This window comes from Oryctolagus cuniculus, chromosome 15, assembly GCF_964237555.1.
Source record: "Oryctolagus cuniculus chromosome 15, mOryCun1.1, whole genome shotgun sequence".
Lineage (NCBI taxonomy): Eukaryota > Metazoa > Chordata > Mammalia > Lagomorpha > Leporidae > Oryctolagus > Oryctolagus cuniculus.
Genome location: NC_091446.1, coordinates 89,143,007 through 89,274,286, shown reverse-complemented (window position 1 = coordinate 89,274,286; position 131,280 = coordinate 89,143,007). Strand labels below are relative to the sequence as shown.

The following is a 131,280-nucleotide window of genomic DNA, read 5'->3' as shown; positions in this document are numbered from 1 at the left end:
GCCCAAGTGCTTGGACCTCTGCACCCACATGGGAGACCCAGAAGAAGCTCTTGGCTTCTGGTTTGGATTGTTGCAGCTCTGGCTATTGTGGCCAATTGAGGAGTTAACCAGCAGATGGAAGACCTGTCTCTCTCTCTCTCTGCCTCTCTTTCTCTGTTCGTGTAACTATGACTTTCAAATAAATACATAAAGCCTTTTAAAAGATATAGATGTAGACTTAGATATAGATCACTTATTGTCATTCTCATTCAAAATAGGTAAATAAATCCTTAAAAGGTTGTATTGAACCAATCTGGCAGAAATTCACTAAGTTCCAAGTTAATAGCATCCATCATAGTGCAGATGGGAGACTGAGCAGAGCCCAGCATTGGACCAGGGTGTTTCTGATGAGAATACAGGGCCCACATTTTTTTCAGAAAGGAACACTGGAGGGACCCAGCTTGAGTCATCTCTGCTCTTGATATCTATTAAGTGTTTTCATTTTAGAATTTCATATTAGAATTCCAGAAAAATAACATTGAATCACAGTGGGAGAAACGATATTTTAACACGGTTGGGAAAAGATGTGATAGTTCTGTGGATTGGGTTGTGGTGTTGGATTAATGTTGGTTTCCTAAATTGGGGTTCATCTTCTATTTATCAGGGGACCACCCTATAGTTAGCAGAAACATCTTGGGTCAGGGGCAAAAGTGCTAAAATGATACTAACTGGGCATTCTCAATGAATGGGGCTCACTCATGGTATTTCTGTAAGTTTGAAATAATTTCAAAATTAACTACTCTTAAAATGACCAAATTGTAAGATGACAACATCCACATCATGTTAATAAAACAGGGACAGCATCTTCTTTCTTCTGCTCCCGGTGGTTTACACGCACCAGGCCATGGTCCTTGAAAGGATGGAGAGTGGTGCAAGGGCTCCCCTTTTTATCCCCATTTTCTGGCAGTCCTCCAGCTTGCCATCCTCTGACTTGTTGTCCAATCAATGCTGTTTCCTCCTTGCTTATGTTTGAACAGTTCAGTCTGCATGGGTAGGAGGGTATTGCCTGTTATCTGACTGACCAGAGATGTTTGCTTGGTATGATTAGGAGCATCTCCCTAAGAGCCATTAGGTATTGCATCAGCTCCTGACTTATTATGAATAACTGCACTTTACTTTTATTTTGAGGCTAGTGGTAAATTTTCACTTTTTACTGTGGAGTTTCCACAGTTCACTTCCTTTCCAGGTAAGCGGTGATCTGTGACTTGTTTTGAGACTCCTGTGGGATTCCCCACAGACTTGGACCATCTTCCACTGCTATCTCAGGCCATAGCAGAGAGTTGGATCAGAAGAGGAGCAGCCGGGACTAGAAGCCATGCCCATATGGGATGCCCACACTTCAAGCCAGGGCTGTAACCTGCTGTGCCACAGTGCCGGCCCTGCGTCACACTTATTGATTTGTATATCTTGAAATGTGCTTGTGTTTTATGAATAAAAGTTGTGGTAAATGATCCTTTTATTTTTCATACGTTTACAATCGTATTATTAGCAAGCAGAAGATTAGCCCTTTTATTTGCAAGTTTTACTTTCTTATCCAATTGCTTTGATGTGAATCTAAGTGTTAGATTCAGCAGATGTGAGATTATGTATCTTTATCTTGTTCTTGAACTTTGAGGAATACTTTTCACCAAGTAAAGTGTCATTTCTGGCTTCTAGTATAATAAGGTATATTTTTTCTATTCCTAATTTCTTTCCTTTCTTAATGATTTATTTAATTATTTAAAAGGCAAGGTTGCAGAGAGAAACAGAGAGAAAAAGAAACATTCCATACACTGGTTCATTCCCCAGTGGCCACAATGGTTGGCACTAGGCCAGGCTAAAGGCTGAAGCCAGGAGGTTCTTTGTTGTGTCCCATGAAGGTGGTAGCTGAAGTGTTGCAGTTGGGATGTGAATCAGCACCATGTGGGATTCTGGCATCACAGGCAGCAGTTTTAACTGTTTTCTACAATGCTGACCCCTCTTGCAGTTTTTATAGTCTTTTTTTTTTAAAGTTTATATACTTCATTTATAAAGCAGAATTACAGAGAGAGGGAGAGACAGAGATCTTCCATTCACTAGTTCAACTGCCCAAATGAATGCCCAACTGATGGCAGGACTGGGCCAGGTCAGAGCCAGGAGCCAGGAGCTTCATCCAAGTCTCCAATGTAGGTGCAAGCAGTTGGGCCATCCACTGCTGTTTTCCTTGGCACAGTAGCAGAGACCTGAATCAGAAGTGGAGCAGCTGGGACTTGCATCAGTGACCATGTGGGATGCTGATGCTGTAGACAGTGGCCTAACCATCTGTACTGCAACACTGGCCCTCTCTCTCTCTCTCTCTTTTTTAAAGATTTATTTATTTGATGGAGTTACACAGAGAGAAGAGAGGCAGAGAGAGAGAGAGAGAGAGAAAGAGAGAAAGAGGTCTTCCATCCAATGGTTCACTCCCCAGATGGCCGCAACTGTTGGAGCTTTGATGATCTAAACCCAGGAGATTCTTCGAGGTCCCCACTTGGGTGCAGGGGACCAAGGACTTGGGCCATCTTCTACTGCTTTGCCACCCCATAGCAGAGAGCTGGATGGGAAGTGGAGCAGCTGGGTCTAGAACCAGCACCCATATGGGATGCTGGTGCTTCAGGCCAGGGCGTTAATCTGCTGCACCACAGCATCAGCCCCTGGCCCTCTCTCTTGAATTTATTAAATAATGAATCTGGGTTTGTTTTGCCAGATGCTTTTTTCTTTGCAACTGTTATAGAATACAAAATTAAGAGAATTTATATAACCTAAGAACCAATTGTTTGAAAAACAAATTCTAGCTGAAAAAATAAATATATAGGAGTGAATTTGATCCAGGAAGATAATTACCTGAATGCTGAAAATTTTATAATATTGATAAAAGAAATTGAATACAACAGCAATAATTGAAACATCACTCAAGTTCATAAATTAGAATAGTATTAGGATATTCTTACTATCCAAAGCAATATACAGACTCAATGCAATTGCAAAGTTTCAGTGTTATTCTTTAACAAAACTTTTTTAAAGATTTATTTATTTGAAAGAATTGCAGAGAGACAGAGACAGAGAATGAAGTGTTCCATCCACTGGTTCACTCCACAGATGGCCACAAAGGCTGGGGCAGGGTGCTAATCCAAAGCCAGGAAACAGGATTTCTTCCATGTCTCCAAGGACTTGGGCCATCTTCCACTGCTATCCTAGACCATAGCAGAGAGCTGAATCATAAGTGGAGTAGTCGGTACTTGAACTTGCATGCTTATGGAATGCTGGTACTGCAGGTGGTGGTTTTACCCACTAAACCACAGTGCTAACCAGCCCCTCTTTAACAAAATATTTTAAAGTCCCCAGAATTGTACAGAACTGTGAAGGATAATGAATAGTCAAGTCAATATTGAAGTAAAGGAAGAATGCTGGAATGGTCACACTACTTAATATATTTTACAAAGCTATAGTAATCAAAATAGCATATCACTGACATTAAAGCAGATACATTAACCAATGCGGAAGAATAGAGAAAAAGTCATTAACCTATAGCTAATTGATTTTTAAGGTGTCTAAAACAGATGATGAAAAATGAGTAGTCTCTTCAATACAAGATGCTTGGAAAAGTCAACCTATTCTTTTTGCATTTGAAGAGAAATTATCCAGATAACATTGAGAGCCTAGAGTGCTTCATGAAATTTATGGAGTAATGTGAGGGTATTTTAAGGGTGAAAGGAGAGGAGGTTGTAGGCCTTTCTTTAATTTATTTATTTGCTTAGTTATTAATTAACAGAGAGAGAGAGGGAGAGATCTTCCACCTGCTGTTTCACTTCCCCAGATGGCGGCATCAGCCAGGGCTTGATCATGTCAAATCCAGGAGCCAGGAGCTTCTTCATGGTCTCCTGCCTGGGTGGCTGGGGCACAAGTACTTGGGTCATCTTCCACTGCTTTTGCAAGGCCATTAGCAAAGTGTTGGATTGGAAGTGCAGCAGCCAAGACTAAAACCAGTACTCATATGGGATGCTGGAGTCATAGTTGGCAGTTTTACCTGTTACACCACAACAGCAGCTCCTGTAGGTGTTTCTTTAAGAAACAACTCCCTAGTTCTGGGTTTAGCTGTAGTGATCTTTGGCATAAATAGAAGGTTTACACAGCCAGTTTCTGCATAGCTTTATCTTGCAGGTGCATCACCATTCTACAGCAGTAATAAAAGCAACATGCCAGTATTTCTGTACCTCAAATGAAACCAGAGAAATTAGTGATTTTTCTGCCTGAAAACTTTCAGTTTAAAACCAGGAAGAGTCACTGATTAAGACTTTGTGCGCATGGGGCTTCCACTTTAGTGTAGAGGATAAAGGCACTGATTGCCTTGGCAGCATCATATGGACATGGGTTTGAGTCCCAGATGCTCCACTTCTGATCCACCTTTCTAATAATGCACCTGGGAAATGAGCAGAGGATGGCCCAAGTCCTGGGCTCCTGCAACCACTTGGGAGACCTGGAAGAAGCTCTTGGCTCTTGACTTGGGTGGGCCCATCTCTGGCTGTTGCAGCAATTTGGGGAGTGAACCAGCAGATGGAAGATCTCTCTGTCTCTCCCTCTCTATCTTTGTAAGGCTATCTTTCAAATAAATAAATAAATATTTAGCAAAAATAAACAAGACTTAGAATGAGGCCAGACATTGCATTTTAAGACATGTTGAGTTTGGAAGCAGTCCACACAGCAGACTCGTAGAATGACAATCATTTTAAATAGCATATAGATGTAGCATTAGGTGTGAGAATATTAAGTATCATATCTAGTTCCCATCTCTTTTTCAAATTGGGAGGGCACTCTAGAGATTGTAGTGCTAGCAGAGTCTTTTTGTACCAGTTACTATCCATCATTCATTAAAAATCTTTATTTATAACTTCTTTGCTTTATCTAATTTGCTTTAGAGTTCACACCAGTGACTCACTACATCTTGACTTTTGTTTTTTCCTTGTGATCAAGATCTATTTCTGAAATCACAGCTGATCAATCATGTTCCATCTGTCTCTTGTTGCAAAGTTGTATTTGACCTATTTTTTCATGCAGACCCATGTCAAGATAGAAACATTTGATGAGAAGATGTCAGTGTCAATATGTTTTTAGTCACATTTGATTAACACTGATGATTTAGGAGTGGTCTTCAGGCTAACTTTATCTGTAGTCCATTGCTAAACTTAGATCTATCTGTTCTGTATACAGAAATCATCGCCCCGAAGTACCTAGCCAGGATTATTTTGCTGGGAATTGCACTTCTATAGAAGTATGCGATTCAATAGGCCCAAAGTTCAAAAGAAAAGTGTTTAACAAAACCAACAAGATGATAACAGATTGAGTTACATCTATGCATATAAGCTGTGCAGAAGTTATATGTTAAAACAATGAACAAGGTTACAAGTGAATAGCAGAATACCATAATTAACATCATATAAGTACACAGGAAATGCTTATTAACCTCAGTGAAAGTTTTCAGGCCCATGAACATGGGCTGGTATTGTGGCCCAGTGGTTAAGCTGCCATCTTTGATGCCTACATCCCATATGAGTGCCAATTTGAGTCACTTCTTATTTGACTTCATGCTAATGGACCTGGGAAAGCAGTAGAAGATGACATAAGTGCTTGGATCCCTGTCACCCATGGGGAAGACTCAGATGAAGTTCCTGATTCCTGGCTTCAGCCTTGCCCCATTCCATATATTGCAGCCATTTGTGGAGTATACCATGGATGGAAGACCTCTCTTTCTCTGTCTCTCCCTCTTTGTCCATAATTCTGCCTTTCAAATAAATGAAAAACTAAATCTTTGAAATAAAACAAAAACAATGAACAGAGTTGTGATCTGAAAGAAGGAGTACTACATTGTGCTAACTACTTACATTAAATATGTATAATGTCTGATCCAAAAAGTCTGAAAGTTAAAAATTGAATCCAAGATAGGCTTATATTTTCTTTTTTAACTGCAATATCTGGTATTTTCAAGTTTTGGGGTTCACTAAGAAGTGACAACTCTATTCACTAATTGCAAGGCTAGGAGTTCATGATGCCAGATATTCTCTGCATAATTTTTGTGTCTGCTAATGTTTTCAAAGATATTGTGGTATGATGATAATAGATTCTTCTTTTTTTTTTAATTTATTTATTTTTACTTGAAAGCCAGAATTACAAAGAGACAAAGGTAAGAGGGAGAGAAAGATGTCTTCCATTTGCTTGTTCACTCTTCCAAAAGGCCACAAAGGACAGAGCTGGGCTGATATGAGGCCAGGAGCTTCTTCTGGTTCTCCCACGCTGGTGCAGGGGCCCAAGGGCTTTTGAGCCATCTTCCATTGCTTTCCCAGGCCATAGCAGAGAGCCAGATCAGAAGTGGAGTAGTCGGGACCTGAATCATTGCCCATATGGGATGCCAGCACTGCAGGTAGCGACTTTGCTTGCTATGCCACATTGCTGACCTTGAGAATGGATTCTTACTGAGCTCATACTATAACGTTGCCACAAGAAATCAAAAAAGTTTTGCATTTTAGAGGAATCAAGTAGGTGGAAAGGTAAACATTTCCATCTATTTACAAAACTATACTAAAGTATAGTAACCAATAGAAATTGTAGAAATCTTCCTGAATCTAGATGAAACACTGAAATGCAGAACCAAAAAATTTTAAATAAAAGCATAGAAATCCATAACTATGATTAATTCAATCTCAAGTAACTAATTCTATTTATTTGAAAGACAGTTTCAGAGAGAGAGACAGAGAGAGAGAGCACTTCCACTTGCTGGTTTACTCCCCAAGTGGCTGAAACAGTTGGAGCTGAGCTGATCTGAAGCTAGGATCCAGGAGCTTCTTCTGGGTCTCCCATGTGGATGTAGAGGCCCAGGACCTGAGCCATCCTCTGTTGCTTTCTCAGGAACATGAATGGGGAGCTGGATCAACAGTGGAGCTCCCAGGACTCAAACTGGTGCCCATATGGAATGCTGGAGCATCAAGCCATGGCTTTAACCCACTGTGCCACAGCACTGGCCCCTCTACTAGCAGTTTAATGGGGTTTTTAGTTTTTTTTCTTTCCCTCAGCATTCTGGAAATTAGTGTCTAAAGTAGCCTAAAATCTGTATTTAAGGATATTTTCTGTTAAACTGATTTCAAGTGTTTTTAGAAAATACAAAATTATGGATGGCACAAGTCTTTAAATATACATGGTTAAAATGAAATTGGTTAATTGACATTAGCCATTTACATTCATCCCATACAGCATGTTGCAAAGCAACTAAAGAGGGGCCAGCATTGTGACATAGGATGTTAGGCTGCCACCTATGATGCCAGCATCCTGTATGGGTTATACTGTGAGTCCTGGTTGCTCCACTCTGATCCAGCTCCCTGCAAATGCACCTGGGAAAGCAGCAGAGGATGGCCAAGTGTTTGGGCTCCTGCACCCTCTTGGGACATATGGGTGATCCCATCAGACTGCCTGCCTTGCCCATGCAGGAAGTTGAAAGGGCATGGTGCACCATGCCTCCCAGGAGGGACCACACAGCCTCCCTCCTGGTAGACAATGGGATCCCTGGGTTCATTTACCCCAACCACCACCAATCAGGTAAACTGCTCCTGGGTGTGGCCCAGGCCCACCTGGAAATCTACTCTTCAAGCTGAATGGAGAAACATAGCAGTGCCAATGTCAGCTTCATCCTATAGAATTAGTATTGCCCTGAATTAGTTATGCTCCCGCTGCCTGTCCTTTCAAAAGTATACCTGGTTGTTAATAAAGCAGACATGATCACTGAAGCCTGGCCCATCCTTAGCTATTGTGTCTCTTTGGGGTGTGAACCAACAGAAGATTCTCCCTCTGTCTTTTCTTCTTTGGAATTCTGCCTCTCAAATAAACAAATATATCTTTTTAAAAGGAAAGAAAGAAATGGAATGACTTTGCAAACCTATTGTCTCCCTTAGTCCTCTGGGTCTCCTTTTTATCAAGATAACCATCATGACTGATAACAGCACAACAGAACTCTCAGATTTTAAAACTGATATAACTTTTAGGAAATTTATATATAAATGGTATATCTATATTAGTATAATTAAAAATTGAGCATAATTTCATGACAGTACTTTACATACAATCTAAATTGCATAATCAGGTACTACCTCTACAAGATAGGATATATCCTTTGACACATCAAGCGTTCCTGTTGGAAATCTCAAAGTGAAAAAATTTAGAACCTTGATTCTGAGAAATCTGTTAAGGATGCCAAAGGGGTTTAAAATAATTGATCAAAATAAACTCCCTATTAATTTTGAAATAACATCCATCCACTTGGAGTGATACAACCAGTTATAAACCAGATTTATTCTATCTGATGATTTTATAAATTTGTATAGATTATAAATCTGATGATTTTTATTTTATAAATTTGATACATCTTCATTATGTGATCAGTCAGATATTCTGAAATAAGTATACACACAACTCTTTTTTTTAAGATTTATTTATTTGAGGGCCGGCGCCGCGGCTCACTAGGCTAATCCTCCGCCTTAAAGCACCGGCACACCGGGTTCTAGTCCCGGTCGGGGCGCCGGATTCTGTCCCAGTTGCCCCTCTTCCAGGCCAGCTCTCTGCTGTGGCCAGGGAGTGCAGTGGAGGATGGCCCAGGTGCTTGGGCCCTGCACCCCATGGGAGACCAGGAGAAGCACCTGGCTCCTGGCTCCTGCCATCAGATCAGTGCGGTGTGCTGGCCGCAGCACGCTGGCCACGGCGGCCATTGGAGGGTGAACCAACGGCAAAGGAAGACCTTTCTCTCTGTCTCTCTCTCTCACTGTCCACTCTGCCTGTCAAAAAAAAAAAAAAAGATTTATTTATTTGAAAGAGTTACACAGAAAGAGAAGAAAAGGCAGAGAGAGAGGTCTTCCACCTGCTGGTTCACTCCCCAATTGGCCACAATGACCAGAGCTGTGCTGATCTTAATCCAGGAGCCAAAAGCTTCCTCCCACTGGGGTGCAGAGACCTAAAAACTTGGGCCATCTTCCATTGCTTTCCAAGGCCATTAGCAAGGAGCTGGATCAGAAGTGGAACAGTTTTTACTCAAATCAGCACCATATGGGATGCTGAGTCACAGATGGCAGTTGTACCTTGTACACCACAACACCAGCCCTGTAGGCATTTCTTTAAATAAAGTTCCTAGTTTTGGGTTTAGCTGTAGAGATCCTCTGCATTTTTTTTTCAGCTAGTACTAAGCAATTCAGCTTTTTTAAATTTATATCTTGCATCTTAAAAAGGAAACAAACAAAAAATAGATGAGTTAGCAGAGCCAGGAGAGCTCCCTGCACAAATGCAGAAAGGCAGACAAGATTCAGGAAGCTGGATGAGCACAAGGAGGCAGCACCCTCTGGGAGTGGGCCTGGACCCAGGGGTGCCTCAGAATCTGGGCCAGGGCCAGCCACTCTGATGGCTGGTATCTCAGAAGCCTGGATATCAGGTCTCGGGATCCCAAAGACATTGTTACAGGAAACTTCACATCCACCTTAAGGATGTGTCTGTGTGTCTCTGTGAGAGACACTCTCAAAGGGTGTATTTCTCACCAGCAGCTCATAGCAGATCACCCCAAAGTGTTGCACAGCCAGTTTCTGCACAGATTTTTTTTTAAAGATTTATTTATTTATGTGAAAGGCAGAGTTATAGAGAGGCAGAAGCAGCACGAGTTCTCCCATCACTGGTTCACTCCCCAGATGGCTACAATGGCCAAAGCTGAGCTGATTCAAAGCCAAGAGCTTTGGAGTGTCTTCCAGGTCTCCCATATAGGTACAGAGGCCCTTGTACATGGGCCATCTTCCTCTGCTCTCCCAGGCCATAGCAGAGACCTGGATTGGAAGTGGAGTAGCTGAGACTCAAACCAGTGCCCATATGGGATGCTGGCACTGCAGGTGGCAGCTTTACCCACTATGCCACAGTGCCAGCCCCTCTGCACAGCTTTATCCTGCAGTTGCATCACCATTCTATATCAATGAAACCAAGAACACACTATTTCTATACCTGTAATGAAAGCCAGAGACATTAATAATCTTTCTGCCAGAAAACTTCCAGTCCAAACCAGGAGTAGAGTTATGAATTCAGGCTTCATGTGGATGGGGCTGGCACTATCGTGTGGAGGGTAAAGCCACCACCTGCTTCACCAGCCTGTGTCCTAGATGGGCACAGGTTCAAGTTTAAGCTGCTCCACATCTGATCCATCTCCATGCTGAGATACCTGGGAAACAGCAGAGGTTGGCCTAAGTGCTTGGGCCCCTGCACCCACTTGGGAGACTTGGAAGAAACTCCAGGCTCCTGACTTCAGGTCAGCCCAGCTCTGGCTGTTGCAGTCATGTGGGGAATAAACCAGCAGGTGGAAGATATTTCTGCCTCTCTCTCTCTCTCTCTTTGTAACTCTGTTTTGCATGTAAATGAATAAATCTTTATATTAAAAAAAAAAAAAAACCTTAGAGTTGGTCTAGACATAGCATTTTAAGACATGTTGAAAACACTTTGCCAGTGTTTAATGTGCAAAATCACACTCTCCAGTCTTATCTATAGAACAAAGATGAATAGCTAGTTTTCATATGTATGGAACAGAGATATGGACTAGCTACAAAGAAAGTTTGGGTAACACAGATTTCTGTATACCTTTTCCATCTTTCTTGAACCCAGGGAAGGCCCAAAATATGTCTTTAATCAATATTCAGACCATCAACATCCCTCTTTCCTAACTCAAGTCAGTGTGAATTGTGACTCTTACTTTCTCCTAGACATAGGCATGGGTGAGGGCTTTGAGTTTAGCTTTCTGAGCTAAGATACCTTGTAGCAATGCTGCTCCTTCCAAAGTTTCCTGGGGACTTACGGCTGCATATTCAGCATGTGATTCTTGTCTGTGAAACTGTTTCCACCCATGATTGTTTCTGGTCTGTAGTTTCTAAAGCAAAGGACGTTTCTTCCAAGGGCCATCTGTATATCTATACCATTATTCACAGGCCATACAAATTATCAATGTAAGATTTAACCTGGGGTCCAGCACTGTGATGTAGTGGGTAAAGCTGCTGCCTGAAGTGCTAACATCCCATATGGTCACTGGTTCAAGTCTTGGCTGCTCCATTTCTGACTCAGCTCTCTGCTATGGTCTGGGAAAGCAGTAAAAGATGATCCAAATCCCTGGGCCTCTGCACCTGCTCAGGAGACCCAAAAGAAGCTCCTGGCTTCTGACATTGGATTGGCCCAGCTCCTACCATTGTGGCCATGTGGGGAGTAAAACAGTGGATGGAAGACCTCTCTCTCTCTCTCTCTCTCTCTTGCTCTCTCCCTCCCTCTGCCTTTCAAATAAATAAATAAATCTTGAAAAAAAATTAGCCTGCTATAGTTTATTGAATTTTTTTTTTTACAGGTAGAGTGGACAGTGAGAGAGAGAGAGAGACAGAGAGAAAGGTCTTCCTTTCCCATTGGTTCACCCTCCAATGGCCGCCATGGCCGGCGCACCACGCTGATCTGAAGGCAGGAGCCACGTGCTTTTCCTGGTCTCCCATGAGGTGCAGAACCCAAGCACATGGGCCATCCTCCACTGCACACCCTGGCCATATCAGAGGGCTGGCCTGGAAGAGGGGCAACCGGGACAGAATCCAGCACCCCTACTGGGACTAGAACCTGGTGTGCTGGTGCCGCAAGGCGGAGGATTAGCCTATTGAGCCGCAGCACCGGCCTTATTGAATTTCAAATTCCATTTGCAGTTGCTGTAGCAGGGTCAGACCAAGTGATTTCATGGGCTTTTTATGGCCTACAGAATGGATGTTCCCTACTCCTGCTAAAGGGACATTTGTTAGATCCAGCCTGCTAGTACACACTTGTTGAATGTCATGATTATTCACATACATGTGTTCCAGAGAGGTCTCATGGCAAGATGAGTGGACCATCTTCTGCTTTCCCAGGTAATAGCAGATTGCTGGACCAGAAGTGGAGCAGCTGGGACTCAAACCTGTGCCCATATGGGATGCCGGCACTGCAGGCAGTGGCTTCACCTGCTATAGGACAGTGTCAGCCCCACTTTTATATAATTTCTATGACATTATATCAATAATATCCATGTTAATATAACAACATTTAGCATGATTTTGTATAACAGAACTTTATATAAAATCCAAAGAGACTAAGTAGCTATTACCTCTATAAGATGAGATGCATATCTTTTGACATATCCAAGGGTCCAGCTAGAAATCTCAAGGTCAAAATGCTTAGAACCTTGATCCTGAGAAATCCTATCAAGAATGCAAAAAGGGCTTCACATGTTTGGTCAAAACTTCTCTTGTCATGAGCTGTATGGAATCCTCTCTGGATTTGGGGGACCAAAAATTGGGAATTTATTACACTCAGGGAGCTGAAGCTCATGGCTCTAAGGCAATCACCATGCTGAAAATGACTATATTGACTCCTCAGGCACCCTAGTCTCTACTGTGGACAACATATTGATTGTCAGAGTGCTTTGCTTGCACACTATAGTTTCTCACCTAATTTCACTCAGATATAAAAGCTGTAGGAAATCATGGGAGTAGCCATTAGGAGCTTAGGTCTCCAGACATCACCAGTCACTGGGTTCCACATTCCCCTTCCTTCCCACAACTAAATTCAGCTCAGTCAAAGAAAAAGGGTAGCTCTTTATATTTCCTTTCTGCAAACATCAATCCTAAAACATTTAAGTGAAGTCTTCTTTAGAAATTTCAAGTTGGATGGGCCGGCACCATGGCTCACTTGGTTAATCCTCTGTCTGTGGTGCTGGCATACCCTATGGGCACCAGGTTCTAGTCCCAGCTGCTCCCATTCCAGTCCAGCTCTGCTGTGGCCCAGGAGGGCAGTGGAGGATGGCCCAAGTGCTTGGGCCCCTGAACCTTCATGGGAGATCAGGAAGAAGCACCTGGCTCCTGGCTTCAGATTGGTGCAGCTCTGGCCATTGCGGCCATTTGGGGAGTGAACCAACAGAAGGAAGACCTTTCTCTCTGTCTCTCTCTTTCTCACTGTCTATAACTCTACCTGTCAAATAAAAAAGAAAAGACAAGAAATTTCAACTTGGAGAGAGAGCATTTATCCAAGGTCTATGATCTAGATAGCTGATTATTTTTAGCATTTTTGAGCAAGAATTGTTAATGAGCTTTTCATCTTAAATCACCAAAGTGTTCAAGTTTCAGTGAAGCACCACAGAATTCAAAGGAAATCTCATTAATCTCTTCCTATCAGTTTATTTCCTGACAGTCACCTCCCAATAAAAGCAGCCAAAAGAATTTCTAAGATCACAGACATGCATTAATGGAGCCACATTCCAAGTCCATGTTTATAAGTTAGCTTTTAAATGGTTGGAGATTGGGGTAGTAATCTTAAATCTCCATGCACAAGTCCACAAAACAAGACAAGCTGTGTGCCAAGAAAGAGGAAACAGAGCATGGAGCCACAGGCAGACCAGGTTTATTCAGAAGGTTGATTCACTCCAAGGTGAAAGCATGGCAGAGAGTTCCCAGCAAACAGCAAAGAGAGAACCCCCTGTCTTACAGACTGGTGCTTTATATAGCACAAAGTGGTGGGAAGGAGCTTGGAGGTCTGAGCTAAAGCAGGGCTGCTGAGATACAGAAGAGCTTGGGCTAGATTTCAAGGTCCTTTGAGGTCACAGTGTGAGCTGGGAGGGGTTTGGGCTGAGGCTGGACTCTGAGGCTGAGTGCTGAGAGAGAAGAGACAGCTTGGGAGGAGTTGGGGAATGGAAGTTGAGCAGATGGAACCCACACTGGTAACCATAGGAGAGGCTGTTATTACAGGAGGCCACTTAACCTCCTCTGCCACAGTGCTGGTCCCTATTTGTCTTAAAAGCAGGAGACTCTGAGATAGGCAGAGACAGATGGGGAGTGAGAGTAAGAATGACAGTTTATTTCTTGAATGGCTACAACAGCCAGATCTTTGGCAGGCTTACGCCAGCAGCCATGATTATCTCTTACATTGGGTAACAGGCACATAAGGCTTGGACCATCCTCTGCTGCTTTCCCAGGCATATTAGCAAGAAACGGGATCAGAAGCAAAGTAGCTGGGATTAGAGCTGGTGCTCTGATAGGGAATGCTGGCAACACAAACAATGGCTTGACATGCTGCACAATTCAGGACAATGAATAGCCTCTCATGGAATCATTAGGGTTTTCTAAATAGCTAAGTTCCAGTTTTATTTCTTTTTGTCACTAATTGCTCCCACTAGATGTTTCAGTCCTATACACAATTGAGGTGATGAGAGTAGACATCCTTGTATTTTTTTGTTGTTATAGGAAATGTTTTTCTTTTCTTTTTTTTTAAGATTTATTTATTTCAAAGTTAGAGTTACACAGAAAGAGGAGAGGCAGAGAGAGATAGAGGGGTCTTCCATCTGCAAGTTCACTCCCAAGATGGCTGCAACAGTTTGGAGCTGTGCCATCAGAGGCCAGGAGCCAGGAGCTTCCTCTGGGTCTCCCACATGGGTGCAGGGGCCCAAGGACTTGGGACATCTTCTACTGCTTTCCCAGGCCACAGCAGAGAGCTGGATCACAAGAGAAGCAGCTGGACTGGAACCAGCACCAATATGGGATGCCGACACTTCAGGCCAAGGCTTTAATCCACTGCACCACAGCCCTGGCCCTGGAAATGTTTATATTTTCAAGGAGTCAGGAGAGAAAGAGAGAAATCTTCCATGCTCTGGTTCATTCCTGATGGCTGCAATGGCCAGCCTTGGGCCAGCCCAAAGACAGGGGCTTCTTTTGGGGCTCACAGGGGTTACAGAGGCCCAAGCATTTGGAGAATCTTCTGCTGACTTTTCCTGGTCATTAAAAGGGAGCTTCATCAGAAGTGGAGCATCTGGGACACAAACCAATGCCATATGAGAGGGTGGCATTAGATGGTGACTTTACCCAGTATTCCACGATGTCTGCCTAAGAGGAAAAGGTTACAAATTTTCACTATTGACTGTGGTGTTAGCTGTGAGCTTGTCATTTATGGCCTTTATTTTGTTGAGATACATTTCTTTTAAAGATTTATTTAGTATTTGAAAGTCAGAGTTACAAAGAGAGAGGAGAGGCAGAGATCTTCCATTCACTAGTTCAACTCCCCAAATGAATGCCCAACTGATGGCAGGACTGGGCCAGGTCAAAGCCAGGAGCCAGGAGCTTCATCCAAGTCTCCAATGTAGGTGCAAGCAGTTGGGCCATCCACTGCTGTTTTCCTTGGCACAGTAGCAGAGACCTGAATCAGAAGTGGAGCAGCTGGGACTTGCATCAGTGACCATGTGGGATGCTGATGCTGTAGACAGTGGCCTAACCATCTGTACTGCAACACTGGCCCTCTCTCTCTCTCTCTCTTTTTTAAAGATTTATTTATTTGATGGAGTTACACAGAGAGAAGAGAGGCAGAGAGAGAGAGAGAGAGAAAGAGAGAAAGAGGTCTTCCATCCAATGGTTCACTCCCCAGATGGTGAGAGAGAGAGAGACAGAGAGAGAGATAGAGAGGGAGAGAGACAGAGAGAGAGAAAGAGAGAAAGAGGTCTTCCATCCAATGGTTCACTCCCCAGATGGCTGCAACAGTTGGAGCTTCACTGATCCAAAGCCAGGAGACAGGATCTTCTTCCAGGTCCCCACTTGGGTGCAAGGGCCCAAGGACTTGGTCCATCTTCTACTGCTCTCCCAGGCCATCAACAGAGAGCTGGATTGGAAGAGGAGCAGCTGGTTTAGAACCAGCACCCATATGGGATGCTGGTGCTTCAGGCCAGGGCATTAATCTCCTGCACCACAGCATCAGCCCCTGGCCCTCTCTCTTGAAATTTTTAAATAATGAATCTGGGTTTGTTTTGCCAGATGCTTTTTTCTTTGCAACTGTTATAGAATACAAAATTAAGAGAATTTATATAACCTAAGAACCAATTGTTTGAAAAACAAATTCTAGCAGAAAAATAAATATATAGGAGTGAATTTAATCCAGGAAGATAATTACCTGAATGCTGAATATTTTATAATATTGATAAAAGAAATTGAATACAACAGCAATAATTGAAACATTACTCAAGTTCATAAATTAGAATAGTATTAGGATATTCTTACTATCCAAAGCAATATACAGACTCAGTGCAATTGCAAAGTTTCAGTGTTATTCTTTAACAAAACTTTTTTAAAGATTTATTTATTTGAAAGAATTGCAGAGAGACAGAGACAGAGAATGAAGTGTTCCATCCACTGGTTCACTCCACAGATGGCCACAAAGGCTGGGGCAGGGTGCTGATCCAAAGCCAGGAAACAGGATTTCTTCCATGTCTCCAAGGACTTGGGCCATCTTCCACTGCTATCCTAGACCATAGCAGAGAACTGAATCATAGGTGGAGTGGTTGGTACTTGAACTGGCATGCTTATGGGATGCTGGTACTGCAGGTGGTGGTTTTACCCACTAAACCACAGTGCTAACAAGCCCCTCTTTAACAAAATATTTTAAAGTCCCCAGAATTGTACAGAACTGTGAAGGATAATGAATAGTCAAGTCAATATTGAAGTAAAAGAAGAATGCTGGAATGGTCACACTAGTTAATATATTTTACAAAACTATAGTAATCAAAATAGCATATCACTGGCATTAAAGCACACACATTAAGCAATGGGGCAGAATAGAGAACAAGTCATTAACCTGTAGTCAATTGATTTTTAAGGTGTCTAGAACAGATGATGAAAAATGAGTAGTCTCTTCAATACAAGGTGTTTGGAAAAGTCAACCTATTCTTTTTGCATTTGAAGAGAAATTATCCAGATAACATTGAGAGCCTAGAGTGCTTCATGAAACTTATGGGGTAATGTGAGGGTATTTTAAGGATGAAAGGAGAGGAGGTTGCAGGCCTTTCTTTAATTTATTTATTTGCTTAGTTATTAATTAACAGAGAGAGAGAGAGAGAGGGAGAGATCTTCCACCTGCTGTTTCACTTCCCCAGATGGCGGCATCAGCCAGGGCTTGATCATGCCAAATCCAGGAGCCAGGAGCTTCTTCATGGTCTCCTGCCTGGGTGGCTGGGGCACAAGTACTTGGGTCATCTTCCACTGCTTTTGCAAGGCCATTAGCAAAGTGTTGGATTGGAAGTGCAGCAGCCAAGACTAAAACCAGTACTCATATGGGATGCTGGAGTCATAGTCGGCAGTTTTACCTGTTACACCACAACAGCAGCTCCTGTAGGTGTTTCTTTAAGAAACAACTCCCTAGTTCTGGGTTTAGCTGTAGTGATCTTTGGCATAAATAGAAGGTTTACACAGCCAGTTTCTGCATAGCTTTATCTTGCAGGTGCATCACCATTCTACAGCAGTAATAAAAGCAACATGCCAGTATTTCTGTACCTCAAATGAAACCAGAGAAATTAGTGATTTTTCCACCTGAAAACTTTCAGTTTAAAACCAGGAAGAGTCACTGATTAAGACTTTGTGCGCATGGGGCTTCCACTTTAGTGTAGAGGATAAAGGCACTGATTGCCTTGGCAGCATCATATGGACATGGGTTTGAGTCCCAGATGCTCCACTTCTGATCCACCTTTCTAATAATGCACCTGGGAAATGAGCAGAGGATGGCCCAAGTCCTGGGCTCCTGCAACCACTTGGGAGACCTGGAAGAAGCTCTTGGCTCTTGACTTGGGTGGGCCCATCTCTGGCTGTTGCAGCAATTTGGGGAGTGAACCAGCAGATGGAAGATCTCTCTGTCTCTCCCTCTCTATCTTTGTAAGGCTATCTTTCAAATAAATAAATAAATATTCAGCAAAAATAAACAAGACTTAGAATGAGGCCAGACGTTGCATTTTAAGACATGTTGAGTTTGGAAGCAGTCCACACAGCAGACTCGTAGAATGACAATCATTTTAAATAGCATATAGATGTAGCATTAGGTGTGAGAATATTAAGTATCATATCTAGTTCCCATCTCTTTTTCAAAATGGGAGGGCACTCTAGAGACTGTAGTTCTAACAGAGTCATTTTGTACCAGTTACTATCCATCATTCACTAAAAATCTTTATTTATAATTTCTTTGCTTTATCTAATTTGCTTTAGAGTTCACACCAGTGACTCACTACATCTTGACTTTTGTTTTTTCCTTGTGATCAAGATCTATTTCTGAAATCACAGCTGATCAATCATATTCTATCTCTTGTTGCAAAGTTGTATTTGACCTATTTTTTCATGCAGACCCATGCCAAGATAGAAACATTTGATGAGAAAATGTCAGTGTCAATATGTTTTTAGTCACATTTGATTAACACTGATGATTTAGGAGTGGTCTTCAGGCTAACTTTATCTGTAGTCCATTGCTAAACTTAGATCTATCTGTTCTGTATACAGAAATCATCTCCCCAAAGTACCTAGCCAGGATTATTTTGCTGGGAATTGTACTTCTGTAGAAGTATGCCATTGAATAGGCTCAAAGTTCAAAAGAAAAGTGTTTAACAAAACCAACAAGATGATAACAAATTGAGTTACATCTATGCATATAAGCTATGCAGAAGTTATATGTTAAAACAATGAACAAGGTTACAAGTGAATAGCAGAATACCATAATTAACATCATATAAGTACACAGGAAATGCTTATTAACCTCAGTGAAAGTTTTCAGGCCCATGAACATGGGCTGGTATTGTGGCCCAGTGGTTAAGCTGCCATCTTTGATGCCTACATCCCATATGAGTGCCAATTTGAGTCACTTCTTATTTGGCTCCATGCTAATGGACCTGGGAAAGCAGTAGAAGATGACATAAGTGCTTGGATCCCTGTCACCCATGGGGAAGACTCAGATGAAGTTCCTGATTCCTGGCTTCAGCCTTGCCCCATTCCATATATTGCAGCCATTTGTGGAGTATACCATGGATGGAAGACCTCTCTTTCTCTGTCTCTCCCTCTTTTTCCATAATTCTGCCTTTCAAATAAATGAAAAACTAAATCTTTGAAATAAAATAAAAACAATGAACAGAGTTGTGATCTGAAAGAAGGAGTACTACAGTGTGCTAACTACTTACATTAAATATGTATAATGTCTGATCCAAAAAGTCTGAAAGTTAAAAATTGAATCCAAGATAGGCTTATATTTTCTTTTTTAACAGTAATATCTGGTATTTTCAAGTTTTGGGGTTCACTAAGAAGTGACAACTCTATTCACTAATTGTAAGGCTAGGAGTTCATGATGCCAGATATTCTCTGCATAATTTTTGTGTCTGCTAATGTTTTCAAGGATATTGTGGTATGATGATAATAGATTCTTCTTTTTTAAATTTATTTATTTTTACTTGAAAGCCAGAATTACAAAGAGGCAGAGGTAAGAGAGAGAGAAAGATATCTTCCATCTGCTTGTTCACTTTTCCAAATGGCCACAAAGGTCATAGCTGGGCTGATCTGAAATCAGGAGCTTCTTCTGGTTCTCCCACGCTGGTGCAGGGACCCAAAGGCTTTTGAGCCATCTTCCATTGCTTTCCCAGGCCATAGCAGAGAGCCAGATCAGAAGTGGAGCAGTCGGGACCTGAATCATTGCCCATATGGGATGCCAGCACTGCAGGTAGCGACTTTGCTTGCTATGCCACAGTGCCGGCCCTGATAATGGATTCTTACTGAGCTCATACAATAACATTGCCACAAGAAATCAAAAAAGTTTTGCATTTTAGAGGAATTAAGTAGGTGGAAAGGTAAACATTTCCATCTATTTACAAAACTATACTAAAGTATAGTAACCAATAGAAATTGTAGAAATCTTCCTGAATCTAGATGAAAAACTGAAATGCAGAACCAAAAAGTTTTAAATAAAAGCATAGAAATCCATAAATATGATTAATTCAATCTGATGCAACTAATTCTATGTATTTGAAAGACAGTTACAGAGAGAGGCAGAGACACACAGAGAGAGAGAGCACTTCCATTTGCTGGTTCATTCCCCGAGTGGCTGAAACAGTTGGAGCTGAGCTGAGCTGATCTGAAGCTAGGATCCAGGAACTTCTTCTGGGTCTCCCATGTGGATGTAGAGGCCCGAGGACCTGAGCCATCCTCTGTTGCTTTCTCAGGAACATTAATGGGGAGCTGGTTCAACAGTGGAGCTCCCAGGACTCAAACTGGTGCCCATATGGAATGCTGGAGCATCAAGCCATGGCTTTAACCCACTGTGCCACAGCATTGGCCCCTCTACTAGCAGTTTAATGGGGTTTTTAGTTTTTTTCTTTCCCTCAGCATTCTGAAAATTGGTGTCTAAAGTAGCCCAAGATCTGTATTTAAGGATATTTTCTGTTAAACTGATTTCAAGTGTTTTTAGAAAATACAAAATTATGGATGGCACAAGTCTTTAAATATACATGGTTAAAATGAAATTGGTTAATTGACATTAGCCATTTACATTCATCCCATACAGCATGTTGCAAAGCAACTAAAGAGGGGCCAGCATTGTGACATAGGATGTTAGGCTGCCACCTATGATGCCAGCATCCTGTATGGGTTATACTGTGAGTCCTGGTTGCTCCACTCTGATCCAGCTCCCTGCAAATGCACCTGGGAAAGCAGCAGAGGATGGCCAAGTGTTTGGGCTCCTGCACCCTCTTGGGACATATGGGTGATCCCATCAGACTGCCTGCCTTGCCCATGCAGGAAGTTGAAAGGGCATGGTGCACCATGCCTCCCAGGAGGGACCACACAGCCTCCCTCCTGGTAGACAATGGGATCCCTGGGTTCATTTACCCCAACCACCACCAATCAGGTAAACTGCTCCTGGGTGTGGCCCAGGCCCACCTGGAAATCTACTCTTCAAGCTGAATGGAGAAGCATAGCAGTGCCAATGTCAGCTTCATCCTATAGAATTAGTATTGCCCTGAATTAGTTATGCTCCCGCTGCCTGCCCTCTCAAAAGTATACCTGGTTGTTAATAAAGTAGACATGATCACTGAAGCCTGGCCCATCCTTGGCTATTGTGTCTCTTTGGGGTGTGAACCAACAGAAGATCTCTCTCCCTCTATCTTTTCTTCTTTGGAATTCTGCCTCTCAAATAAATAGATAAATCTTTTTAAAAGGAAAGAAAGAAACGGAATGATTTTACAAACCTATTGTCTTCCTTAGTCCTCTGGGTCTCCTTTTTATCAAGATAACCATCATGACTGATAACAACACAACAGAATTATCAGATTTTTTTTTTTTTGACAGACAGAGTGGACAGTGAGAGAGAGACAGAGAGAAAGATCTTCCTTTGCCGTTGGTTTACCCTCCAATGACCGCCATGGCTGGTGTGCTGCGGCCGGCGCACCGTGCTGATCCGATGGCAGGAGCCAGGTGCTTCTCCTGGTCTCCCATGGGGTGTAGGGCCCAAGCACTTGGGCCATCCTCCACTGCACTCCCTGGCCACAGCAGAGAGCTGGCCTGGAAGAGGGGCAACCGGGACAGAATCCGGACCCCGACCAGGACTAGAACCCGGTGTGCCAGCGCCGAAAGGTGGAGGATTAGCCTAGTGAGCCGCGGCACTGGCCAGAACTATCAGATTTTTTTTTTTATTTATTTTTTGACAGGCAGAGTGGAGAGTGAGAGAGACAGAGAGAAAGGTCTTCCTTTGCCGTTGGTTCACCCTCCACTGGCCGCCGCGGCCAGCGCGCTGCGGCCGGCGCACCGCGCTGATCCGATGGCAGGAGCCAGGAGCCAGGTGCTTTTCCTGGTCTCCCATGGGGTGCAGGGCCCAAGCACCTGGGCCATCCTCCACTGCACTCCCTGGCCACAGCAGAGGGCTGGCCTGGAAGAGGGGCAACCGGAACAGAATCCGGCGCCCCGACCGGGACTAGAACCCGGTGTGCCGGCACCGCTAGGCGGAGGATTAGCCTAGTGAGCTGCGGCGCCGGCCCAGAACTATCAGATTTTAAAACTGATATAACTTTTAGGAAATTTATACATCAATGGTATATCTATAATAGTATAGATAAAATTGAGCATAATTTCATGACAGTACTTTACATACAATCTAAATTGCATAATCAGGTATTACCTCTACAAGATAGGATATATCCTTTGACACATCAAGCGTTCCTGTTGGAAATCTCAAAGTGAAAAAATTTAGAACCTTGATTCTGAGAAATCTGTTAAGGATGCCAAAGGGGCTTAAAATATTTGGTCAAAATAAACTCCCTATTAATTTTGAAATAACATCCATCCACTTAGATTGATTCAACCAGTTATAAACCAGATTTATTCTATCTGATGATTTTATACATTTGTATAGATTATAAATCTGATGATTTTTATTTTATAAATTTGATAAATCTTCATTAGGTGATCAGATATTCTGAAATAAGTATACACACAACTCTTTTTTTTTTAAGATGTATTTATTTGAAAGAGTTACACAGAAAGAGAATAAAAGGCAGAGAGAGAGGTCTTCCACCTGCTGGTTCACTCCCCAGTTGGCCACAATGACCAGAGCTGTGCTGATCTGAATCCAGGAGCCAAAAACTTCCTCTCACTTGGTTGCAGAGGCCTAAAAACTTGGGCCATCTTCCATTGCTTTCGAAGGCCATTAGCAAGGAGCTGGATCAGAAGTGGAACAGTTTTGACTCAAATCAGCACCATATGGGATGCTGAGTCACAGATGGCAGTTGTACCTTGTACACCACAACACCATCCCTGTAGGCATTTCTTTAAATAAAGTTCCTAGTTTTGGGTTTAGCTGTAGAGATCCTCTGCATTTTTTTTTCAGCTAGTACTAAGCAATTCAGCTTTTTTAAATTTATATCTTGCATCTTAAAAAGGAAACAAACAAAAAATAGATAAGTTAGCAGAGCCAGGAGAGCTCCCTGCACAAATGCAGACAGAGGCAGACAGGATTCAGGAAGCTGGATGAGCACAAGAAGGCAGCACCCTCTGGGAGTGGGCCTGGGCCCAGGGGTGCCTCAGGATCTGGGCCAGGGCCAGCCACTCTGATGGCTGGTATCTCAGAAGCCTGGATATCAGGTCTCAGGATCCCAAAGACATTGTTACAGGAAACTTCACATCCACCTTAAGGATGTGTCTGTATGTCTCAGTGTGAGAGATGCTCTTGAAGGGTGGATTTCTCACCAGCAGCTCATAGCAGAGCACCCCAAAGTGTTGCACTGCCAGTTTCTGCACAGATTTTTTTAAAGATTTATTTATTTATGTGAAAGGCAGAGTTATAGAGAGGCAGAAGCAGCAAGAGGTCTTCTATCTGCTGGTTCACTCCCCAGATGGCTACAATGGCCAAAGCTGAGCTGATTCAAAGCCAAGAGCCTTGGAGTGTCTTCCAGGTCTCCCATATAGGTGCAGGGGCCATCTTCCTCTGCTCTCCCAGGCCATAGCAGAAACCTGGATTGGAAGTGGAGCAGCTGAGACTCAAACCAGTGCCCATATGGGATGCTGGCACTGCAGGTGGCAGCTTTACCCACTATGCCACAGTGCCAGCCCCTCTGCACAGCTTTATTCTGCAGTTGCATCACCATTCTATATCAATGAAACCAAGAACACACTACTATTTCTATGCCTATAATGAAAGCCAGAGACATTAATAATCTTTCTGCCAGAAAACTTCCAGTCCAAACCAGGAGTAGAGTTATGAATTCAGGCTTCGTGTGGATGGGGCTGGCACTATCGTGTGGAGGGTAAAGCCACCACCTGCTTCACCAGCCTGTGTCCTAGATGGGCACAGGTTCAAGTTTAAGCTGCTCCACATCTGATCCATCTCCATGCTGAGATACCTGGGAAACAGCAGAGGTTGGCCTAAGTGCTTGGGCCCCTGCACCCACTTGGGTGACTTAGAAGAAACTCCAGGCTCCTGACTTCAGGTCAGCCCAGCTCTGGCTGTTGCAGTCATGTGGGGAATAAACCAGCAGGTGGAAGATATTTCTGCCTCTCTCTCTCTCTCTCTCTCTCTCTCTCTCTCTCTCTCTTTGTAACTCTGTTTTGCATGTAAATGAATAAATCTTTATATTAAAAAAAAAAAAAAACCTTAGAGTTGGTCTAGACATAGCATTTTAAGACATGTTGAAAACACTTTGCCAGTGTTTAATGTGCAAAATCACACTCTCCAGTCTTATCTATAGAACAAAGATGAATAGCTAGTTTTCATATGTATGGAACAGAGATATGGACTAGCTACAAAGAAAGTTTGGGTAACACAGATTTCTGTATACCTTTTCCACCTTTCTTGAACCCAGGGAAGGCCCAAAATATGTCTTTAATCAATATTCAGACCATCAACATCCCTCTTTCCTAACTCAAGTCAGTGTGAATTGTGACTCTTACTTTCTCCTAGACATAGGCATGGGTGAGGGCTTTGAGTTTAGCTTTCTGAGCTAAGATACCTTGTAGCAATGCTGCTCCTTCCAAAGTTTCCTGGGGACTTACGGCTGCATATTCAGCACGTGATTCTTGTCTGTGAAGCTGTTTCCACCCATGATTGTTTCTGGTCTGTAGTTTCTAAAGCAAAGGACATTTCTTCTAAGGACCATCTGTATATCTATACCATTATTCACAGGCCATACAAATTATCAATGTAAGATTTAGCCCGGGGGCCAGCACTGTGGTGTAGTGGGTAAAGCTGCTGCCTGAAGTGCTAACATCCCATATGGTCACTGGTTCAAGTCTTGGCTGCTCCATTTCTGACTCAGCTCTCTGCTATGGTCTGGGAAAGCAGTAAAAGATGATCCAAATCCCTGGGCCTCTGCACCTGCTCAGGAGACCCAAAAGAAGCTCTTGGCTTCTGACATTGGATTGGCCCAGCTCCTACTATTGAGGCCATGTGGGGAGTAAAACAGTGGATGGAAGACCTCTCTCTCTCTCTCTCTCTCTCTTGCTCTCTCCCTCCCTCTGCCTTTCAAATAAATAAATAAATCTTTTTTAAAAAAAGAGATTTAGCCTGCTATAGGTTTATTGAATTTCAAATCCCATTTGTAGTTGCCTTAGCACTGTCAGACCAAGTGATTTCATGGGCTTTTTATCGCCTACTCTATGGATGTTCCCTACTCCTGCTAAAGGGACATTTGTTAGATCCAGCCTGCTAGTACACACTTGTTGAATGTCATGATTATTCCAGCGAGGCCTCATGGCAAGATGCGTGGACCATCTTCTACTGCTTTCCCAGGCAATATCAGAGAGCTGGATCAGAAGTGGAGCAGCTGGGACTCAAACCTGTGCCCATATGGGATGCTGGCACTGCAGGCAGTGGCTTCGCCTACTATGCCACAATGCCAGCCCACTTCTATATAATTTCTATGACATTTATATCAATAACATATACATATTAATATAGCAACATTTAGCATGATTTTGCATAACAGAACTTTATATAAAATCCAAAGAGACTAAGTAGCTATTACCTCTGTAAGATGAAATGCATATCCTTTGACATATCCAAGGGTCCAGCTAGAAATCTCAAGGTCAAAATGCTTAGAACCTTGATCCTGAGAAATCCTATCAAGAATGCAAAAAGGGCTTTCAAATGTTTGGTCAAAACTTCTCTTGTCATGAACTGTATGGAATCCTCTCTGGATTTGGAGGACCAAAATTTGGGAATTTCTTACACCCAGGGGGCTGAAGCTCATGGCTCTAAGGCAATCACCATGCAGAAAAATGACTATATTGACTCCTCAGGCACCCTAGTCTCTACTGTGGATAGCATATTGATTGTCAGAGTGCTTTGCTTGCACACTATAGTTTCTCACCTAATTTCACTCAGATATAAAAGCTGTAGGAAATCATGGGAGTAGCCATTAGGAGCTTAGGTCTCCAGACATCACCAGTCACTGGGTTCCACATTCCCCTTCCTTCCCACAACTAAATTCAGCTCAGTCAAAGAAAAAGGGTAGCTCTTTATATTTCCTTTCTGAAAACATCAATGCTACAAACATTTAAGTGAAGTCTTCTTTAGAAATTTCAAGTTGGATGGGCCGGCACCATGGCTCACTTGGTTAATCCTCTGTCTGCGGTGCTGGCATACCCTATGGGCACCAGGTTCTAGTCCCAGCTGCTCCCATTCCAGTCCAGCTCTGCTGTGGCCCAGGAGGGCAGTGGAGGATGGCCCAAGTGCTTGGGCCCCTGAACCTTCATGGGAGACCAGGAAGAAGCACCTGGCTTCAGATTGGTGCAGCTCTGGCCATTGCAGCCATTTGGGGAGTGAACCAACAGAAGGAAGACCTTTCTCTCTGTCTCTCTCTCTCTCACTATAACTCTACCTGTCAACTAAAAAAGAAAAGAAAAGAAATTTCAAGTTGGAGAGAACATTTATCCAAGGTCTATGATCTAGATAGCTGATTATTTTTAGCATTTTTGAGCAAGAATTGTTAATGAGCTTTTCATCTTAGATCACCAAAGTGTTCCAAGTTTCAGTGAAGCACCACAGAATTCAAAGGAAATCTCATCAATCTCTTCCTATCAGTTTATTTCCTGACAGTCACCTCCCAATAAAAGCAGCCAAAAGAATTTCTAAGGTCACAGACACACATTAATGGAGCCACATTCCAAGTCCATGTTTATGGTCGGGGATTGGGGTAGTAATCTTAAATCTCCATGCACAAGTCCACAAAACAAGACAAGCTGTGTGCCAAGAAAGAGGAAACAGAGCATGGAGCCACAGGCAGACCAGGTTTTTCAGAGGTTGATTCACTCCAAGGTGAAAGCATGGCAGAGAGTTCCCAGCAAACAGCAAAGAGAGAACCCCCTGTCTTACAGACTGGTGCTTTATATAGCACAAAGTGGTGGGTGGGAAGGAGCTTGGAGGTCTGAGCTAAAGCAGGACTGCTGAGATAGAGAAGAGCTTGGGCTAGATTTCAAGGTCCTTTGAGGTCACAGTGTGAGCTGGGAGGGGTTTGGGCTGAGGCTGGACTCTGAGGCTGAGCACTGAGATAGAGGAAGACAGCTTGGGAGGAGTGGGGGAAATCTCAGGCTGATAGCAGAGTTTTCACATAGTGTTGTGCCCAAAAGTTGAGGCAGGGTGAGGCTGGTCAATGCAGGTTGGGGTGGGGGGGAGAGAGGCTGTATTAGCAAGTCAGAGAAACCGGGGACTGCTTGTTGTGTAGGTGAGAGATCAACATGGACATAAGGGTTTTTGTCCTTTCTCCATCACTGTGTATGACAAAGTCAGAATAAAGCAGACTTTGGTGGGAAATTTCTGATATAAATTCTATAATAAAAATTTAGCCAATCACAATCTTTTGCAGTTCGGATAGATTTCTGTGGGTGATCCCATGGGACTGCCTGCCCTGCCCATGTGGGAGGTTGAGAGGGCATGGTGCTCTATACCTCCCAGGAGGGACCCCACAGCCTGGCTGCTGGCAGGTGGCAGGAGCTCCAGACCCATTTCCTCCATCCCCCCTTCCTGTTGGAAGCCTTGTGGCTATGCTTTTGTGGTCATAAACAGAGAGCTGATAAGCAACTCCCAGATGTGGGCTGGTTGCACAAAGGAGCCTAGGGCCTATGTGTCCTACGTGACCTATAAGTCAGTTAGAGGCCTTTTGGCATGTTGCCCCTTCTGCTCTATAGACTTGCTGTTGCTACCCAAGGTTTTTTCTTCCCCTCTTCCCCTCTAAATTCTGAGCCTGATTGCTAATAAACAGACAGGCTCATCAGCTGTCTCCAGTGTTTCTTGTGGAGAGATGCTGTTGCTCTTCCAGCCCGACAGCTGAGGGTCTCACACAAAGAGACCACAGATGTCAGTCTTTCGATAATGGGATTCATGTTTGGCTGCCTTTCAGCTGGGAACCTGAGGAAATGTCTAGCAAGGGTGAATGCCATAGGAGTTGTCAGAGACCTAGTAGAGAAAATGATGTGTACCACCAAAGGCAAAATCCAGCTCTAATGACAGAACTCCCAATCCCCAATGTGGGGCCACACATTTAGCATCTTTCAAGTCAGCAAGGAGTACTTATATTTTGCAAGAATTCTCAGTCAAGTCTCAAGCTATGTGCATGCCTATATTTGTTTTAAGCAAATATCATTTGTTGGGCCATTTGTAGGAAAGACAAGCAGAATATTAGCCACATTAGGCCCTTTATTCACAGTTCCAACATCATTACTACCACCAATTCAGATTTAAGAAGAGGTCAATTGCTAACCTTGGGTGTGCATCTGGGGAAGGGGCAAAGGAGATGCTGTGTTTCCTGTCTCTTTGCTCATTTTCTAATCTGCAAACCTTTCTTCTTCTCTCGTAGCCCCAGGTAAGAAATCAGCCTGCTTCACTTGCTCATAGGTCCTTCTTGAAAATCCCATGGCCCACTCTCCCTCTGTCAGACCCTCATTCATATCAGACATGTGAGTGAACACATGGGACAGCACCCAGCATTGCACATTCAGTTGTCATTATGACCCACAACCTGCATACATTAACCAGAATCTCATCTGGTGGTCTCAGCATCACCCACCCAGGTTGTTGCACTCAACTCAGGCTCATCTAAGTTCAGAGGAGCATAAGGGGAAGGACATGTAGTCAGGAGTCCACCCTGTCTTGCAGGGCTACCCCTGCCACATCACCTTCTGAAAATATTGTTGCTATGGCAACTTTCCAACCTTGAGGCCAGTGCTTCATACTTCCTCTGACTGTAGGTCTACACACATCCCTTGGCCTCATCAGGCACTCCAGGAGCAGACTCGTTCCATGCATACTGCAATGCTGGCCAGACAGAGGCAGGATTAGCTCAAACCACTGCCACCAGTCATCCATGGTGTGTCAACAGCTGCAGCCAGTACCACGAAGCCACAGCTCACAGCACATCTGTGACCATCCTTCTCTGTGGGCAGATGTGTGATGCAGCAAGCCTCTGAGTCTTCTGCTGTATCCTTTGACCAATGGGCTCTAGAGGGGCAGTGCTTTCCCTCCCCAAATGTTTTCTACACTGTCAAGACAGTGCCTGCCCAACTCTGGTCTCAGGGGATTTGTCATTGTTAGGGCATGTACTCAGGAGGTGGGTGGCTGGGCACTTCTGAAGTGTGAACAGCATTTTTTTCTTTCTGCTTTGTAAGGAGGACTCTATGGTTTAGCATGACCAAAGTCCCCTGCCTCAGTTTTCTCACCTTCAAGTACACCCATAAGGTGAGAATAGATTCAAGAGTCTTCCATTTACATGACACCTCAAGATTCTGTTCATTCAGCCATTCACATTCACATGAGCCCTGTGATGTGGGGCTTTGGGAGGTCTGTTGGCTTGAGAGGTTTATGCTAAGAAGACAAGGCCAGAAAAGAGCCTTCCTATGAAAGAGGGAATCTCAGGGTTAAAAAGATTCTGGCTTCAAATGTGGGGAGCTCCCACAGTCCCCTCAGCCAAAGCCAGAGATGATTTTCTCTTTCTTGGTTATGCCTCTCTGCAAAGACATGGGCACTAGGATAGAAGTTGGGAGATCCCAGCCTAGTCCAGGTTAATGATTGGTTTGACAGCCTGCCAGTCAAGATCCATGTGCTGATCCCAGCTTTAGTTACCAAGCTTCTACCTACCATCTGCCTATTTTCATTTCATACAATGGTGTCATTTCTGGGCTCTGCTACCTCTGAGATTTGACTCTTTTTTTAAAAAAAAAGATTATTTATTTGAAAGTCGGAGTTACACAGAGATAGAAGGAGAGGCAGAGAGAGAAGAGGTCTTCCATACACTGGTTCACTTCACAGTTGGTGGCTGCAATAGCTAGAGCTGCACTGCTTAGAACCCAGGAGCCAGGAGATTCCTCCAGGTCTTCCCATGAGGGTGCAGGGGCCCAAGGGCTTGTGCCATCTGCTTTCCCGGTCCACAGCAGAGAGCTGGATCAGAAGTGGAGCAGCTGGGAATTGAGCCAGTGCCCATATGGGATGCTGGCACTGCTGGGGGTGGCTTTACCCTCTACACCACAATGCCAGCCCTGAGATCTGACCTTAACCTGGTGGTTCCTGCCTGATGGGCATGGCATCCACAAATGATGTGGGTGATTGTATTGTGCACCTACAACTTTTGTCACATTGTTTTTAATCATCTATGTCCTTGTCATCCATCCACCAGGACTAAAATTGCCTTTAGGGTAATCATGATATTCACATTATTCATGTTACATCAATTATACCCCAGGAGAGTACCAGGCATAATGCAAACAAGTCACCCATGTCTCCATTCATCCTCAGCTCCTCATTCCCACAGTGCTAGGGGCTCTTGCTCTTCTCCTCCTCCACCGTTCCCTCTGCACAGCTACCACCACCATGAGACCCACACACCATGCTCCTCTACTCCCTCTGACCCCATACACTCTCCAGTTCCAGTGGATCCTAACAGGATGACATATCAAGTGTGGAGGTTTATTTGTACTCATGAAGCGAAGCTACAGAGCTTCACTATCACTAAGTGAATTGTGGATGTTGGATTGTCTGATTCTTGTGCTCAGTTCTATGGTCCTATGACAACTGAGAGCATGCCAGGAATTAAAGAGATGCCTGCCTGCATATTACATTCAATTAGGAGGCACAGAGCTCTGCAGCATTGTTGTTGGAGCCCTTTCCATTTATTCACTGCTCAAACCTATTGCTTTCTTTTCTGCTTTGTGTCCATCCACTCATATCAGAGTAGCCAGGACAGAGTGAGTTTTTATGAGTCAGGATGGTGAGCCAGTGGCTAGACACCTTACTTGCACTTTATAATGTGCATTTTGACTATTCCAGAAAATTGTTTTTTTTAAAGATTTATTTATTTATTTGAAATAGTTTCACAGAGAGAGAAGGAGAGGAAGAAAGAGAGGGAAATGTCCTCCATCTGTTGGTTCATTCCCAATTGGCTGCAATGGCTGGAGCTGTGTCAATCTGAAGCCAGGAGCCAGGAGCCTCTTCCAGGTCTCCCACATGGGTGCAGGGTCCTAAGGCCTTGGGCCATCTTCTACTGCTTTCCCAGGCTATAGCAGAGAGCTGGATCAGAAGTGGAGCAGCCAGGACTTGAACTGATGCCCGTATGGGATGCTGGCACTGCAGGTGGCAGCTTTACCCACTATGCCATAGTGCCGGCCCCTCTCTAGGGAAATATTTTTTTACTTCTTTCCTGCTTAATTGTGCTTTAGTTACCTAAGGTTGGTGACTATATAAATTGTGAATTAGCTAGGTATTCCAAATTTAGCTTTGAATTATATGATTTTGTGGGTTTTTTAACTTAACTTTTTTATAAATATTGACCACTACTACTCTTTTTAAAACATATTTATTTATTTATTTATTTATTTGAAAATCAGAGTTACACAGAGAGAGGGGAGGCAGAGAGAGAGAAAGAGAGCTCTTCTATTTGATGGTTCACTCTCCAATTGGCCACAATGGCCAGAGGTGTGCAGATCAGAAGCCAGCAGCCAGAAGCTTCCTCCAGGTCTCCCATGTGGGTGCAGGGGACCAAGTATCCTCTACTGCTTTCCCAGGCCATAGCAGAGAGCTGGATTGAAAGTGGAGCAGCCGGGTTTCTAACAGGGGCCCATATGGGATGCTGCACTTCAGGCCTGGGTGTTAATTTGCTGCACCACAGCTCCAGCCCCTGAATTTTACTTTTTTATTTAGACCTTTCTTATAGACATGGATTATGTCTTCTAGTTTCTAAGTAACTACATCATAATGAGGACCATTGTAGATTGTAGCAGTTAAAAATATTTGGCTTGATGATCAACATAAGGCTTATAGATAGTAGCTACCCATGAGATTGTGTCTTGGATTTAGAGTAAGTTTATAAGTCAGTTGCAGGTAGCCTTTTGTTACTGATAAACATGAATGTACTGAGAACTCTTTGTCCATTAAATAATAAAATCCAAATGAAGATTTACACATGAGTTCCCTCCTGCCTTCATCTACCACTGAAATCCTGTTGTTTCTGCCTTTTGGATCTCCCTGTAATCTGTTGCCTCTTCTTCATTCCCACTACCACCATACCTTGGTTCAGGTCCTACTAAATTACCTTTGATATACTTTTTAATTGACCTCTCTGCTTTTTGTTTTTCTTACCTTTGTGTCAAAAGCCTCTTAGTTCATCCCAACTTTTTCTGATTGCTCAGGTTCTCTTGCTCCAATATCTAGGAAAATCATGTGGCTGGTAGTTCTTTCAACATACCACACAAAAGAATGCTCAGTAAATGCTTACTAAATAATGAATGGAATGCCTTACAAAGCTAGGGTGAACATTTAACCTGCTTGGCCCTGGATGGCTTCTGTTTATACATTTCAGCCCTGTGTCATTATTCATATGTATCTTTTATTATCAAAGTTGTCTCTGAGCAACAAATTATACATTCATCTAATTGTGTCTGTTATCAAATAGATATCTATTTCATTGTCTCTTCAACTAGGTAGTTACTGGGGATCAAAAATAGTATTTGTTTAATTTTTATAGCCTCATTTATTCATTCAACTAAAAGAATGACTATCAAGATGTTGAGTTTTAATGTCAAAGCAAACATGTTTCTTGCCCTCCTGAATTTTCAATCTGGCAAGAAAAAGCAGTCTACACAAAGAATATTGCCTGATATAATAAGCATTAGTGTGAAATGAATGGATACATTTAAGCATTCCTAATCCAGCAATTCTAATCCCATGAATTATAATTGATAGAAGTAATCACAAACAGAACTCCATGTCATCCTGCTTCCATTTACATTTCTACTTAAAATCTTAAAAATCAAACACCACACATATACCTAAGAATGCATAATATTTATGCTATCTTGATATTAAACTTGAGAAAAATAACCATACAGCAATAGCAACTTTGAATCTCCTTTCTTTTTTAGATAAGTTATAATCCTATGTGTTTCTCTACAGTGAAGATTAGGATTGTAGATACTCTTCCTCTCCCTCACTTTTTATTTTAGAGATGAGAAATCTGGGGTTTTGGAAACTGAGCTCTAAGATAAAAGAAATATTTCTTTTTTTCAAGAAGAGAGGCAGAAGCAGAGAGAGAGAGAAGTCTTCCATCCACTTGTTCACTCCCCAAATGGCTGCAATAGCCATAGTTAAGCTGATCCAAAGCCAGGAGCCAGGAAATTCTGGGTCTCTGATGTGGATGCAGGGTCCCAGGCATTCGGGCCATCTTCTACTGCTTTCCCAGGCTAGAGCAGAAAGCTGGATTGGAAGTGGAGCAGCAGGAACTTGAACCAGCCCCCATATAGAATGTCGGTGCTGAAGGCGGAGGCTTAGCCCACTATGCCACAGTGCTGGTCCCAAAAGATTTCTTAAACCAATATTTCACTTTGGTTGGCCTTTAACCTAGACTTTTTTTTTTTTTTTTACCATACTTAAATGGGCAAATTTAATTCTAATCTCTTTCCACCTCAGCTTTGTCTTTGTAAATTGAAAATACTGTCTCCAGAATTAACCTAAGGTATAATTGATACAAAGTAAGGCATTTACTCTGTTAATCTGGCCCCTAGAAGATACTTGGCAATGTTAGTCCTGTATCCAGTTCTCTTTTTTCTTTTCTTTTTTTTTTTTTTTTTTTGTACTTGGTGAATTAGAGGGTGGTGTAAAATGCTTAAAAAAAAAAAAACCACAAATAAAAGACACAAATAAAAATTGTATTCTCAAATCTAGATGTTAAACTATGCCGTGTACACCTGTGCTAAGAGTTACATTGAAATCCTTGTCATTCATTACTTGAGAGAAGCTGTCCAGGAATAAAGCAGCAGGGGGATTTTTCTGAGAAACAGCGTGTGTGAGGGAACCGGGATTTGGGACTCAGCAGCAGTGGCTGTCACTTCTTAAGATTTTGTTCAAGAAAGGAAGAACAGCAGCTGACCCTTGAGATCTGGGGTGGGAAGGAAGGGGAGGAGGGATGTAAACAAAAGCAAACGCTCTCTGGTTCCCAGCCTGTCTCCGCCCACCCTGCACTGAAGCCCTAGGAGAGGGCCAGTAAGTCCAGCTAGGAATGCCCTGGCCTGGACTCCATTTCCCAGAGTCACCTGGTGCGCCAACGTTTTCCGTGCTCTGAACGCCTGTGCGTGTGCATGTGGGAGAACGTGCGCATGCGCGTGCCTTTCTATGTGGCCCAGGGTTGAGAACAGAGGAAGTTCATTTACTGATCAGAGAGGTCCCCGAGAGGCCGCGCTGCTCCTTCTCTCACGTTCACTGGGGAGTCTTGCTCTGCAAGTGCAATTGCAGGCGGTTCGGGAGCACACGCCCCAGACCTGCCGCCCGCTGCTTCTGTGCCTCTGCATCTGCCACTGTGGGCGCCAAGTTCCGGCGACTTCTCCTGTTCCACACTCTCTGCTTTGCTCCCCGTGTGTCCTGAAGAAAGGGGACGTGCTCCCGAGATTTTCCACGGCAAGTATGGAGAACAGGAGGGGCATCTATGTGTGTGTGGGAGAGGGGTGGGTGTGATGATGGGTGGTGGCTCCCAGACCTCGATCACTTGCTTCTCAGTGATCCTGGGAGCTTTTCCGGCAGAGTCAAGGCTGGGTCCCAGGTGTTGTGTCTCCCACCGCCGCTTCCCAGCCTCCCAGTGCACACGGCCAGTCCCATGGGTTGCCTTGCTCAAATTCTCCTTAAAGTACACTGGACGAGGAGCGGCACAAGCAGGGCAGTTGAGAGCATGGCAAAGGAAGGAGTCCCATTCCCTACATTTAAATAAGCCCAGTTCTCACTTTGGGTGGGTCAGAGGATGCCTTGTGGCTGGGCCTCTGGCTATATCCCCTGGTAGTTCCAGCTGGGCAGGGCTCGGCGGCCCTCAGCCAGAGCCTGAGGCAGTGGAGAGGTGGAGATGGAAGATCAGAGTAGGCTCTGGCTCCTGGACCCTGCAGACACATTTAACAGCTGGGGTGCTATGTGTTTGGCTGACTTTCCCAGCAGCACGTGAAGCTTGTGCAGTAGCTTTGTGGATCGATCGCTCCTCCGTGTTTAATTAACAGACTCTTTTTCAATCTGGCGCTTGAGGCCATGGAAACGTAGCTGATTTATTTTCCTGTGTTTTGATTTCTGTCTTCAACCCTTCTTTCTTCTCATGTTATTAGGGATGTCAACTTTTATTACCTGCTGATAATCCCTTTGCAAAGTGAGAAGTGAACTGAAATTAATTCAAGTCTACCGTGTGAGTTAATAATGAGCTACTTCAATCTGGATTTTCATAGTGGAGAGCTACAAAAACATAAATACAGAAAAGTATCAATTTTTCTTGTCTAGTTCTTTACAGTCACTCAATACTCCACCAAGCTGATTATCTTACAGTCCATATGGTTTTAATTAAGGGGGCCAGTTACTTTTTTTTTTTTAATTTGACAGGCAGAGTTAGAGAGGAAGGTCTTCCTTCCGGTGGTTCACCCCCCAAATGGCCACTATGGCTGGTGCGCTGTGCTGATCCGAAGCCAGGAGCCAGGTGCTTCCTCCTGGTCTCCCACATAGGTGCAGGGTCCCAAGCACTTGGGCCACAGCAGAGAGCTGGACTGGAAGAGGAGCAAATGGGACAGAATCCAGTGTGCATATGGGATGCCAGCGCTGCAGGGAGAAGATTAACCAAGTGAGCCACAGCGCCGGCCGGTTACTTTTTAAAAATTTTTTTATTTATTTGAAAGGCAGAGTTACAGTGAGGCAAAGACACACACACACAGAGAGAGAGAGCTCCCATCTGCTGGTTCACTCCCCAGATGGTCACAATGGTGAGAACTGCATGGATCTGAAGCCAGAAGCCAGGACCTTCTTCCAGGTCTCCCACACAGGTACAGGGGACCAAGAACTTGGGCCATCTTCCACTGCTTTCCCAGGCCATAGCAGAGAGCTGGATCAGAAGTGGAGTAGCCAGGTCTCAAACCAGCACCCATATGGTTTTACCCGCTCAGCCACAACACCAACTTCAAGTTACTTTTCTTATTCTGGGTTCTGTGTTTAACCCCATGACATTTGCAACACGGGAGGATATTAGTGATAGATTTTCAAAATGACCGGTCTGTGGAAGCCTTTGCACAAGGTGTTAATGTGAAGAGGGGTAAGGAAGAAAAGAGAAAATGTGCCCCTCTCCCCGCAACAGAGATGCTCACACAGTACGGTAAAAGATGTGGCTTTGGGCTGGCACTGTGGCTCAGTAGGTTAATCCTCTGCCTGTGGTGCCAGCATCCCATATGGGCACCTGTTTGAGTCCCAGCTGCTCCTCCTCTGATTCAGCTCAATGCTATGGCCTGGGAAGGCAGTAGAAGATGGCCCAAGTGCTTGGGCCTCTGCACCCATGTTGGAGACCCAGAAGAAGCTCCTGCCTCCTGGCTTTAGATCAGTGCAGTTCTTCTGGTCATTTTGACCAACTGGGGAGTGAACCAGCAGAAGGAAGACCTTTCTGTCTGTCTATCCATCTCACTATCTGTAACTCTACCTCTCAAATAAATAAATAAAACATCTTTTAAAAAAAGAGAAATGTGGCCCTGAAAACTATTGCTATAGACTAACTTTCAGTGTAATGAAGTTTTCACTTGATTAACTGAGTGATTCATAGATTCTGTTAGAGTCCTGCTGTCACCAGATTACTAATCTGTGAAAGTCATTTAGCATAGTAAGGTTACCTAGGAAGTAAAAATAGAAAGTGACTCCTGGATAGATGTTGCTAGGGTGACAGCATTCTTCCTCTCAAACCCAGTGTGTTTTTTACCTTTCTCACATGTACTCCCTATCACAGTGCTTGCGAGTGGACAAGCAGTGATGTGTTTCTGCTGAAAAGAGCTGCTTCACACCCAGGAAACAACTGTAAGACACTTTCTCAGCAACTATGTTGTGTGTACATTAATACAAACTTGAAAACAGCCAAGAACAGGATTCCTGGACTACTCAGGCTAACTCACTGTCCTTGGCACATCATTCCCTGCTCTGCAATAAGTTTCTGGCAAGTTCTTCAAAATTTTTAGGAGAGACATATTTCATATGAGAGACATAATCTGGTAATGCAGCAGTGATGTCTTTAAGAAAAGGTGCCATGTGAGGAAGCAGTCTGATGTGTCCATTCATCTTCCCATTAATAACTCTCATTGATGTCTAGCATAGGGTGACAGAAGCAATCCTCCTTCTGAATTGCATCAAGCCAGGAGGATTCCTCTACAGTTTATCTGAGCTTTCCTTGTATGAGGGAATAACCAAAATACTACATTGTATAGGGTTTTTTTTAATTCATTTTATTTACTTGAAAGGCAGATTTACAGAGAGATGGAGACACAGAGAGAGAGGTCTTCCATCCATAGGTTCACTCCTCAAATGGCCACAATGACTTGAGCTGGGCCAGGCTAAAACCAGAAGCTAGGAGCTTCTTCTGGTTCTCACACTTGATTTCAGGGGCCCAAACTCTTGGGCCATCATCCTTTGCTTTCCCAGGTGAATTAGTAGGGAGCTATATTGGAAATGAAGCAGCCAGGTCTTGAACCACTGCCCATGTCAGGTGCTGGCACTGCTCAAGTCTGCTTAAACTACTACACCAGTCCCATGTGCATTTTTCAAAGAGGGGGAGGGGTTAAATTTTTTCTAATATGACTCTCAAAATAAAGATTATAATTTGTAGTAGATGATGATTTTGGTTAGATTTTGAGTTTCATTAAATTTCTATATTTTTTAAGTTAATGAGTACTAGTAGTTATCTTATTTTTTTGAAGATTTATTTATTTTACTTGAAAGTCAGAGTTACAGAGAGGAGAGGCAGAGAGAGATAAGTCTTCATCTGCTGGCTCACTCCCCAATTGGCTACAGTGGTCGGAGCTGTGCCGATCCAAAGCCAGGAGCCAGGAGCTTCTTCTGTGTAGTAGTTATCTTATGTTCTGTTATCCTTGCTTTGGATAAACAAACTCTCTCCCATCCCTCAGTTCAAATGCTTTTAAAAATAGGTTTATTTTGAGGGCTGGCACTGTGGCATGGCAGGTGAGGCTGCCACCTACAGTGCTGTCATCCCGTGTGGGTGCTTGTTTGAGATGCAGCTTCCTGCCGTGGCCTGGGAAAGCAGTGGAAGATGGCCAAAGTTCTTGGGTTCTGCACCACATGGGAGACCTGACAGAAGTTTCTGGCTCCTGGCTTCAGATAGATCCAACTCTGGCCATTGCAGCCATTTGGGGAGTGAATCAGTGCATGAAAGACCTCTCTCTGTGCCTCTGCCTCTCTGTAACTCTGCTTTTAAATAAATAAATAAATTTTTACATGCTGTACCACTGTGCTGGCCCCAAGACCTAACAGGTTTTCTGGGTGCTTATCTTGGGGTTCACTTTGAGCACTAAGCACAGTTATTCTGTGTGACTGCATATTTCATGTTCCTTCTTATGGAAAAGTTTTTCTCATGTTCTGAGTGATTGGCTACATTTGCCCATAGTGGAAACTAAAACTTAATTTGGCATCTAAACACCCAGAGTGCTGAGTCCTGTAATCTTCTGAATTTAATCAGAAAATGTGTTTTAAAACATTTTGGTCTATGGGTAGGCAGGGCAGTTTTCCTGGATCCCTGTGAGAATTGATGAGCTGATGGTGTTTTTCTACCCCACATTATATTCTGAAATTAACTTCCTTTTATTTTCTTAAAATAACTATATTTGAAATTTGCTCCCCCCTTCTGAAATGTTTGTGCTTCTGTCCTCCTTATAACCATGGACATGAGTAGCCCTTTTCCTTCTCTCTTTTTTTTTTCCCCCACAGGCAGAGTGGACAGTGAGAGAGAGACAGAGAGAAAGGTCTTCCTTTGCTGTTGGTTCACCCTCCAATGGCTGCCACGGCTGGCATGCTGTGGCCGGCGCACCGTGCTGATCCAAAGGCAGGAGCCAGGTGCTTCTCCTGGTCTCCCTTGGGGTGCAGGGCCCAAGCACCTGGGCCATCCTCCACTGCACTCCCGGGCCATAGTAGAGGGCTGGCCTGGAAGAGGGGCAACCGGGACAGCATCCAGCACTCCAACCGGGACTAGAACCCGGTGTGCCGGTGCTGCAAGGCGGATGATTAGCCTATTGAGCCACGGCACCATTTCTTTTCCTTCTCTTTATGATGTTACAAGAGCAGTGGGACATTGCAGCTCTCTCCCCTGGCAGCACATCTTCCTCAGTATGTCTCTTTGAATTAGACCCTGGGTTAACTTGGCTGCACAAAATGCATATATCTAAACCCAGTGTACCTAATGAATGAAAGTCATCATAAAATCAATATGCCTTGTAAACCTCTCATCTCTTGTTTTGAAATGTGTTGTGAATGTGTCTTTTATGTCAGTGTTTGTAAGCCAGAGACTTCCCACTTAAGGCAGAAGGCTGCTGAGGGACAGCACAACTGTAGCTTTGCTCTGTTACTTTACTGTGGCTACTCTCTCACACTCTCTCTTTATTTTATTAAGATTTAAAAATTTTATTTTAAAGGCAGAGTTACAGAGAAAGAGGCAGAGACAGAAGGATGGGGATCTTGCATCTGCTGGTTCACTCAAGAGACTGCAATGAATAATGCTGGCCCAGCCTGGAAGTCCAACCCAGTGTCCCATGTTGGTGCAAGGACCCAAGTACTTGTGCCATCTGTTTCTGCTTCTCCAGTTGCATTAGCAGGGAGCTGCATCAGAAGTGGAACAGCTGTGACTCAAACTGGCACTCATGGGGCCGACATTGTGGGGAAAGCCACCATCTGCAATGCCAGCTTCCCAGATGAGTAGCCGTTCATGTCCCAGTTGCTCCACTTCTAACCTAGCTCCCTGCTGCTGGTCTGAGAAAAGCACCAGCGGATGACTCAATTGTTGGGGCCATTGTAACCCATATGGGGGACCCAGATGAAGTGCCTGGCTCCTGGCTTCTGTGTGCTTCAGCCCTGGCCATGGCAGCCATCTCGGAAGATTTCTCTCATTTTTAGCATTTATTTATTTATTTGCAAGGCAGAGATAGAGAAGGGAGACAATGAGAAAGAGATTTTCCATCTGCTGGTCTACTTCCTAGATGGCCCAAGCCAGGCACCAAGAGCTTCATCCAGGTCTCCCACTTGGGTGTCAAGGACCCAGGTATTGGACCATTTTCTACTTTTCTAGGGCCACTAGCAGAGAACTGGATCAGAAGTGGAGCAGCCAGGACATGAAATGGTGCCTATACCAGATGCCAGCACTGCAGGCAGCAGCTTTACCTGCTAATCCACAATGCCATCCCATCTGACTCTCCCTCCTCTCCATAACTCTGACATTTTTTTAAGATTTATTTTATTTATTTGACAGAGTTACTGATAGAGGTAGAGACAGATAGAGGGAGGTCTTCAGTCTGCTGGTTCACTCCCCAAATGGCCACAGTGGCCAGATCTGAGCTGATCTGAAGCCAGGGGCCAGTAGCTTCTTCTGGATCTCCCATGTGGATATAGGGGACCAAGGACTTGGGCCATACTGTGCCACTTTCTCAAGCACATTAGCAGGCAGCTGGATAGGAAGTGGAGCAGCCAAGACCCAAACTGGTGACCATATGGGATGCAGTCCAGTGTCTCAACCAGCTGTGCCACAGCACTGGCCCCCAAAACTCTGACTTTCAAATAAATAAATCTTTTTTAAAGGATGGACACACATATTGGATCCCAGCATTTTATTTAGTGGTTGTTTAATCCACTGTGCCACAAAGCCAGCCCCACCCTTTATCCTGGTGACTTGTGTGTCAAGATCTGGGTAATATCTGCTGAACGACTGTTGGTATTATGTTAGACTCTTCTGTTTTATTTTGGTTCTCGTTTGTTGAGTTTATTTTGGCTGCCACTTCTGGGTAGCAAGCTGTGATGTCATCAGTGGCTAAAGCTGCCATGTGTTAGGCTGGCACTGATTCTACCTTTCCATTTCTTCAAGTAGAAGTGGAAAATGAAATCCTCTCAAAACTAACATGCTACAAGTAACAACTGGAAATCAAGCTTCCTTTCTTCTCACCTAACAGACCCAGCTGGTCTCTGTGTTTCTCATTTTAGCCCAAACCTATATAGATTCCTAGAGCAGAAGGAAGCTTATTTTTCAAGGCAGAATTCATAGATGTGGTTGTCCATTCACCTCTGAGAATTAAAGCCATCACTCTGCTTTTTGACTGGTTTTCAGTCTGTGGTGGTGCCATCTCTCACAGGAAGACAGATTCCTCACAGAAGAATACACCTAGGTGGAGAAAACTTTATGGAGTGGGTTTTCCAAAGTGAAATGGAATTCTGGCCTGGACATCCTTGAGATCGTGGTCAGCAGAGCAGGGAAATTCTTAGCTATGTCCATTCACATACTTTCCTTTTTGTTCAATGTATTCCTCCCTTACATAGTGCTCTGTGCTCTCCTTCTGTTGCACACACACAAGGCGTGTCTGTGATTGAGGCTGTTTGTGTACCACTGCAGTATCTGGAGTTGCCTTTGTCTCCATCTCTAACCAGAAACTCAGATGCAGAGTGAGGAGGGGACTGCCAGCCTGCCACACAGGGTTTGGGTCCCTTGCTCCTTTACTTTTCTTCAGTGCAGGAGCAGCCTTAAAGAGAGCTGTACTGGGTAGTATTATTTCTTTTAGATTTGAGTGCTTGGATAGCAAAAGAAATACATATTTTTTTTCTTATAGAATGGATTGAGGAGGCACTACATAAAGTCAGCAGCAACTTTCTTGGTTCCTGTTACATGTGAAGATGAGTCAGAATATTTAGGGCCATTTGTTAAATTTTTTAAAAAATTAAAAATATTTATTTATTTGAAAGGCAGAGTTACAAAGAGAAAAAGAGAGATGTAAATCATTTATCCACTTTTTCACACCCCTAATGGCCACAGCACCTGGGGTTGAAACTGGATTAAAGTCAGGAGCCAGTATCTTCTTCCACATTTCCCATGTGGGAGTAGGAGCATAGGCACCAAACTTTGTAGCTTTCCTAGGCACATGAAAGAGCTGGATCAGAAGCAGAGCAGCTGGGACATGAACTCGTGCACAATATGGAATACCAGCATCACAGACAATGGCTTTCCCACTATGTTCTACTGTCTGTTTATTATTATTATTATTATTATTGTTTCTATTATTATTATTATTTGAAAGGCAGAGTTAGAGAAACAGAGGCAGAGAGAGAGAGAGGGATAAAGGCCTTCCATTTTCTGGTTTACTCCCAGATGGCTGCAATGGCTGGAGCTACCCTGAACTGAAGCCAAGAGCTGGGAGCCTCTTCCAGTTATCCCACATGGGAGCAGGAGCCCAAGGTCTTGGGTCATCTTCTACTGCTTCCCCAGACCTTAGAAGAGAGCTGGATCAGAAATGGAGCAGCCGAGACTCAAAGCAGCGCCCTCATGGGATGTCAGCAGTGCAGGCAGCAGCTTTCCCTGCTGGGACACAGTGCCAGCCCCTCCATCATCTGTTTTATGGAAATATTTAAGGGACATTAGAAGGCCATTCAGGCCCTTCCTACAATACATTTTGAAATAATGATTGACAGTCCGCAAGACTGCTTCCAAAGGGAGAGAGCTGCAGGGACAGAGAGGCAGTGATGTTGAAAGGGTATGAGGAACAAGGGAAGATGGGAAGGCCAGAAAAAATCTTGAAAAGTATTCCAAAAGATAAAGTAATAGGACATAGGTCATTTGTGCAGATTTCTATTATAGGATTTTCCTTTTTTTTTTTTTTTTAATTAGAGATAATTTCTAACATAATTTGTGACATACTGGAGTCACTTTTCAGTTTTCTTCTTACAGATAAGATGTGCTTATAAGATGTAGAGGGGCTGGTACTGTGGCTTTGTAGTTTAATCCTCTGCCCATGGCACTGGCATCCTATATGGGCACCATTCTAGTCCCAGATTCTCCTCTTCTGATCCAGCTCTCTGCTATGACATAGGAAAGTAGTAGAAGATGGCTCAAGTGCTTAGGCCCCTGTACCCAAGGGGGAACAGAGAAGAAACTCCTGGCTCCTGGCTTCAGATCAGTGCAGCTCCATCTGTTATATGGGGAGTGAACCAGCAGATGGAAGACCTTTATCTCTGTCTCTTTCTCTCACTGTCTATAATTCGACCTCTCAAATAAATAAAATCTTAAAAAATAATATGTAGAGAAGTACTGGAATTAAATGCAATAGTACACTCCTAAATATGCAGTTAGCATTAAATTTTTGTTGAGAAAGGGATGAGCTTGGCTTTATGTGTGTCTTGCTTAGAGCAGAATTTTTGTGACTGAATTTGAGATAATTAAAAATCAGTTTCATAATTAAAACATTGGCCATTTTTACTGCTGCAGCCTCCCCCTCACTCTGTGTCCCTACGCAGATAGTCCACATGAGAGTACAACAGAAAGAGAGGCCTGCATATCTGGAGTAATGCACATATGCCCTTTGCTTAAACCAGGGGATTGATCGACTGGAGTTCTTTGTGATTCAGTTTGCATTGTTCTGTAGAGTGAAATATAGTGATTTGGGTAAAGTATCTTGTCTTCTAGTAGGTGATTCCAATTGGCTTTCTTATCCATCTACCTGGCATCACAGGTGATTCCCAAGACAGGTGTTGGGCTCTATCTTAAAAAAAAAAAAAAAAAAAAAAGTAGCCTCTTCAGAGTTGATGTATTTCTCCTGGAAAATTGGAGAAATATTTTGTAAGAAGCAGTTCATGGAGGATGTGTACTTCCCTAGAAATGAGACAGAAGTGATTCCCTTTCCTTGCCCCTCCTGAGCTAGTTCCTGAGGCTTATTGATCAGGCCAAGAATGCTAATATTTGTAGGCCAATTATGAATGATTCATGTTTGTCTTACACATGAGATGTCTACAGATCTGTTTATCAAGGTCTTTAAGATAAAATAAGATTTTGCAACAAAAGAGAAGGTTGGCATTGCCTGTTGCCTTGGTCTAGGATGTGTGCATTTATTACCCACTTAGTACTCTGACTCCTATTGTGCGTGTCTCCTAATGGCTCTTTTTTGGCCATTCCTGTGTCCAGATTCTTTAATGGGTGACAATCTTTGTCCAGACTGCAAGTCTGATAACTCAGCCCAAATTGGAGTTGACTAGTTTGTGTACCCACTTCAGGATTAAGGTGGTCCAAAACTGCCAGTGCCCAATGACTGGGCTGTCTTTAGACTCACTCAAGAGATAAGACTCTGGGCACAGGTCCCAAGTGGCTTTGCTTGGTCCTCTTCCCTTGATCTCCCTGGTAACCAGGCTGATTCTCAGGTAGGCAGGGAACTTGTTGGCTCACAGAAGTCTCCAGATTTCTGTTTTGCACTCATCTTCAAAATATTTGAAAGTTTTCTCTTGGATCTCAAAAGTCCTGAGTAGGGAGTTTTATTGTGTATTGAGATGTGTCTTTGTAAAGACAGGTGTCACTGAAGGCTGTGTGTCCTCATAATTAACTGAACTCACCCAGGCCTGGATGGAGTTCTGGTATCCTGGCTTCAGGCTGAACATTGCCTGCTGTTGTGTGTATTTGGGGATGTACCAGAAATTTTAAGAAATCTCTCTCCCTCTCCATCTCCCCCTGTCTTTCAAATAAAATGAAAAAGAGATAAAAATTGGAAAAAAATGTGTTTTGCTTTGTGTCCTAAGGAAAAAGTAATTACTGTTGTTATAGGTAGACCTCATTTGTACACTTCACAAATACTCATCAATCTCAGGTTAAAGGCTTGGTGATCACTATTGGTTGGGTTGCCTACTCAGCTCCCATTCTGTAATGTATCCCCTTCCATCATCTGCAGTTCACTTTGGGTGCTCATAAAATACCAAACTGCCTCCTGACTTTGCATCCCTGTGTTCTTTATACATAGCTTGGCCATAATCTCATTTTCTTTAGCAGCATGCTAATTTTTATGAGTATTTCACAGGTAAAGAACAATGGGGTCATTGGTTTTCTCTGAGCTTTTGTCCTAAGTGGTTTATTTTCTGAAATTGATTTTGGGTGATGTGTAGAACTTTGCTGGATTAGAAGTTGTGGTGCAGAAGTTGATATTAGAGAAATAGGGCTGTCACTGCCACTTGCACTGTGCCCCACCCTGCAACCTATGCCTGCCTTTGGATTCTGTTTTTATAGAGTGTTGGAATGAGGTAGTAGTGATTCAAAAAAGAAATAAATTTTCAATTGTTAAACATTTTTATTAATACAAAGAGATCAGATTTCATAAGAATGTAATTCCAGAAGAACATAACCATAGTTTTCTATTTCCTCCTCCTTTCTTCCTTTCTCTTTTTAAGGATTTAATAAGCTGGCTTTTTTCCCTAACCTAGTCTTTACCCTTTCACCTCCAGCCTTCCTGTCCATTTGTTCTCACTTTACAATCTAGTACTTTAAGCTTTTTTCCCCCTTCTTTCATGCATGTTTTTGCCTACTCCTACCACAATTCCAAAGAAGGAAAAATGAATAAAAATCATGAGATATTGATTCAAAGAAAGGAATCCTATCCAGAAATACAGAAAAAAAAGTTACCTCCTTTTTCTTTTTATTAACAATTTGTTGATTCACCTTTCTGGAAGAGGCAGCTGGAATTTCTCTGAGGTCTGTCCTTAGAATGTGAGGAGAGCCAGAGATATTGGATAGACTCTTTACAGTCTGTTTGTTTTACTGTGAGAGATGTTGTCCCACTTGCCTGTGGCAGAAAAAAATGAAATTTCAATGATTTTTTTCCGCATTACTAATTTTTATGATGAGTCTCATCTTTATCAATGGATAGAGACCTGTCAAGTTTACCATGAGCAAAAAATTTCACAGACACAACTGCTTCCAGAGGAGATGCATGCTTCTCCATTCCCACGTGGCCTTTTCTGAGATCTCCAGGTGGCTTCTCTTCATCTCCTGAAAGTGAAGAGAAGATTCCGACCACAGAAAAATTTAGTATATATTAAGTAAAGATTTCATCAGTTTGCACCCACACAAAAACACAAAGTGTAAAATACTGTTTTAGTACTAATTATAGCATTATCTCACATTGGACAACACACTAAGGACACATCCCACATGAGAAGTAAGTACACAGTGACTCCTGTTCTTGACTTAACAATTTGACACTTTGTTTATGGTGTCAATAATCTCCCTAGGTTCTAGTCATGAGTTGCCAAGGCTATGGAAGCCTTTTGAGTTCGCCAACTTCGATCTTATTCTGACAGGGTCATAGTCAAAGTGGAAGTCCTCTCCTCCCTTCAGAGAAAGGTACCTCCTTCTTTGATGGCTCCGTTCTTTCCACTGGGATCTCACTCACAGAGATCTTTCATTTAGGTCTTCTTCCCCCCGCCCAGGGTGTCTTGGCTTTCCATGCCTAAAATACTCTCATGGGCTCTTCAGCCATATCCGAACACCTTAAGGGCTGATTCTGAGGCCAGAGTGCTATTTAGGACATCTGCCATTCTATGAGTCTGCTGTGTATCTCACTTCCCATGATGGATTGTTCTCTCCATTTTTTATTCTATCAGTATTAGCAGACACCAGTCGTGTTTGTGTGATCCCTTTGACTCTTAGACCTATCAGTGTGATCAATTGTGAGCTGAAATTGATCACTTGGACTAGTGAGATGGCATTGGTACATGCCATCTTGATGGGATTGTATTGGGATCCCCTGGCATGATTCTAACTCTACCATTTGGGGAAAGTCCGATTTAGCATGTCCCAAATTGTACATCTCCTACCTCTCTGATTTCCACTCTTATATTTAACAGGGATTACTTTTCAGTTAAAATTTAAACACCTAAGAATAATTGTGTGCTAATTACAGAGTTCAACCAATAGTATTAGAACAAAACAAAGAAAAAATGCTAAAATTGATAAAGTATTACATTGTACATCAACAGTCAGGACAAGAGCTGATCAAGTCACTGTTTCTCATAGTGTCCATTTCACTTCAACAGGTTTCCCTTTTGGTGCTCAGTTAGTTGTTGCCGATCAGGGAGAACATATGATATTTATCCCTTTGGGACTGGCTTAATTCACTCAGCATAATGTTTTCCATATTCCTCCATCTTTTTGCAAATGACTGGGTTTCAATGTTTTTGACTGCTGGGTAGTATCTATAGAACACATGTCCCATAATTTCTTTATCCAGTGTGGGGAGCAACTCGGACTAGACTAAGTTACTGGAATTAAGACTTATTCTATGCATCTGCTCTCCCACAATATGGCGCTGAGAAGGGAGAAACAGCTTCTACACAGCTGCCTCCAGTTTAACCAATAAACTGTAGGACTTACTCCTGATTGGAGGAGAGCAGCATACTCGGCGTGTGGGTAGCAGAGTTGGGATTGGTGGAAGAGGACTATAAAGGAGGAGAGAGACAACATGCACCAGGAACATCTATCTGAAGGAACACCTGTGCAGCCCCCAGGAGAGCTGGCCGGCAGTGTGCCGCTCCCCTGTGGAAGTGGGGAAAGTGGCAGGGGGCCCGCCCCTCCACGGAGGTGGAGGGACGGTAGCCAACCCGGGAAGAACCAGCAGCAAACCTGGGGAGGGCCGAGCAGAGAAAAGAACAGTGCAGGGTCCTGTGTCGTTCCTCCATGAAGATGGGGAGCGACATAATGGTGCCGTGACTCGGATAGGAAACCTAGGCAGGGTTTAGTGTCGTTCCTCCACGAAGAGGGGGAGCGACATCCAGTCCACTGTTGATGGGCGTTTGGGTTGGTTCCAGGTCTTAGCTATTGTAAATTGAGCTGCAATAAACATTAAGGTGCAGACAGCTTCTGTGTTTGCCAATTTAATTTCCTTTGGGTAAATTCCAAGGAATGGGATGGCTGGGTTGTATGGTAGGGTTATATTCAGGTTTCTGAGGAATCTCCAGACTGATTTCCTCTTTTGAAAAATGTCTATTGAGGTCCTTGGCCCATCTCTTAAGTGGGTTGTTGGTTTTGATGTTGTGGAGTTTCTTGATTTCTTTGTAGATTCTGGTGATCAACCCTTTATCAGTTGCATAGTTTGCAAATATTTTTTCCCATTCTGTTGGTTGTCTCTTCACTTTCCTGTTTCTTTTGCTGTACAGAAACTTTTCAATTTAACATCCCAAATGTTAATTTGGGCTTTGACTGTCTGTGCTTCTGGGGTCTTTTCCAAGAAGTCTTTGCCAGTACCTATATCTTGTAGGGTTTTTCCAAAGCTCTCTAATAATTTGAATGTGTCAGGTCGTAGATTTAAGTCTTTAATCCATGTTGAGTGGATTTTTGTGTAAGGTGAAAGGCTTCATGATTCTGCATGTGGAAATCCAATTTTCCCAGCACCATTTATTGAAGAGACTGTCCTTACCCCGGGAATTGGTTTTGGATCCTTGATCAAATATGAGTTGGCTGTAGATGTTTGGGTTGATTTCTGGTGTTTCAATTCTGTTCCATTGGTCTATCCATCTGTTTCTGTACCAGTACCATGCTGTTTTGATTACAACTGCCATGTAGTATGTCCTGACATCTGGTATTGTGATGCCTCCAGCTTTGTTTGTGTTGTACAAGATAGCTTTAGCTATTCGAGGCTTCCTGTGTCTTCATATGAATTTTAGCATCATTTTTTCCAGATCTGAGAAGAATATCTTCTGTATTTTGATTGGTATTGCATTGAATTTGTAAATTGCCTTTGGGAGAATGGACATTTTGATGCTATTGATTCTTCCAATCCATGAGCATGGAAGATTTTTCCATTTTTTGGTATCCTCTTCTATTTCTTTCTTTAAGGTTTTGTAATTTTCATCATAGAGATCTTTAACATCCTTGGTTACATTTATTGCAAGGTATTGGATTGTTTTTGTAGTTATTGTGAATGGGATTGATCTTAGAAGTTCTTCCTCAGCCATGGCATTGCCTGTGCATTGATTTTATACCCTGCTACTTTGCCAAACTCTTCTATGAGTTCCAATGTCTCTTAGTAGAGTTCTTTGGATCCTCTAAGTAAAGAATCATATCATATGCAAAAAGGATACTTTGAGTTCCTCCTTCCCAATTTGTATCCCTTTAATTTCTTTTTCTTGCCTGATGGCTCTGGCTAGAACTTCCAGAACTATATTGAATAGCAGTGGTGAGAGTGGGCATCCCTGTCTGGTACCAGATCTCAGTGGAAATGCTTCCAACTTTTCCCCATTCAAAAGGATGTTGGCTGTGGGTTTTTCATAGATTGCTTTGATTGTATTGAGGAATGTTCCTTCCACACCCAGTTTGCTTAGAGTTTTCATCATGAACGGGTGTTGTATTTTATCAAAATGCTTTCTTGGCGTCTATTGAGATAATCATATGGTTTTTCTTCTGCATTTTGTTAATGTGGTGTATCACGTTGATTGTTTTGCGAACATTGAACCATCCCTGCATGCTAGGGATAAATCCCACTTGGTCTGGGTGGATGATCTTTCTGATGTGTTGTTGCATTCTATTGGCAAGAATTTTATTGAGGATTTTTGCGTCTATGTTCATCAGGGATATTGGTCTGTAATTCTCTTTCAATGCTGCATCTTTTTCTGGCTTAGGAATTAAGGTGATGCTGGCCTCATAGAAAGAATTTGGGAGGATTCCCTCTTTTTCGTTTGTTCTGAATAGTTTGAGAAGAATTGGAGTTAGTTCTTCTTTAAATGTCTGGTAGAATTCAGCAGTGAATCCATCTGGTCCTGGGCTTTTCTTGGTTGGGAGGGCCTTTATTACTATATCAGTTTCTGTCTCAGTTATGGGTCTGTTTAGGTTCTCTATGACTTCTGGGTTCAATTTTGGTAGGTTGCATGTGTCCAGGAATCTATCCTTTTCTGATAGGTTTCCCTGTTTGCTGGCATACAAGTCCTTGTAGTAATTTCTGCTGATTCTTTTTATTTCTGTGGTGTCTGTTGTTACATTTTCTTTTTCATCTTTAATTTTATTGATTTGGATCTTTTCTTTTTTTAGTTAGTTGGGCCAATGGGGTGTCAATTTTGTTTATTTTTTCAAAAAACCAGCTCCTCGTTTGGCTGATTTTTTGTAATTTTTTTTTGGATTCTATCCTGTTGATTTCTTCTCTGATTTTAATTATTTCTCTCCTCCTACTAGATTTGGGTCTGGTTTGCTGTAGATTTTCTAGATCCTTGAGGTGCATTGAAAGCTCATCTGTTTGGTGCCTTTCTAATTTCTTGATGTAGGCACCTATTGATATAAACTTTCCTCTTAACACTGCTTTTGCTGAGTCCCATAAGTTTTGTTGTGCTGTTATCCTCATTTACTTCCAGAAAATTTTTGATTTCTCTTTTAATTTCTTCTATGACCCATTGTTCATTCAGGGCATGTTGTTCAATCTCCATGTGTTTGCATATGATCTAGGGATTCCTGAGTTGCTAATTTCCAACTTCATTCCTTTATGGTCTGAGAAGCTGCATGGTATGATTCTAATTCTTTTGAAGTTACTGAGACTTGCTTTATGGTCTGGTATGTGGCCAATCCTAGAGAAGGTTCCATGTACAGCTGAGAAGAATGTAAAATCTTTAGCTATGGGATTGAAAGTTCTGTATATATCTGTTAGATCCATTTGGGCTATAGTGTCATTTAAATCTACTGTTTCTTTGTTGATCTTCTGTCCCATTGATCTGTCTATTTCTGAGAGTGGAGTATTGAAGTCCCCCAGTACTATTGTATTGGGGTCTAAGTCTCCCTTTAAGTCCCTTAACAAATCTTTTAAATAAACGGTGCCCTGTAGTTAGGTGCATATACATTGATAATTGTTATATCTTCCTGTTGAATTGATCCCTTAATCATTATATAGTGCCCCTCTTTGTCTCTCCTAACAGTTTTTGTGGTAAAGTTTATGTTGTCCAATATTAAGATGGCTACGCCCGCTCTTTTTTCATTTCTGTTGGTATGGTATATCTTTTTCCAGCCTTTCACTTTCAGTCTGTATGCATCTTTGTTGGAAAGATGTGTTTCTTGTAAGCAGCAAACAGATGGATTTTGTTCCTTAACCCAATCAGCCAATCCGTGTCTTTTAACTGGACAGTTCAGGCCATTAATGTTCAATGTGGCTAATGATAAGTGGTAACTTTGCCCTGCCATTTGCCAAAGATATTTTGTAATATATGCTTTGAATTCCCTGTGATCTTTTGCTGTGAGGTTTCCTTCCTTTACCTTCTTTCATATTGATGACCGTGTTTCTGTGTTTCTGTGTGTAACACATCTTTAAGCATCTTTTCCAGGGCTGGACGAGTGGCGACAAATTCTTTCAATTTCTGTTTTCTATGAAAGGTCTTTATTTCACCTTCATTCACAAATGAGAGCTTGGCAGGATATAATATTCTGGGCTGGCAGTTTTTCTCTGTTAGTACGTGGGCTATGTCTCACCATTCCCTTCTAGCTTGTAGGGTTTCTGATGAGAAGTCAGCTGTGAGTCTAATTGGGGATCCTCTGAGAATAATCTGACATTTCTCTCTTGCACATTTTAGGATCTTTTCTTTATGTTTCACTGTGAAGAGTTTAATTACAACGTGTCGTGGTGAGGATCTCTTTTGGTCATGTTTACTAGGGGTCCTATGAGCTTCCTGTACTAGGATGTCCCTATCCTTCACCAAACCTGCGAAATTTTCTGCTAGTATTTCACTATAAATGCCTTCTAATCCTTTCTCCCTCTCCATGCCTTCAGGAACTCCTAGAATTCGAGTGTTGGGTTTTTAATAGTATCCCGTAGATTCCCAACAATATTTTTGAGATTTCTAATTTCCTCTTCTTTTCTTTGGTTTGTGTACTTTCCTTTGCTCTGTCTTCTATGTCCAATATTCGTTCTTCAGCTGCACCCATTCTGTTTTCAAGGCTCTCTAATGTGTTTACCATTTGATCTATTGAATTCTTCATTTCGTTAAGATTTCTCATCACTATCACAGTTTCATGTTCCACTAGTTGTTTCATTTCATTTTGATTCCTCCTTAATATATCATTTTTGTGAGAAAGATTTTCTATGTTGTCCATTAAGGATTTCTGTAGTTCAAGAATTTGTTTTTGAGAACTTCTTAATGTTCTTATCAATTTTTTGAGATCTGCTTCTTGCATGTCTTCTATCTCATCATCTTCATAATCTTGAATTGGGGTGTCTTTTTATTTGGGTTCGTCATAGTGTCTTCCTTGTACTTGTTAACTTGGTTTTTGAGTTTGTTGTTTGGCATATTGGAGATATTCTTTGGTTTCTTCACTGTGCTGTTTTTTCTTGTTATACTATGACTCTAGATTAAGGCGACTGTCTGCTTTTGAGGGAGCCTTAGAGGCTTGAGATGGGTATGGCCTGAGGGCTCTGTTTGGTGTGCCAAAGGTGACACTCCCAGGTTAGGCATGGTAAATCTCTCTCTCTTTCTTTCTTCTTTTTGATACAAAAGGGAAGTAATTCCACACAGCTGAATGGAATTGGAGGTAGTTAGCAGGCGAATGATATACCCACAGGAGCCAGAGATTGGAAGCTCTTTCCCAAGGATCACACAGGGAATCTGTTCTGCCCTGAGTGTGTGCTCAAATTCTCCTGCAGACTCCCACTGGATTGCCAAGGTTACTGAATTGTAGCATCTCTGGAGAGTACTCACGTGAATTCCGTGAGTTCTCTCCGCCACCGTCTTTTTTTTTCACAGTCTCAGCTCAGTAGCACCACCCATTCACTAGGTCCTAATCTGTTATTTCACCCCCCTCCCAGAGTCAGGTTTTTCTGCTAGGCTCAGGGCTGGTGCAGACCTGAGGTCACCCTGCTTATGACGTATGTCCAAGATGGCACCTGCTCTTTGTCTTGCTTGCCTTTGAGAGGTGAGCGGAGACAGAGAAACTCGTCCGTATGGGTCACTTTTTTTTTTTTTCCCACTCTCTTCTAGTCAGCCTGGTGAACTTTTTCCCACAGGGTTTCAGGCCTCATTCCCTCTAGTCTCCTCTTTCCGCTTACCTGCCCGTGTCTCGGGCTATTGAGGTTTGGCTCACCTCGCGTTCCAGCGCTGGTGTGTTGAGTCTGCCACTGGTGTCCCGAACTGTGGGCTCCCACACTTTCCACGCAGGTGCACTGTGAATCACTAGTTCCGGAAGTTTCCTCTGCTGTTTCTTACCCTACTCTTCCTTGAATCTGCAGTATCTCCACTTTTATTAAACTGCCTGTCACCGTACTATCAGTGTGCTCCCTTCCTATTCCGCCATCTTTCTGAGATATTGTGCTTTAATTCTCTTTCTCTATTGTATCATTTTCTGGTTTAGAAAATAAGGTGACACTGGCCAAATAGAAGGAGTTTGGGAATACTCTTCTCTTTCAATAGTTTTGAATAGCTTAAGAAGAATTGGAATTGATTCTGTTTTAAAAGTCTGGTAGAATTTAGCAGTGAAGCTTTCTGGTCTTGAGCTTTTCTTTGGAGGGTTTTGTTCCTAATTCAATCTCTGTCTTGGTTTTTGGTTTGTTTAGGTTTTATATATGTCTTCATGACTCAATTTTATTATCTAGTATGTTTCTTGATTTCTTCTAGGTTTTCTAATTTGTTGATCATTGTATGTGATGCCCACATTCTATATTGCAGTGCTCATCTAAGTTTTCAGTGTTTCACTTCCAAACCAGTTTCCTGCTTAATATCTCTGGGAAGCATGGGGTAGTGCTCAAATTCTTCAATTTCTTTTACCTAAGTGCAAGATCTACTACTTATTAGGGTACCTGAGAGCCTGGTCCAGCCATAGCTGTTGCAGACATTTAGAGAGTGAACCAACATATGGAAGACCTCTCTGCCTCTCTCTCCCCACCCACTTTCTGTGTGTTTCTCTGTGCTTTTTAAAATCATTTTTAAAGTTATTTATTTGTTTATTTGAAAGTCAGAGTTACAGAGAGAGAGAGAGAGACATAGAGAGATCTTCCATCATCTGGTTCACTCCCCTGGTGTCTCCAATGGCCAGTGTAGGGCCAGGTTGAAACCAGGAGCTTCTTTTGAGTCACCCATGGGGGTGGCAGGAGCCCAAGTACTTGGGCCATCTTCCACTCTATCAGGCCATTAGCATGAAGCTAAATCAGAAGTGGAACAAGTGTGACTTGAACCGGTGCCTATATAGAATGCCAGTATAACAGATGGCAGCTTTGCATACTGCAGCACACCATCCCCCTCTCTGCCTTTCAAATAAACAAATCTTTAAAAAAGAAATGAAAATGTCCTTAATATAGTAAAAGTAATCAAGATTGAGCACTGAAGAATCTATTGAAATGATTACATTTAAAAGATTTATTTATGTATTTGAAAGGCAGTGTTAGAGTGAGAAAGGGAGAGCCTGATCTTCCTTCTGGTTTGTTCTCCTCCAAAATGGCTGCAATGACTGGGGCTAGACCAGGCTGATCTCATAAGATAGGAGCTTCTTCCAGATATCACATGGGTTCAGGGGCCCAAGCATTTGGGCAAGCCTTTGCTGCTTTCCCAGACACATTAGCAGGGAGCTGGATAAGTTTGGAGCATCAATATCTGTGACATCCTCCTTGCAGTACAAGGATATAGAACCCATCTGGCACAATTAACATCCTATTTATGAGTGGGCCAAGTATAACAGCTTCCAACTCTCAAGGTTTGGACTAGATGGGTTCTGAGGAATTGTGTTATAATAGATATTAATCCATAACTCTTGGTTTAAGCTTTTGTTAGCAGATAATGGCTGTGACTACTTTGGGTCTCTGGATTGTCACCACTGAAGGCATCCAGATTAATAGTAATGAGATCAACAGTCAACAGAATGGTGTCCAGCTGAACTTAAATGGTTTTGGTTTTCTATTGTTAGAATAGTGACCTCCTGCAGTACCCTGGCATCTGGACATAGACAGTAGACATTGGAAGCCATCCCCTTTGCCAAATGGAGTATGCCAAGTGTTGGGTCTATCATTTATTAAGGAGGCCTTAGTAGCCATCCTCACATTTTACTGTTATGTATCCATGGCCAAAGTCCTACTAGACAAGAAGGTTTGGAGAATCTCAGGCACAAGGTGAGAAGGTGACTGTTTTTCCAATATAGCACAGTTAATAGCCATCTAATTTAATTTTACTGGCACATAGCAAGGTTCCAAGAGAGGTTATTTCTTGCATCACAGCCCTTGAGAAGTAATGGATATCATAGATGATGCAAAGAATTTAGAAGGCATATGAGCTCCACAAGTGAAGAAGTCACTGAGAGCACTAATGATAGTGCCTACAGAATTTAATTTGACTGATTTTAGCACTTTTCATTGGAAAGGGGCCATTTAAGCTGGGCTGATTTGTAGCATCCATTACAATTAATTTTTTAAAAGAGGCATGTATTGCACCAAAGCCCAGGAAGGACTAATAGGTATTAGCATTGTATGTTCTTCCCAAGTGTGTCAAACAGTCTCATTCAGGGAGGAAGTCATCAATGCGATATATTCTGTGCTCCTGATAAACGGTGGGTAGTTAAACTCTTTGCAAAAATTGTGTTTGATGGCAAAGTCAATGAGATGCTCATGTATACCCTAGAAGAAGTGTCTTTTCAAAGTGAAGGCAAACTAGACTAAGGGGCTGTTGGTAAAGCCTTGAAAAAACACATTTGCCACTTTTGTAATAGTTAAGACAGGTCATTTATCTACTAAGAAGCATCAGATATGTTAATATTAGATATAAAGTATGGTGGACATAATCGATGGCATATAGCATTAAGATTTTAGTAATCTGTGAGATGCCATTTACTTTTTTCCAGATCCAACAGGAAAAATTGGGCTGCCAAGTGGGAAAGAGCTGGAATAATCACCTTTTTGTTTATTAAGTTTAATGTAATAAATTCTAATGCATGAAGACATTGAGTTTCCTTTTATTATGTCATCTTAATTATTTTAGTTTGGGACCTGTGGAGTGTAATTTTCCCTAGTTAAGTTGTAGCTTAAAATTTTTATTTTAATAATTGCTGTGTTAGGCCATCTCTCCCACCTGTGGGATTTTCTGAGTACATCTGACTATTGGAAATTTAGGTAATACTATAGTTAAAATGAGATTTACTGAATAAATTTTTTCTTCTGATACATATTTTGGAAATTTTCTAAAATGGTATTGAGTAACTTGTTTAAATTTAGGGGGATCCCCTGGGTAAGATTGTTATTTGAGCCACATTACTGATTACACCTATGAAACTCCATGAATAAGTGCATCTAGAACCTGGAAAAGTTGATGTCTTATGCTGAAGAGACATAAGAATCAGTGTCTCTTTATCTTTTTTAATTATATAATTTACAAATAAATTTTAGATGTCTAAAAGGATGAAATTATGTACTTTTCAGAAATTTATACCTATATACAACTATAATTTATACATTTTACATTTTCCTTTAAGTTTTTAAGATTTATTAGGGCTGACACTGTGGTATGGGTAGAGGCCCACACATTTGGGCCATCTTTTGCTGCTATTTTCCCAGGTTCAATAACAGGGAGCTGGATCAGGAGTGAAGAGATTGGGATGCAAACTGGCACAAATATGGGATGCCATTCCCATCTAGTAAAACTTGATCAGATAACACTGGTTGTTTCTATTAGTGACATTCCTATTAGTGATAAGTAGCTCAAGCTTGACCTCAAATTTAGTACTTGTAGGATCCTGAATTAGTTTCACTCTGTGATCCTCACTCTCTTTATATCTTTTTTTTTTTTTTTTTTTGAACAGGCAGAGTGGACAGTGAGAGAGACAGAGAGAAAGGTCTTCCTTTTGCCATTGGTTCACCCTCCAATGGCCGCTACCAGCCCACTGCAGCCAGTGCATTGTGCTGATCAGGAGCCAAGTGCTTCTCCTGGTCTCCCATGGGGTGCAGGGTCCAAGGACTTGTTAAAAATATGCAGATAACTGGATTGATGGACAGATGAATTTCAGGAAGTTTTGGGTAAAGAATTTCTAGATAGTGTAGTTTTAAATATTCACAAAGATTTTACAAGGCATTCACCCTGTTATCCAGCCATATTAATGCACCAAATTATTACTATTTTACTGTGAATTATGATCCACAAATTGTTTTAGTAGGTAAGATCAAGCATCATCTTAAAGGAAAAAAATGATTTATTCGGGGATATTATTTTCTTCTTTAAACACTAAAGTTAAAAAGAGTCCTTGGAGGTTTTTTCTAAGTATCTGTAGAAGTATTTGAGGTTTTAGAACCACAATTTAATTATGAGAATTGAAAAAAATAATAATATATTTAATGACAATTTCCAAAAATTCTATCCACATTTTAATTTCTCCACTTATAGTATGTTTCTTTTCTTCTTCGTCTTTTGTGTGTGTGTGTGTGTGTGTGTGTGTGTGTGTGTGACAGGCAGAATTAGTAAGAGAGTGAGAGAGAGAGAGAGACAGAGAGAAAGGTCTTCCTCTTTCCGTTGGTTTACAACCCAAGTGGCTGCCATGGCCAGTGCGCTGTGCTGATCCAAAGCCAGGAGCCAGGTGCTTCCTCCTGGTCTCCAATGGAGGTGCAGGGCCCAAGGACCCGGGCCATCCTCCACTGCACTCCTGGGCCACAGCAGAGAGCTGGACTGGAAGAGGAGCAACTGGAACAGAATCCAGCACCCTGACCAGGACTAGAACCCGGGGTGCCAGCGCCGCAGGTGGAGGATTACCCAAGTGAGCTGTGGGGCGGGCAACTTCTAGTATGTTTCTTTCAAATGTATTTGACAAGCCAGGAATTAATGAGGAATTGGAATATTATGTGAGCACTTCATGTGGTTAGACAAGTTTTTATGTATCCCTGCTGTATCCTAAGAGGTTGATTTTCCAGCAAATTTCTTCCTAATTGAGGTGTGCACTGTTTTACAGGGAAAGTAGCTTCATCAGCCTGTGATGTCAACAGGGAAAGATCATGGAAAGTCTCCTTTGTTTTTCTTCTCAGCATATGCCATTGCAACCATTCCCACCATCTTTAGAGAATTTTTGGTCCTGAAGCTGTCCTCATATTGCTCAAGGACTGTGTGATTGGTTTCTATGTCTGTGAATGTTAGTGTAGGGGTAAAAGGAACTTTGGAGAGCAGGACAGGTTCTTGTCTCTTGATGGCATAGGTGCAGTTGTAGATTGGAGGCATTATAATCTCTCATTCACGTATACCATTTAGACCTTGGCTGGTTCAGGAAGGGATACCAGTGGTAGATCCTCAGTTCCAAAGCCATAGAAGAAATGAATAATGTTGGGTTTTCAAGGATTTTTTTTTTGTCAGAAGATGAGGGGCTAGTGCTGTGGCTCAGTGGGTTAACGCCCTGGGCTGAAGTGCCAGCATCCCATATGGGCACCGGTTCTAATCCTGGCTGCTCCTCTTCTGATCCAGCTCTCTGCTGTGGCCTGGGAAAGCAGTAGAAGATGGCCCAAGTCCTTGGGTCCCTGAACCCATGTGGGAGACCCAGAAAAAGCACCTGGCTCCTGGCTTCAGATCAGCACAGCTCTGTTGTGGCCATCTGGGGAGCGAACCAGTGGATGGAAGACTTCTCTCTCCCTCTACCTCTCTCTGTAACTCTGCCTGTCAAATAAATAAAAATAAATCTTAAAAAAAAAAAAAAAGTAGATGATGTGTCTGACAGAAGACCAGTGGGTCTGCAGGTATACAGAAAGGGGTTCTAAAATTTCTGTAGACAACTGGTCTCATACAAGATGGCCATGGGCTAGAGATGGGTGTTCAGACCATTTGAGCTGAATTGTATATGAGCTGAATGTAGGTTGCACCTCTGTCACTGTTTACTCATCTTTAAGATGAGTATAACAACAACACTAGTGAAATGTCCTTACTGTGAGATGTGTGCAGGCTGACTTACACTGTCTTCCAATGGCATTTATGGGGTTTCTGGTGTATCTTCTGTAAAAAGTTTCTCATTTCCTGCACTGTATAGCCTGCCCAATGCTACTCATTTGAAGTTACAGAACTTATACAATACCTAGTTTTGGGGAACATGGAAGTTTGGGTACTGGGGGACAGTCCCATTTCCTTTGGAAGTGAGAAGTTGTTAGGGTATTTGTAGAAGAGAGCTCAACAAATAGGAATCTTTCCTAACATAATACAACTTAATGCTCTCTGAGATAACACCTTAAGGCTCAGAGCAGAGACAAGAGTCATTAAAAAGTAAAGATCCTACTTGCATGGTCCAAGCAGTTATGGATCATACTGACCAGAGTGGACAAGATATATTTGATATTACCTTACCTCATCCATTAGTTTTTAAGAATTGGTGGTAATAGAAGTTTTGGAGCAGCATTCAAAAGAGAGTTGTGAATGGATTAGAAAGATGGTCGTCTTAAGGGTGCAGCCTGGGGTGGAGGGATAACCTCTCCAATCTGAGAGGCACTATCTGCATTGCTTCCTACCACATGCCCATTACTTCATTCCACTATCAACATCTCTAGAAATGGAGGTCTGTGAAACCTAGTCTGTCATATACTTGGTACCTGGGCTATGCTGCTGCCCCCTGTATTCTTTTTCTCTTTAACTTTTATTTAATGAATATAAATTTCCAAAGTACAACTTTTGTATTACAGTGGCTCCCCCCCATAACTTCCCTCCCACCCACAACCCTCCCACCTCCCACTCCCTCTCCCATTCCATTCACATCAGGATTCATTTTCAATTCTCTTTATATACAGAAGACCAATTTAGTATATATTAAGTAAAGATTTCATCAGTTTGCACCCACACAGAAACACAAAGTGTAAAGTATGGTTTGAGTACTAGTTATAGCATTAATTCACATTGAACAACATATTAAGGACAGAAATCCTACATGGGGAGTAAGTGCACAGTGACTCCTGTTGTTGATTTAACAATTGACACCCTTGTTTATGGCCTCAGTAATCACCCTAGGCTCTTGTCATGTGTTGCCAAGGCTATGGAAGACTTTTGAGTTCACCAACTCCCATCTAATTTAGACAAGGTCATATTCAAAGTGGAATTTCTCTCTTCCCTTCTGAGAAAGTTACCTCCTTCCTTGATGGCCCATTCTTTCCATTGAGATCTCACAGAGATCTTTCATTTTCATTTAGGGGTGTGTGTGTGTGTGTGTGTGTGTGTGTGTTGCCAGAGTGTCTTGGCTTTCCATCCCTAAAATCCTCTCATGGGCTCTTCAGCCAGATCTGAATGCCTTAAGGGCTGATTCTGAGGGCAGAATGCTGTTTAGGACATCTGCCATTCTATGAGTCTGCTGTGTATCCCGCTTCCCATGTTGGATCATTCTCTCCTTTTTAATTCTATCAGTTAGTAATAGCAGACACTAGTCTTGCTTATGTGATCCCTTTGACTCTTAATCCTATCATTATGATCAATTCTGAACTGAAGCTGATTAGTTTGACTAGTGAGATGTCATTGGTACATGCCACCTTATTGGGATTGGATTGGAATCCCCTGGCACGTTTCTAACTCTACCATTTGATGCAAGTCAGATTGAGCATGTCCCAAATTGTACCTCTTCTCCCTCTCTTATTCCCCCTCTTATATTTAACAGAGATCACTTTTCATTTAAATTTAAACACCTAAGAATAATTGTGTGTTAATTATAGAGTTCAACCTATAGTATTAAGTAGAACAAAAAAATACTAAAAGGGATAAAGTATTAAGTTGTTCATCAACAGTCAGTACAAGGGGTGAGCAAGTCACTGTTTCTTATAGTGTCCATTTCACTTCAACAGGCTTCCTTTTAGGTGCTCGGTTAGTTGTCACTGATCAGGGAGAACATATGATATTTGTCCCTTTGGGACTGGCTTATTTCACTCAGCCTGATGTGTTCCAGATTCCTCTATTTTGTTGCAAATGACCAGATTTCATTTTTTTTTTTACTGTTGTATAGTGTTCAATAGAGTACATGTCCCATAATTTCTTTATCCAGTCTACTGTGGATGGGCATTTAGGTTGATTCCATGTCATAGCTGTCGTGAATTGAGCTGCAATAAACATTAAAGTGTAGACAACTTTTTGGTTTCCCAATTCAATTTCCTTGGGTAAGGTGACTTATTCATTTGGGGGCATCATAATGTCTTCCTTGTTCTTGTCTCCTCAGTTTCTGTATTTGTTGCTTGGCATTGTGGAGATATTCTTTGGTTGTTTTTTTTTTTTTTTTTTTTTTTTTTTTTTTTTGATGTGGTAGTTTTTCTTGTTATACTATGATTCAGTTAAGTGGACTGTCTGCTTTTGGTGGATCCTTAGAGGCTTGTGATGGGTGTGGCCAGAGAGCTATCTTTTTTTTTTTTTTAAACAGGCAGAGTGGACAGTGAGAGAGAGAGAGACAGAGAGAAAGGTCTTCCTTTGCCATTGGTTCACCCTCCAATGGCCGCTGCGGCCAGCGCACTGCAGCCGGCGCACCACACTGATCCAATGGCAGGAGCCAGGTACTTATCCTGGTCTCCCATGGGGTGCAGGGCCCAAGCACTTGGGCCATCCTCCACTGCACTCCCAGGCCACAGCAGAGAGCTGGCCTGGAAGAGGGGCAACCAGGACAGAATCCGGCACCCCGACTGGGACTAGAACCCAGTGTGGCAGTGCCAGCCCTCTCTTTGGTTCTTCAGGGTTAAGGGTGACACACCCAGGTTTAATTCCACACAGCTGAGCAGAATTGAAGGCAGTCAGTGTCTGAGCTCTGACCCCTGTGGGTCTGCTCTGTCCCAAGGACCACACAAAGGATCTGTGCAGTCCTCAGTGTAAGCTCAGATTCCCCTGCAATCTCCCACTGGGTTGCTAAGGTTACCAAGTTTGCAGCATCTCCTGAGAGTACTCACTCTCAGACACTCCATGAATTCTCTCACACACCCTCAGTTGTGTTTTTTTTTTTTTTTCACAGTCACAGTTCATAAGCTCCACTCATTCACTAGGTCCTAACCTCCTGTTATTTCTCCCCACCCTAATCAGGTTTTTCTGGTTAGTTGAGGGTGGGCACAGCCCTGAGGTGGTGCAACTTTTACGTATGTCTAAAATGGTGCCTGCTCTTTGTCTTGCTCACCTTCGTAAGGTGAGTGGAGAGAGAGAATCATGTCCATATGGGTCCCTTTTATTTTATTTTATTTTTTTCTCTCTTCTAGTTAGCCTGTTGGACTTTCCCCCACAGGGCTTCAAACCTCATTCCCTCTAGACTCTTCCTGCCACTTCCCTGCATGTGTCTTGAGCTACTGAGGTTTCACCTCACCTCCCTTTCCAGCGCTGGTGTGTAGACTCAGCAGCTGGGGTCCTGAGCCATGGGCACCTGTGCCCTTCACACAGGTCCACCATGTCCCACTAGTTCCAGAAGAGTTTCCTCTGCAATTTTTTTTGCCAACTCTTCCCTGAAACTACAGTATCTCCACTTTTATTAAACTATCTTTTCCCAGACTATCAGTGTGCTCCCTCCCTAATCTGCCATCTTGGAGGACTCCTGACACCTGTATTCTAATAGTCCTTCCTGGTAGCTCAAGGAAGTTTTGCCAGGATCTCTGTAAAAAAGATGAAACAAATTGTTTTTCAGGAGAAAAGTGCTTTGTGTAGTGTCCCATGATTTGTAAATACCTGGCACCCTAACTTCTGTCTAATGTTCTCTATCTTGCCACACTTAATTAAAAAACATTTATTTTTCAGATCCATTTCAGAAATTGTCACCAGTTCAAATAGTACTACTTTAGAAAACTTTCCTGAGCATGTCTTCCCTTTTGCTACTAATGCTATGTTTGGAGTGTGTGACTTCAAAAAGCATATCATGAGGCCGGTGCTGTGGCACAGCGGGTTAATGCCCTGGCCTGATGTGCCCACATTCCATATCAGCACGGGTTCAATAATCGGCTGTTCCACTTCTGATCCAGCTCTCTGCTATGGCCCGGGAAATCAGTAGAAGATGGCCCAAGTCCTTGGGTCCCTGCACCCATGTGGGAGATCTGGAAGAAGCTCCTGGGTCCTGGCTTCTGTTGGTGTAGCTCTGGCCATTGCAGCCATTTGCAGAGTGAGCCATCAGATGGAAGACCTCTCTCTCTGCTTCTCCTCTCTCTGTGTAACTTTGACTTTCAAATAAATAATCTTTAAGAAAAATAAAAAATATATCATAAAAATTTTCCCCCTTTCAGTAATTCTTCTTTTACAATATGTAGTATACATGCAGATACAGAAAATTACTGTGAACCTTTATCCTGCTTTCTGAAATAGTAAAATTATATTAAATCAGATTCATGTGATAATAAGCTTCTTAAAATATAAACCAAAAGAACGCAATGACCATATATAAGCCAAAATGTGAGGAACAACCTTATGGTCTCCAGATAATTTATTTGTGTGAATCTCAGGGCTTTTTTTTTTTTTTTTTTTTATCAGCAGCTTTTCTAAGGTCTGATTGATAGGCAAAATTGTGTTTATAGGAGCTTTTTCTAAGTTTTTAAAAAGTTTATTTGGAAATGTTGTATATAGAGGAGAGACCCAGAGAGATCTTCCTTCTGCTTGTTCACATCACAGATGGCCACATTGAGCAGGGCCGGGAAAGAATGAGTCCAGGAACCAAGATCTTCATCTGGATCTCCCACATTGGTAGCATTTGCCCAAGTATTTGGATCATCTTCCATTGCTTTTCTCAGGCCATCAGCAGGAAGCTGGATCAAAAGCAGAAGAGCCAGAACATGAACCAGTGCCCACATGGGGTGCTTGCATTGCACACGGCAGGTTTTCTTGCTATGTGACAATGCTGGCCCTGTTTTATTTGAACTTCTAAATGAAATTTTCAGGTTGTATGTATTGTAGTTTGCATGTAATTAAACTTTCTGCCATACTTACTGATATATATCAGCATTTGATGTACGACAAATCAGAAAACACAATGGTTTCACAGATAGCCATTTGATTTGCAGTTCTGACTCTGAGTTATGGGCTGCACTCAGCTGGGCAGTTCCTATGATCAGTCCAGGAGTAGAAATGAGAGTTTAGTCATTTGGGAAACTGATTGAGGCTTCACTTAAGTGTCTGGGGTTTATGGTGAATCTTGGCTACATATTATCTCTTTTTTTTGTTTGTTTTTGTTTTTGACAGGCAGAGTTAGAGAGAGAGAAAGAGAGAAAGGTCTTCCTTCCATTGGTTCACCCCCCAAATGGCTGCTATGTCTGGCATGCTGTGCTGATTCAAAGCTAGGAACCAGGTGCTTCCTCCTGGTCTCCCATGCGGGTGCAGGGCCTAAGCACTTGGGCCATCCTCCGCTGCACTCCCAGGCCACAGCGAAGAGCTGGACTGGAATAGGGGCAACTGGGACAGAACCAGCACCCCAACCTGGACTAGAACCTGGAGTACCTGTGCTGCAGGAGGAGGATTAGCCTAGTGAGCCACAGTGCCACCCTACATACTATCACTTCAACAGGCAGGCCCCAGGGTTTTTCAGAAGATAACTGTCAGAAAAAGAAAATTTGAGAAGGCAAATACTTTACCAATTGTCTATTTCTCTGGCTGGTTCTGTGGCATAGCAGGTAAAGCCACCGCCTGCAGTGCCAGATCCCATGTGGATGTCACTTTGAGACTCGGCTGCTCTACTTCTGATCCAGCTCTTTGCTACACCCTAGGAAAGCAGTAGAAGATGGCCCGAGTCCTTTGGCCCCTGCTCCCTTGTGGGAGACCTGGAAGAAGCTCCTGGCTCATATCTTTGGATCTACACAGCTCCAGTCATTGCAGCCATCTGGGGAGTGAACCTGCAGTTCAAAGACCTCTCTTTCTCCCACCCTCCCTCTCTCTCTCTCTCTCTCTCTCTCTCTCTTTCTCTGCCTCTCCTTCTCTCTTTGTGTAACTCTTTCAAGTAAATAAATCTTTTAACAAATTGTCTATTTCTATCACATTTACTGGTATCTCATGGGTTAAGTCAAGTGAAATGGTGAAATTCAGGGTCTTTTTAAAAAAGATTTATTTATTTTTTTGAAAGAGTTACACACAGAGAGAGGGAGAGAGAGAGAGAGAGAGAGATCTTCCATTTGCTGGTTCACTCCCCAGTTGGCTGCAATGGCCAGAGTTGTGCCTATCCAAAGCCAGGATCTAGGAGATTCTTCTGGGTCTCCCACATGGGTGCAGGGGCCCAAGGACTTGGGCCATTTTCTACTGCTTTCCCAGGCCATAACAGAAAACTGGATCAGAAGTGGAGCAGCTGGGAATCAAACCAGTGCCTTTATGGGATGCCAGTCTGCAGGAGGCAGCTTTACTGGCTAGACCACAGTGCCAGCCCCAATCCAGGGATTTGTGAAGGGAAAAGGTCTATTTAGAATCATTACTGGTAAAGTGCACTGCATTAAAAATACATTATGTGTATTTGTTAACTTTCTTTAGTATAAACTTTAATAACAATGTAATGTTTATCTCTGATAACCTCATTTATTTGAACACTCTTAACATTTCTTTTTACTTTTACACTATTATTTTAAACAACATGTAGATAATGCTTTCATTAAACCAATGATAAGTTCTGTTTAATCTCTATCCCAGTATACTAGTTAGTTAAAATGGAAAATATGGGGACAGCTCTGTGGCTCAGTGGGTTAATGCCCTGGTCTAAAGCATCAGCATCCCATATGGGCACCGGTTTGAGACCCTGCTGTTCCACTTCTGCTACAGCTCTGCTATGTCCTGGGAAAGCAGTGGAAGATGGCCCAGGTCCTTGGGCCCCTTCACCCAGGTGGGAGACCCAGAAACTACTGGTTCCTGGCTTCAGATTGGTGCAGTTGCAGCCATTGCAGCCAATTGGGGACTGAACCAGCAGATGGAAGACCTCTCTCTCTCTCTCTCTCTCTCAGCCTCTCCTCTCTCTGTGTAACTCTGACTTTCAAATAAATAAATAAATCTTTTAAAAATTTTAAAATAGAAAAATAAACATTAAATTTGCTCTCATGGAATATACAGAAATGAATTATGAATTTGGCATGATTATGAAACATTACTGTATCTATAATAATGCAGTTTGGTATCTTTCTGTTGCTATAGCAAAATATATATTTGTTACATGAATTGAGTTGAAACTAAGCACAATATGCTACACTTTTGGGCCATGTTGTCTGAAACAGTTAAGTTTGTTTTTGAATTGTTAGAGTAATGGAGTCCTTAATACCTTTGAGAAGCTGAATTGGATTCTGGAATAGGATAAGGAATGTGTGGAGAAAAGAATGTACTGGAGGCTCATTTATTTTTTAAGATTATTTATTTGAAAGGCTGACTTACAGAGATTGGGAGAGACAGCGAGAAAAAAGGAGATATCTTCTATCTACTGTTCATTCCCCAAATGCCCACAATGGCTGGGACTGGGCCAGGCCAAAGCCAGCAGCCTGGAACACCATGGGTCTCCCACATTGGTGGAAGGGTCCAAATACTCAGGTCATTTTCACTTCTCTTTCAATCAGATTAGCAGGGAACTAGACTGGAGTGGAGCAGCAAGGACTCGAATCCTCTGTTTACATGGGATGCCAGCATTGATGGTGGAGGCTTAGCCTGCTGCATCACAATTCTGGTGACTATTGCAGGTTCTTAAACAAATCTCTAAGCATTTTTCTCAGTGAATCACAAGTGCAGATTGTACTGCAGACATTCCCAGGTTCTCTTTTTGGGCAAATAATTCCATTGCTTTCACTTTAATTATGTATAATGTTACTTCAAATGTTTATCATTTGAATGTTTTGGGCAAGTATTTCCATTGCTTTCATTTTAATTAGGTATAATGTTATTTCAATTGTTTATCAGTAGAATAATCATAGACAAGGGCAAAAGCTAATTTGTATTCTTTGTCTTACCTGTATTTTCTCTCTTACTTAAAAATATTTATTAGCTTGATAGAGAAAGAAGTTGAAGGACTGAGAGAGAGCATTGACACATTAATTCACTTCCTAGATAACCATACCAAACAGAGGTGGGGCAGGACTGAAGCCAGGATTGAGGAATGGAATCTAGGCCTCCTTCATTGGTGACATCACCATTGCTTCCCCAGGTTTGCATTAGCTGGGAGCTAAAAACTGAAGCTGGCATTGGAAATCAAACATAGACACTCTGAGGTGGCATCATAAGCACTAAGCTAAATTTCTGCCCTGTCTTTTAATATATTTTTTCTCTGACATATTGGAAATGATATGCATGGTGTTTTCCTGGAAATTATTTTCTGTTCATTCCCATTGTAGTTTCACTGATGGTTTCTTGCCTTTTTTTCTCAATGCTTCTGCATACTTCTCCTTAACATTAGCCCATTCAAGAGTCAGTATTGCCCCTCTTTTAGCCTGCTGTGCAATTCCCCTTGACAGATGTGGCCTTTGTTATTTGAACCTCCTGTTTTCCTCCAGCTTGGCCATTTCTCACAGCCTGTAGGTAATGGGTTTGACTCTGTTGAATGCTCTGTGTGGCTTTCTGAACACTCAACAAGACTAATGTGAAACCATATCCTTCCTTTTTTCCTTCAGATCCATACACAACTGTCAATGTTTGTTTTGTGACAGAGATAATATGTTGACAGAGTTAATATGGAGAGGAAGAAAGGATTAGAAGGCCTTTTTAGTGAGATACTAGCAGAACTTTCCGGATTTGGAGAAGGACAGAGACATCCTAGTGCAGGAAGCTCATAGAACCCCTAATAAACATGACCAAAAGAGATCCTAACCACGACACGTTGTAATTAAACTCTTCACAGTGAAACATAAAGAAAAGATCCTAAAATGTGCAAGAGAGAAATGTCAGATTACTCTCAGAGGATCTCCAATCAGACTCACAGCTGACTTCTCATCAGAAACCCTACAAGCTAGGAGAGAATGGCGAGATATAGTCCAGGTACTAAGAGAGAACAACTGCCAGCCCAGAATATTATATCCTGCAAAGCTCTCATTTGTGAATGAGGGTGAAATAAAGACTTTTCATAGCAAACAGAAATTGAAAGAATTTGTTGCCACTCGTCCAGCCCTGGAAAAGATGCTTAAAGATGTGTTACACACAGAAACAAAGAAACACGGTCATCAGTACGAAAGAAGGTAAAGGAAGGAAACCAAGGAAGGAAAGCTCACAGCAAAAGATCACAGGGAATTCAAAGCATATATTAGAACTTATCTTTGGCAAATGGCAGGGCAAAGTTACCACTTATCATTAGTCACATTGAACGTGAATGGCCTGAACTGTCCAGTTAAAAGACACGGATTGGCTGATTGGGTTAAGGAACAAAATCCATCTGTTTGCTGCTTACAAGAAACATATCTTTCCAACAAAGATGCATACAGACTGAAAGTGAAAGGCTGGAAAAAGATATACCATACCAACAGAAATGAAAAAAGAGTGGGCGTAGCCATCTTAATATTGGACAACATAAACTTTACCACAAAAACTGTTAGGAGAGACAAAGAGGGGCACTATATAATGATTAAGGGATCAATTCAACAGGAAGATATAACAATTATCAATGTATATGCACCTAACTACAGGGCACCGTTTATTTAAAAGATTTGTTAAGGGACTTAAAGGGAGACTTAGACCCCAATACAATAGTACTGGGGGACTTCAATACTCCACTCTCAGAAATAGACAGATCAATGGGACAGAAGATCAACAAAGAAACAGTAGATTTAAATGACACTATAGCCCAAATGGATCTAACAGATATATACAGAACTTTCAATCCCATAGCTAAAGATTTTACATTCTTCTCAGCTGTACATGGAACCTTCTCTAGGATTGACCACATACTAGGCCATAAAGCAAGTCTCAGTAACTTCAAAAGAATTAGAATCATACCATGCAGCTTCTCAGACCATAAAGGAATGAAGTTGGAAATTAGCAACTCAGGAATCCCTAGAGCATACGCAAACACATGGAGATTGAACAACATGCTCCTGAATGAACAATGGGTCATAGAAGAAATCAAAAGAGAAATCAAAAACTTTCTAGAAGTAAATGAAGATAACAGCACAACATACCAAAACTTACGGGATGCAGCAAAAGCAGTGTTAAGAGGAAAGTTTATATCAATAGGTGCCTACATCAAGAAATTGGAAAGGCACCAAATAGATGAGCTTTCAATGCACCTCAAGGATCTAGAAAATCTACAGCAAACCAGACCCAAATCTAGTAGGAGGAGAGAAATAATTAAAATCAGAGAAGAAATCAACAGGATAGAATCCAAAAAAAAAATTACAAAAAATCAGCCAAACGAGGAGCTGGTTTTTTGAAAAAATAAACAAAATTGACACCCCATTGGCCCAACTAACTAAAAAATGAAAAGACCCAAATCAATAAAATCAGAGATGAAAAAGGAAACGTAACAACAGACACCACAGAAATAAAAAGAATCAGCAGAAATTACTACAAGGACTTGTATGCCAGCAAACAGGGAAACCTATCAGAAAAGGATAGATTCCTGGACACATGCAACCTACCTAAATTGAACCAGGAAGACATCGAAAACCTAAACAGACCCATAACTGAGACAGAAATTGATACAGTAATAAAGGCCCTTCCAACAAAGAAAAGCCCAGGACCAGATGGATTCACTGCTGAATTCTGCCAGACATTTAAAGAAGAACTGACTCCAGTTCTTCTCAAACTATTCAGAACAATTGAAAAAGAGGGAGTCCTCCCAAATTCTTTCTATGAGGCCAGCATCACCTTAATTCCTAAGCCGGAAAAAGATGCAACATTGAAAGAGAATTACAGACCAATATCCCTGATGAACATAGACGCAAAAATCCTCAATAAAATTCTTGCCAATAGAATGCAACAACACATCAGAAAGATCATCCACCAAGACCAAGTGGGATTTATCCCTGGTATGCAGGGGTGGTTTAATGTGCGCAAAACAATCAATGTGATACACCACATTAACAGACTGCAGAAGAAAAACCATATGATTATCTCAATAGACGCCAAGAAAGCATTTGATAAAATACAACACCCTTTCATGATGAAAACTCTAAGCAAACTGGGTTTGGAAGGAACATTCCTCAATTCAAAGCAATCTATGAAAAACCCACGACCAACATCCTATTGAATGGGGAAAAGTTGGAAGCATTTCCACTGAGATCTGGTCCCAGCAGGGATGCCCACTCTCACCACTGCTATTTAACATAGTTTTGGAAGTTTTAGCCAGAGCCATCAGACAAGAAAAAGAAATTAAAGGGATACAAATTGGGAAGGAAGAACTCAAACTATCCCTCTTTGCAGATGATATGATTCTTTATTTAGAGACCCAAAGAACTCTACTAAGAGACTATTGGAACTCATAGAAGATTTTGGCAAAGTAGCAGGGTATAAAATCAATGCACAAAAATCAACAGCCTTTGTATACACAGGCAATGCCACGGCTGAGAAAGAACTTCTAAGATCAATCCCATTCACAATAGCTACAAAAACAATCAAATACCTTGGAATAAACTTAACCAAGGACGTTAAAGATCTGTATGATGAAAATTACAAAACCTTAAAGAAAGAAATAGAAGCGGATACCAAGAAATGGAAAAATCTTCCATGCTCATGGATTGGAAGAGTCAATATCATCAAAATCTCCATTTCCCAAAAGCAATTTTTTTTTTATTTTTTTGACAGGCAGAGTGGACAGTGAGAGAGAAACAGAGAGAAAGGTCTTCCTTTGCCGTTGGTTCACCCTTCAATGGCCGCCGCAGCCAGCGCACTGCAGCCAGCGCACCACGCTGATCCGATGGCAGGAGCCAGGTACTTCTCCTGGTCTCCCATGGGGTGCAGCACCCAAGTACTTGGGCCATCCTCCACTGCACTCCCTGGCCACAGCAGAGAGCTGGCCTGGAAGAGGGGCAACTGGGACAAAATCCGGTGCCCCGACTGGGACTAGAACCCCGTGTGCTGGCGCCACAAGGTGGAGGATTAGCCTAGTGAGCCGCGGCGCCAGCCTCCCAAAAGCAATTTATAGATTCAATGCAATACCAATCAAGATACCGAAGACCTTCTTCTCAGATCTGGAAAAAATGATGCTGAAATTCATATGGAGACACAGGAGACCTCGAATAGCTAAAGCAATCTTGTACAACAAAAACAAAGCTGGAGGCATCACAATACCAGATTTCAGGACATACTACATGGCAGTTGTAATCAAAACAGCATGGTACTGGTACAGAAACAGATGCATAGACCAATGGAACAGAATTGAAACACCAGAAATCAATCCAAACATCTACAGCCAACTCATATTTGATCAAGGATTCAAAACCAATCCCTGGAGTAAGGACAGTCTCTTCAATAAATGGTGCTGGGAAAATTGGATTTCCACATGCAGAATCATGAAGCAAGACCCCTACCTTTCACCTTACACAAAAATCACTCAACATGGATTAAAGACTTAAATCTATGACCTGACACCATCAAATTATTACAGAGCATTGGAAAAACCCTGCAAGAGATAGGTACTGGCAATGACTTCTTGGAAAACACCCCAGAAGCTCAGGCAGTCAAAGCCAAAATTAACATTTGGGATTGCATCAAATTGAGAAGTTTCTGTACTGCAAAAGAAACAGGAAAGTGAAGAGACAACCGACAGAATGGGGAAAAATATTTGCAAACTATGCAACTGATAAAGGGTTGATAACCAGAATCTACAAAGAAATCAAGAAACTCCACAACATCAGAATGAACAACCCACTTAAGAGATGGGCCAAGGATCTCAATAGACATTTTTCAAAAGAGGAAATCCAAATGGCCAACAGACACATGAAAAAATGTTCAAGATCATTAGCAATCAGGGAAATGCAAATCAAAACCACAATGAGGTTTCACCCACCCCGGTTAGAATGGCTCACATTCAGAAATCTACCAACAACAGATGCTGGTGAGGATGTGGGGAAAAAGGGACACTAACCCACTGTTGGTGGCAATGCAAATTGATTAAGCCACTATGGAAGTCAGTCTGGAGATTCCTCAGAAACCTGAAGATAACCCTACCATTCAACCCAGCCATCCCACTCCTTGGATTTTACCCAAAGGAAATTAAATTGGCAAACAAACAAGCTGTCTGCACATTAATGTTTATTGCAGCTCAATTCACAATAGCTAAGACCTGGAACCAACTCAAATGCCCATCAACAGTAGACTGGATAAAGAAATTATGGGACATGTACTCTATAGAATACTATACAGCAGTCAAAAACAACGAAACCCGATCATTTGCAGCAAGATGGAGGAATTTGGAAAACATCATGCTGAGTGAATTGAGCCAGTCCCAAAGGGACAAATATCATATGTTCTCCGTGATCGGCAACAACTACCTGAGCACCAAAGGGGAAACTTGTTGAAGTGAAATGGACACTATGAGAAACAGTGACTTGATCAGCTCTTGTCCTGACGGTTGATGTACAATGTAATACTTTATCCATTTTAGTATTTTTTTTGTTCTAGTACCATTGGTTGAACTCTGTAATTAACACACAATTATTCTTGGGTATTTAAATTTTAACTGAAAAGTGATCCCTGTTAGGAATTTGGAAAACATTATGCTGAGTGAAATAAGCCAATCCCAAAGGGACAAATACCACTTGTTCTCCTTGATAGGTGACAACTAACTGAGCACCAAAAAGGAAACCTGTTAAAGTGAAATGAACACTATGAGAAACGGTGACTTGATCAGCCCTCACCCTGACTGTTGATGAGCAACTTAATGTTATCCCTCTTAGTATTTTTTTGTTTGTTCTACTTAATACTTTTGGTTGAATACTGTAACCAATACACAATTCTTCTTAAGTGCTGAAACTTAACTGAAAAGTGATTCCTGTTAAATGTAAGAGTGGGAATAAGAGAGGGAAGAGATGTGCAATTCGGGACATGCTCAAGCTGACTTACCTCAAACGGTAGAGTTAGAAACATACCAGGGGATTCCAATTCAATCCCATCAAGGTGGCATGTACCAATGCCATCTCACTAGTCCCAGTGATCAATTTCTGTTCACAATTGATCATAATGATAGGACTAAGAGCCAAAGGGATCACATAAACAAGAATAGTGCCTGCAAATTCTAGCTGATAGAATCAAAAAGGGAGAGAATGATCCAACATGGGAAGCGAGATACACAGCAGACCCATAGAATGGCAGATGTCCTAAACAGCACTTTGCCTCAGAATCAGCCCTTAAGGCATTTGGATGTGGCGGAAATGCCCATGAGAGTATTTCAGGCATGGAAAGCCAAGACACTCTGGGAAAACAAAAAAAAAAAGACCTAAATGAAAGATCTCTGTGAGTGAGATCCCAGTGGAAAGAACGGGTCATCAAAGAAGGAGGTACCTTTCTCTGAAGGGAGGATAGAACTTCCACTTTGACCATGGCCTTGTCTAAATATGATCAGAGTCAGTGAACTCAGGGGGCTTCCATAGCCTTGGCAGCTCATGACAAGAGCCTCGGGTGATTACTGATGCCATAAACAAGAGTGTCAATTTGTTAAGTCAACAACAGGAGTCACTGTGCACTTACTCCTCATGTAGGATCTTTGTCCTTAGTGTGCTGTACATTGAGATTTAATGCTATAACTAGTACTCAAACAGTATTTTTCACTTTATGTTTCTGTGTGGGAGCAAACTGTTGAAATCTTTACTTAATGTATGCTAAACTGATCTTCTGTATATAAAGAGAATTGAAAATGAATCTTGACGTGAATGGAAGGGGAGAGGGAGCAGAAAAGTGGAGGGTTGCGGGTGGGAGGGACGTTATGTGGGGGAAGCCATTGTAATCCATAAGCTGTACTTGGAAATTTATATTCATTAAATAAAAGTTAAAAAAAAATTGTTTTGACTGGAAGTGTAATGTTACAGGTGATGATAGCATTTGAAGACCTGGCTGTGTACTTTAGCTGGGAGGAATGGCAGAAAATGAACAATGCTCAGAAAACCCTGTACAGAGATGTGATGCTGGAGACCTACAGTAGCCTCTTCTCCTTGGGTGAGTAAAAACCATCACATGCCCAGTGATAACATTTTCTTGCTATTTGACAAATAAGGGAATACTTTATAATGTTTAATATTGGGCAGCTATAGAATTTGAGTCCATGAATAATCTGAATATCTACCATCTAACAAAAGATTCAAATTGGAACATTTGTTGCATAGCTCCTGAACCAAGCTGTAGTCCTTTAAATAACCCAAGATAGTGATTTCACAAAGTCTTACATTGTTTCCTTTAATAGGGCACTGCATTACCAAACCTGACTTGATCTTCAAGTTGGAGCAAGGAGTAGAGCCATGGATGTTGGAAGAATGCATGAATCAGAGTCTTTCAGGTCAGTCTGCACATAAGATACAGGGAGGCCAAGGCAGAAAGAGTGCAGATGTTGACTGGTGTTCTTTGCATGAATTTTTCTCAAGCCTTACTCCTGATGACAGCTGGTTTTGTGCATCAGACACAGGCATTTAGAGATACCAGTATCTTCCTACCTTTTATTCTTTGTAAAGAGGTTCTTTGAAAATAAAAAAAAAATCCAGTCATTTTCTGATGTTACTAAGGCTTTTATTTAGGTTTGATACATTCCCCAAATTCTAACTTGTCCTTCTCTATACTTTCATACCTCTTCCTTCATGCACTTATTAGTTTCTTCAGTACTTGTTAGTTAGGCAAAATATAGAAACTTATTTTTTTTAAACTTAATGTTTCTTTTTTTTTTTTTTTTTTTTGACTGGCAGAGTGGACAGTGAGAGAGAGAGAGAGACAAAGAGAAAGGTCTTCCTTTACTGTTTGTTCACCCTCCTATGGCTTCCACAGCCAGCACTCTGCAGCTGGCACACTTTCTTGTCTCCACGAGGCTACTTGACCCACTGATCCGAAGGCAGGAGCCAGCTGTTTCTCCTGGTCTCCCATGCAGGTTCAGGCCCCAGGAACTGGGCCATCCTCCACTGCACTCCCAGGCCACAGCAGAGAGCTGGCCTGGAAGAGGGGCAACCGGGACAGAATCCGGTGTCCAAACCAGGACTAGAACCAGGTGTGCCGGTGCCAAAGGTAGACGATTAGCCTATTGAGCCATGGCATCAGCCTGTTTCTGTTTTTTTTTTAAATGATTTATTTATTTATTTGAAAGTCAGAGAGAGAGAAGAAGAGGCAGGGAGAGAAAGAGAGAAAGGTCTTCCATCCACTGGTTTACTTCCCAATTGGCTGTCATGGCTGGAGTTGTACTGATCTGAAGCTAGGAGCCAGGAGCTTCTTCCAGGTCTCCCACATCGGTAAAAGGGTCCAAGGACTTTGGCCATCTTCTAGTGCTTTCCCAAGCTGTAGCAGAATGCTGGATCAGAAGTGGAGCAGCTAGGACTTAAACTGGTGCCCATAAGTGATGTTGGCACTGCAGGTGGTGGCTTTACCTGCTATGCCACAATGCCAGCCCCCGGAAATTTATTTCTAACTCATTGCTCAGATTGAGCTCCCACTCATGATTTTGCCCAGGCATAGAACTTTCTCAGGACTGAATCAATAAATGTGAACTCTATCTTTCTTAGTCTCTTTCCTTTTTTTTCCTCTGTGCCTCTCAAATAAATAAGAAAATTATAGTCTGTTGGAAACATTTGAGGAGTGAGCCTATAGTTGGCAAACCTGTTTCAGTCTGTCTTTATCTCTCATTCTGTCTCTCTGACTCTCAAGTAAGTAAATAAGGAAATGCTAAAAGATGGTCATGTGGCCAGCGTTGTGGCACAGTGAATTAACACCCTAGCCTGAAGCACCAGCATCCCATATGGGCACTAGTTCAAGACCCAGTTGCTCCACTTCCAATCCAGCTCTTAGCTATGGCCTGGGAAAGCAGTAGAAGATGGTCTAAGTCCTTGGACACCTGAGGGAGATCCAGAAGAAGCTCCTGGCTCCTGGCTTCAGATCAGCATAGTTTTGGTGGTTGTGGCCAATTGGGGAGTGAACCATTGGATCAAGACCTTACTCTCTCTTTGCCTCTCCTCTCTCTTGTAACGCTGACTTTAAAATAAATAAATAAATCTTTAAAAAAAAAAAGATGGTCATGAGTAAGCCTCTGTGCTGTGACATCAGAAGTTATGAAGCTAGGAATGACACTGTGGTGCAGTGTGTTAAAGCTCCAGCCTGCAACACTAGCATTGCATATGGGTGCCAGTTCAAGTCCCAGGTGGTCCTCTTCTAATGCAGCTCTCTGCTAATGCACCTGAGAAATGGGAAGAGGTTGGCCCAAGTACTTGGCCCCCTGTATCCATGTGGGAGACAAGAAAGACACTCCTGGCTGCTAACTTCATCTTGGCCCAGCATTGGTTGTTGTGTCAATATGGGGAGTGAACCAGTAGATGGAAGACTTCTCTCTGTCTCTATGTCTGTCTATAATTCAAGATTTCAAATAAATAAAGTAAATCTTTGAAAAAAAAAAAGAAATCATAAACTAATCACAAACTTATATAAAACATGAAAATAAGTGATCCTAGACTCACCAAGAAAGTAATGAGCTTTTGAGACCCAAGGTCAAGTAGCCTCGTGGGTTTATGTTGAGTGGCTCAGATTTCTTTAAGGGTGGAGTTTGAAGTATGATTTCTCTCTTATTTTTCAGTGTCATTGAAAAATAAGCAAATAAAAAGATAAGAAAAGCATAGGAAATGAAGCATTCAGTGAAAATAGGAGGCAACTGATCAAAAGCCTCCAGAAATTCAAATTATCACACAGGAATGTTTCTAGAAAGAATTTAGAGGAGGTAACCAGCACTGATGATTTCAGAATGAGCTAGAAAACACTTTCAAAGAAGATGAGCACATCCCGGTTTGCAGAAACAAATTCTTCAAACTGATTGGGTGTGTTTAACTAAAGTGGTATATTGGGAATTTTCTGTATCTGTTGTACTTCTGAGAAGCTGAAGGTGTTGGGTGTCCTTAGGAATTTGGGGAAGCTGTCATAGAGTAGAGACCAAGCAGTTTTTCATTTGAAAAATCCCACAAATGATGTTTACCTAGGAAGACTGAGCATGAGACACTCATAGATTCAAATCCTACTCCTTAAATGTTGTCCTGCTTAAAGTACACGCACATTTCACTCTTCTCCACCTGCAAGTTAATAATCAGTAATACTTTCTCATGCTTATGGTTGAGATATCAGAGAAGCAAAAAGCACACAATTTTTGTAAAAATAAACTGGAGAAAAAGGACAGGGAAAAAAATGGTTGCTAGGTAGTGGGTGAATATTTTTATTAAATATTTGTCCATTCTTCAAAATATTTTATAGTTATTTCATCTTTGTGAAAGGCAGAGTGATAGTTAGAGGAGAAAGAAAGAGAAAGAGGTCCTCTATTAGCTCACTTCCCAGATGTCTGCAACACTTAGGTCTAACTGGTCTGAAGCCAAAACTCTAGAATTCATCTAGTCTTCCCTGGTGTATCACAGGTTCCCAGGCACATGAACCATTATCTGCTTCCTTCCAGTTTACATAGGCAGAGAGCTGTACTGAAAGCAGAGTAGCCAGGGCTCAAACTGACACTGTTTTGAGATGCAGGCATCCCACACGTCATAGCACAAAAGTCATTCTACCATCCTTGACAAATTCCCATAGTAAAAAGGATCATGTTTGAACATTGGGAAACCTCATGGTATATTAATGTATTAAAGAGAAAAACCATATAATGGTCACAAATAAGTACCTCATACTGATTTTGTGAAAATCTTATGCCACTTGAATAACAAGTAACTTCATTCCCTTTGCATGAGTATGCCAGGAGAAACAGTTACATGTGATTCAGTGACATGATTGCTTTTTTCTCATTTCAGTGGGCATGAAAAGGGATGACCTGATTAGGATCAACCAGGAAAGTCAGGACACAAATCTGAATCAGGATTTTATGAAAAATAACAAGACATCAGCTCTCAAGAGAGTTGAATTAAGAAAGACCCTTACTTTAAATTCAAGCCATATTCCAACACTGATTATTAAAAAGGGAATCTATTCAGGATTGAAGCCTGAGGAATGCAATAAATGTCACACTGTGTATCCCCCCAGTGGGCCTAATCAACTACAGGGTGGAGAGAAATTTGATAACACTAAGATACCTGGAAAATCTCTCCAGTTCTGTGAGCCTCTTAGGCAGCATGACAATATTCACATCATGAAGCAGCCATTTGGACCCACTGGACAAGCAAAAGTCTTCACAAGAAAGATGTTCTGTAAATCTGAGAGGGTTCATATGGCAGAAAACTGTAATAAATCAACTGTCACTTTTGGAAAAGTAACTCAAATAGAAAAAGCTGTCCATGAAAATTCTAGCCTCAATATGCATCAACAAACTCACACAACAAAGAAATTTTATAAGTACACTAGGTATGTTGAACCTGTCATTCACCAGTCACATCTTGCAATAAATCAGAGACTAAATACAAAGGAAAAACTTTACACATGTAAACCTTGTGGAAAATCACTCAGTTTTAATTCACCTCATGAATGTAGTGACTGTGGAAAAGTCTTTACACAAAAGTCATACCTCATAAACCATCAGCGAATTCACACAGAAGAGAAACTTTATAAATGCCTTCATTGTGGAAAAGGCTTTCGGTGGAAGTCAGTCCTCAGAGTACACCAGAGAATTCACACAGGGGAGAGACCCTATGAATGTAATGACTGTGGAAAAACCTTTAGACAAAAGTCAAACCTTGTAATACACCAGAGAATTCACACAATGGAGAAACCTCATAAATGTAATGACTGTGGAAAAGCCTTTGGACACAAGTCAGTCCTCAGAAAACATCAGCAAATTCACACAGGAGAGAAACCTCATAAATGTAATGACTGTGGAAAAGCCTTTGGACACAAGTCATACCTCATCATACACCAGCAAATTCACACAGGGGAGAAACCTCATAAATGTAATGACTGTGGAAAAGCCTTTGGACGAAAGTCATGCCTCATCGTACATCAGCGAATTCACAAAGGGGAGAAACCTCATGAATGTAATGACTGTGGAAAAGCCTTTGGACAAAAGACAGACCTCATGAAACATCAGCGAATTCACACAGGGGAGAAACCTCATGAATGTAATGACTGTGGAAAAGCCTTTGGAGAAAAGTCAGACCTGATGAAACATCAGCGAATTCACACAGGGGAGAAACCTCATAAATGTAATGACTGTGGAAAAGCCTTTGGAAGAAAGTCATGCCTCATCATGCACCAGCGAATTCACACAGGAGAGAAACCTCATAAATGTAATGACTGTGGAAAAGCCTTTGGAAGAAAGTCATGCCTCATCATGCACCAGCGAATTCACACAGGGGAGAAACCTCATAAATGTATTGACTGTGGAAAAGCCTTTGGAAGAAAGTCAGATCTCATCATACACCAGCGAATTCACACAGGGCAGAAACCTCATGAATGTAATGACTGTGGAAAAGCCTTTACACAAAAGTCACACCTCATCGTGCACCAGAGACTTCACACAGGGGAGAAACCTCATAAATGTAATGACTGTGGAAAAGCCTTTGGAGAAAAGTCAGACCTGATGAAACAGCGAATTCACACAGGGGAGAAACCTCATAAATGTAATGACTGTGGAAAAGCCTTTGTATGAAAGTCACACCTCATATCACACTGGAGAATTCACACAGGGGAGAAACCCCATGAATGTAATGATTGAGGGAAAGCCTCTGGATAAAAGTCAATCCTTTGGAAACATCAGAATTGACACAGGGAAGAAATCTCATGAATGTAATGACTTTGTAAAAGCCTTTGGACAAAAGACAAACCTCATATCACAGCAGAGAATTCACACAGGGTAGAAAACTCATGATTGTAACAACTGTGGAAAGCATTTAGCCATAAGTCAACCTTCATCATGCATCAGAGAATTCACACAGGGCAGAAACCTTATGAATGTAATGACTGGAAAAGCCTTTGGACAAAAGTCAAACCTCATAATGCACCAGAGAATGCACAGTGTTGAAACTTCATGAGTGTAATGACTGTGGAAAAACTTGATTTTTAAGTTCCAACTCCAAATGCATCAGAGGATTCACACAGGGAAATAACCTTATAAATGTAATGACTGCAGAAAAGCCTTTTTCTATAAGTTATATCAAAACAGAATTCACACAGGGCAGAAACCTTATGAATCTAATGAGTGATGAAAAGCCTTTATAAATCATGTTATAAATCATAGCTCGTATCACACCAGAGAATTCACACTGGGGAGAAACTTCATGAATGCAATGACTGTAGAAAAGCCCTTGGCAATAAGTCACATCTCAGAATGCATCAGAAAATTCACATGAAGAGAAACCTTTTGGACATAATGACTTGGAAAGCTTTTTCCCATAATTCAGCCCTCCTGCACATCATCTAATTCATATGGGGGAAAACACTTTGGATATAATACATATGGAAAAGCCTTTATCCATAAGTAACACTTCATAAAACATCAGAATTCACATGGGGGAGAAACCGTATGAATGGAATGAGTGTTGGAAAACTATGTCAAAATCACACAATATAACATCAGAGAATTTATTACATGGTGGAAATCTAGTAATAAATGTGGGAAAGCCTTTTGTCCGAAGGAATATCTCATAACACATGTAGTTCAAACAAGGGAGCGAACTTAAGAATATAGTGAATGTGAAGGACTTTTTCCAAAAATCAACATAACCATGTGACAGAGCCTTTTGCTGGAAATTGCATCCCATACAATAGGCACTGCAATAAGGAAGAAAGGTTGGGACCAGAGCTGTGGCACAGTAGGTTAAATCCCTGGCCTGAAATGCTGGCATACCATTTGGGCACTGGTTCTAGTCCTGCTTGCTCCTCTTCTGATCCAGCTCTCTGCTATGGCCTGGGAAAGCAGTAGAAGATGGCCCCGCACCCACATGGGAGACCCAGAAGAAGCTCCTGACTCCTGGCTTTGGATTGCTGCAGCTCCAGCCATTACATCCATCTGGGGAGTGAACCAGTGGATGGAAGACCTCTTTCTGCTTCTCTGTCTCTCTGTAACTCTGTCTTTCAAATGAATAAAGTAAATTGTTAAAAACAAAAATAGGCTGGCACTGTGGCTCAATAGGCTAATCCTCTGCCTTGCGGCACTGGCACACCGGATTTTGTCCTGGTTGCCCCTCTTCCAGGCCAACTCTGGTATGCCCCAGGAGTGCAGAGGAGGATGGCCCAAGTGCTTGGGCCCTACACCCACATGGGAGACCAGGAGAAGCACCTGGCTTTGGATCAGCATGATGTGCCTGCCACAGTGGCCATTGGAGGGTGAACCAATCGCAGAGGAAGAGCTTTCTCTCTGTCTCTCTCTCTCACTGTCCGCTCTGCCTGTCAAAAGTAAAAAAAAAAAAAAAAAAAAAAAAAAAAGGCAGAAGTTTAGAAATACTATTAGTGTGAAAAAATCCATTTGTCAGAAATTGATCATTATGCATCATAAAATTCACACAAGGGGTTTCTTAGGGGTGTAATGAATGTGGAAGTATATTTTCATGCAATTCAGGCTTGCATAAATATGCAAGTCAAAAAAGGTGATATCCTTCAAGTGCAATAGACCTCAAAAAATCATGGCCAGAAATTAAACATCAGGCCGGTGCCGTGGAGCAGTAGATTAATCCTCCACCTGCTATGCTGGCATCCCATATGGGTGCCAGTTCTAGTCCCAGCTGCCCCTCTTCAATCCAGCTCTACTGTGGCCTGGGAAAGCAGTAGAAGACAGCCCAAGTGCTTGGGCCTCTGCACCCACATGGAAGACCAGGAAGAAGCACCTGGCTCCTGGCTTCAGATTAGTGCAGCTTTGGCCATTGTGGCCATTTGAGGAGTGAACCAACGTAAGAAAGACCTTTATCTCCGTCTCTCTCACTGTCTGTAACTCTACCTGTGAAACAAATAAAAATCTTAAAGAACAAGAAATTAAACATCAACTAATACCAGAGAATTCATACAGTAAAATGGCAATTTAATGAATGTGAAAAATTCTTCTGCCATTAATCAATTCACATAAAGAGACTCAGAAATGAGAAAACATACATGCATAAAAAAGTCATGTACCATACGTCACCTCTCAATGGTTACCTGACAACTCACAGAAAGAAAAAATCCTGTGACTGTATTGTAATGTGAAATACCTTTATTATTAGGGAAACTTCCACAAAACATAGCAAGATTACAGAGAGAAGTCCCTGAAATATAATTTGTTTGGAAGAAGTCTTTGGTGGAATCACACCTTAGTGAGTATTGGGCAGTTTTCATGATGAATTGTGACAGAGAGTGGTTAACTGTTGTTCAGAAATTTTTCTCTTATACAACCTGAACTTTTGGTTTCTCATGATTGTGAGTGGGATCAAGTATATGAACTGAACTGTGCTCTCTTGTGTAAACTTTGTTAATAAATATTTAAAAGTTGAGTAACAGTTATTTCAACAGTTATTTGGAATACCATCTTCATCAATTACAAAGTTATTTGTTTTATAGCCGCTTTGTTGGCCACCCAGGATTCTTTCCCCACATTATTGTAGTGCAAACCAGTGATGTCACCATAGGCATATCAAGTGACACATGTTCCAGCCATAATAGTGTACCCCAGCCCTGCATAATAAGTGTTGTGTGCAACACAAGGGAATGAGTTTGTGGTGACCTATATACCCATTAGAAATTTCAACTTATCTGTGTGCACATCTGAATTAGACTACTCTACCCAAGGTCCATTTGAAGATGCAAGTAGATGTTGTCGCACACATTACCCTCATTCTTTAAAGGGACAACCTCAAACCCTATAAGTTGCAACACTCATCTGAATTTTCCTGTATTACTGAGTGCATAATGCCTTTTTCACTCACGATACCCCTTTTCCATTCTACTTCATTCAATTCCTAATTGCCTTGAAAAGAACATGGAATGAAGTCTATCCATGTGGTAGCCATTGCAACAGAGAAGCAGGAGCGTAAATGTAGTATACTTTAAAAAAAAAAGATTTATTTATTTGAAAGTCAGAGTTACACAGAAAAAGCAGAGGCAGAGCAAGAGAGTATCTTCCATCCAATGGTTCACTCCCCAATTGGCCACAATGGCCAGAACTGTGCTGATCCAAAGCCAGGAGCTTCCTCCAGATCTCCCATGTAGGTGCAGGGGCCCAAGCACTTGGGCCTTCTACTATTTCCCAGGCCATAGCAGAGAGCTAGATTGGAAGTGGAGCAGCCGGGTCTTGAACTGGCACCCATATGGGATGCCGGCACTTCAGGTCAGGGTATTAACCTATGACACAGTGCTGGCCCCTGTAGTACACTTTTATATTAATTTAACTTATAATTTTTATAACTTTTGTTGTATTTTCTGCTCCTGCAGGTGGCCCTCATTTTTATTGGAAATGTGTGTTTTTACTCCTTCTGATTTACAAAGTCCTTTCTCGATTTATATAAATCTGATTTACATTCAGTTAATTCCTCAGGATACCCTCAGGAGGAACACTTATCCTAGGTTGCATGGCTATCCCATGATAACAGGGCTACAAATGCTAGGGTGCATCTAGCTGCAATAGCTCTTTTATTTCCCATCTAGATAATAGGTGTGCATTAATCCATTCCACCTCCATTACTACCCATGAGAAATAGCTCTTCATCCCTGTTTAAGTCCCCACAGCTTCTTACAAGTGTTCATCAAATTAAATCTTATTATAAACAGATTTAATAGAAAATGAATGATGCAGCTGCTGGTAGTTTCAGTGAGGTTGAATGATTTGCTGTACTGCTGTTTTGTCTGGGTTATCTTTCATATTACTTAGAACTATTTTTTCACAATATTGCTTCCCTGAGCACTTTTTCCTAGTCTCCCAGCTAAACAAAGAGACAGATTTTGTGTTATTTTAAAGTAATCTATTATGTTCTCTTAATGCCTCTTAAGTTCTAATTGTTTAAAACAACTGAGTTTTAAAGGAGTTATAAGTTGATCAAATCTGGTCTATACTTTGTCATGATGTTAAGGGATCTTATTTCAACTAGATATTTTAAGCTTTCTTGTCATCTTTTACAGGCATTCAAAAAAATCAAAGTTCCAAAGAATTTGGACTTTGATATCTCCAGCTGGGTTCCTGGAAATGTCAAAGGATATATGTCTCTCATCTTGGAGAGACACCAGCTAATCAATCAGGCTATTTGGGTTATATTACAGCTATTGTTAAAATGTGAAGTCATGCTAAATTTTAAGTTTCAATAATATAAAATGCCACTGATACAAATGTCTGAAAGTTAAAAAGTCGAATGATCTTGTGTTAGTAGACATGGTGGTTATCTTAATGAGAAAGGCTCAGAGGCCTAAAAGAATTAAATGTTTTGTAAAATCCTACAGTTGCTTTTGAAAATACTGTGTGAAGTAAGCAAATGCCTCTTGTTGGTTAATGAGTTTATCATTTTAAACATAGCTATTTAAAGTCTTTTCTCATCCACAGTTTTGTATATCAGATTTGCTGCTCTAAACTAAAACATTGTTGGTTATGTGTTTAGCTGACCTCCTATAGGTTCTGATGGACTTTTTCCAGCCACTTCTATTGAATTCGGTAGTTTTGAATTGTTCTGTAAACAGATGAAGTCCATAATGCACTACAGGTTCCAACTGGAAGAAAGTATGGTTAATGAAGTTTACCAAGAACAGAAAGTAATTTTAATTGGTTGGTAATAAAGAAAACAGCTGAGGCCAGTGCCATGGGTCAATAGGCTAATCCTCCATGTTGCAGTGCCCGCACACCGGGTTCTAGTCCCAGTTGGGGTGCCAGATTCTGTCCCAGTTGCCCCTCTTCCAGGCCAGCTCTCTGCTATGGCGCAGGAGTGCAGTGGAGGATGGCCCAAGTGCTTGGGCCCTGCACCCGCATGGAATACCAGGAAAAGCACCTGGCTCCTGGCTTCAGATCAGCACAATGCACTGGCTGCAGCGTGCCAGCCAACGCAGCCATTGGAGGGTGAACCAACAGCAAAAGGAAGACCTTTCTCTCTGTCTCTCTCTCTCTCACTGTCCACTCTGCCTGTCAAAAATAAAAAAAAAAAAAAGAAAACAGCTAAATATTTTAGGAAACTATTACTAAAACTGCTTTATTGTTCTATCTTGTCTATTGTATTATGTGTGTCTTCATATTGTATGTCTACATGGGAAAATTTATTTTGAGCTCTGTCTTAATTGGTTTATCAAGGAAAGATTGCTCATAAATTTAATAGCTAAAATTAATTGAAGATACATTTGATTCATGTGACCTGAATCTCTTTGTCAGATGTTTTAAATTTGTTGATAGAAAGGAACTAAAAAATGTTTTTATGTTTCTGTTTTCTGTTTAAACAAGCCACATCATGTTAGATATTTAAGATATATTTAAATACATGTATTCTTGAAGTTTATAGAAGGCATTGGACCTACAGTAAATATTTTATAAGCTATTATTTAATGGTTAAAACCACTTGCTAAGATTCCATTTGACATTGTCAGTGGGCATTCTGGCAAGCCTGACTTGCTCCCACATTTCTCTATTCTCTTTAAGATGGGACACTGACTCTGTCCTGAGGGATTCCTCAAGATGTAGTTTGATTTTTAGATCTCATGAAAGGAGTGACATATTCTGTGTAACAGCATAGCCAAAATAGCCAAAATAATTTTACAGCTGGACTTACTTCACCTTTGGATCCCAAATCCCCTTGGACTAGATGGTGAAAGTGACATCTTAAGTTTTAACATATATATATATATATATTATTAAGTTTAAAAGTGACTGTATTTGATTGCATTAAGTTTTAAATTGGTCATATAGGAGGCACTAATTGTTAAAGTGATCATATCAATAGAATTAATAGAATATAAGAGGAGTAAATGCTTCAACATGGGAAGCAGTCCATACTGCAGACTCATTGAATGGCAATTGCTCTAAGTAATGCTCAGTGACCTCAGAGTCATCCCTAAAGGCATTCTGGTCTGGCTAAAAAGCCCACAAGAGCATTTCAGGCATGGAAAGTCAGGACACTTGTGCAAAAAGGTGTGCCTACATGGAGAGTCTCCCTGGGTGAGACTCCTGTGGAAAGAAGTGGTCATCAAAGAAGGATGTACTCTATTCAAAGAGAGAACTTTCACTTTGCTTCCATCTTTCTCTAAATATTGACGGAGTTTGTGGAATAAGAAGGCTTCCATAGCCTAGACAGCTCATGTCAAGAGCCTTGGGTGACTACTGACATCACACAAAAGAGTGTGAATTGTTAAATTAACCATAGGAGTCACTGTGCACTAACTTCCCATGCAGGACCTTAAGTCTATGCTTAAAAAAACAGAGGGGAGAGTATGGTACCCCCACTATGGGTGTATTAACTTTGCTCCTTTCACCGTAAAGTTCTTAGAGGTCTCACTCCCTAGAGAGCCACCAGTAGTGAAACACTGGAGACATTTCACAGGTGCAACCCAGTTGCCTCTGGTTTGATGGAGGGACCCAACCACCCAACAATGGAAGGGGCCTGATCCTCTCATAATGATGGGCAAAGTTTTTGCTTGTATTTTCCAGAGATCACTCTGCAGCCTATGTGGATAGCAGCCTGAAATACCAAACCCTGGACCCAGTCCCTGAAAACTGACCTTCTACAAACCAACTTCAGCACCTTTCCCTGAACAAGCAATTCATAGAAAGATCCTCTTCAGATCAGCTACAGCTTACATGGAAGGGACCTTACCAGGTGCTACTGAACATGACTACCTCAGTAAAATTAGGATTAAACGTCTACCTCTCAAGTCCTCACAGGTGTACTCAAAAGACATGCCTGATTATTCCTGTAAGCCAGATATCTTAAGCAAAAAGAAAAGTAAAGCCTTTGCTTTCCTCACATCAACAGTGCTGCGCCTGAAGGCAGACATGGTGTACCTGCCTCTTTTGATTCTCTCTGTTGTTAATAACAAAACTCCTAATGTGTTCTTCTATTATAATTCTCTATACTCAAGCTAAATGGGTTTATAATTTATCACCACCCTGCACCCTCATGGGAGATCTGGAGGAAATGCTTGGCTCCTGGCTTTGGATAGGCACAGTTCTGGCCATTGCGGCCAACTGGGGAGTGAATTAGCAGTTGGAAGACCTATCTCTCTCTGCCTCTCCTTCTCACTCTGTGTAACTCTGACTTTCAAGTAAATAAATAAATCTTTTTTTAAAAAAAGAAAAAAAATACCTGATAAATTTTATAGTGCAATACATAAGATCCCAACAAAACAACAGTTAATTCTAAAATAGTAAGCATGTTAGAAATAGTTTACCACAGAAGACAGGATAGGGAGCTGTTGTTTAATAATGGGTTGAGCCACTCCCTACAATACTGGGGTTCTATATGAGTGGTGACTTGAATTCTGGCTGCTGTACTTCCAAACCAGTTATGTTAATGCTCCTGGGAAAGCAGCAGTGGATTCCACACATATTCTGACCCCTGGCACATATGTGGGAGACCGATATTCAGTGATCCTCACCAGGTAATCAGCGAGCCCTGAGTACATGCAACTTCCCACAGTGACTGCCCAAAGTCCCAGCCACACCCTGAGCCCTCCCATGCAGCATCAGTGTTCTCACAGTCCCAGCACACAAGCCTCCCACAGTCATGAGCACCCAGCCCCCCATCAGTTCTCCCCACCAAATTCAAGTTTCTCTGCTCTGCTGTTTGCTGTGTGTACAGACACTGGGGCATCTATTACATATGTCCAAAATGATGCCTGCTCTCTATCAGCTTGTTACAGAATGCCAGTTTCAGGGTGGTCAGGGAGAGAGAAACAAGGCAGGTACACTGTCCTACTTAGGGCTCCTAGCTGGATTCCCACCAGGATCTTTCTGCAACTTTATCACCAGTGGCTTGGGTTGCTCCAGTCTGGTCTCACCTCCTGAGCTGCTGCTGAGGTTCTTGGCTGCTGGGTTTCTGAGTTGTGCATGACCACACCCTGCACATGGTCCACAGTGTCCCTCTAATTTGTGTGGCATTTCCTCTGCCATTTTTTCCCTAACTCTTCCTTGAGACTGTACTCTCTCCACTTTTTTCATACTATCTTCTACAACAGTAAGCTCCCTGTATTGCTCCATCTTAATCCAATCCTGGATTTATTTTTTCTCAAGAAATTCATCAATAGGCTTTTACTCATCTGTTCATTTATTTATTATTGGGTTCAACAAATACTTATTGAACAACCAATGCATGTCCATAATAGTCACGGTGGAAAGAAACATGGCTTTTAAATTTTAAAATTTTATAATAAAAATGATAATCTGTGATAGATTGGCAATATTTTATTTTCTAAAGTACACATACCAAATCTTCTCATTTTCCCTAGAGTATAAACAACTATTATACAGCACCCTGAAAAATCATAGCCATTTATGATAACAGGGTCAATGACACTGTCATATATATAATGCTAAGGAATGGCTAAATTTCATTTTTCAAATTGCTTTTATTGGATGCATGTTTGTGAGAGCACTATTAGAAAGGCTTCAGCCTAAGCTCATTTTCCCAACCACACCTCCCTCCCTACAAACTGCCCTCTCTAACTTGGATTCTGTATCATCTTCACTCTCTGAAAAAGAATGCACCTGCCAACTAATGTGAAGAGCAAATCACTTCATCTCCTGTTTAGATGCTGCTTTTTTGGACACTTGTGTGCTTCTACCTCCAAAAACAGCCACTCTGTCATTCAACAGCCACTGTTACATCCTTCAACAAACAGGCACTAAAAAAAAAGACAAGAGCAACCCCACACTTCATGGGTTTTGTGTCTTCCCAGAGCCTGTAGATTAAAATTCTCATGGCTAAGGTCACCAAGGAGTTGGATCAAGACAGACAGAATAGAGTTCCCTATTAAAAAAGAAAAAGGTCAGGTCTTCCTCTAGCACATTTGTGTTAGCCAAATAAAATTTATTAGATTATTAGATCAGCTAATTACTACATTAAGACAAAGATAACATAACATCATAGAACGAATAAGAAAATGAACCTAGGGTGCTGCTATTTTTTCCTTTTTTCATGGAGGCAGCTGGCAGTTTGAGGAAGAAAAGAGTTTGGACAAGAGTGCATGCACTGAGCCAGCAAAAGGCAACCCTACCTGAAGAGTAATGGTTCACACCAAAAGTTCTTCCTTTCCAAAATTCAAAAACAAGAAACTGAGATGCCCCAGGAAGAAAAGACAGCTAAAGAATCCAGTTAGGCTGACTCCAATGAGACAAGAAGAGAAACACATTTTTCAGCATGATGCTTGAGGTATGTTCTCCATCTCATGAAGCATCTGTCCAGGGTCTGGTGCCTTATTGGTAATGTCAGCCATCAAACAGATGCCATACTTCCCCCCTAGCTGAACTGTAACCATCATCATTCATCAGCTGGCCTCTACCCTGTTCAGAAGCACTGAAGCCTATACCCTATCCCCAAGACCTACTTCAACATCCCCAGCTTCTGTAGCTGGATGGACCAGAGAGACTGGTAAGCCAAACTCGAGTGAAGGCAAGGCACAATAAAAAGAAATATGGAGAAGTATGTAATTCAGTTTTGAGTAGTAGAGACAACATGTACTTAACTCACCAGTCTTGGTTCCAATCCAGGTCCTGCAACATGTTAGTCTGTCACAAGACTTTGAGCCAATTATCTTGCTCCTCAGCATCTGTCTCCTCATCTGCAGGGATAAAACACCTACTTTGAGCACTACTATGAGATTTAAATACATATGAAGTTGGCCTTCAGAAAATAGTAATTAAAATTCTTATTTCTTTATTAAAAGACAATCCCAAATGCATGTGAGGCAAGAATTAGATTTTACTAGACACAAAGCCTACAGCATAACTCGGAGAATATAAAAAAATCAAATCTGAATAACATACAGCAGCTACTTTGATACAGCAAAATATACATGCACATGCAACAGTTGTACAAATTCCCAACTTAGGAAATCAGAATTATCTAAACAAAACAGATGTTAATAACCAAAATGCACGATGAGTTCTGCTCATTTCTTCACCACAAATAAAGACCTTCCACGATGAAATCAATGTCCTCATTTGCTTTCTCTAAGTTTGGTGGTGGTTAGGATCACTTCATTGGCCTTCTGGGGTTTCCAAGGCAACTGTTACAGTAATTCTCAAAAGGAAAAGAACACCAAGTCTGTGGCAACTATTCTAGAGACACTCATACGGTAATAGACATTATTACTAGAAATGCAGTGCTCTCAACAGCAGCTATCTCCTTTGGATAATTTACTGCATTCAAAGCTCTAAGTAAGTAAACTTACACTTCTGCATAAAAAGTAATGATTATTACTGCAAGAAACCATCAGAACTCTAAATGGAAAATAAAATTAATTTCATGAAAGTGAATTACAAAACCTAAAGCCCAAATTTGCAGCATAACCCAGTATTGTCTTTCCAATAAAAAATGTTAATTCTCAAGTGTCTACACCTAAGAGATTCCCACAACTGCCTCATGTCATCCTTTTCCAGGACTCCTAGGGAGGGAAAGGACTGGCTAAATTATATTCAGCAGGTCCTTAGTGTTTCTGTTTATTATCACATGTCAGAGTACCTGGGTTTCATTTCTGGCTCTAGAACCTGACTCAAGCTTCCTGATAATCCAGACCCTGGGAGACAGATAACTGCTCTTGCTACCCACCTAGGAGACCTTGACTGAGTGCCTTTTCTGCTGACCTAACTCCAAGTGTTTAGGCACTCATGGAGTGGACATGAAGAGTTTAGCTCTTTCATTAAATTCCTATCTCTTTGTCTCTATGCCTTCCAAATTTAAAAAATGAAAGTAATTCTATTTCTGAGCCATTTAATAAAGAATCACATCTAACCATGAACTATAAAGCAATTGAAGTTCTAAACAGAATTCTTTTTTAATTTTTTATTTACATAAGGGAACAAACCCCATGCATTTCATATGTACAGATTTAGGAGCATAGTAATACTTCCCACCAACTCTCTCTCACCCTTGCTCCCATCTTCCCTCTTCCTTCTCTTCTTAATTTTTCTTTTAAAATTTACAATGACATACTTTTAAAACTCCACTAAGTAAAGAATTCAATAGATATCAAGTAAGAAAACCACTGTTCTTCAAGAGTATAGACAAGGGCAGTAAACCATATTCACATTTTAAAGTCTCAATTTTGCTAACATACATATATTTTGTCACAGTAAATTTAAAAAATATTTTTCAAGATTTGTACTACCTACACATGCAAACAAAAGTATATAGAATAAACACAGCCTTCTATACCAGATCACGTAAAGCACTGTAAAAACATATTGTAATTGATTAATTTTTAAAAGAAGACTTCTTAGAATCCACATTCCTCAATTATCACCAACTTTTCTATTGCCTTTCTTAGTAAAAATGTTTTAAGTTCTCTGAACTTAACCATATCAGTCAAAATTCTATAGCAACCGTCTGTTGAAATGGTTCCTTAACAAATTCAATTATCAGCTACCTGTAAAACATTCAAGGTCATTGATATAGTGAAATATTTTTTGCTATGACCCAGGGAAGATACAATCCTGTTTTATTTCCAGAAAAGTTATCACTGCTAACATTTTTGCAAGAGAAAATGAAGGATTTAGTTTACCTTTTATTATCCTGATCACATACACAGTTTTCATCATTCACTTGTAGCAGACTCCTGCATTAAAATCAATTAATTGAGTATTTCATTTAAAAAAGAAAACAATTAGTCTACTAATATAGACTGCATCTGTTGGGGTGAACTAAAGGTAGATATTTCTAGCCTCTGGACACATTTTTGAGGTAAACTTGATAGGATTTGTTTACAGACAAGATAGGAATTGTGAAACAAAGATTAATCAAGAATTGCACTGTGGGCCAGTGCTGTGGCTCACTAGGCTAATCCTCCACCTGCAGCACTAGCAGCCCAGGTTCTGGTCTGGTTGGGGCACCAGATTCTGTCCCGGTTGCTCCTCTTCCAGTCCAGCTCTTCGCTGTGGCCCAGGAAGGCAGTGGGCCCTGCACCCCATGGGAGACCAGGAGGAAGCACCTGGCTCCTGGCTTCGGATCAGTGCAGCACGCCAGCTGTAGCGGCCATTTTGGGGGTAAACCAATGGAAGGAACACCTTTCTCTCTGTCTCTCTCTCACTGTCTCTCTCTCTCTCTCTCTCTCTCTCTCTGTCTCTCTCACTGTCTACTCTGCCTGGCAAATAAATAAATAAATAATTACACTGTGGATCTCAGCACAGCAACTGCAGAAGTTGCCATTAACTCACATAGGGAAGACTATCTAAGGGACAAGAATGAGAAAGAATAACATTAGTAATATTTTGGACCTCTTGGGATTTAAATACACAATAGATAATCAAAGAGAGGTCTCAAGTAGGCAGTGTGATATACCGATCTGAAATTAAGGAGGGGTTCCTGGGCTGGAGATACAAATTTGGAAACCATTAGTGCAAACAAGGATGTAAAAGTCATTAGAAAGAATATCAATGATTGAGCTCTACAGCACTTCTGTTTGAAAAGGAGGAGATGAGAAAAAATAAAAAGAAACAGGCTATTATGGATACAGTAGAAAAGCAATAGGAAAACTAGGTGAGTGATAGTTTTAATGCTTATTTCAGAATATTTATGAGTGATAATGACCAGCATTTTCCATTTTTGATTTTTGAATAACAGCCGTTCTAACTGGGGTGAGGTGACACCACATTGTAATTTGTATTTGCATTTCCCTGATGGCAGTGATCCTGGAGTTTTTTCATCTGTCTGTTGGCCTTTTTTTTTTTTTTAAAGATTTATTTATTTATTTCAAAGTCAGAGTTACACACAGAGAGAAAGAGAGAGTGGGGGGAGGCTTCCACCCACTGGTTCACTCCCCAAATGGCTGCAATGGTCAGAGCTGAACCAGTCTGGAGCCAGGAGCCAGGAGCTTTTTCTGGGTCTCCCATGTGGGTGCAGGGGCCCAAGGACTTGGGTCATAGCAGAGAGCCAGATCAGAAGTGGAGCAGCTGGGACTTGAACCAGCACCCATATGGAATACAGGTATTGCAGGTGGTGGCTTTACCTGCTATGCAACAGTGCTGGCCCCATGTTGGCCCTTTTTATTTCATCCTTTGAAAATGCTTGTCCTGCCCTTGGCACATTTTTAACTGGATTATTTTGTTGTTGCTGTTTCTGGAACTCCTTATATATTCTTGATATTAATCCTTTATTGGATGCATAGTTTTCAAATATTTTCTCTCATTGTTTTGATTACCTCTTCACTTTGTTAATTATTTTCTTTTTTGTGAAACAATTTCTTAGATTGATGTAATCACATTAGTCTATTGGTGTTTATTTTATTACTTGTGCTTCTGCTACCTTATTCAAAAATTCATTGCTTAGACCAATAGCCTTTCCCCTATGTTGTTCATGAGTAATGTGATGGTTTCAGGTATGAGGTTTAGATCCTTGATCCATTGTGAGTTGATTCTTGTATGGGGAGTATGATATAGGTTTGATTTTGAACTACAGCAGTGGAAATCCAACTTTCCAAGCATCATTTATAGAAGAGACTGAATTCATTTCTAAAATATTTATTTATTTATTTAAAAGACAGAGATACGGGGGGTGGGGAGAGGAAGAGAGACAGAGAAAGAGATTTTCAGCCTACTGTTCTCTTCCCAAATGGCTGCAATGGTCAGGGTTGGGCCAGGTAAAATCCAGAAGCACAGAGCCCCTTCTGGGTCTCTCAAATGGGTGCAGGGACCCAAGGTGCATTAGAACAAAGGTGGATTGGAAATGGAGCAGCTGAGGCTTGAATCAGCACCCATATGGGATGCAGAAACTGCAGGTGGAAGCTTGACATTCTATGCCCCAGAGCCAGCCCAGAAGCAGCTGAATTTTTTAAAATATATATTTATTTTATTTGAAAGGCAGAGAGTGAGAGAGAGATACGTTTTCCATCTGCTGGTTCACTCCCCAGATGGCCATAATGGCTGTGGCTAGGCCAGACTGAAGCCAGGAGCTTCTTCGGGGTCGCCCACGTGGGTGCAGGGGCCCAAGGACTTGGGCCATCTCCCATTGCTTTCCCAGGCCATAGCAGGGAGCTGCACTGGAAGTGGAGCAGCCAGGACTTGAACTGGTGTCTATATGGGATGCTGGCACTGCAGGCAGCGGCTCTACCCACTGTGTCACGGTGCAGGGCCCTCACTGTGGCTTTGATTTGTAGCTCCCTAAGGACTAATCCCCTTGAGCATCTTCCCATGTGCTTACTGGCCCTTTGGGTAGCTTCTTTGGAGAAATCTCTCCAAGTCTTCTGCCAGCGTTCCAATCATCTTGTGGCTGCATTGTCAGACTCCTTCCTCAGTTCTTTTATACTGAAAGGTCTTCAGAAAGTTCGTGGAAATGTGTTATGAAAAGCTGCATTAAAAATTGCACCAAGATGAACTTATTTGGAAGAGGCACAGTGAAAAAGATCTGGTTTGCTCCCCAAATGCCTGCAACAGCCAGGGCTGGCCCAGGCTGAGCCCAGGAGCCCAGGACTCCAACCAGGTCTCCCCCGTGGCTGGCAGGGGCCCAAGCACTTGGGACATCATCTGCTGCCTCACCGGTGCACTAGCAGGGAGCTGGATCCAGGCACTCGGATGTGGGCGTCCCAAGCAGAGGCTGCACAAGAACCACCCTCTGTATCCATTCTGTCATTCTCCACATCGCCCCTCCCCCGCAGGGCCCAGTGCTCCAGGATGGCTGGGAGACTTGTAGACCGGCCTTAACCCCGCAGCCCCAGGCAGCCGGGGCCCCGTGGCGCTGGTCTCTGAAGTCTTTCAGCAGCACCTCGCGGGACACATCTTGCAGGTGAGGCCCCTGCCTGCTGCTCGTTGCTGCCACCTTGTGGCCACGTTCGGAACAGTACTCTCTTCTCCCATCCATACCCTGGGGAGCATTGGGGTAGGGGACCCGACGCTAGGGCTCCCCCTCTGCCCCTGCTTCTGAGGGCCACTGGAACTGCCTCCCCTCTAGAACTGCCCTCTAGGACCATCAAACCCCGGTGGAGACCGAGATTTCCAAACCTCTCTGAGCACTGGGCCAATGGATACCTGGCCTCCACCCCACTCTCTCTCCCGGTCTCTAGTCCCTGGACGGCTTCGTGTTCGCCTTGAACCAGGATGGAAAATTCCTGTACATCTCAGAGACAGTCTCCATCTACCTGGGTCTCTCACAGTTAAGGGGCCCCCAGCGGGCTCAGGTGTACCCTTTCTCTCTCTCCTGACCTCACCGTCCCAGCATGAGAAATGGACCAGGCCAGCAGTCACCACCCTGGCCCCCAACAGGGCTCACCCTCCTTGGAGGTCTATTCGAAGATCAGATGGGCTTTTACCTTCCCACAAACCTTTTAGCAAGTGGGACATCCCGTGCCCGGGTAATTTGATAGGGAATTTGGGGGGGAGGGAGGCTTGAAGCTGGTGTGGGTGGAGTCAGTGATGGGGAGTGGCTTAGAGGGGTGCCCCGCCCCCAGCTTAGGGGCTCTGAAGCCAGAAGAGCAGCGAGGCTGCTGGGCAGGAGCTCAGTGGGGACAGGACGGGGGCTCGGGCTGGGGGAGCCGGGAAGATTTGGGAGATAGATGACTGCAAGGCTGACCTAGAGGTTCTAGTTAGGTGTAAGACCCCCCCTTGCATGTATCCTGAGCCCCGAGCCTGCTGGGACACAGGAAAAGGGGGCTCTGGCACGTCCGTCTCCTCCTCTCCTCCCCCCCCCCCCCCCCCCCGCCAGGGGCACTGGAGATGCAGCCTGCGGGAGCAGAGGGTGACAGTGCACGCCCCACACTCCCTGTAAGCCCCTCTGTCGCCAGCAGGTGGAGCTGACGGGCAGCAGTGTCTTCCACTACAACCACCCCGGCGACCACTCGGAGGTCCTGGAGCAGCTGGGGCTGGGCGCCCGGATCCCCGGGTCCCCCACTCCGCCCTCTGTCTCCTCTTCTTCCTCCTTGTCGTCCTCGTCTTCCTCCTCGCTTGCTGATACGCCCGACATCGGTAGTTCCAAGGTCCGCCAGAGAATGAGGCTGAGGGTGGGTGGGGCAGTCTCTGGTTCCTGCAGAAGCCACTGCGGGTAGGGTCACAGGGCTCCTCCTCTTTGCAAATGCGTCAGAGTCCGAAAGGAGCCGGTGAGATTTGGCGCCCCAAATTGGCTGAGCTGCCCAGGATTTGGGCTTGTCACTCCTCTGGCTGCTGAAGGCAGGTGGGGGTGACTGGGTGTGGTGCCAGCACGTGTGGAAATGCATTGGGGCGTACCCCCACACCCTGCAAAGCAGGAGCCCTTCTCACCCCCCACTCGAGGGGTGAGTCAGTGGCCCAAGGCCACACAGCTGCAGGCGACTGGCTTGGAATCAAGCCCACGATGGTTTGGCTGAAGAATCCGTTCTCCAAACCCTTCTCTCCAGTGGAAATTTCCACGCCAGTGTCGGGGCGGGAGGGTGTGGAGATGAGCTCTGAGATGCTGGGGGGCCCTGGGAGGCCACCTCCCCAGTAAACGGGGTTTCCCTGTATTGGGTTTGCTTAACAGCAAAACCTGATCCAAGACACCCTCCCCCCAGCGTGCTGGCAAAACAGGGGGAGATGCCGCAGCACCTGTCGCTGGGGGTGGTCCTCGGGGGGTGAGCATGCTGCTAAGGCTGCAGCCTGGGTGATTAGGGGAACCTGGACTTGTGAGTCTCAGTTGTTGCTCTTCCCCCAGCCCTTACTCAGCATGAGGCCTTGTCCTGGGGGCTCCAGCCCTGTCGTCCTGGGCTCACAGCCCAGTGGGGGAGACTGGGTGGCTGACCCAGCTGCAGGATCAGGGCGGCCTTCTTGGAGGAGGGGGTGTTTGGCAGAGAGCTGGAGGCTGTAGCTAGAGGGGTCGCTTTCGTTCAAGCCAGGGGACTATTCAGTGTGTCTGAGCCCCTGTGGGTATCCTGTGAGCCGGTGCCGCTGGCTCTGCAGGGCTGGGGGAACCCCTGACCCGTCCCTTCCCTGTCCGCCCAGAGGCCAGCCCCACGGAGGCGCCCCACTCCTTCCGGGCGCTGGAGCGTTCCTTCTTCGTCCGCATGAAGTCCACTCTCACCAAGAGAGGACTGCACGTCAAGGCCTCCGGGTATAAGGTGGGTGTGAGCGCCCAGCCCATGGGCGGGCTCCTGTGGGCTGCAGGTGGATCCCACCTCCACCAGCCCCGCCTCTGGCCACGCCCGCCACCCACTGGCCCAGCCTTTCCAACCACGCCCACCGCCAGCAGGTCATCCATTGGGCGCCTGCGGGCCCGCGCCCTGGGCCTCGTGGCCCTCAGCCACACGTTGCCCCCCGGCGCTGCTGCCCGAGCTCCCCCTGCACGGACACATGATCATCTTCCGCCTCAGCCTGGGCCTCACCATCCTTGCTTGTGAGAGCAGGTACCGGGGCCGGGGGCTGAGGCGGGCGGACGGGGCCCCACGGGAGGGCGGGAGAGCAGCGAGGGTGCTGGCCGGGGTGTCGGGACCGGGGGAGGCGGCACTGGTCCTGCAGGGCGCCCCCTCCCCAGCCCCTCTCTCTCGGGCCTCTCATCCATTTCTTGGGCAGCACCGCGGGGCGGGGTTAAATACTGGATTCCTCCCCTTGCTGCCCAGGGCCTGGGCCCTGCCACCCTCCAGGGAGCACCACCTTGTGGGGACGCTATGGTTATGTCCATTTTTGTGGGAGAAAAACAGGCCCGGAGCACTGCAGAGCAAGGCCTTAAACCCCAGGTGCTCTGCCCTGTTGTCCACTCCCAGAGGGGGAGGGGTCTCGGACTCCTCCCCTCTCTGTCACCCCCAGAGTCAGTGACCACATGGACCTCGGGCCCGCAGAGCTGGTGGGCCGCAGCTGCTATCAGTTCGTCCACGGCCAGGACGTGACCAGGATCCATCAGAGCCACCTGGACCGTGAGAGTCCTCCACCGCCCGCCCCTGCCCCTGCCCCCTAGCCGGGAAGTCCTCCTTCAGGGCTGACCAGGGTCCCTCCTGCTGCACCTGCGGCTCTGGGCGTTCAGCTCAGCACGGGACAGGGAGCCAGGAGACTGAGCCACAGCTCAGGGTGTGGTTGGGAGCGTGGGGTACTGTGGGGCCTCCGACCACCCCTAGAAGTCCAGGCAGCCTTGTGCCCGGTTGCCTCAGGGTCTCGGCCGCTAGCTCTCTCTGTGTCCCTCACCCCCGCCTCTGCCTTCTTCTCTCCTCCCCCACCGCCTTCTCTCTCTCTCTCTCTGTCCCTCCCCATCTCTCCCTGCCCCGGGCCGGGCCCAGTGCTGCACAAGGGCCAGGTGGTGACCGGTTACTACTGTTGGCTGCAGTGCGCTGGGGGCTTCGTGTAGCTGCAGTTGGTGGCCACGGTGGCCGGGAGCGGGAAGAGCCCCGGGGAGCACCACGTGCTGTGGGTCAGCCACGTGCTCAGGTGGGGGCTGAGCGCCGCCTCCCGCAGGGGCTCAGCACAGCCACTTGGGAGCCCCCCCCCTGCAGAGCCCGCCCCCACCCCAAGGAAGAGATGGCAGACCCTAGGGGGCTTGTAGAATGGGCCAAGCCAAGGGGGCTCTGTAAGGTGTGAGGGAAGGGGAGAGGGGGCGACGGTCCCACAGGCAGGGAGGCGGGGGTTGGCTCACCACCACTGGGGAGCCAGAGCAGGCTTGAGAGCCGGCGGCCACAGTCAAATCTTGGCAGACAGACCCCCAGCGTGGAGAGGGAGGGAGGGACATCTGCTGCCCCTGGCCCTGGGCTCCTGGGGGGAAGGTGCTAAGGTCGGATGAGCATGAGGTCTCTTGGGGACACCCAGCTGGCCTCGAGAGAGGGGGCGGGCGTGGGGTGTGGACATGAGCCCTGTATGTCCCCGAGGGCGGGGGCCGCCTTCCCTGCTGGAGGTGGTGGCAGGAGCACCCGCACAGAGCAGAGGCTGGGGGGACCGGGACCCCTGGCTCCCAACCCTGATCTTGTCCACAGCCTAGCCGAGGATGACCAAACACCTCTGGACGCCTTCCAGCTTCCGGCCACCCACAAGGGCGCGCCCAGCCCGGAGCCAGAGCCCACAGGTGAGCCCCAGGGGCGTGCGGAGGGGTCTGGGGGAGCCGTACTGTCAGCGACAGAAGCCCCTGGCGTGGGAGGGCGCATTCCCTTAGCAAGCTACGCCCTCAGTCCTACTGGCTCGGTAGCCACGTGGCCAGTGGCTGCCTTGTGGGATGCATGCTGATCTAGAACATTCCCGTTAGCATGGAATGCTCTGTTCTGGAAAGTTCTATGGGACAACACCGTTCTGGGCAGAGGCTTCTCAGCCCCTGCTGTAGTATCTAAGGGCTGCCCAGGGCCTCTGCCTGTTCCACGCCTGTAGAACCCCTGCCCTTCGTCGTGACCAAGAAGGCGTCTCCAGACTGTGGCCAGCGCCAGCTGAGGCACAGGCCTGCTCCTAGCCGAGAACCCCGGGTCCCGTCGGCTGCGCGCGGCGCGTTCCACAGCCGGGAAGACTGGCGGTGTCCGTGCAATGCTCTTCCAAACCCTTCTCTTCCAGGGCCGGAGCCGCCAGGGGAAGAGAAGCAGCCTGCGCCCCAAGCCAAGAACGAGGACCCCCAGCCCCAGGAAGACGGCCAGCTAGGAGGACAGTGGGGAGGAGGAGCCGTGGGGCAGCCCCGCCCCGCTGCGACTGAGTTCACCTCAGTCATCCGCGCGGGGCCCTGGGGCCTGGCGTCCCCCGAGGACCCCCCACCTTCGCTCCTGCACGCCGGCTTCCTGCCCCCGCCCGTGATGCGGGGCCTGTGCGCGCCTGGCACCATCCGTTACAGCCCCGCGGAGCTGGGCCTGGTGTACCCGCACCTGCAGAGGCTGGGCCCGGGCGCCCCCCTCCCCGAGGCCATCTACCCAACCCTGGGCCTGCCCTACCCCGGGCCCGCCGGCACCAGGGCACAGCGGAAGGGGGACTGAAGACTGGGAGAGCCACGCGTAGAGCCGGCCCTGGGCCCCTGGCACGGGCGGGGCCTCCTTGGGAATTAAAGGCCGCCAGCGCGCGGCTCCGTCTCCACGGCGGCCTCCTCTCTCTCTGCACGGCGCTCGCCCCGGTGTCTCCGCCGCTGCAGCCCCGCGGACCCGGCCTTCCCCGGGTAACACGAACCACCACCAGGAGCCTGGCGCGCAGGAAGGGTCAGGTTTTAATGTCCCAGTCCTCGGAGCCCGCGGCCTGGGAGCTACTCTGGCGGCGGCCGTCCTGCCTCGTCCGGGCCCTCTGCGGCGGCCGTCCCGTCGTTCTCCGGCACCAGCTCCACGTCCAGCTCCAGCTGACCCATGTAGAGGCCGACAGCGCAGGCCCACAGCAGGCTGGCGGCCAGCACGGCGCCCATGCCCGCAGCCGCGCCGCCTAGCGACAGCTGCATGGGGCCTCGCAGCAAGGCCAGGCCCACGGCGTAGGAGGCGCCGCCCCACACCACGCACAGGCCGCCCAGCAGGAAGAAGCCATAGGCGGCTTCCCGGCCCATGTAGTTCTGCACGAAGGAGATGACCCCGAAGCCCGATGCCAGGAGGCCATTGAGGAACCAGGAAAGGAAGGCTGTCTCACGCGCCTTTCGGAGGAGCCAGGCGTCCGCGCGGTCCAGCTCAGACACTGGAGGCGGCGAAGCCCCGGCGCGGGGGCCGTGGCCAGGGGCGAAGGACCCCCGGGCAACCCCGCTCCAGGGCCGCTGAGGCAGCAACCTAAATTTAATCAAACTTTGAAGGAAGAACTGATCCCCATCCTTAAATTATTCAAAACAATTGAAAGGGATAAAATCAATCCAAATCTATTCTTTGAGACAAGAATTAGCTCAATTGCAAAAGCACAGAGATGCAATAAATAAGAACTACATACCAATATCCATAATAGACATAGATTCAAAATCCTCAACAAAATGGTATGAAATACATCAATAAATCCATCAATAATACATCAATAAGACCCCAAGTAGAATTTATTCAAGGGATTCAGGGGTAGTTCAACATATGCAAATAAATAAATATGTAATTTAAAATCAATAAAATGAAAGATAAAGTCATTTGATTTTCTCGATAGATGCAGAGAACCGTTTATAAAATGACATCCTTTCATGATAAAAACCCTTAAAATTCGGGATAGAAGAAGCATACCTTGACACAATCAAAGCAATATATGACTAAACCACAGGCAGCATCATATTGGATGAGGAAAAGCTGTAAGGAATTTCACTAAGTCTGGAACCAAAGATGATCATTTTCATTATTATTTTTTCAGTAGACTTCTGAAAGTTTTAGTCAGGCATTAGGCAAAAAAAAAAAAAAAAAAAAAAATCAAAGTGATACAAATTGGAAAGGAGGAATTCCAATTATCCCTGTTTGCAGATAATATAATCCTTTATATACAGGAACCAAAAGACTCCACTAAGAGACTATTAGAACTCATAATAGAATTAAGAAAATTTTCAGGATGTAAGATCAACACACAAAAAAACAGTGTCATTCTTATACATGAACTATTCTGTGCCTGAGAAAGAACTGTAAGATTAGGCCCATTGACAGTAGCAAAAAAAAAAAAAAAAAAAAAAGCCCTTGGGATAAATTTAATCAAGAATGTGAAAGATCTCTACAATGAAAATTGCAAAAACCTTAGTTAAAGAAACAAAAGACATAAAAATGGGGAAAATCTCTCATGTTCATAGAACGGAAAAATGAATATCATTAAAATGTCCATACTACCCCAAGTAATTGATAGAGTCAAAGCAATCCTAATCAAAATACCAAGGACATTCTTCACAATTATAGAAAAAACTGATTTTAAAGTTCATATGGAAAAAAAGAAGACCCCAATTACTCAATTTTAAGCGGAAACGAAGCTGGAGGCATCAGAATACCAGATTCCAAGACATAATCGAGGTCTGCTGTAATCAAAACAGCCTAGTACTGGAACAAAAATATACATGTAAACAAATGGGACAGAATAGAAACCCCAGAAATGAACACACACATTGACAACCAACTAACATTTGACAAATGAGCTAAAATAACTCCCTAGATACAAATATTTTGGAAGACAAATGAGGAAGCTATTTTGGAGAAGAGTTTTCTGTTGAGAACAATACTACTGACAGGTTATATTAAATGACATTGAAGAAATGACTTCCAATTTTATAAAAATAACTGTCAACCTGGAGAGAACAAATTTTGAATGGTCAGGGGAGTGGAAATTACTGGAATGAGTTAAGGAGTAAAGGAAAAGGATATTTGAGACAATGCGTAAAGACAGTCCTTTCACAGTCATCATTGCTGAGTGACATAATCATACGCAATCTAATTTTACTATATCTGTGTTTTCTAATCCTTCAATAATGGTTACAAATTATATTGGCAATACTTCAAAGCTTTTAAACTATGAAATGAATATATAGCAGTAACAGGCAGATCAAGGTACTAAATGATACACATCTAAAGCTAAAGAATAAAATGACTTCTTCAAAATTCCCAAATATGAATTAGGTATACTATTTATCATCTTGCTTAGATTTGTAGATACCATAAAATGTTTGAAAATCTTAAAGACTTGGTAATTCTACCCTAGTCAAGAATAAAATTTCTTAATCATATTTAAATTTTGAATTACTTAAAAAATAAAAGAAAAAAAGCAGAAAGAAACCTTATTTTGTAATTAAACATTTGAAAGTTTTATTTGAAGTTCCACTTGAAAAATGTGGTGTGGCACACATTGGTATCCGTAAAATGGGTAATAACATGCATGCAAGATATTCTGATAAAAAAGATTCACCTCTTTTTGTAAATAAAGATTCATTGGAAATCAACCACATCTATTTACTTAAATCCCTTTAACTCAGGAACCTCATAGTACAAATTTTCTCAGAAGTTGTCACAGGCTTGTTCTGGCTTTACTTGCAGCTGTGTATAGAGAATTATAATTCTTTCTTTTTTAAAGATTTTATTTATTTGAGAGTTAGAGTTACAGACAGTGAGAAGGAGAAACAGAGAGAAAGGTCTTCCATCCATTGGTTCACTCCCTAGATGGCCACTGCAGCTGGAGCTGTGCCGATCTGAAGCCAGGAGCCAGGAGCTTCCTCTGGTCTGCCAATGGGTGCAGGGGCCATCGTCTACTGCTTTCCCAGGCCACAGCAGAGAGCTGGATTAGAAATGGAGCAGCCGAGACCTGAATCGGCACCCATATGGGATGCTGGCGCTTCAGGCCAGGGCATTAACCCACTGCGCCACAGCACTGGCCCCAAGAATTATAATTCTTAAAAAACATAGAGCTGCTGAAAACCCAATGAGAGCATTTCAGGCATGGAAAGCAAAGACACTGTGGCAAAAAAATGATCTACATGAAGAATCTCTGTGAGTGAGATCCCAGTAGAAAGAAGGGGCCATCAAAGAAGGATGTACTTTTCTCTTAAGGGAGGAGAGAACTTCCACTTTGCTTATGACCTTGTCTAAATACTGACGGAGTTTGTGGACTCAAAATGCTTCCATAGCCTTGGCAGCTCATGACAAGAGCCTCAGGTGATCACTGACATCATAAATAAGAGTGTCAATTGTTCAATCAACAACAGGAGTCACTGTGCATTTGCTCCACATGTAGAACCTCTGTCCTTAATGAATTGTACTATGAGAATTAATAGTAAAACTTGTCTTCAAACATTACTTTGTACTTCGTGTGTCTATGTGGGTGCAAACTGTTAAAATCTTTACTTAGTATGGAGTTGATCTTCTGTATATAAAGATAATTAAAAATTAATCTTAATGATGAATGGGATGGGAGAGGCAGTAGGAGGTGGGATGACCTGGGGTTGGGAGGGTGGGTATGGGGGGAAGAATTGCTATATTCCAAAAGTTGTACCTATGAAATTTATATTTATTAAATAAAAGCTTTCTTAAAAAATAAAGATATTCCCTAAGAAGCTAAAAGGGCCTGATATCATTCAGACTAACCTTAGCATTTAAAGCTCTGACTTTGTTTGAAATTGAATGATGACTACATGTGCTTGAAGTCCCTCCCTCTTAGTTCCTTTTCAGTACATGTGGCTCAGGTAATCCTTGAATGGGAAAAAAGAATTCTAAATTCTAACTTTCACAAGTTGGATTGTGGAAATGAGGGTTGCCACTGATCTGAAAATAACTGCAGTGCAGCTGTCATCCTACCACGGATTGTTCTGTATCAGTCAAATCCTGCACTTGGAGAGTGCATGTATCCGACATTTTCCCTTTGTGTATCTATTCCTTTGGGTATGTGCAGCCATATCTGTCCATCTTTTTTAAAGACTGGTTTACTTACTTAATTGAAAGGCAGAGTTACAAAGAGGGAGGGGAAAGAAAAAGAGACAGAGATCTTAAATTAAAAAAACAAATACAGCCCCAATGAAATAGATCCACTATGCCCTTTTTTATGAAATGCCTTTCTCATTCTCATAAACTCCATATTTTTCAAGATTTTTACAACTGTTAACCTGTTTATATTTTCATAGTATGAAAATCATTGGTGTTCATTATTTTCTTTGCTTGAGTTCAGATCCAAATACTTGAAGAAAGAAACTATTATGGCAAATTAGGTACAGTTTTTATGCTTGAGAGATTTCAGTATATTGTGTATATTCAAACTGCTACAGCTTCATGCCTCCTGCTTCTGAATCAGTGTATGGTGAGCGCTTGAGAGAGACTGTTATGCATTTGCATGTGTATTTTTAATATAAATATGTAACTTCCTTTACACTCTATGTTGCTAAATCATAATTCACATGTGTTGTTATCTTAATAATGGGCCTTGTAATCTTTGAATCATTTGCAAATAATAAATATGTACTGCTGCATATTAGTAATATTTACTTTTCTTTTTTTTTTTTTAACAGTCATCAACAAAGGCACTTTACTGGACATAAGCATTCTTTTGACTTATTGTCTATATATTTCAGCTTTAGATATTCAAACTAAAACATTTAATATAATTTTTTTTTATTTTTTTAACTTTTATTTAATGAATATAAATTTCCAAAGTACGATTTATGGATTACAATGGCTTCCCCCCCATACCGTCCCTCCCACCCACAGCCCTCCCCTTTCCCACTCCCTCTCCCCTTCCATTCACATCAAGATTCATTTTCGATTATCTTAATATACAGAAGATCAGCTTACTATACATTAAGTAAGGATTTCAACAGTTTGCTCCCATACAGAAACATAAAGTGAGGAATAATAGATGATTTTTTTTAAATGATGATGAAATCAGATCAGACCTATTGTCATGTTTAATCCCAGTGAGAGTCAAGTTGGGAGTTGATAATTTTTTTTTTTTTTACAGAGGATCAGTTTAGTATGCATTAAGTAAAGATTTCAACAGTTTGCACCCCCATAGAAACACAAAGTGAAATATATTGTTTGAGTACTCGTTATAGCATTAAATCTCAATGCACAGCACATTAAGGACAGAGATCCTACATGAGGAGTAAGTGCACAGTGACTCCTGTTGTTGACTTTACCAATTGACACTCCTGTCTATGGCATCAGTAATCTCCCTATGCACCAGTCATGAGTTCCCAAGGCTATGGAAGCCCTCTGAGTTCTCCGATTCTTATCTTGTTTAGACAAGCTCATAGTCAAAGTGGAGGTTCTCTCCTCCCTTCAGAGAAAGGTACCTCCTTCTTTGAAGACCTGTTCTTTCCACTGAGATCTCACTCACAGAGATCTTTTGCCAGAGTGTCTTGGCTTTCCATGCCTGAAATACTCTCATGGGCTTTTCAGCCAGATCCGAATGCCTTTAGGGCTGATTCTGAGGCCAGAGTGCTATTTAGGACATCTGCCATTCTATGAGTCTGCTGAGTAACTCACTTCCCATGTTGGATCACTCTCCCCTTTATTTATTCTATCGGTTAGTGTTAGCAGGTACTAGACTTGTTTATGTGCTCCCTTTGACTCTTAGTCCTTTCATTATGATCAATTGTGAACTGAAATTGATCACTTGGAATAGTGAGATGGCATTGGTACATGCCACCTTGATGGGATTAAATTGGAGTCCCCTGGTATGTTTCTAACTCTACCATTTGGGGCAAGTCAGCTTGAGCATGTCCCAAGTTATATATCTCTTCCCTCTCTTATTCCTACTCTTATGTTTAACAGGGATCACATTTCAGTTAAATTTCAACACTTAAGAATAACTGTGTATTAATTACAGAATTAGACCAGTCATATTAAGTAGAACATACAAAAAAACTACTAAGAGGGATAATGTATTAAGTTGTTCATTAACAGTCAGGGCTATGCTGATCAAGTCACCATTTCCCATAGTGTCCATTCCCCTTCAACAGGTTTCCTTTTTGGTGTTCAGTCAGTTGTCACCGATCAGGGAGAACATATGGTATTTGTCCCTTTGGGACTGGCTTATTTCACTCAGCATGATGTGTTCCAGATTCCTCCATTTTGTTGCAAATGACTGGGTTTCATTTTTTCTTACTGCGGTATAGTATTCTAAAGAGTACATATCCCATAATTTCTTTATCCAGTCTACCGTTGATGGGCATTTAGGTTGGTTCCATGTCTTAGCTATTGTGAATTGAGCTGCAATAAACATTAGGGTGCAGACCGCTTTTTTGTTTGCCAATTTAAATTCCTTTGGGTAAATTCCAAGGAGTGGGATGGCTGGGTCGAACGGTAGGATTATCTTCAGGTTTCTTAGGGATCTCCAGACTGACTTCCATAGTGGCTTGACCAGTTTGCATTCCCACCAACAGTGGGTTAGTGTCCCTTTTTCCCCACATCCTCGCCAGCATCTATTGTTGGTAGATTTCTGTATGTGAGCCATTCTAACCGGGGTGAGGTGGAACCTCATTGTGGTTTTGATTTGCATTTCCCTGATTGCTAATGACCTTGAACATTTTTTCATGTGCCTGTTGGCCATTTGGATTTCCTCTTTTGAAAAATGTCTATTGAGGTCCTTGGCCCATCTCTTAAGTGGGTTGTTGGTTTTGTTTTTGTGGAGTTTCTTGATCTCTTTGTAGATTCTGGTTATTAACCCTTTATCTGTTGCATAGTTTGCAAATATTTTTTCCCATTCTGTCGGTTGTCTCTTCACTCTCCTGACTGTTTCTTTTGCAGTACAGAAACTTCTCAATTTGATGCAATCCCAAATGTTAATTTTGGCTTTGACTGCCTGTGCCTCCCGGGTCTTTTCCAGAAACTCTTTGCCTGTGCCAATATCTTGAAGGGTTTCTCCAATGTTCTCTAGTAACTTGATGGTGTCAGGTCGTAGATTTAGGTCTTTAATCCATGTTGAGTGGATTTTTGTGTAAGGTGTAAGGTAGGGGTCTTGCTTCATGCTTCTGCACGTGGAAATCCAATTTTCCCAGCACCATTTATTGAATAGACTGTCCTTGCTCCAGGAATTAGTTTTAGATCCTTGATCAAATATAAGTTGGCTGTAGATGTTTGGGTTGATTTCTGGTGTTTCAATTCTGTTCCATTGGTCTATCCATCTGTTTCTGTACCAGTACCATGCTGTTTTGATTACAACTGCCCTGTAGTATGTCCTGAAATCTGGTATTGTGATGCCTCCGGCTTTGTTTTTGTTGTACAAGATTGTTTAGCTATTCGAGGCCTCTTGTGCCTCCATATAAATTTCAGCACCAATTTTTCCAGATCTGAGAAGAAGGTCTTCGGTACCTTGATTGGTATTGCATTGAATTTATAAATTGCTTTTGGGAGAATGGACATTTTGATGCTATTGATTCTTCCAATCCATGAGCATGGAAGATTTTTCCATTTCTTGGTATCCTCTTCTATTTCTTTCTTTAAGGTTTTGTAATTTTCATCGTAGAGATCTTTAACGTCCTTGGTTAAGTTTATTCCAAGGTATTTGATTGTTTTTGTAGCTATTGTGAATGGGATTGATCTTAGCAGTTCTTCCTCAGCCATGGCATTGTCTGTGTATACAAAGGCTGTTGATTTTTGTGCATTGATTTTATACCCTGCTACTTTGCCAAAATCTTCTATGAGTTCCAATAGTCTCTTAGTAGAGTTCTTTGGGTCCCCTAAATAAAGAATCATGTCATCTGCAAAGAGGGATAGTTTGAGTTCTTCCTTCCCAATTTGTATCCCTTTAATTTCTTTTTCTTGCCTAATAGCTCTGGCTAGAACCTCCAGAACTATATTGAATAGCAGTGGTGAGAGTGGACATCCCTGTCTGGGACCAGATCTCAGTGGAAATGCTTCCAACTTTTCCCCATTCAATAGGATGTTGGCTGTGTGTTTTTCATAGATTGCTTTGATTGTATTGAGGAATGTTCCTTCCAAACCCAGTTTGCTTAGAGTTTTTATCATGAACGGGTGTTGTATTTTATCAAATGCTTTCTTGGCATCTATTGAGATAATCATATGGTTTTTCTTCTGCAGTCTGCTAATGTGGTGTATCACATTGATTGTCTTCCACACATTAAACCATCCCTGCATACCAGGGATAAATCCCACTTGGTCTGGGTGGATGATCTTTCTGATGTGTTGTTGCATTCTATTGGCGAGAATTTTATTGAGGATTTTTGCATCTATGTTCATCAGGGATATTGGTCTGTAATTCTCTTTCAATGCTGCATCTTTTTCCAGCTTAGGAATTAAGGTGATGCTGGCTTCATAGAAAGAATTTGGGAGGATTCCCTCTTCTTCGATTGTTCTGAATAGTTTGAGAAGAATTGGAGTCAGTTCTTCTTTTAATGTCTGGTAGAATTCAGCAGTGAATCCATCTGGTCCTGGGCTTTTCTTTGTTGGGAGGGCCTTTATTACTGTTTCAATTTCTGTCTCAGTTATGGGTCTGTTTAGGTTTTCGATGTCTTCCTGGTTCAATTTAGGTAGGTTGCATGTGTCCAGGAATCTATCCTTTTCTGATAGGTTTCCCTGTTTGCTGGCATACAAGTCCTTGTAGTAATTTCTGATGATTCTTTTTATTTCTGTGGTGTCTGTTGTTACATTTCCTTTTTCATCTCTGATTTTATTGATTTGGGTCTTTTCTCTTCTTTTTTTAGTTAGTTGGGCCAATGGGGTGTCAATTTTGTTTATTTTTTCAAAAAACCAGCTCCTCGTTTGGCTGATTTTTTGTAATGTTTTTTTGGATTCAATCCTGTTGATTTCTTCTCTGATTTTAATTATTTCTCTTCTCCTACTAGATTTGGGTCTGGTTTGCTGCAGTTTTTCTAGATCCTTGAGATGTGTTGAAAGCTCATCTATTTGGTGCCTTTCCAATTTCTTGATATAGGCACCTATTGCTCTAAACTTTCCTCTTAACACTGCTTTTGCTGCGTCCCATAAGTTTTGGTATGTTGTGCTATTATCCTCATTTACTTCCAGAAAATTTTTGATTTCTCGTTTAATTTCTTCTATGACCCATTGTTCATTCAGGAGCATGTTGTTCAATCTCCATGTGTTTGCGTATGCTCTAGGGATTCCTGAGCTGCTAATTTCCAACTTCATTCCTTTATGGTCTGAGAAGCTGCATGGTATGATTCTAATTCTTTTGAATTTGCTGAGACTTGCTTTATGCTGGCCCTGATTTTCACAGATTTCTATTGGTCATGATGGAGCACAAGGAGACTAATATGTGAAAGACCCTGAGACACTGGAACATCTAGAAGAAAAGTCAACCAAAGAAACAACCTGAGATGTATTAAATATCCTCCAGGAACAAGTCTGAGTGAAACCTACATTTGTTCTCAGGAAAATAAACTTTTCTCTGCCTTCTACTGCAGTTTAGTTCATAGGTTCCAATGCAAAAATGGAATAAGAAATAATCATCAAGAATATAAACATAAAACTCAGTTGCTGGGACTGGCATTGTGGTACAGCACATCAAACTATTACTTATGATGCCTGCACTCCCTATCAGAGTGCCAACTTGAATCCTAGCTGTGTTCTTTCTGATCCAATCTCCTAACCTGTACCTAGGAATTAGCAGATAGTGGCTCAATTACTTGACTCCTTGCCACCCAGATGAAATACTCAGATGGGGTTCCTGACTGCTAGCTTCAGTCTGGCCCAGGCCCAACTGTTGAAGCCATTTAGGGGAGGGAACCAGTAATGGAAATCTCTCTCTCTCTCTCTTTGCTCCTCCTTCATGTATGTGAATCTCCTTCCCTGCCACTCTGACTTTTGGCAAAATAAAATCTCCAGTCATGATCAAGCATTTGGGGATACTACACTTTAGCAGGAAATGGATTGATTTGTTCAGAGTGCTCAAAGCAGCTTTTTTATATCCCACACTTATGTTTTTATAGCACTTATTATGCCATCAGTGTGTTTTCATTCATTTTCTTGAATCTAGTCTGTGACCTATTAAAAAGCAGCCTTCCTGATTGTGTGTCTTTTTTCTGCTCCATCCCATATACTTAGAAGAGTGTCTAGTGCCTGACATGTAAAGAACATTTGCTGAATGAGCACACTGAGTTATTTACTAAATGTTATGGGGGAGCTCACGTATAATCAATCCATTTATAAAATAAAGCTCAGCAGACTATGGAACATTTATATTTTATATAAAATATATATGACTTTGCAGTCTGCCTTTGAACTTGGTCATAAGCATCAGCATCCTGGTCTCCTAAATTTGTTGTGGGCAGTAAGAAGATTTCTGTCTGCTCTGCTTAAAGGTCCCCATGGTTCTCAGTATTCAAAGATCTTTTCTACTGGTGACCTTCCATGTCCACCTGGTTTCTCTGTATCTAAGTCTTGACTTAAGGATTGTGATTGTTGATATAGATCCCAGCTCAAAACTCAAAATGGGGTCTGGCACTTTGGTGTAGTGGGTGAAGCCACCAACTATACTGCTGGTTTCCCACATGGGTATCAGTTCGAGTCCTGGCTGCTCCACTTCTGATCTAGCTCTCTACTGTGGCCTGAGAAAGCAGCAAAAGATGGCACAGGTTCTCGGGGCCCTGTACCCATGTGGGAAATCTGGAAGAAGCTCCTGGCTCCTGGTTCCGGATTGGCTCAGCTCCAGCCATTGTGGCCATCTGGGGATTGATCCAGCAGATGGAAGACCTGCCTCTCTGCCTCTCCTTCTTTCTCTGTGTAACTCTGCCTTTCAAATAAATAAATCAATCTTTGAAAAAAACTTCAAAATGAACCCACTGAAATATTTTTTATTTTCTTTTTCATTTCTTCTTCAAGCCAATGGCTGTTTGACAGTGTGGATTCAGATCCATGTATGTGTGACTTTTCCAGTTTTTCTAGAATAGATTTCGATTTTTATTCTAATGGAGATATGAAAGACAATGGTATGACTTCAATTTTCTTAAAATTGATGACCCATATTTTCTGAATTAACAGATGATCCCACCTGGAGAATTGTTGACAGCTGTTGAGAAGAACACATGTTCTGCTGTGGAATTATTGGTACATGAGGAATTGGGGCTCAAGTGTGCACATCTTTTGAGGAAATGCACAGGTTCCATGATTTAGCCCTGGCAATGAACAAGTGGTCTCTATCTTCATAACAAGGCACACCTGCTTCTGCCTAAGTGTAAGATGCACAGAGTGAACAAATTATGTTTCCCTAAACACAGCCAGGAGGGAGGGAACCCAGGCCTCATTCACATTGAGCATGGCTTCTGCACTCTGTCATCAGTGTCTTTAGTGAGAGAAGAAGGCATCTGCTGATTCCTATTTAAAAAAAATCAACATAGCAGCAGCTCAGCAAAATGGAATCAGAAATGTTATTGTGGAAATGGGCAAATATAAGACATGGTACAAAAATAATCACTATTAACTGCACTCTGAGAAAGCATAACATGTTAACTTTTATGAGATGTGTATTTGACTTTATTCACATCAAGAGTTCTTTTTTGTTTTAAAGATTTTTTTTTTATTTCAAACACAGAGGTAGAGAGGTAGAGACAGAGAGACCTTCCATCCACTGGTGACTCCCCAAAAGGCCACAATGGCCTGAGCTGGGCCAATCTGAAGTCAAGAGCCAGGAGTTTCTTCCAGGTACCCCATGTGGGTGCTGGGCCAAAGCACTTGAGACACTTTCCACTGTTTTCCCAGGCACATTAGTGAAGAGTTGGATGGAAAGTGGAGCACCCAAGACTCAAACCGGCAGCCATATAAGATGTAGGCATCACAGGCTGGAGCTGTGCCATAGACAGCTGTGCCATAGACAGTGCCAAGACAGAGAGAAAGGTCTTCCTTTGCCATTGGTTCACCCTCTAATGGCCACCATGGCCGGCGCACTGCGCTGATCCAAAGGCAGGAGCCAGGTGCTTCTCCTGGTCGCCCATGCGGGTGCAGAGCCCAAGCACTTGGGCCATCCTCCACTGCACTCCCAGGCCACAGCAGAGAGCTGGACTAGAAGAGGAGCAACCGGGACAGAATCCAGTGCCCCGACTGGGATTAGAACCTGGTGTGCTGGTGCCACAAGGTGGAGGATTATCCTATTGAGCTGCGGAGCCGGCTTACAAATTTCTTATAATTCCACCATCCCTAACTCCAAGTAACTGCCATTCTACTTGCCATTGCTCAGGCTACAGAGTCTTTAGGAGGTACAGTGATTTTTCAGGGTCATATAACTGAGAGGGTAGAGGGAACCATGTTGGAACTCAGTTCTGTCTCTGCAAAGCTGGGTCTTGATTGTATCCAGGTACTCCCTGAGGTTTTTAATTAGGCTACGTGGCACATATGTGTGTGATTATGGACATGGCATGAGGCAGAAGGAGGATGACACTTTGGAGAGGTCTTTTCTGCTGAGGAATCCCATGAAAGTGGATCCCAAAAAATGAAATCAAGTTTTTGATGGAAGTCTATAATTGGACCTGGAACTCAGGTTGTCAAGCTTTCTTTGCTGAAGACCCACTGGAGAAAGCCATCTGTTCTGCTCTTCTGTCCTGACTTTCCAGGTGCTCAGACTCAAGAAATCCTGCAGATATTGGCTCAGCTCTCACTATTGATTCCTCAGACATTTGGGCAGGAAGGATCCCATGGTGATGTGGGTTGTCCCAAAGAAGGAAACTGTAGGCAAGGTCACCACGCTGATCCCACTTGGGCATTGCAACACTACTTCCCATTTTGTGTGTGTTTTTTGGGAGCCTCATGTAGGGTGTTCTGTCCCATATAGGAACAATTTATTGGAAGAGTTAAAATATGGGTCAGCCTGTCATGGCAGACAGAATGGGAAGAATAATGATGAGATGGTGCTCATCTTTTATGTGAATCCTAAGATAGAGAAATGTTCAGGCAGAAATCTGTTTGGCCTTGCTAACAGAAAGTTACCTGGAACAGAAACAGTATTGATATCCAGATGGGGTTATGATACCACCAGACCTACCTTTAGAACCATTGCACAGGGGCCAGCGTTGTGCCACAGTGGGTTAACACCCTGGCCTGAAGTGCTGGCATCCCCTGTGGATGTTGGTTCAAGTCCTGGCTGCTCCACTTCCCATCCAGCTCTCTGCTATGGCCTGGGAAAGCAGTAGAAGATGGCCAAAGTCCTTGGGCCCCTGCACCCACTTGGGAAACCTGGAAGAAGGTCCTGGCTCATGGCTTTGGATCAGTGCAGCTCCAGCCATTGGGGTCAATTGGGGAGTGAACCATCAGATGGAAGACCTCTCTCTCCCTCTCTGCTTCTCCTTTCTTTGTGTAATTGATTTTCAAATAAATAAATAAATAATTTTTTTTAAAAAAAGAACCATTGTATGAAGTTGAAAATGTACTTAACAGATTCATATACTTCTCCCTGGGTGAGGAGCAATTGCACCACACAGACAATGAAACCCAATGCTGCATCACTTTGAGTGCACATGCAAAGAGATTTTCATAACCATGGCCTGAAAATGGCCAATAAGATCTCCTGCTTCTGTTCTTAAAAAAAATGGAACACCCAATTGTGTTGGTGAAGATACAAAGATTTTCAGCCACATGTGCATTGTTTGTGGTAACGTAAAATGACACAATCACCACAGAAAACAGTGTCTCTTAATTAAATTAAAAATGGAATTTTTATGTGAGCTGATACTCTCACTTCTGAGTATACATCTAAAAGTATTGAAAGTTCAATATAAGCAAAGTATAAATATTATTCACCACAGCATAATTCACTGTAGCCAAGATTTCTAGTGTGTCCTGTACTCAGTGAAAAGTTATGCAGGCACAGAAGAAAAGGAAATCCTGTGACATGGATGAACCTTGAATATATTTTACTAAATGAAATTAGCCACAAATATCATCCCCAAAGGAAAAATACTGCAAGATTGTAATCATATGAAATAAATAAAGTAGTCAGAGGGACCTGCACTGTGGGGCAGTGGATTTAAGCTCCTGCCTAGAGTGCCAGCATCCCATATGGTTGCTGGTTCTAGTCCTGGCTGCTCCACTTCTGATCCAGAACTCTGCTATGGCCTGGGAAAAACAGTAGAAGATGGTCCAAGACCTTGGGCCCCTGCACCTTAGTGGGAAGCCTGGAAGAAACTCCTGGCTCCTGGCTTCAGATTGGCTCAGCTCTGGTTACCTCAGTGTTTTGGGGCATGAACCAGTGAATGAAAGACCTCTCTCTCTGGCTCTACCACTCTCTAACTCTGTCTTTCAAATAAATAAAATAAATCTTTAAAATAAATAAAATAGCCAGAATACTAGAAACAAAAAGTAGAAGAGTGGTTATGGATGGTAGAAGGGTATGCTATTCAGTAGAAATGGAATTTTTAGATAAAAAAAATCCTAGAGATCTGGTGTGTGTGTGTGTGTGTGTGTAGACACATGTATATGTCACTTACCTTAGAGTGACACCTGCCCTTGTGAGATACAGTACTCGAGCCCTCTTCTACCTGACCCTGGATAACAAAAGGTCTCCCTCTGTTGGTCTTTGGTCACTCTTCAGGTGCTTGTGAGTAGGGCTGGTGGCAGGCTATTCCCAAAAGAGTGGAAATTCATGACTGGTGTTATCTAGGAATGTTGGGAAGACTGCAATGATGTCTCCTTTCTCTCTCCAGTTTGGTCTCCTTAGTTATCACACTCTCTTTGGGTGAAAATACAGGATATACACCAGTCTCTGCTGAGTTTATGATGATGCAACTACAGTTCAGTCCTATGAATGGATCCTCCTTTGTAAGAAAATGGGCAGCCTCTCATCTTAGCCTGAGACTTTGAAATGCATCCAATAAACATAGTTCTAGTTTTATTTTTGTAGGACTTTCGTCCAAGTGTATCAGGCCAGAGGATGATCAATAATATCTTTCCAACATTTACATTAACATTTCTTTCTCCATGAAGAATTTTCCTACAGAGAAAAAACATGAAAGACTGTGATTTTTCTCTTCTATGTCATGGAATTGCTAAGGAAATAATTCCCTCATTAACCATTGGAGTGATCGAAGTGAATTTGAGTGGTGACCACTTAAGTCTTAAGACTGAGTGAAGGCAGAAGTTCACAATGCAGTGGGGAGACAGACACTCCTGCAGTGTTAGAGGTACTGGGAGAGGTTGAGCAACATTGAGTGAGGGAGTAATGAGAGGATTGGAGCAAGATGGAGTTATTCATTTGTGTTCACCAATTTACACTTAAAAAAATTATTGGATGTATAGGAACATTTTGATAAATTCTTTTTTTCTCTTTCTACATTTCATTTATTTGCAATTTGTATTCAATGCAAATAAATTCCATAACATGAGGAATTACTATGAATCAAAGCATAAGCACACAAACATATATGCAATCCAAAATAGAGGAACAGCATTAGATATGAAGCAAACAGTCACATTCATTCACACACACAGTGGACTCAGATCTGGTCAACTCGTTGTTCCCAGGCAGGTTTGTAAAGATGATAAAGTGTGTGGAGAATAAGATTTCTGCCAGAGCACTCTTAGTGAAGACATTTTCTTCCTAGTATACAGCATGTGACCTCAGATAATGATTAAGGATAGCTTATGACCTACTAATAAGAAGAGCATTGAGCCCTTGTGAGAACTTAGGCTTCACAAGAACATGCAGCTGCTTTCTCAGACATGCTTGTTAGGGTTTGCAACCATGACTGAGAACTACAACCAAGACCATGCTGAGCAAAGAAAAAGTTTTAGGGTGAAGAACTGCCAGGAGTATCCTCAGAGGGAGAGACGCTCTGGGCTCAGGTGTAGGGCTGGGGTGTTATAGGGAACTTGTCCCAAGGGAGGTGGGAGATAGGTGGGAGAAGCCAAACAAAGGGATGTGGGATGTGGGCTGGAGCAGCTGGAGAAGATACCTGATACCAGGAGACACAGGATGTCTGCCTGATTTATAACTAGGGGCAGTTGTGGGAATAGTGAGGCATATAAAGTCTCTCAGGCCTGATTTGTGGGAATGATGAGGCTCTCCATCAGCACAGCACCTCTGTGTTTTTGCTTTCCTGATGCCAGGAAAGAGTGGGGGAGATGCCTCAGGCCAGTGTGGATTCAGGACTCTCACAATGTTTATCTAATATATCTTGCTAAACATGTTTCAGAGAAACCTTAGTTCTATGAACACATGCATGTGCTCTACAGTAGGCTGTTGTAATCCTTATCAGTAAAGAAACCACACCTGGTTAGTCTGTGCACACTTTCTGGAGGAAGAGACCCCATGTCCTGTTTTTCCTTTCATTTGCACACCCCAGCATGTAACCTTGGTTATCCAGACTACTGTGACCAAATTAGATATTTGAACACCTAAGCATCAGCGTGTGAGCATGCAAACTGAAGATTTCAGGGATGGTCTGGTTTTGAAAAGATTTCTGTGTATCAAGGTAGTTGTAAAAGATTGGCTGCAGAATAAAATCAACTATTAGGCTTAAAGCTCCCTGTCACTGGTCCACTCCCCAAATATCTGCAATGGTCAAGATTGTGCCAATACTTAAGGTGGGGTAAGGACTTTATATAGGTTTCCCAAATGGGTCATAGGAACCCAGTTAGTTGAACCATCACCATTGGTTTCCAGGGCCTGCAGTAACAGGAAACTGGAGTATGGTTCTGGATGAAGATATAAACTTATGCACTGTAATGTAGGATTCAGGCATGTAACTACTAGACCTGCTGGCTCTTATCCATATTTTTAAAATACATACAATATATGAAGAGTATTTTATTTATTTTTATTTGTGGATTTAAGATTTTTTAAAATATTTATTTATTTGAAAGTCAGAGTTACACAGAGAAAAAGAGAGAGAGAGAGAGAGAGAGATCTTCTTTCTACGGTTTCACACCTCAAATGGCCACAATGCTCTGGCTGGAACCAGGAGTCAGGAGTTTCAGATCCCTCACATGGTACAGGGGCCCAAGCACCTGGACCATCCTCCACTGTATTTCTGGGCATATTAGCAGGGAGATGAATTGGAATTGGAGCAGCTAGGTCTTGAACGAGCACCCATAAGGGATGCTGGTGTCACAGGCATTCTTTACCCACTATGCCACAATGCTGGCCCCTGGCAATAGATTTAAAAGGCACGTAACAATAAAAAAATAATGTTACATGACAATTTTTTGAATGACTGTTGAGATGACATTAAACTGGAAATATTCTGTTTCCCATTTAGCAGATAGACTGGATTAAGAGACAAGGAGATGGGTCTGGCACTATGGCATAGGAAGTTAATCCTCCTCCTGTGGTACTCATATGGGCACTGGTTGGTGTCCTGGTTGCTCCACTTCTAATCAAACTCCCTGATAATGGCTTATAAAAGCAGTGGAGATGGCTCAGGTGCATGGGCCCCTGCACTCATGGGAGTCTGAGAGGAGATCCTGGCTCCTGGCTTGGGATTGGCCCAGCTCTGGCCATTGTGGCCATTTGGGAAATGGACCAGATGATGGAAGAGCTGCCTCTCTCTTCACTCTGTCTAAAACTCTGCCTCTCAAATAAGTAAATAATAATAGTAACAGATAAAAGGAAAATGATAACTGATGATTGGAAACTCCAAAGAGGAGAGAAGGGAGTCCTCACCACAGAAGAAATCAGGCTAAGACCATCATATTGCAGCAATTCAGGAATCCGACCTGTCCGGAACTGCTTCTTATTTGTGACAGTGAGCATGACGGAGATAGAGGTGAAAAAGCTGCACCTGTTGAACCCCAGGTTTTGTATTTCAACTGTTCAATCTGAATAGTGCTGGTCACTGTTTCATCATCCTCTCCACCTTAACACAAAGAGATGTAAATCCCATTTATTATTTGTTACATAAGAAACACCATATACTCTAGCACTTTGCCTCTTCCAAGGTTCAGTCATTTTGTGGAGAAACCTAATGTTCATATCAGAGAATAGTTAACTCATGGTCATATTTGATATGTCAGAATTAATTCATGCTTAGCTGTCTCATAATGAGTTAGGAGATGCATTTGAAACTGATAAGGAAATAGTTTTGTATTCTTAAGTTCAAAAATTTATAATCATGTATAATTTCCCACTTTACTCAGACATCTACAGGTGCACAGCATAGCTATGCACTCCCATATATTGAAATCACTGATTGTTCAGATTGTGTACATATCCCAGTGATTGTGCGGGAAAGACACATGGAAGGCCAGCACAGGGAAATACTTGAGGGTAATCCCAACCATGGTTTAAATTTTCTATCCTTAGAGCCACCCCTTTGGTACAGTTATGACCTTCTTTCTAGACACTGGGATAGATGGCCTTGACTGAGCAAGGATGTCCATATTTTAGGAGTTAGTCACATTCAAGGATATGATTATGGATGTCACCAAGGAAGTTCAGGCCCTGCTTGAGACATCTGAGGGAAAGCTGTAGAGGATGTGATTCTGAAGAACATCTTTTATAAGCAGTAAGTCATATGGATTCTAATTCAATGAAGAGTTTTTAGGGAAAAAAATGTAGCATTCACTTATCTAACATTTTAACCCTCAGGTATTCACCCAAGGGAAGTGAAAATACATATCATAAAACATTTTCTCAAATCTGCCAGTAGGCATGGAGACAAGACCAGAGAGTCCTGGATTATATAAAGCAAATGGTCATAAATGAGATCAAAATAAAATCAGAGAGATGTTTTTCAGATGCAGAATAGGATTGCAAATTGGGAGACAGATTCAGTTTAAACTGAACCGTGGTTCTTCTGAGGTGGAGCAGGACTGAGGCTTTTATAATAAGGAAAGGGAGGGGAGGTCCAACTTTGCATTCTTTGAATATATACAGGGTAGGGTGAGTGCACTGGTGTGAATTGATGCAGGGACTAGCACGTGATTCAATAGGTTAAGCTGCCCTTCTGACATTGGCATCTCATACTGGAGTGCAGGTTTGAGTCCTGGCAACTCCTCTTACAGTCTAGATTCTTGCTAGTTTGTCTGAGAAAGCAGTGGATAATGGCCCAAGCATTTCTGTCAACCATGTAGAAGACCTGGATGAAGCTCCCGACTCCTGTCTTTCATCTAATTCAGCCCTCATTGTGGTGGGCATTGTGTAGTAAGCCAACAGATGAGTGACTTCTGCTGCTTGTCTTTCTCAGTCTCTCTGACTTCCAAATAAAAACTAAATTAAAAATGAAGGAGTGGCCATTTGACATAGCGGTGTGACCACTGCTCGGGATGCCTGCATCCCATGTCAGAGAGCCTGGGAAAGGTCCCAGCTCTGCTTCTGGTCCCAGCTTCATGTTGGTGAGCATTCTGAGAGACAGTGATGAGGGTTAAAGGAGTTGAGTCCGTGCCACCCTTGTAGAGACCAAGATTGTGTTTCAGGTTGCTGGTTTGAACTTGGTCCTGCCCCAGTTGTGGCATAAAGTTGGGGAGTGAAACAACAGATTTGAGATACACCCCATTTCTACTTTTCAAGTACAAAAATAAAATAATTATTTTTAAAGAGCAACAGGGTTTTCAAAACCTTTAAAATAGAAAGATCAAGCTGTTTCCAAACTATCACAAATATATTCCCAAAAAGAAATGCATTGTGAATGTTATTCTATTTTTTGTGCAGTCTCCACACAAGCATGTAGATGCTTAGAAGGGGACAAGTTTTACAACTTCGGCCTAATAGCAATTGGGTAAGGTTTAGCCTTCATAGTATTTGATGCTGTTCCTGCTTTACTAACATGATGTGGATACTGTCGTCTCACAATTTGGTCATTTTAAGAGTAGTGAATTTTGAAATTGTTTCAAACTTACAGAAATACCATGAGTGAGTCCCATTCATTGAGATTGCCCAGTTATTATCCTTTTAGCACTTTTGCCTCTGACCCACCTCAAGCTGGGTCCCTCCAGTGTTCCTTTCTGAGAAAATGTGGGCCCTGTATTCTCATCAGAAGCACGGTGGTTCGATGCTGGGCTCTGCTCAGTCTCCCATCTACGCTATGATGGATGCTATCAACTTGGTATTTAGTGAATTTCTGCCAGATTGATTCACACACAACCTTTTAAGGATTTATTTAGGTGTGTTCTCATGCGAAGGGAAGGAGTGTTGGGGATCCAGAGTCTCGAGGTTGAGACATTTTCGGCCCGAAAGGGGAAGAATCCACTTCCGCCACTGCACCCGGCCCATGCCGGCCCTTGCTCCCTGCGTCCAGCCTAGTGCCGCAGTGCAGCCTCTTCCTAGTCTCCCTCCTCAGCTCTCCCTGCATGTTGTGTGGTCGCCAGGCACCGTGGCTGCAGCAAGGAGCCCCCCCAGATGCCAGTCAGGCAGGGCAGGCGGTGCTGGCAGCATCCTGAAGTTTACATTAAACTTCTCCAAGTGGAACCCATGACTTCTGGTCAGGACGCTAAAGTTGTGGCTGAACTGCAGGCAGAGAGGCCAAGAGGGCAAGGACAGCTCTCATCTGATGAATGGTCCTGTATCTCAAACCACTTCTCAAACAAGTTCCATCCCAGCTTTGAGTCAGGTAGCAACAACTAACTTTTTGGAGCTAAACCCTAATGCGAAAGTGTGGAGGATTCATGTTAGATTTGGAAGCAAGTAGTGCAGCTGTCGGTTTGAGTGCTGCATGGGAGGAGACCACCGGCCATGGTGCAGACTGCAGCCCACAGGGATTGGATGTCAGTGGTGATGGTGACAAAAGTCGTGAGAATGCAGCATTACCAGATTTACCTGAGTCAAAACAGACATGAGCGCTTTGGCTCTGAATCATGCAGAATACAAATCTCTACCTGAAAATAGTGAAACAGGAGGAAATGAATCTCAACCAGAAAGCCAGGAAGACTCTCAAGAAGTACTTAAAAAGAATTGGAATTCTGCTTATCTAGGGAGACTCTTGCTAGTGCCATGTATCTTACATCACATATGGATAGTGATCAGTATGCTCTAATTACAATGGTAGCTACCCTTGACCATATCAAGAAACTCAGTACTAGTGTGGATTTGATTGTTGAAGTGCTAAGATCTTTACCTTTAGTCCAGGTGGATGAGAAGGGAGAAAAAGTAAGGCCAAATCAAAATCATTGTATAGTAATATTGCGAGAAATATCTGAATCTACCCCTGTGGAAGAAGTAGAAGCACTATTCAAAGGAAATAATTTACTGAAATTTATTAACTGTGAATTTGCCCATAATGATAATTGATTTATTACATTTGAAGCAGAAGCTGATGCACAACAGGCTTACAAATATCTGCAAAAAGTCAAAACTTTTCAAGGAAAACCAATTAAAGTGCAGCTAAAAGCAAAGGCAATAGCTATAATCCCATTTTTGCCAAAGAATGGATTTAGGTCTCTCTACATGAACCTTTATACAAAGCAGTGTTACATGTCATTTATTTACCTCCAGTATACAGTCCCCAACAACAGTTTCCTCTGTACAGCCTGACTGCCCCCAGACATTGTCAACAATGCATAGCTATTTCGATCCACCCTTGGTAACTCTATTTCCAAATACTGGATTTATACATGGGTTTACATCTCCAACCTTCAAGCTTGCAGCCTCTCCCCTGACTTCACTCAGACTGTGTCCTCCCAGAATCAAGAAAAATTCCTTTGGCTATAGGAAGAAAAGGGAGGAGAAGTTTACAAGCAGCCAAACTCAGTCTCCAACACGACCAAAGCCTCCATTACAAACTTAGAACTGGGGCTGTCCAACTCCCCCCCATTACCTGGAGCTACAGGCAATTTGAAGACAGAGGACTTGTTTGAAAACAGGCCCTCTAGCTCGGTAATAGGATTATCAAAGGAAAGGAGCCTCCATGCAGATGCAAGTAGGAACGCTATTCCTGTAGTGGTCCCCAGAGAGCCCTCACTGCTGGCTTCTTGTGCTGTATTAGCAATGTATGAACGATCCCCATCCCTAGCCCATTTACCTGAGGATCCCAAGGTGGCAGAAGAGCAGAGGGAAACCCACAGTGTGGACAGACTCCCTTCTGTCCTTACTACAACTGCGTGTAAATCAGAGCAGGTGCATGGAGCTGCCACAGAATTGCGAAAGCCCAGATTTGTCAGAGAATGAGTAAAGAGCCACCTTCTTCCCCACTGCAACCCCCAAAAGAACAAAAGTCAAGTGCTGGCAGTTGTAGGAAGGAGGAGAAGAAGCTTGCTGCACCTGTGTAGAAATAGAGGGAGTCCCCTGCCCTCAAGTCCACTCCCACAGTCCCCAAAGACCAGGGGAAGCAGCCTGGGCACTGGCCCTCACCACCAGCTGTTGAAAAGTGTCTTCACAGAGGACAGAACACTCCCCCAAGTCTCCTCAGTAAAAATTCTATGTCTGGGAGGGGTTGCAAAGAGCTGCATTAGCCACAAACGAAACACTTTTCCCACTCAGTATGAGAATGAGTCGCTGGTTAGGCAGTTGCAGTATCTGTGAGCCCCATGGAATGCCTGCAAGTTATTTTTTCTTCTGTGAGTCAGATTCTCCCCCTCTGAAAAAAACTATTTTTCAGGATTTAATTAATATAAACCTTATTTTTGGTTGGTGCTTAACTGGAGGTGATGTGTAAGTCTGATTTTTTTCAGGATAGAAAATGCATTTATCCCAACAGATTGGTGTTTTCTATTAAGCCTCTGTGTGGTTCTGAATGCAAGCTATATACAGTGAAGTTTTCTAAATTAAGGGAACTATGCTACTTTATTTTTTTTTAAATAATATTGATCTACAAGTGCGTATCTCAGATGCCCCAGCAGATGATGAGGGCTGTCAAGGGTGGCCTTGGCCTCAAAGTGGAAGGGGGTTGGCAGTGTCAGGTCACTGACACACTGGCATGGGAGCTGTGCTTTCATCTAAACTGTTAACAAATGATTCTAGCATTTAAAAATACATCTAAATGTACATATAGGCCTTTTTGGATCCAGTGGGCAGAAAGAACCTGCAGAGCACACCCTAGAGAAACCTGAAAGCTTTCTGTTTTGACATCCTACCAGTAAGTAGCCAGCTTCTCCCCTCAATTGCAAGTGGCTATTACCTAAAATCAGTTCAAAACATGTGAATAGAACCTAAATGAAAATATACTTTGTTGGCCACTGACATGTTGCCAGTATGTTGTATCATGAAATGGTTTTGATTCCTGTGAGCTGGCTGCTCTGGCTCTTGGCCTAGTGCACCTGCTCCATGCACATTTCTGTCCATGTTCCCCTGCCCCCAGGCACTCTCTCGGAAGAGTCCTCATCTTAACTCCATGAGGATGTCTTCCTGAACCTCTGCATCAGCACATGCATTTAAAAGTTATGTAATGGTGAGAGGATGCTGTTTGTGGTTTTATTTCCCTCTTTGGCTGGTGGAGGACAAAAATTGTTGCTCTTTTTACCTCCAAGATGAGGGTCTCATTGATTCACTTCTAGAAGTGTACTTCTGAAGAACAAGGATGCACTAAAGTTATCAAGTTTATAATAAATTTAAATACAAATTATTTTGTTTTAAAATGCCTAAAATTATTCTCTTTTATTTATTTATTTGACAGAGTTATATAGTGAAAGAGAGAGACAGAGAGAAACGTCTTCCTTCCATTGGTTCACCCCCCAAATGGCCACAATGACCAGAGCTATGCCGATCTGAAGCCAGGAGCCTTGTGCCTCCTCCTGGTCTCCTATGTGGGTGCAGGGGCCCAAGTAGCTGGGCCACCCTCCACTGCCTTCCTGGGCCACCCTCCACTGCCTTCCTGGGCCACAGCAGAGAGCTGGACTGGAAGAGGAGCAACCAGGACTAGAACCCGGTGCCCATATGGGGTGCCAGCACTGCAGGTGGAGGATTAACCAAGTGAGCCACGGTGCTGGCCCCCAACATTTTTTCTTTAATTATTCTAAGCAGCAGACATTAAAATATTTCCTGCTACATGCAACCATACAGTTTAGTCCATGAAATGTTATTTAACAAGACTGAGGTATTTTTAAAAAAATATTTCCATCCAATATTTAAAGGCTTGAATTGCATTTAAACTTGAAAATGACTTTGCTTTAACTTTTGTATAAGACAGCTTAGAGTTCATGGAGACACCCCAGGTTGGCATGAGTGGGTCAGAATTACTTAGTTACTGTGTGGATATTTGGTTGCTAGTTTTACTGAGTAAGCATACCATAGTACAAGAAGTAGCAGTAGTTTTTGTAATATACCTTAAGGATCTTAAACAGGTGATCTTTTTTCTGATTGTTGAAAAATCCTGTAAATGCAAATAGTTGATACTGTATTAAATATGTGCACTTTGGGAGTGTGCTTTGCTTGTACAGTTGTAAATAATCAGAACATATTAATAAAGTTTCCCTACAGAGAAAATCTGATAAAATTACTGATATATTATAAATGTTGATGTTGAGCTGGATGTAGATATGCTTAATGCTGTGGTTTGAATATTATTTTAATTTGTTGAGTTTTTTTCCCCCTCTAATACTGGTGTGTTGAACTGACTTTGCCTATTTGCTGCAAAAGGGAAAAGAAAAGTGTGAGACGTTTTTATACTCTCTTTCAAAATATGGAAATGTATATTAGTCATATTTAATGTGAAAGAGTTCTGAAGACAACGTAGTAAGCAGAAACTGGTAGGATCTTTAAGTCAAAATGGAAAGTGATCTACTAATTCGAATGATATATTACTAAGTGTGATTTACCCTACCAGAGAAAACCTGCCTGGTGTCTCTCACTGTTTTCTTCAGAGAAGTAGTCATTATTCAAAGATGAAGAAATACACATATTGCTAATAAGTTTCAAATGCCTGATTAAGGAAAGGGAGAATTAATTTCTTGGTAGCTGTCAGATCGCTGGACTGAAAACTCAGAAATAATTGACCTCTTCAAACCAAACCAAGAGATGCTGTAAACACTCAAAGAATAAGCTCTGAGACCTGGGGCCCTTTGTGTCACTTCTTAGCAGCAGGTGCCAGGGTGTGCTCAGCCATCCCCATTCCCACACACCAGTGGGCTTGTAATAGTAAGTCCTTTCTCAAACATGTGATATTTGCAGCATGATGTGTGTGATTACAGCCAACCGTGGTTGGTTGGTTGCAAACTAAAAGGCTAGAGCTCAAGAGCAGCATGCAGGAGAGCAGTGGGCATGTGGAGTGGTGTCAGCACAGAGAAGGGGCTGTGCTGGTGGGTTCTGCTGCCAGCAAGATGAGGTCAGTACATTGTAATTACCGCTTAGCCAGTGACAGTCTGTTGCATCCAGAGCTGAAACCTTGCTCAGATGTGATTTTTATAGTAAAGGTGATATGCCAAATAACTTTTTAAAAAAAGATTTATTTATTCAAAAGTCAGAGTAACACAGAGAGAGGAGAGGCAGAGAGAGAGGTCTTCCATCTGATGGTTCACTCCCCAATTGGCCGTAATGGCCAGAGCTGTGACAATCAGAAGCCAAGAGCCAGGAGCTTCTTCTGTGTCTCACTTGTGGGTGCAGGGGCCCAAGAATTTGGGCCATCTTCTGCTTTCCCAGGCCATAGCAGAGAGCTGAATCAAAAGTGGAGCAGCCAGGTCTTGAAGCTGCGCACATAAGTGATGCTGGCACTTCAGGCCAGGGCGTTAACCCGCTGCCTGATATTAAAATAGTGCACTCAGAGAATTTCATCATGACAGCCTCCATTTTGGACTACATCTTCAGCACTGTAAGTTTCTACAGCACCAGCAGCAGTGTGGGCCGTTAAGGATTCTTGCTGGGAGAGATAAGAGGGAACTTTCAGCATCAGTGATTCATGCATTAGAAAGACAGAATTTCTGCAAATAATTTAAATCCATAACCATCAGCTTGTTCAAAACTTTATTTTCCATAACTGTGAAAGTGAAATTAAGGGAGAGATTTGAGACAGAATTCTTAAAGATATGTGAAAGAAGGTTACTGAGTGGTACATAACTTGGCAAACCTGCAGCAGCAGGTTTTATATAAGGAACAGATCACCCATAAACAGCTCACTCACACCACCAGAGTGCACAATCTTGTCTTCCTTCTCATCAGCTTCACTTTCACTATCAGCAATGTTATTCCTGTTTTAGAATTTAGGCTCTCTTTAGTTCACTTTGAAGGTATAATCAGAGGATATCACTACTCCCAATCTAGGTAATACTAGCAAGCAAAAACAGTGTCTTCAGTGTCAAACACCTTTCAGTGTTATGCCAAACTCATTAAAGAACATGATACTGGCATTTTTACAATGATGAAATAATAAAAATCATTAGAGCAATTTATCAGGTTTATAGACACACAAAAAGAAAGTGCTGTCAGTGTGTCAAATGTAGAGCACAGTGTGCAAATTGTTGAATATTGTCTGGGAGAAGGGAAAAAATTAAGACAAATCATGCCGGGTAAAAGTATATGGGAACAAGATTTCAGCAGGCAATGTTAAGCAGAGAAGCACCACATAGAAGTATGGAATCATTGTTTATTTGTTGGATGCCCTATTCATTGTTCACAGCTGGGAGGTAGAAATACACTTGGAGCTAGCGCCATGGCTCAATAGGCTAATCCTCTGCCTTGCGGCGCGGGCACACCGGGTTCTACTCCCAGTCAGGGCACCAGATTCTGTCCCGGTTGCCCCTCTTCCAGGCCAGCTCTCTGCTGTGGCCAGGGAAGTGCAGTGGAGGATGGCCCAAGTGCTTGGACCCTGCACCCCATGGGAGACCAGAATAAGCACCTGGCTCCTGCCATCGGATCAGCCCGGTGTGCTGGCTGCAGTGGCCATTGGAGGGTGAACCAACAGCAAAGGAAGACCTTTCTCTCTGTCTCTCTCTCACTGTCCACTCTGCCTGTAAAAAAATTAAAAAAAAAGAAAGAAATACACTTGGAGATGCAGAGGTCCCTGATACTCTTCATGATGAGTTTTACCCAATCAAGACAGTATTCTCAGTCATTCTCACATGGAAGCAAGTGTCTTTTTGCCTTTATCTCAGTTGTGGGCTCTTTCAATTATGCTTCCGCCAGTGCTGGAATTAAGTATCCTGCAAGTGAAGCAGATTTTCTTTCCCAGAAGAGCAGCTGGAGACAACAGTGGGGAATCAGGTGTTAATGATTGTGAAAATGTAATTGATGCTACAGAGCCCTCTAGTGGTGAATAGTCATATTCAAATGATTCATGACCCATTATTATAGCCCAATGAGGACCCCAGCAACACTCAGGGCTCCCTAGAGTTAATTAAACCAAAGATGCTCTCCAGTTAGCACACCTTCTCTCGCTTGTTATTGAGAGAGGTGCTTGAAGACTTAATCTAGGAGAGCTTCCTTGTCAGATGCTTTCACTCTCAAGAGGAGAGTTCTTGCACACAGTAATCATAAGCCTCTCTCCCTGGTCCATGTCCTTGGATACAATGTGCAAGCTTCATGACACAGAAAAATTAACAAAAAGAAAGAAAGAAAGAAAAAGAATGCAGAAAAGAAAAAGAAATAAAGAGAAAGAAGAAAAAAGAAAGAGGAAGAAAGAAAAAGAGAAAAAGAAAAGAAGGAAGGAAGGAAGGAAGGAAGGAAGGAAGGAAGGAAGGAAGGAAGGAAAGAAGGAAGGAAGTAAGGAAGGGAGGAGGGAAGAAAGGGAGGAGGGAAGGAAGGAAGGAAAATTGTGTTGTGGTGCAACTCATGCATTTACCATAAATTTAGATAAAGTGGGGACCAGTGCTGTGCCATAGTCATGAAGCACCTGCCTGTGGCACTGGTATCCCATACAGGTGCCAGTTCATGTCTCGGCTGCTCCATTTCCAATCCAGCTCTGTGATAATGACCTGGGAAAGCAGTGGATGGTGGCCCAAGTGCTTGGACCCCTGCACCCATGTGAGAGACCCAGAAAAATCTCCTGGCTCCTGGCTTTGGATTGGCCCAGCTCTGACCATTGTGGCCATTGGGGAGTGAACCAGGAAGACCTCTCTGTCTCTCCTGTCTGTCAAATAAGTAAGTAAAAAAAAATAGATGAAGTGAAATTTTTCTGTGTAATTTCTGTTCTATAAAGTAAATCAGAAATTAGAGACTAAGCATATTGGTTTTCCAATGTTCTATAAATCAAAAATTTACCTCTTGTAGATTCATGCAGTAAAATTTACTTTTTCAAAGAGGAACAAGTTTAACAAGAGCCTTCAAAGAATTTTCTATGATGAGCCAAATTCACTCTTGTCAGAAAAAAATTTGTAAATTTTAGGAAGACCTATTAGAATAACTCAGATATGCCTTCTATTCACATGACTTTGTGAGATTAAGAGAGAGTGCTTTGTTTCAACCTTTTTTTTTTTTTTTGACAGGCAAAGTTAGACAGAGAGAGACAGAGAGAATAGCCGCTATGGCTGGCATTGCACCAATCCAAAGCCAGGAGCCAGTTGCTTCCCCCTGGTCTCCCATGCGGGTGCAGGGCCCAAGCACTTGGGCCATCATCCACTGCCTTCCTGGACCACAGCATAGAGCTGGACTGGAAGAGGAGCAATCGGGACAGAACCAGCACCCCAACTAGGACTAGAATGCAGAGTGCCAGGGCCGCAAGTGGAGGATTAGCCTAGTGAGCTGTGGTGCCGGCCTGTTTCAACCTTTTTCTACTAGGCTGATGAACATTGTCACTTGAAAGATTTTCATTTAAAACTAAATTCTAATTATCAATAATTAATCATTCAAATTAGTGCATGATAATATACATTGGTTGGCATCGCAGCTCAATAGGTTAATCTTCTGCTTGCGGCGCCGGCACACTGGGTTCTAGTCCCAGATGGGGCACCAGATTCTGTCCCGGTTGCTCCTCTTCCTGTCCAGCTCTCTGCTGTGGCCTGGGAGTGCAGTGGAGGATGGCCCAAGTGCTTGGGCATTGCACCCACATGGGAGACCAGGAGAAGCACCTGGCTCCTGGCTTCAGATCAGCGAGGTGTGCCAGCCGCAGTGCGCCAGCCGCAGCAGCCATTGGAGGGTGAACCAATGAAGAAAGAAGACCTTTCTCTCTGTCTCTCTCTCCCACTGTCCACTCTGCCTGTCAAAAAAATATATAAATTAATTATTTTTCTTTTAGTACATCATAGTGACAAAAGTGCAGTAGTAGCACATTTATAGTCTGTTCTGGAGTGTTTATTAAATTTTTTTTTCTTGAATCTGTTCTGCTTTCTTAGTTTCTTTTTTAAAAAATTATTGATTTACTTACCTGAAAGTCAGACTTTCCAGAAGAGAGAGAGGGAAAAGGGGAGAGAGGGAGACAGGGAGAGTATAAAGTACTGTTTGAAGGTTACTTTTTTTTTTTTTTTTTTTTTTTTTTTTGACAGGCAGAGTGGACAGTGAGAGAGAGAGACAGAGAGAGAAAGGTCTTCCTTTTTGCCGTTGGTTCACCCTCCAATGGCCGCCGCTGCAGCCGGCGCACCGCGCTGATCCTGGCAGGAGCCAGGAGCCAGGTGCTTTTCCTGGTCTCCCATGGGGTGCAGGGCCCAAGCACCTGGGCCATCCTCCACTGCACTCCCTGGCCATAGCAGAGAGCTGGCCTGGAAGAGGGGCAACCGGGACAGAATCCGGCGCCCCAACCGGGACTCGAACCCGGTGTGCCGGCGCCGCAAGGTGGAGGATTAGCCTATTGAGCCACGGCGCCGGCTTGAAGGTTACTTTTACAGTTAATTCTCATAGTACAACACATTAATGACAGAGGTCCTACATAGGGAGCAAGTGCACAGTGACTCCTGTTGTTGATTTAACAATTGACACTCTCATTTATGATGTCAGTGATCACCCAAGCCTCTTGTCATGAGCTGCCAAGGCTATGGAAGCCTCTTGAGTAAACAAATTCTGACCTTATTTAGACAAGGCTATAATCAAACTAAAGTTCTCTCCTCCCTTCAGAGAAAGGTACCTCCTTCTTTGATGGCCCCTTCTTTCCACCAGGATTTCACTCAGAGAGATCTTTCATTTAGGTCATTTTTTGCCAGAGTGTCTTAGCTTTCCATGCCTGAGAAACTCTCATGGGCTTTTTAGCCAGATCTGAATGGCTTAAGGGCTGATTCTGAGGCCAGAGTGCTGTTTAGGGCATTTGTAATTCTATGAGTCTGCTGTGTATCCTACTTCCCATGTTGGATCATTCTCTGCTTTTTAATTCTATCAATTATTATTAGCAGGCACTGATCTTATTTATGTAATCTCTTTGACACTTAATCCTATCTTTATGATCCATTATGAACTTAAACTGATCACTTTGACTAGTAAGATGGCATTGGTACCTGCCAACTTAATGGGATTTGGAGTCCCATGATCCATGGCAAGAGAACAAGTTTTTCAAATGCTGTTTAATTGAAAGCATATCCACGGGGTTTTGTATATTTTTTCTTATTTAATCTTTGAAGTACACCTCTACTTATGGATTGAATGCTTGATTCCGTGTGAGGAGAAATGTGAGTTAAAGTTTTAGTTATATAACAAAATTGCAAAATATAACATGGCAAGAATTTGCATTAATGTGTACTTCTTTTCAAAGCTCAGAATCCCTAACATGTACATCTTTAGGGGTACATATCAGATGCAAATTTTATCTGGAGTATCACCTTCTAGCTTATTCACACTATTCTATATGACTCATTTATAGTACTGCAAGGGGATTCCCCCTCTATTGGACCCACTTCCAGTAACACCAACCTCTTATTCATATTTTCCAGTTCACTGTAGTTATTCATTTAATCATACATTTAAAAAGACTCTAAATTCTCATTCACCACGTCTTCTGGTTAAGGATGTAAGCTTGGTAACTCCAAACATTTGCAGATACTGTGGCTGCATCTGACAGAGCATATGACTAGTGTATTTATACTGGTCTAACTAAATTCATCTTTACAAAATCACTTAATATGTGTATCTTTCTTTATCTAAAAGTTACACAATTTTTGTCCATAAATACTTTATATCATCATGCATGGATTGAGTATTTTCACATATGAACATCACCATTCCCTGTTCATGTGGAATGGATAATATGACATAATGTCTATACTGATGCCATAAGATTTATACATAGGGGCTGGCACTGTGGCATAGTGGGTAAAGCCACTGCCTGCAGTGCCAGCATCCCATATGGGAACCAGTTCAAATCCTGGCTACTCCACTTTCAATTCATTTCAGTAATAATTTTACTTTGCACATTGGAATAGAAGGGTGAACCCAACCACAACTCTCTCCATTCATCTTCCCTTCCAGTTATGATCATAAGTACATCTATATATTTCCAAGATCAAAGAAAATTAATTTTCTCCAGTAAGGTGATTACCTAATTATTCTTAAGCTTATTTTCAGTCTTCTCTTATTTTTAATTCAACTTTCTTCAAACTCTTTGAAGTATGCTTCTTATGTTGGTTGCTAAATAATCTCATGGGCCTGGCACTGTGGCATCGTGGGTAAAGCCACTGCCTGCAGTGCTGGAATCCCATATAGATGCTGGTTCAAGTCCTGACTGCTTCACTTCCCATCCAGCTTTCTGCTACGACCTTGGAAAG

At 42.7% G+C, this 131,280-nt stretch overlaps 3 protein-coding genes and 1 pseudogene across 4 annotated transcripts; 3 read left to right on the top strand and 1 right to left on the bottom strand.

Annotated features, from left to right (window-relative positions):
• Window positions 1-33,957: 33,957 nt before the first annotated feature.
• LOC100346600 (zinc finger protein 717-like) lies at window positions 33,958-81,998 on the top strand. Of its 2 annotated transcripts, none has more exons than XM_070058387.1 (4): window positions 33,958-34,287; window positions 73,461-73,587; window positions 73,832-73,924; window positions 77,394-81,998. In XM_070058387.1, the coding sequence occupies exons 1-4, from the start codon at window positions 34,006-34,008 to the stop codon at window positions 79,178-79,180; spliced, it is 2,289 nt and encodes a 762-aa protein (XP_069914488.1). In that variant the 5' UTR covers window positions 33,958-34,005; the 3' UTR covers window positions 79,181-81,998. The 2 variants fall into 2 exon arrangements, with proteins under 2 accessions (XP_069914488.1, XP_069914489.1); XM_070058388.1 differs by having other exon boundaries at window positions 33,998-34,291.
• A 12,981-nt stretch (window positions 81,999-94,979) lies between these two features.
• Window positions 94,980-100,856, top strand: LOC103345785 (neuronal PAS domain-containing protein 1-like). Its single transcript, XM_070058390.1, has 5 exons — window positions 94,980-95,580; window positions 96,557-96,672; window positions 96,804-96,957; window positions 97,358-98,597; window positions 99,071-100,856. Exons 4-5 carry the CDS (start codon window positions 98,315-98,317, stop codon window positions 99,478-99,480), a joined length of 693 nt encoding a protein of 230 aa, XP_069914491.1. The 5' UTR covers window positions 94,980-95,580; window positions 96,557-96,672; window positions 96,804-96,957; window positions 97,358-98,314; the 3' UTR covers window positions 99,481-100,856.
• LOC100340968 (transmembrane protein 160) lies at window positions 99,741-117,553 on the bottom strand. Its single transcript, XM_070057156.1, has 2 exons — window positions 117,464-117,553; window positions 99,741-100,283 (listed from the first exon to the last, which is right to left on the bottom strand). Exons 1-2 carry the CDS (start codon window positions 117,551-117,553, stop codon window positions 99,741-99,743), a joined length of 633 nt encoding a protein of 210 aa, XP_069913257.1.
• Window positions 117,554-120,208: 2,655 nt separating this feature from the next.
• LOC103345786 (la-related protein 4B pseudogene) lies at window positions 120,209-122,184 on the top strand (annotated as a pseudogene).
• Window positions 122,185-131,280: the final 9,096 nt, after the last annotated feature.

Excerpts from the sequence above, each read along its gene's own strand:
- LOC103345785 (XM_070058390.1), top strand. The coding sequence starts at position 98,315 with ATGAGCATGAGGTCTCTTGGGGACACCCAGCTGGCCTCGAGAGAGGGG. Across the intron at positions 98,598-99,070 it reads CCCGGAGCCAGAGCCCACAG|GGCCGGAGCCGCCAGGGGAA; the intron begins GTGAGCCCCAGG and ends CTTCTCTTCCAG.
- LOC100346600 (XM_070058387.1), top strand. The coding sequence starts at position 34,006 with ATGTGGCCCAGGGTTGAGAACAGAGGAAGTTCATTTACTGATCAGAGA. Across the intron at positions 34,288-73,460 it reads TGCTCCCGAGATTTTCCACG|GTGATGATAGCATTTGAAGA; the intron begins GCAAGTATGGAG and ends GTAATGTTACAG. Across the intron at positions 73,925-77,393 it reads CATGAATCAGAGTCTTTCAG|TGGGCATGAAAAGGGATGAC; the intron begins GTCAGTCTGCAC and ends TTCTCATTTCAG.
- LOC100340968 (XM_070057156.1), bottom strand. The coding sequence starts at position 117,553 with ATGCTCACTGTCACAAATAAGAAGCAGTTCCGGACAGGTCGGATTCCT. Across the intron at positions 100,284-117,463 it reads TTAGCCTGATTTCTTCTGTG|GATGGGGATCAGTTCTTCCT; the intron begins GTGAGGACTCCC and ends GAATAATTTAAG.